Here is a 129,358-nt window from a genome sequence, read left to right as displayed (position 1 = left end):
GACTCAAGGTTATTAGGTACTTAGAAAATGGCTAATAATTACAATTTACAACACTTCTTTTTAACTTCACTTCTTGTTAGGTATCTGTCTGCTACAAATCTCATAATCAATATTTAAGACACTTCTACCATTCCAATCAATCTGAAATTTTGGACACTTGCATTAGTTGCATAAAGTTGGAGACAATGCATGAATCAATTGACAGAATAAATCATTTTAAAAATTAAAAAACATTAAATTTAAAAAATTGAACAAATAATTTTGTCTGCTACATATCTTTTAATCAATGTTTAACACACTTAACCTTTTCCAATCAATCTGAAATTTTTCACACTTGCATTAAGTTGGAGACAATGCATGATAATGCCATGATTAAATTGACAGAATAAATAATTTTGCAAAATTTATATTAAAAAATAAAATTTAAATATTAATTTTTTTAATATTTGATAATAAAATTAGAAATTTATTGTACAAGTGTAACATTGGAGTCTTGGAGACAGTGGATTCTTTAAAAGTGCTGTCTTTAAAAAGTATTTTTTAAATGCATATTATTTTATCTAGGAGGTTTGATTTTTCTGCTGAAAATATTTTTAAAGCAATTACTTCTGGCTAGTCACATCTTATTAACACGTTCCCCGCGTATTGGGCCATATGTGTACCAACAGTGATATTCCACTGCTGCGTATTGGGACACCAGTGTACCAAACGCAGTATTTTACGCCGTTTTGATAAAACACATATAACTCGAAATTTTGCACGTAAACTTTCTCTTTTATAATATTATTGTTCACTCAAAAAGTGGATTATTAAATAAAACAAATCAATGGACCAAAATTTTATTCGTAAATCTCCTTGAACAAACGATAAGTAACTGTAAAAATTCTAACTAATAATTCCCTTCTATTCCCTTCTGTTCCCTTCTATTCCCTTTTATTCCCTTCTGTTCCCTTCTATTCCCTTCTATTCCCTTCTATTCCCTTCTATTCCCTTCTGTTCCCTTCTGTTCCTTTCTGTTCCCTTCTGTTCCCTTCTGTTTCCTTCTATTCCCTTCTGTTTCCTTCTATTTCCTTCTGTTCCCTTATATTCCCTTCTGTTCCCTTCTGTTCCTTTCTGTTCCCTTTTATTCCCTTCTATTCCCTTCTGTTCCCTTATCTTCCCTTCTGTTCTCTTTTGTTCCCTTCTGTTCTCTTCTGTTCCCTTCTGTTTCCTTCTATTTCCTTCTGTTCCCTTATAATCCCTTCTGTTCCCTTCTGTTCCCTTCTGTTTCCTTCTGTTCCTTTCTGTTCCTTTCTATTCCCTTCTATTTCCTTCTGTTCCCTTCTATTCCCTTCTGTTCCTTTCTGTTCCCTTATAATCCCTTCTGTTCCCTTCTGTTCCCTTCTGTTTCCTTCTGTTCCTTTCTGTTCCTTTCTATTCCCTTCTATTTCCTTCTGTTCCCTTCTATTCCCTTCTGTTCCTTTCTATTCCCTTCTATTTCCTTCTGTTCCCTTCTGTTCCTTTCTGTTCCTTTTTTCTGTTCCCTTCTATTCCCTTCTCTTCTATTTCCTTCTGTTCCTTTCTGTTCCCTTCTATTCCCTTCTATTCCCTTCTATTTCCTTCTATTCCCTTCTATTTTCTTCTATTCCCTTCTATTTCCTTCTGTTCCCTTCTGTTTCCTTCTGTTCCTTTCTGTTCCCTTCTGTTCCCTTCTATTCCCTTTTATTTCCTTATATTCCCTTCTATTCCCTTATATTTCCTTCCATTCCCTTCTGTTCCCTTCTATTCCCTTCTGTTCCTTTCTGTTCCCTTCTATTCTATTATGGTACATATATGGCTCAATAAATACTTGGTACACCGGTGGTACAATATGCAAGAACAACATGTGGTTATTATTTGCTTGCGTAATGTACCACATGCATCCCAATATTTTTATTGCAGCTATGCAAAGCTATGATGCCACAGAGCACCACACACCTCCTCACGTCACGGCCAATGGCGCCTAACTGAAGCAGCAACCACTGAAAGCCTTGCGCAATAAGGGAATACTGGGGAAATCTGGATACGCGGGGAATGTGTTAATCAATCTGGAGGACTGGAATACCAAAGTTGAAAATTAGGTGGAAGAAATATTGTAATTGGACAAATACACTGGTGAATTGGGCCAATTTCACAATTTTCACCCATTGCTATGCCCTCCTCCTAATTTTTTCAGTTGATAATAAGAATAATAGCTTATTTTCTTTTGCAATTTTCAAAAATTGCCAATAGAATGATCATTTTTACCTGCTATTTCAGGAAACATCTGTCTGATATTCCAAATAGTTTGATGTTAGGCTCAATTTTCTAGAAACTTCAGGTAAAAACTATCGTATTAACTACCATTTTGAGAAATTGCAATTAAAAATGGGCCATTTTTCTTATATTTATGAAAGATTAGAGTAATGTAATAGTAACCCAAGCACCAGGTTGCAGAGTTTGGTGCATTACGAATTTTTGCATTTGTAGATAAAAAACATTGCCAGCAGTGAGTACCCAGAATGTGTGGCCATGTCGCCGGCAGTCTTCAAGATGTGTTGCCAACATAATTTCACCAAAATTCTTATAGAACCAACTTTCATTAGTATATCTTTGAATTGTTGAAAAACTGCATGAAGAACATTCTAATGAAGTTGAGCATCTCATTTGGCCACCACAATCACCAGACCTGGATATTATTGAGCATTTATGGTCAATTGGCACAATTTTACAATGGGTCGATGAATTTAGATATCTTTGTTTAATCCTCGACAACAAGATTTCCTTTAATAAGCACATCAACTACGTCTGTCAGGGGCTGAATAAAGCCCACGGAGTTTTGCATGCATTATCAAGTGTCCTACTTTTTACTTTGTTAAAAATGCTTTTCTACGCTTTGTCAGTTTCTAAACTATCAAACACTTTAATAATCTGGGGGGTGTACCTTTTAATACAAAGAAGCGGGTCATTACGCTAGTTACGCTTACACCTCAACATTCCCATAATACCCGGGGCGTAAGATTTAACTTGCCAACGGTTTGTCTAGAAATAGAAAAAAGCAGTACTGTTTTTAACCGCGTCAAATATTTTAATGAATTACATGAAGATTTTAAAAAAGATTGTTCCAAATTACTTTTAAAAACAAAATTCCATAAAGTTATTCTTACCCAGTATTAATTTGACTTTGTCATGCAGATTCTGAATATTTTTGACTCAATATTTCAAGCTTTTTCCCGTCTTTAATCCCTGTTATATTGATGTTGCTTTGTTACGCTTTATTTTAGTGACATCCCGTTATCAGTTTTTTAAGGCTTTTTTCCTTGTATGTGTTTAATTTAGAAGCTTTCTGTTGCTCTTAACTTCTTTGCCTTATCATTGGAAGAGAGTTTTAAATCACCTCTGTTGCCTGCGAAGCTTATCTGCTTATGGGCTTTCACTTGATGTCTCTTATTATTTTATAAACATGTTTCTTTTTTTTTTCTTTTAAATTGTAACTCGAGCTCCTTCGTGAATAGAAATCAATCAATCAATCAATTTTAGAGATGCAAGTCAGAAGTCAATTCCCACTGCCATCATCTTTAAAAGAACTGTAAGGAATTTCAATTTGAGAAAATAAATTAATTATTTTAAAATTCATTTTAAAACGATTCACAATTGGTATAAATCAAAAACTTGTAGAATTGAGGCTGTAATTGCTGCAAAAAGTGGACCTATACCATATTAAAATATATTATTTTGTTGATTTCTCAGGTGTTTCCCTTATTTTGTCTAACCCCTGTACAACAATCATTTAGCCTCTATTAACTAATCACTACATAATTGTAAAGAAAGTATACTTGAGATGTGGTAGATATCAATATTTTGCCATTTGCTCTCTAGCTCATGAATATCACAATTGAAGTCCCAAGGTTTCTCAACATTTTAACCATTTCAATTCACTGTATGTTATTCCAAGTCATGAGTCTTATTGCTAAATTTTGATCAACATTTTCATCTTTATGGAACATAGTTTAGATGTTTAATTTTCTTTTTTTGCTATTTGTTAGATAAGTTAGAAAGAATTTTGAGATGTATAGGGACTTGATACTGAAACAGTTGAGATTCTTCTCAAAACTTTAACTTATATTTAACATGTCCTCAAAGTTTGTTTGAATCAGATGCTAAAATAACTGCTTTGTGGAATAACAATAACAATAATAAAATATTTTGCATATTCTTCAGAGTGACAGTATTTGGTGTTCATAATTGGGACATCTTGGTTCATGGCACGACTAGAATTTGATCTTGGAAATTAAACTGTTAGCAGTGAACTTTTCAATTTCCTCTTTAGAAATCCCCCTTTGATGTATACATAGAGAGGTAGTGTGATTGATTCTGTGCCGCACTGCCAAGACATCACTGAGGCAAGCAAATTTAGTACGCTGCAATTTTAAAAGATAAAGGTTAAACACAAATGTGTATTTCACAAATAGAATCCCATTTAGTGAACTAATATGTTTTTCAGCTGTTTTAACTGTTTCAGCACTAGAAACCTAGGACGTCTCGGGCAAATTTACAGCCGGACTCGAGCCCGGCCGGTCTCAAGACCAATCTCCAAATTCAATTATCAAGTAATATCTCCCAAACTTAATGAACGCAGCTCAATGAATCTTGGCACATGTATTCATCAGAACCTAACGGTGATGTTTAACTCTTGAATTTTTTTGAATTTCACCTTCATTCATGAGTTATATTGCGATACAGGCCAAAATTCGCAGTGATCGAAGAATTTCTTCCAAACTACTGAACAGATTTGAATGAAATTTTGGATATACATTCCATTTTCAGTACGTATGCATTCCCAAATAGTGATTTTTTAGCTTCTAAACATTTTTTCGATTTTACCTTCGTTTGCGAGTTTTTCTTCATTTCACCGTCATTCTTGATTTCACACTTCCTTATATTCGGCCCGTGTCGCCGGTTAATTTGTCGCTTAAATTCACGGCGATCAAGAAATTTCTTCTAATCGAACTACTGAACAGATTTCAACGAAACTTTGTATATAAATACCTAACCTCCCAACGGTGATGTTTAGCTCGTGACAATTTTTCTATTTTGCTTTCATTCGCGAGTTATACAGATATAGGAGAAACGACCGGCTATTCTACCGGCCGGTTTAATAAAGAGCCGTATACGTATTGCCGTATAACTCGTAAACGAAGGCAAAATCGAAAAAATTGTAACGAGCTAAACATCACCGTTGCTGAGGTTAGGTATTTAAATAATAAGTTTCGTTCAAATCTGTTCGGTAGCTTGGAAGAAATTTCTCGATTACTGCGAATCTAAGCACATATTGCTGTTTAAATCACGAATAAAGTTGAAATGAAAAAACTTGCGAACGAAGACGCAATCGAAAAAAATTTCATGAGCTAAACATTACCGTTCGGTAGTTCGAAATTTTGAAGAAAATTTACGTTCGAATCTGTCCAGTAGTTTGGGAGGAATTCCTTGATCACTGTGAATTTCGGCCCGTATTGCCATATAACTATGACAAATGAAGGCAAAATTTAAAAAAAAAATTCACGAGCTAAACATTACCGTTAGATCCTAATGAATACGTGTACCAAGTTTCGTCCAGTCAAGTTCATTAGTTTGAGAGATATTCCTTCGTCATTGAATTTGGATATTGGCCGTGAGACCGCTGCCGCGAGTCCCGTCGTTAATTTGTCCGAGACGTAAACCCAGGAGAGGGAAAAAACAGATCTGGGTGTGAAAACCATCGCTGGGAGTCATGTGCTGCACGTGTTGTGTGCAAATCGTCAAACAGACGTTGGAACTTCTGACTTAGACTTCGGATTGCCCCCTACCGCCCTCTTCTTCCTTACCGCCCCTCAAAATCTTTCCACCGCCCCTAGGGGGGCGATATCGTCCACTTTGGGAACCACTTACCTAGAGATAGCATTCTGTTAACCTAGAGATCCTCAGAATAATTCAAGAACCTACACCAAATAAAACCTATTTTCGTCTACTGCTATCACGTTCAGCTGCGAGCGCATTGTGGACTATAATCTATAATCATACCCTTGGTGATTATTTGCATCTATAATAAATTTATATTTTTTGGATTGCTTACAAGTTACAAATTTCATATGTTGAGTAAAAACTCTACCTTGATCAAGCTGGAAGCATAAACTGATCATTGCTACCACATATGAATGGTCAGGGTCTGTGGATATGACATGTCTTTGTTTAAAGTAGAGATGTTTATTGTGTATTGTTTTGTTGCAGGAGTCATGTCTATTGCCAAGCCTCAGCTGCGTGGTCTCCTGGCTTCGCACATTAAGCGTAACATAGCCATCTCAACTTTTGCCTCTATAGCGGCTGCTGCTGGCTACTATTATGGTGTTGCTAAGCCCAGGAAACAAAAATATGCTGAATTTTACAAGTAAGTTCCATCTCCTCTCGCATGAGATAAAAAGATACACAAATATGTACAATAATAGACCTGGTGTTGTCACAACTTTTAGGATGGTACTTCATTACTGGTTGTCCTTTAAATTTCTCTTTATTTTGTAGCATTAATATGCTTTGTTTTGCATAATCAATATAAATAGCCATTTATTGTTTTGATCTTTGGAACCTCCTTATTGGACATGGATTATACCTTCTAGTAAATTAGTTACACAAGGATCTAGGCCGTTCATGTCTTATCAGTACGCTCAACCCAAACCTTCTGTCTTTCTTATCGTGCCAATCATTTGTTAAAATATATCAAAAATAATCAATCAATATTTTTATCGAATTTTGATAGACTTATTATTCAAATCCGCAACCATCAGAAATACGTTACGTTTATTAATGGACCCTCATGCACATTTGTGTTCATTTCAAGGATGAAGTTAATTCGATTATTTTACAGGAACTACGATGAGGCGAAGTCATTCGAGCGTCAGAGGAAGACAGGGCTGTTCCAGGCTTGCCCTCTAGAAGATGAAGATTAGGGACCCGCAAGAAGGTCACGTCTACACCAGACAACAGCGTGGCCCACGATCCTAATTTGTTCCCATAATAAAACATCAATGTCAAATCATAGTCAGAAATTTCATAATTTCCAACGTCCGTCTGGTGTAGATGTCCCCGATAGTTGCCATTACTATCGTTTCCACGTGTAAATATTGACATCAAATAAATGTTACAGTAAACTACTCAATAAAAAATTCATTCTATTTATGATGTTTGTTTGATTTTGAAGTGGAATAATGATTTAATAATTTAAATTAGGTTCAAAACGAATTCTGCGTGAGCGTTTTTTCTGCCTCAAACGAGAGGGACATCATGCTTTCTCGTGGTATGGTTGTGGCTTCTTACTTTCTTCCTACGTTCTTTGTATTTGTTGGCCATTAGCGCAAAAAATTGCTTCATGTTTCAAGCTTTAACTATATGAATAAAACTTGCTTCTGGCGCCCTGCTGATATGAACTCGCGAAACTGACATAAGCAAAGATGTCTTGAGCACTCGATTCAACGAGAAAAGTTTGTCGACATGCATGCTTCTCGACATGCAACGGAATATGCTTGTGAGCGTCAATTGGAAACTGATTTTGGTTGAGCATAGTTTGGACCAATACGAGGCTTCAGGAACTCTTTAAAAATGTTGTCAACTTATTGTGTATTTGGCAGACAGCACCCACAAACTATGCATTTCAATTGTTGTGGCCTTGTTAATAAATAATGATGCAAAGTTATTCATTTTTTTATGGAGATTGGTTTAAAAAATATGCTTGTGTTTCATATGATGTATGTCAAAGTGCATCGTCAGTGCCTTTTAACCTTAAAATTGAGCGCCAGCTATCGACAAGCCGTCTTTCTCTATCATATTGTAGGTTTTGAGATGAGCCCGGGGGTTGATTGCTGAATTTATCGTAGACAAGCGCCTATCCTTGTCATACTGCAGTCCGATAATCGATTTCCCGAAAGCTATTACGAATGACATAGAGAGGTGCTATGGTGATCCGGTAACTAATCAAGTGACAGTGAGAAGCTTTAAACTCAGGCCTGAGGTTATTATTAATTAATATCCTAGTAATTTTAACTTGATATTTTTCGGTGAATTAAAAAATTCAAGATCATTGTTTAACATTCAGGATAAAAGAAATGTGCTGGACCGTACAATTCCTAACCATTATGAATAAAATAACACAATTATGAAAAAGCTTAGGAGATTGTGTTCAAATGGAGATTAACAATTTTTTGTAAAGGCTAAGGATAATGAGGGGCCATGAGGCTCATTCTGACCGAAACTATTCTTTGAAAGACGCAGTTTATTTAGATTGACTACGCACACTAATATTTATCGAGATCATGGAATCAATTTGATGAAATATCTGCAATCGGCGCTCTTAATTAATCATCTATTAAGACAATCATCCATGATGCCATGATGTGTGCAACGTATAATTGAAAATAAATCGCTTGCATTTTCAGATGCGCAATCATGAGCAGCATATATTTTCATTCTAAAATAAAACGATAATATAACGCTTGTATCTACAGAGATTTCCGTATCGTAGGAGAAATGAATGTGTTCTCAAACAGTGGAATGCACGATCATTAAGGATCATTACGAGTACTTTAAAATCGTTTGCATATGGAGCAATGTACCGAATAAATGACAAGTGTTGTGCACCTGTTCTCATAAAGAGATTGCCTCAATTCAATGCAATATGATATATGGGATATTAAGTTACTAAAATCTAACGAAAAATATTATTTATTCGTGTAAAAAAATAATATCTGCTCGTGCGCATGATTGAAGTTAGATGCTCCAAAATTCCGGTAAAAACATAACTTTATTCTCATTAGAAGTTCTTACAAGTAGCCAATCAAAATTGGCCTAACGAAGGCTACGTCTCTTTACGTGGCAAAAGGTGGAGCTGTAAATTGTTGTTCATTGAATTATCTTAGAGAAAACAATGTAGAATCTATTATTTTTTTCTAAATAATATTTTGGACGCTTAATTCCTTTAGTAAAATGTAAAACGCACCGTTGAACATAAATTTGGAATTGGATGAGGTAAAGAGACGCAGGTAGTAGGGGCGCAGATTGATCAGCGCGTAAACACATTGCAAATGGCGGCCAATGTTATTGTTTGCTGGGTGATGTTACATAGCAAACTTATGCCAGCTGCTAAAACTTTAAATTGAATTAATTTCCTTGCTCCCGTGGATATAATCCTGTATTATATCAGTGAGGTCTCCATCATTTATCTTTCGAGTGGAAATGAGAATAAGTTAAATGTTTCCTTGTACACTCGAGCTCGGTAACCTGTGGTTTGTGCCTCGTTATGCGACAAAATAACGTGCTCATGTGATCGTGATGGGACCGACTTTATAGTGAAAATGTAAAATATTGTAATAAAATATCAGTGACCATTTATATTGATGTAGAAAGTTTCGTAACTGGTGAATGTTAGAGTTGTTTCTCCCGCGATGTTGCTCCCATTTGTATTGTTTTGATGGATACCTGTGGATTATCACCGACAGTTGGAAGTGTACTTGGTAAGTTTCTGGAAAACCTTAATTCTTTACTAACTCGATAAACCCTGTATTCAATTCGAAAAGTACGATCCACTTTCTTGAAAATCTTTTCTCAATTTGTTTGTCGTTGTTCTGGGATTAAAAATGTTCACATCATGACATCATCACATCATTCACATGTGATGCAGTTTGGCCTAAAATCCCGAAGCAAAATGTTCCAATTCTTCTACCTAATCATCATGATATCATCAGATAGTGCTTTTGACCCAAAGTTTTTCATCGTGTTTTGTTGTTACTAACTAGGTACCTAGGGTAATTTTTAATATAAACAATTAGAGAATTTATTCTTTTGGCTTTATTTTTTGAAGATATGGCAATGTTGACTTGAACTTTCCTAGGCTACTGTTACACAATAATTTGCCATTGTTGACTTAATTATAATTAATCTTTCTGAATCAGTAAAATAAACTCCTGTGAATTGCTACTTAGAATATTGGGCAGAAGATTCGTAAAATTGCAGGTGAAGAGCTCAGAGCTAATGAATATGTATTGTATTGGAATACAACACGGCTTTGAATTAGAACACTAATGAATATTGAACACTACTTAATTACGCTTTTAATTAACAACTATTAGGCTTTTAATTAAGCAAATTTTAATTTTTGTACACAGCGTGGAACAATCTGTGTGTGTGTGTGTCCAATTCAAGTTGTGACGGAATTAGTTTTCATGTGTCTAAATCCATTTCTCAACCTAATCATCTATTAATTTATTTACCACTTGAAGTCAGCAAATACAAGTATACTTAAAGGATTCTTAATATATTCACAGACGTATTTAAAAGTCTCAAACCATAATATTCTTCCTATACAAACAGTTATTCACTATTTGGTAGAGCAAGGTCAAGTTGTCAACTGTCAAATTTGACACATTTTTTGATGATCTCACTGGGTAGCGTGCATCGTCTTTCTTTGGATCTCAATATTTTCCCGCTAGATGGCCAAGACCTAGTGTTTTGGCAGTAGTTTGACATGCAAATATATGATGTCACCATTTCAACCATCAACAAACGCATGGAACTAAAACAAAGCTTAATATAAAGGAAAAACTAAAGAGGTGACGGAATTACCCACGATGTCGGAATTTGGAATATACCACGTTTACCCTAGATGAAAAAGGCCAGATTTGTGGTAGCTAATTGTAGCTTCTGCCTAATTTTTCCACATACGTTAAATTTGACCAATTTCACCTGTTGCTTTGGCCTTTACCTAATTCCTTCACTAATAATAAGAAAAACAGCCTATTTTTGCCTGCACCTCTTGAAAATCACTCCTGAAACAATCCATTTTGCCCACAATTGAAAGAAACCTTTGCCCAACTTTACAAATTGGGTCTTGGATGTACTTGTCACTAATCTTAACTGGGAGAAATTGGATATGAGATGTTTTATTATGCCTATACAAACTGTCACATGCTTTTTGAGTGAAAAATTGCCACTAATTCCGAGAGTACCTAAGATAATAATTTAATTATAACTAAACTCTGTCACCCTATCTAGAAAACAAAATGCCAGTTGCATCTCTGAATGATTACTGACAAAAAGCCGCAATTAAACATATTGGCACTAGCTAAATATCAACCTTAGGTGATTAAGAATATTATACAAAGTTTTGTTTAAATATGTTCTGTTGTTAAGTAAATATTTTATGTTTACTGCAAATTTTTCTTGGTATGACAGTAGTGTAAACGCAGTATATTCCGACATCTTGGGTAATTCCAACACTTCTCAACTTATTCCTTTATATAAGCTTTGTCTTAGTTCCACGCATTCATTGATGGTTGAAATAGTGAGTTCATACTATTGCGCGCCATACTTTTGCCAAAACACTAGGTCTGGGCTGTCTGGTGGGAAAATGTTAAGATCCAAAGAGAGACAGTGCATGTCACCCAGTGAGAACATTGAAAAATGTGTCAAAGTTGTTAGTAGACCTTGCTCTACCAAATACTGATAAACTGTTTGTGTAGAAAGAATATTATGGTTTGAGACTTTTCAATAAGTCTGTGAATATATTAGGAATCCTTTAAGTATACTTGTATTTGCTGATTTCAAGTGGTAAATAAATTAATAGATGATTAAGTTGAGAGACGGATTTAGACACATAAAAACTAATTCTGACACAGCTTGAAATTAGACACAAACAGCTCGTTCTGAGCTGTGTGCAAAAATTAAAATTTTCCTAATTAAAAGCTTAATAGCTCTTAATTAAAAGCCTAATTAAGTAGTGTTCAATATTCAATAGTGTTCTAATTCAGAGCTGTGTTGTATTCCAATACAGCTAACACAGCAATCAGAATTTGAACACAAGAGGGTTGGAATTACAAATTAGTAGAGTTTGAAGCATGGCCGGAATTAGTCTCACAAAATGCCTAATTTATTCACAAACAGCGTCAGAATATATGGATTTGGTAGGTTTGCATTCTAGAGGCTTTTAAATAAATATGGCAATAGCTTGTGACATTTCATTGTTGCTGGCATGTAGTGCGGTGTTTTGAAAGTGACATAAAGCAAACAGAACTCTAGTTGCGCATATGGTGATTTTTTATAGCCATTCATTTTTTGCTACGTCCTTAATGTGTCAGAAAATACCACGTTTACCCTATATATTGGAAACACAGACAAAATAATCACAACCAAAACATTGCTGTTAGTTCTACTGAATGCACATGTAAAGTTTCATTGAGCTACATTCATTAGTTAGTGAGATAATTTATGTTCACTATATCTTAGAGACTGGCCTCCTGATCAGCTGCAAGACCCACCAGAGAGTGTCCAAGAGACTAAAATTTACCTCAAGCTATGGCATTCATGTCTCATTCTTGAGTGATTTCTGCCTAATTTTCCAGACTGGTATTCTATTGCTGCTCTATCTGGAACATTGGGCAGGTTTTTTTAGTGCAGTTTCTCATTTATGGAAAAAAATGCCCTATTATGCTTGTTATGCCTGTCCATCTTTCTGTCTGTCTGTCTGTCTGCGTGTCTGTCTGTCCACTTGACCCAAATAAAATGGTGGGAAATTACAAGCCATCCTGTAAGCTAACAGATACAGAAGAAATGTTATATAGCTGCTGAAATGAAGCTTGCAGTGCACAAGGTCATTGTAAATGCTCAATGGCATTTTCATGGATACGGTAATATCACGTCAATAATACTGAAATTAATGTATATTGTAATATCATATTGTTAAAGGAAAAATTAGTAAAAATCAAGGAAAATGCCATTTATTTTACATTTATATCATCTAAAACAGTGGTTCCCAAAGTGGGTGATATCGCCCCCCTGGGGGCGATGGAAAGATTTTGGGGGGCGGTAAAGAAGAAAAGGGTGATAGGGGGGCAATAGGGGGGCGATATAGGGAGCGATATACGGGGGTTCAATCAGAAGTCAAAGTAAGAAGTTCGAACATTTGTTTGACGATTTGTACACAACACGTGCAGCACATGACTCCCAGCGATGGTATTTTTCACCCAGATCTGTTTTTAGCGCATTTTCTCATTTATGGAAAAAATTCACTATTGTGCTCGCGATGTCCGTCTGTCTGTTTGTCCGTCCGTGACTTCACGTTTTCGTCGACGAGAAAATGCGCTCTCTGTCACTCACTGCAGTGAGTACTGAGTTATATTTTTTTAACCTCTCCTGGGTTTACGTCTCCTACCAATTATCGGCCGGTCTCACGGCCAATTTCCAAATTCAATGATCAAGGAATATCTCTCAAACTAATGAACTTAATTCGATGAAACTTGGTACACGTATTCATTAGGACCTTACGGTAATTTAAAGCTCGTGAAATTTTTTTTAATTTTGCCTTCAATTGTTTTTGCCATAGTTATATGGCAATACGGGCTGAAATTCACATTGATCAAGGAATTTCTTCCAAACTACTGAACAGATTCGAACGAAATTTTGAATTTACAGTCCTAACTACCAAACGGCGATGTTTAGCTCGTGAAAATTTTCTCAATTGTGCCTTCGTTTGCGAGTTTCATTCATGATTTAAACAGCAATACGTGCTTAAATTTGCACCAATCAAGAAATTTCTTCCAAACTACTGAACAGATTTGAACGAAATTTAGTATTTTAATACCTAACCTCAGCAACGGTGATGTTTAGCCTCCGTTTGTGAGTTATGCGGCTATACGTAAATACGTAAACGGCTCTTGGTTAAACCAACCGGTAGAAAAGCCGGTCGTTCCTCCTACCTATATCTGTATAACTGGCAAACGAAAGCGAATAAGGAAGAGTGAAATCAAGAATAACGGTGAAATGAAATAAATCTCGCAAACGACGGTAAAATAAAAAAATTTTTTGAATCTAAAAAACACCATTTGGTAGTTAGGAATGTATATTCAAAATTCCGTTCAAATCTGTTAGGTAATTTGGAAGAAATTCATTGATCACTGCGAATTTCGGCCTGTATCGCAATATAACTCACAAATGAAGGTGATATTTAAACAATTTTCGCAAGCTAAACATCACTGTTAAGTTCTGATGAATACATGTTCCAAGTTTTATTGAGCTGTGTTCATTAGTTTTGGTGATATTTCTTGATAATTGAATTTTGAGATTGGTCGTGAGACTGGCCACGAGTCCGGGCCGTAAATTTGCCCGAGACGACCTAGGTTTCTAGTGCTGAAACAGTTAAAACAGCTGAAAAACATATTGGTTCACTAAAATGGGTTCTATTTGTGAAATACACATTCGTGTTTAACCTATATCTTTTAAAATTGCAGCGTACTAAATTTTATAGAAAGTGGCTCATGATTTTATATGTGTCTGTGGGGGGCGCTAGAAATCACTAGGGAGCCAAAGGGGGCGCCAGCCTGAAAAAGTTTGGGAACCACTGATCTAAAAAAAAGGACTTCTGAGTACTGTTTGTAATGGATGAGTACACTCTACCTCAAACGTTTTAAAATTAAGTTTTATTTCAAGTGTCCTGGATTACCCCATTCTCTGGGGTAATTTGGGACGCTTTTATTTTGCGTCTGCCACCTTGCAAATAGCATATGGAAATTCTTTGAGATGCCATATGATAGCTCTCACAAAGAGCTTAAAAGTGAGCCTAAACTTGTTTATGAAATGTTTCATGGTAAGAAGTTGTCAATGAAAAATGCTCAAAACCACCCCTTATTACTCCATTTGACGGTATATCATAACAAAAGTATTGAATTTATAAAAATGAATTTTTAATAGCATAATTGAGAACAAGTTACATTTAAAATTTGCCAGTTTTAACGATGAAATCTCACAAATGACATCTGTTATTGTCAATACGTTGCATCAGTCATGTCCAAAAATTGGAGTTGACTCTCCAGCATCTTGATAGGTATGTTGGCGAAACCTTCAGGAATATTATTGAGATAATTCAGGTTGTTGAGTCTGTCATGGTACACAACGGACTTTAAATTTCCCCACAAGAAATTATTTCAAGGCGCAAGATCAGGGACCTGGGTGGCCACAGAAGATTGCCCCTCAAAGAGATTGGATGCCTAGGAAAGGCTTTGCTCAAGAAAGCCATGGATGCTCTTGATGGTTGCACAGTTGCACCATCTTGCTGGAACCAAACATTGTCACACAATATTCAGATGTAACCATAACTAGGTATCCTCTCATTTTCTTCAAAGAACCAAAGACCAATTATTTGAACTAGGGATTTTATGCTCCAAACAGTTGCACATTGCAAGTGTTGTTGTAGGTGGAGATCTTGTGGATTTTCGGCACTTTAGTACCTCATGTTCTGCATGTTCACAGCCTAAGAAAGATTGAAGCGTGGCTCATTGATGAAGAACACAAGCGTGCCATCATGAAAGTCAAGAAGAGCCCTTCAAAGCCTCACAGGCTTTGAAGTTGCAAGGAATCAGTTACTGGGCAACAACAATCTTGTTGGAATGGAACTTCAATTCCTCATGAAGGATCTGCCTAACAAAACAAGCTGATGCATGCTTGCAAGCAGATAATCGGGGAGATCTCAAGATGGATTGCCACCCCGCTTCAATGTTCCACAGAGATCTTGCAGTTCTTTAGAGACCAGGCTTTTTTTCTTCTCAACTCCAGATTTCCATAAGTTCTTCACCTACAAAACGATTTACTTTTGTCCTGAAATATGGACATGAGGTGCAACATTCAAGTGCCAACAAAATGTGCGCCATGTGGTGATGAATGATTTAACATGGGAAAAGTATGCCTCAACCTCAAAAGTATGTTCTACATTTGTCCATTCCATGGCTACTGCAAAGAAAAAAGAAAATTATAAATTAATGGGGCTCATCATATAAACAAAACTTAACAGTTTACGCTCATGATTAAGCCCCTCCTTAAAGTTATCGTAGCAAATCACACTTCAGGAAGGATAATACAAATGAGCAAGCAATTATGTGAAGGAATGAGTTGGTTACTGTTGTCAGGCCGTGATGTCATCAGCAACTATTACGTCACCTTCTGTGACGTCACTACTTGCGGGTCACCGCGTATATAAGCTCGGTGAGCCGACTGCCAGTCAGTCTTAGGTCAGTCATAGGCGAGTCTTAGGCAGACAGCCTTCAGCTGCAGTCATGCAGTTAACTCTAGACTCTGGCACTCAGCCAACACGCAGTGTCGTATACTCCAAAATTACTGCACATACTATGCTTTGATCCTGTAACTTCTATCAAGTGTATCCGTAAAACCTCTCTTTAATACTTACGCTTAGATACACGTCTTGTCATTATCCTTCCCTGGACAATGAATATTTAATCTGTTATTCGGACAATTTATTAACGAACCTGAACCCCTCAGGTTTATCTACAATAGATCAGACAGATCCTTCAAGATTATGACTGTCAACCCAGAACAGAGTTATTCATAACTTTGACAGTGGCGCCCGAACAGGGACACAAACCCTGGACCCTCAGGTTTATCTACAATAGATCAGACAGATCCTTCAAGATTATGACTGTCAACCCAGAATAGAGTTGCCATCATTCAAAAAAAGAGCAATTATTAGATGTAGGGTGTAATTTAGAAGCAGCCAAAATTTTTACAACAGAATTTCCTAAAAATTTGGGGTGAAAACTACCATTTTGTAAATGATTTTCAAATATTGAAGACAAAAATGTGCCATTTGTCTCATTTTTCAGGGAATGGATTAGGATTATAACCAACCTGAAATATTAGAATTTTCTATAAATTGTGCATAAAAATGATGGTTGCACAGGCAATTTTTGAAAATTTTAGGCAAAAATTTAGTCTATTTCTTATCTTTTATGAGAGAAATTAGGCAAGAGCCATAGAAAAAGATGAGATTGACTAAGTATGGGCATTTATATACATCTTGTTTACTAGTGTTTTTTGCCTAATTTTACAGTTGAATGAAGAAGTAATGTATTAAGCCAATCTAGAAAATTGGACTAAAGCCACCTGTGAATGAGACAAAAGCATCCATGCTTGTGGTCAATTTCACTTGTTTTTATGGCACCTTCCAAATTTTTTCAACAAATGTGAAGAACAACACACATCTGCTCAAAATTTAAAAAAAATTGCCCACAAAATTATTGTTAACTGCAACATTTGGAAAAGTTTTCCCAATTTTCCAGATTGCTTATTATGTAAGATTAGTGATGTGTTATATGATTATAGACTAAATATATATTATATATATATGTGTTCATCAATTGCTCATAGGTATAAATGTCCGTACTCCGTGTGTACCTAATTTGTAAGCCACAACTGGATTTTTAACCCATAACCTTACAGGCTGCCAACCAAATCATGTAATGTTGCAACTATTTTGTTATTAATGATGTCAAGGAGTACCTACCTCCTGCCTTTTTGCATTGTGTCTTCCAAGTGATGACATTTTTAATAACAAAAAGAGAAGCATACTCATCTCCACACCTGGCAATATTATTTTATTGAGCAAGTGACTCAACCAAAAATCCAAATTATATCAGAGCCAATACCGTCAATCGGGGCTACTCGGGACTGGCGGGGTAACTCGGGACAGTCCTCCAACACGACGTAAAACTGTTATAGTAGCAAAACTAATTGGAATATTTCAAAACTAAATATAGTGGCATAAATGTCAACATTTTTCCTATCTATGTAGTATAAAGGAAGTCAAAAAATGCTACATTTACTAGCTTAAAAAAATTCCTGAAAAAAAGGTGAAAAACGCTATTTTGAGAAGTTACTTCTGCTAAGGTCTGTAGTAAAAGAAATATTTGCCATATTAAAAAATTTTACTTACATAAAAGTTGCACCCAGGTGTCGGCTTGAAAACTTTATTTGCAGAATTTACATACCTCAATCCAAAAAAAAAAATGGCAGCCATTTCCGCACAGCGGGGCTACTCGGGACACCCCCCCAGGGCTATTCGGGACACCCCCAAAAACGCATTTACAGTAGAACCTCAGCAAAAGCTCCAGTTATGAAAAAAATGATTAAAAACAAAGAATATTGATTACATTTACCTCGCTTGCCAAAAAAATTTCACTTCAATAACCAATCAGTCATCACAAAATTGTGCATAGAATGTCATGTATAGAATTGTGCACCAGGCATCATAGAATGAAAAGTGATTGACCTAAACTACGATTTATTTCTGCAATACATATGATGGTTGTCACTAAAACATTCCATTCTGTTTCAGGTATGTTTTTCACGATCTTTTTTTTATAGTAAATTCACTTAACCCAATTAAAATGGTGTGAATATACAAGCCGTCCTGTAAGCTTACAAATACAGAAAAAATGCTATAAGGCTGCTGATATGAAGCTTGCAGTGGACAAGGTTGTTGTAAATGCTCAATGGCATGTTCATGGATATGGTAATATTGCATCAATCATATGGTAATATTGCATCAATAATACGGTAATCAATGTATATGGTAATATCATATCAATAAAGGAAAAACTAGTAAAAATCACAGAAAATATCATTTATTCTACCTCTACATCATCTACAATGAAAGAGGAGGACTTCAGAGTACTATTAGTAATGGATGAGTACACTCTGCATGCTTCAAATGTTTTAAAATGAAGTTTTATTCCAAGTGTCCCAAGTAGCCGCGTTCGACGGGGCTACTCGGGACACTTTTTTTTTTGCTTCTGGCACCTTACGAATAGCATATGGAATTTTTTGAAGATACCATTCGATAGCCCTCGCAAAGAGCTATAAAATGAGCCTAAACTTGTTTATGAAATATTTTATGGTAAGAAGTTATTAACAAAAAACGCTCAAAACCGTCCCAAGTAGCCCTGGTTGATGGTACAGTCCAGCTGAAAATTAATGCTTTTTAGTTCATGGTATTGGTGTATTATTGAGCTTTCCATCAAGTCACCTCAACCATGAATCAGCATCAATGTGCAATTGCAGGTCTAATCACAATCAATTGATATGATAGATGAATCAATACCTTATAAATTGTTGTCTGACATCCATATTGATTAATTGTAGAGCATTATATTTTGTGTCAAACATTTGTCATCTGGAATTTCATTTCTATCTTACCTTGGCATCTTTCAGGTGCCCAGTGAGTTGGGGGTGTTTTCAAGGCTTGAAATTTTCTAGCAGTATTGAGCTTTACAGGAAGGATTGCCATGCCCATGGATGTTACTCTAATATATATTTATATATTGCTGATAGTGTTGAACTTAATTGATATCAGAGAAGTTATTTTTTTTATATACAATATTTTATATTTGCCTTAAATATTTATAAGAATTTCTGATACTAAATGAAGTATATAAAAAGTGCTAATGATAATTAAATACTTGCAGCAATGACGGGACGGCTGGTGAACAGCTCCCCAACTGTCAATGGTAAAGATGGTGAAGAAACCCCCACCAGCTCCCCTGGCTGCTGTCACCACAAGAGGAACAGCAATGGAGGTGGTGGGGGTGATGTTGATGAAGAGGAGGAGGAGGAGGATGCAGGGGAAACAACCATGGTGTTGACATGTGAAGGCAACATCACTGATCCTAACCTCTCAACTAAACTTGAGTGCCTCATGCATCGTCTCCAACATCTCACTCAGTGTGGTAAGTTATATCTCATTATATGTTGAATTTTTTTTTGGCGTGGAAAATTGCTCACTTTGGCTCCTATTCATTTCTGAATATGATGCAAGAGGTATTTCTTTTCATTTTTCTTCTAATTTTAGAATATATGCATACTTTTTATTCTTCATGAATGTATATCTGAAGCCCAATTGCTTATTCTTGTTGTACTGTCAAATGGGGTACCTAATAAGTGACTGACGGTGTAAATCTAAACAGTCCTCTGGCATGTTTTAAAAATGTTGAAGCAGCAAAACGAATTGAAATGGTACAAAACTAAAAATAGGGGTGTAAACTTCAACATTTTTCCTAACTATGAAGCATAAAGGAAGTTGAAAAATTATACATCTGCTAGCTATAAAAATTCCCTAAAAAATGTTGAAAAATGCTATGGAAGAATTTTGCTTGACAACATTTGCAGACTGGTGTTGGCTTTAAAAATTTGTTGATGGAATTTGTGTACCTCAATCCAAAACGAAATGGCAGCCATTTCCACAAGACAGGGTATTATGGGACACCCCTCCAGAGTTATGTGGGACACCCCTAAAATTTCATTTACAGTAGAACCTCAGTCAGTGAAGGATTCGGTTAACAAGAAAAAAAATCAGTTAACGACAAAGAATTTTGATTGAATTTACCTATCACTCCAAAAAAATGGCACTTGAAAAATTAATGCATTATTGGTAATCACAAAATTGTGCGCTAAATGTCATAGATAAAATTGTTGTCACTATATTATATAAATATGCAAATCGTTTTAGTAACATAAACTTTCTTAGTAACAGTAACATCATGCATAGCAAGTTGGCCGATAGCCTTGGTTATCTAGAAAAACATGTAGGTACCAGCACAGTTTAGTTTTAAGTTAAATTATAGGCAAACATCACTATTTGAAAAGAAAGTTCTTTGGCGTTTTTAAAAGTGATAGGTATAGAATAGGAAAAAAGTTTTTGTTAATGAGAAATTGATATGGTAATACAGTGGGGGGAAATAAATATTCATACACTTGAAAAATCGTATTTTAATGTATGTAAGTACACAAACTGAACAGGAGAAGTGATTTATATTATGTATAGAGATGCATAGTATTCAAAAATACTAGCAAAAGAAATTAAATCTCAATGCAACAAAAATTAATGCAACAAAAATTAATGCAACATGTTAACTTCTTCGGATCAAAAAAGTATTCGTACAAAACAACTTTTGACTAATATTTCACACCAGAACATTCCAGAATGTACTAGAAACATGTATTGAGATTTAATTTCTTATGATAGTATTTTTGAATACTATGCGTCTCTATACATAATTTAAATCACTTTTCCTGTTAAGTTTGTGTACTTACATACATTAAAATACGATTTTTCAAGTGTACGAATATTTATTTCCCCCCACTGTATGTAAATAAAGGAAAAATGAGTACAAATCACAGACAACATTGTTCATTTTACATCTACCGTACATCATCTACAAATTAAGAGGAGGACTTTGGAGTACTGTTAGTAATGGGCTAGTACACTCTGCCTGCTTTAAAGGTTTTAAAATTAGGTTTCATTTCAAGTGTCCCAAATTACACAGTTACCAGGGGTAATTCGGGCTGTTTTTAGCGCATTTTCTCACTTATGAAAAAATGCACCATTGTGCTTGCCATGTCCGTCCGTCTGTCTGTCCGTCGGTGACTTCATGTTTTCATCGACAAGAAAATGCGTGCTGTCACTCACTGCAGTACTGAGTTATATATATTTTTTTGCTTCTGGCACTTTGCAAATAGCATATGAAATTTCTTCAGATAAACCATACAATAGCCCTCACAAAACGTTTAAAATGAGCCCAAACTGGATGAAATGTTACATGGTAAGAAGTTATCAATGAAAAAAGAAAAAAATTGTCCGTTTTTACCCCGTTTGACGGTATGGTTAAACTTTCCTCTAAATTTCAAGTATCATATACTTTTTATTATAAAAAAAAAGCTTCTTAAATTGTTTCTCATTGCTTGCTCTGAAATTTGCAAATTATTTGCAATGCCCATTATCAAGAATAATACTGAAATCTATTTTTGTATTATGGGAATTCTCATTTCATAACCTACTATATTGCAGAGCGTGCACCAAGAGTTCATGTTGTGGAGCCCTGGAATAGCGTACGTGTCACTTTTTCTATACCCCGTGAGGCAGCAAGAAGATTGAATTTACTTGCCCAAGCTGGAGAGCCAGCTCTACGCAGCTTAGGAATCTTGTCAGTGCAAGTCCAAGGAGACCAGGTCAGTTTTTGTCCAAGTTTTCCTCTAATTTGGTGAATCATGACTTGTATCAGATTTCTTTATTGAACGGTGTGTGAAACAAGGCTCTTACCATCTTAATTTGACATTCAACTTCAGAATAACCTTCAACTAAGACTAAATGCATCAATTATATACATGTAGAAATTTCTTACACATTGACCTAATTTTCCAAATATGTAAATTTGTCACTGAATTTACTGAGTTTACTTACGCCAGGTGATCTCGCTGCGCTTGGCTGGCAATGGGAGCAGTGAAGGCAATGAGCTGGTATTGCGGGCCACAGATGGGCCTGTCTCGGGTAACGTAATGGACCGGATCTCAGGCCTCCTTGGTTCGGCTGCCAGCCATGTACCAGCTCACCATCATGGCCATCACCAACATCACCATCCTCACCAAACTCTGCAGTATAGAGCTGCTCATCCTCAATCAGTGCCAGGCTTTCAGTATGGCCAACAGGTCTCTGCGAGTCCGGCAGCTTTGCAGCCACATAGCGCTGTTGTGGTGCGCAGTGCCCCCAGTTCCATGCTTCACCATCGACCTGCATATGTAGCTAACCATCAACCAACTCCCCCTCCTCCATATCCGAATTCTACAGAACCCATGCATAATGTAAGCCATGTTTCTCAAGCTCCTCCTTCTTCCTACGTAGTTCACAACACTGGAGAGCCCGCGATGCCTGCATCATCTCAAGCTATTTCAAATTACCGTCTCACTAGCATGTCGGGTGTGCCCACCATGCTTGCCACCACTGTTTCTGCACCTGGCGCACGCCATGTCATTGTACGGCCTCCACCTCCTCAACAGCAACTTGTGCATCTACAGCAACAGCAATCCCCACAGCCCGCTTCTGTGCCTCCTGCCATCAGTGTCCCGCAATCTTCTGTCGTTGCTGTCACTACCATGGGTAATGTGGTGAAGAACAGCCCTCTTTTGGTTGGGCTCCTGCAACAACCTGAACAGACCACTCAATCAAAAACGGTTGCAGAGCTGGGGCTGGCTTCAAGTCACTTGACAAGTATGGCAGCAAATCACTATGACAATACAAACGCATCTTCACATATTCATAACCGCCAGATTGTGAACTCTTCTCTAAATCAATACAGTAGTACAACAAGAAGCAGAGATGGCCTTACTACTCATCAGCAATTATTTTCTGGGGGCTCTGTCATTACAAATGCCAGGGTTCCACTGCCTGGGGGACTTCAACAGCACCCTCTAGCTACTGGTAAACCTCCTCCCATGGTGTGTGCGACTGGTGGCAACATCACAACACCTGAGGCAGTAACTGTTACCTCATCTCAAGTTTCTGTTTCAACGAGTGTATCTGGTACAGTGGTTTTGTCAGCTAGAAGTAAATTGGCTTATGCATTACCACACGTACCTGCAGCTTCAAACTCTGGTGGTGTAATGCAGCAAGCTTCTATTCTACCTCAGCGCTCAAGTATTTCAAGTGTTGGATCCAACAATAGCGCATTGACTGGCTCTGCCTCTGCAGCAGCATCCCCCTCCCCTGCTATCAGCCCGACACCTTCGTCACCGTCGCCTCACCCTTCCTCTACCCCAGGCGTCGCTCAATCTACCATGTCAGGCGTGCCCTTGTTTGCTAGTAATCACGTCACCGCTCTTACTCCTCCTCTTACTCCATCCAACCAACCTGGATTATCAAGTGGATCTTCAGTAAGCGCAAGCAATGGCACTTCCACGTCTCTCAGTGACACTTCTCAAATTTCTTCTGTTACTGATATGCACATGGTTTTTACATCAACTGCGTCTAATGCCTCGACTTCCAATACCTTCGTAGAAACGAAAATAAGCAAAGCTCCTTCGCCGAAAATGTTGGGCAGCAAAGAAAGTCAGTATCTTATTAACCCTAATACCGGTTTACTTGAGCCTCGACACAATACAGATAGTTCCGATTCCGAGTCAGAAATCCGCTCTTCTCCTATTCTGAAAAACTCTCCTCAGCTTCATACTTCGCTACAAACGTGCTCGAAAACAACATCTTTTTTATCCATTCAACCCTCAGCTGCCCTAGATCAAGTATCTTCAGGGAGCTCGGAGCTTGTGTCCTTATCAGGATCTGCAGAAGACAAAAACCTGGACTGTAACAAAGATAGCTTTGATTCAAGTTCAAGTACATACAAAGCTCCTTCAATAATGTCAGCATCTTCAGTTGAACCTTCAAAATTCTCATTACACGTTTCTTTAGCTCAGACAGAAAATCTTAAAGAGGATTCTCCTGGGAATTCTCATTGGGATGACAATAAAAGTATAGTGACTACACCAGGTTCTGGTGAATTGCGCCTTACACTCAAACTAGGCCGTGAAGGTCTAGCTCAGAAAGTTTTGAAGCCCAATCCCGTGAAAAAGTTAGAAAGAAAAGATTCCTCTACCTGTCTCAATTCTGCTAATCAGTCGAGCAGTGAGCAAAGAATACCCAAAATTCATATAAAGTTTGGTTCCCATACATCAGTCATTGTGAAATCTGAAGAGAAAGAAAAAAATAGGAAATTGATGGATCAACAAAGTAGAGAAGAAAGAAAACGGAAAGGGAACCGAAGGAAAACGCGAATTGGTGATAGTGACAGTGAAAGAACAGAATCGACAAAGCTGAAACAAAGTTGCACTTTGGATTCGGCTCTCAAAGTTAATGATTCTAAAAGAATGAAATTAGAAGTTGAATCTGATCTATCACCGAACTCTAGATTGAAAGATTTGACCGATACTCGAATCAAGGGTCCTCGAACTTATGAAGATAGATATCCAACTAAAGTTGACAATGTAAAAGTAACAAAATTCGATTCTAAACTTCGTACAAGACCTAAAATAAAGACACCTTTGCGAAAGTTGGGCGGAATAAATAATATTGGTGAGCTCACTAGTCACAAAATCCTAGAAACACTACCACCAAGTATAACAAAAGTTGCGGCTATGCACACGCAACAGCCTCATCGCAATCCTTCCTCTTCCTGTCCATCCACAAATTTTTTCAGTTCTAGTGACCAATCTACTAGCAACACTTTGAATGATATTTCATTAAGTGTGAAGGATGGAACGGCCTCAAGCAGCCTGGCAAAACCTCAAATGAATGGTGAAATGAGCCACGGGGAAAGAAGTGCGATCTCTCGAGCTTTGCAGTCCAATGCATTTTCCGAGCTAACATCTGCCGGTAAGCTGACAATCAAGCGCAAGGCTGGAGGTGTTGATATCATTGGAACCTCGACGTCTCTTAGTCTCCTCAAGAAGGAAACTCCACAGTCAGATCCCAAGAGAAAAATTGGTTAGTTCTTGAATTTTTATCATTTTTTTAGCTGTTCATTCTCTTCGAAATCTTCTAAATTAATATCGTGAATTATTTGTTGAATAGAAAGTCTTGCACGAATCTTTTAATGCAAAACCCTGTTGAAGTCTAAAGCTGAATTATCTGTCCAACTTTTCGTTAGAAAAATGATACTGAATTTCTGAAATTGAAATTGCTTGTCTCTCCGTTTTGTTCAACTTTATCACATTTCTACTTTTCTAGAACCAAATCTACCTATGTCCAATTTTATTACTATCTTGCTTGTTTTGTACTTTAAATACAATACTATTCAACATTCAATGATATTTATCTCGTTCATGCTAACTTTGTGTTGCCGTTCTGCTAATGTATTTCATTTCTTTGCAGGACCCACTTGCATCCCAACATACCTGAACTCGTCCGTCTTAATCAACAAGGTACCGAGCGGTGTTAGCAGCGGTAACAGTTACTCACGGCTCCATGACCCTGATCGTAGCCGTAGTGCGAACGCTTCTCGTCCTTCCAAAGGTGGAGACTTGCTCAAGACGGCGCTGTGTGCCAATTTCCCTGCCCTCAATGCCAATTCAGACATCACTATCCAGAGCGTTAGGAAGAAAGATATTTTATCATTGCGCCCTGGTGCTGATGATGGTCTAGTTGCAAGAGGCTTGACGACGCACAAAGGTCCTTCATATTCGTCTCTGCCCGACATTCTCAACAAATCTGGCCGCGTGACGTGCATCGATGTTACCGATCGCAGAGCCGTTGAAGAAGCTGTTAAAAGTTCAAGAAATTCTGTTACAACGAATGACATCCAGCCTAAAATGTCGGACAAATTAGAAAGATGGAACTGCAGTAGTGGAGGCTCTGCATCTTCCACTGCAGCTCAGTCTCTGCCTTCCTCTTCCTTAGCCTCGTCTAATTTAGCTGTGAGACGTCAGCCTGAAAGTACAAACTTTTTCTCTTCGTCCGTTAGTGTTGAGTCGAAAGACCCTGAAGATGGTTTGAAATGTTCCTCTAATCAACCCTCCACAGACACCAACTCGGGAGTCCATAAGTCACCTGTAGAAAATTCTAGTTTAGTTGTAAATACGAGTAACTGTGATAATAGTGTTAGAAAAAGTATGGAAGACGGTGACGCTAGTGGTGCCGTTGGTGTTATTGGAGCAGAAGCTCACTCAATTAGTAGCGGAGACGGTGCAAGTGTTGTTGCTGACTGCAGTGATGGTTCTAAAGGCGTAGAATCGAACAAAGACAGTGTTACTTCAGTGACTACCAGTGTTGCTGCATCAACGGTGCCATGTATCAAGCCTTCAGAAATAGAAAGTCCTGAAGGCACGCCCAAAGGTGAACACGGCTCCGGTGGGCAGGGTGGTGAGGATTCTGGTATAGAATCAATGGATGCCCTCTCTGAAAAGAGTCCAAACCAGAGCGATCAGTCACCTCACAGAAGAGATGAAAAAGATTGTGATGCGTTTTCCAGTGATGCATCCAAATCTGCCAATACTTTAACGAATTATGTCAGGCGTGCTGCCACTACCAGTTCGGCTAATGTGGTTACTGCTTGTGGAATGCAAAGTTCTGGCGGCGTTTGCTCAAATTCCCCCACTTCCTCTGCTTCCATAACTTCTGGAAATGCATCCGTTTTTACCGAAGCTTCCAAACAACCACTCGAGCCTCTTGAGTGCCCTAGTAGCTCCGACCACAGCAATGGAAACAGCCATCCTGAGTTGTGTCCAAGGTTAATTACCGTTGACACAACAGCCAACACGGCATCAGAGTCTGGTGTTGATAAAGAGTCCGATTTAGCTTCTGTGAACAAAACCAATTTTCACGATGGTGAAAATTTTCGGTTACTTCCCTCCACGAGTAAGACTACTGAATCTGAGTTGACTTTGGAGGAGGGAAAAGAAGTAAACAGCTCTGTCAATGGACCTAATGATCTTTCTCCTTGTATTGCTGAGATCAAACCTGTATCTGCAATACATGCGGAATCATCTGAAGCTAATAATGCTGCTGCAAATCCGAAAGATGTTCCTGAAGATTCATGTTCCATCTCGCCTGAATTGGAAGCGTCGGAAATGAGCGGTAGTGAGCAAACAAGTATAACAAATATTCCGCCCGAGGCCTCGACCTCGAAGATTTCAATTCCAGATGAGATCCCCTCGACTGTATCTGTCACTGAATCTGGCACTTCCAAGACAGAGATTGGTCAGCCATCAGTTGAAGCCAGTGACATCCCAATAAGCACCGGCGTTCTTGCTAGTTGCAGCAGCGAAGTGGTCGAAGTTACTTCGGCCAACACCACTGTTGCTTCAACTGCTATGATTTTTCTTACAAGTTCCAGCTTATCAAGTCAAACTATTTCCAGCATCACGTCATGTAGCCCGAAAGTAGTAACAATTAAATCTTCCCCTTTCTCTACTTCCCAAGCATCCAGTCTCACTCCGCCAGTTGGCAAAGCTTTTAGACTTGTGTCTTTGCCTGAAAATATGTCAATGAGTCCTTCTGCTAGTCCTGTAAAGGGTCAGTTGGTTACGTTCAAACAGCTTATACCGACTTCAGGAAGCACTTCTCAAAGTAAGTGTAGCATCATGTCGACCGTGAGCAACAAGTTAGATGACGGACCGCCATCTCTGTTGAAGGCTCAGCTTCTTGCTCCGCCTTCCAATGCTCACCACGCCTCGTATCCTTTCGTGGCGGGCATGCATGTAACCGATGCTGCAGCAGTTGCCACCACCAACGGCGAGCAGGATAATCTCGACTTCGTTGGATTTTCAAGCAGTTCGATTGTTAAAGTCAAGCATTCCAGCACTAAAATATCTCAAATCATCACGCCAGAGAAAGATGATCTCAAGAGTGGCATACTTTCACCGACCGAGGATGAGCCAAAGCCTTTGAGAGTTCAGCCCCCTTTATATACATATGGAAGTAACAAAGACAGAAAGAAAGACTTCGATAACGAAAATGATGACAGAGAAAAGCTTTCACCGCCGCGCGTCGCAGAAAAAGACTCAATCGAAACTACCATTAAAAATGAATCAAATTTGAAAGATTTCAAATTGTTAAAAATTGAAGATTCACTGGGGATGATTAAATGCAAGACTGGTCGCGAATTTGACGTACTCACCATAGAAATACCAGCGAACAACTCAGAACTGATCGACGACAAGCGACTCACGCGCGCCACACGACAGAGCGCTAGAATTGCGAGCCCAAAGATTAACAGTTGTGAAGTCAGCCCCAGAACATTAGACCGGAGAAGTCCAAGCTACTCTGTGACCGGAAATAGCAGTACTGTGGCTCAGCAGCTGTTGCATCTGCAACAGCAGCAGCAACAACAACAGGTGCATTTAGTCGTATCCAGTTCTGGAGGCGCCCCAAGCAACAGTTTCTGTGGAAGCACATCGCTCACTCCTAGTATGAGCTCCTTGGCAAATTCCTGTGTCAGCATCAGCGGACGCGTACTGGCTAACAGTGGCAGTATCACGGTCACGAGCTTGTCTGGTAATGTATCCAAAATTGGCAGCTGCTCTGGTACTCTACCAGCAACTCGCGGGGCGTACAAACGACGTCGCTACGAATCTTCCGACGGCAACTTATCTGTTGCAGTGCCTCCATCCAAACAGCCTCGCAGAGGTCGACTTGCTTCTGCCGAACCGCATCATAAGATCCACAACACGCGGCCTACTGATCCCAATCTGAGATATGCTGGTGAGTTGAATTTGCATAAACGTCTGGCCTGAAAATTAGAATAAACACGCTTTCCAAATTTTTGGATAGCTTCTGAACACAATGATGTCTCTTTTTTCGACTCATTGCCAGCAATAAATTTACTCGGTTGTGCTAGTCTGTATATTATGTTCTATTATATTAACATATATAATATAATTGAAGTATAATTGTTAGATATGAGTATTCATATCACTAGTCTGAGTGTTTCGAAAGTTCACTAAGAATTTATCAGCAAAGGAAATGCCAAGTAATTTTGGTTTTAGAGACCTCCATCATTAGTTCAACAACCTTTGAACTAATGATTGAGCTGGTCACCGAAACGTTCTCCTTGAAGATATGATAAATTTTCTTGGCATTTTTAATATGTTAGATATGTTATATTGGTAATAATAATGAACCAGTACTGGTTCATTATTAAATAAACGCAGCTTTGCTTTTGTGCAATTCTGAGCATTCATCCAGCAGGTGACGATTCGAGTTCATCTGACGACGACGAAGAAGGCAGCTGTGGCAGTGGCGTCGTTGTAGTGGGCGTTGCGACGTGTGTAGCTGAAGCTGCTGCTGCCGCGGCCGCGTCTTCGGAAGCCTCAATTGCCGCGTCTGCCTCACAAACCAAGAGGCGTTCCGTACCTCCACTCGCAGCACTTGATGATGAGGAAGACGATGAACATAGGTACTTATATTTCAAGAAAAATTATTTCAACTTATTCAATTTCTTAACTTTTTATTTCAAGGGTGAATTATTAACTTGTTTTTATTGATTTTCAATCATTCTATATCAGCAATTTTCATGAAAATCCTGAATGATCTTGACTACTATTCAATACACGATTGAGTCTAGAAATTCATGTTATTATGAAGAGATATTTGAAACTATATTTGTGTTTATACCAAACGAGATAATTGATCGTGTTTCCAATGGACGTTTTAATTGCAGGTCAAGTTCACGGAGCCGCAACAACGGCACCCGAAACCGCTGTAATGCGGTAGCGACCGTCACGGGGGTGCAGCAGCAGAACGGTAACTCGGTAGTAACATCATGTGCAGCTGCCGCCATCACTCTCCTGACTCCTGCTTCAAGAACTACTGTTGCTACTGCTGATCTTTCTGGATGTTCTACAAATCGTAACGCATCGCCCAGTAGTGCCTCTACATCTACCAGTATTGCAGTCTCAAATAACATCACTAATAACAACTGTAACACGGGTGTCACTGCTAGTGGCAGCAGCTACACTGAGGGCGAAACTCGACCTACCACGCCATCGAGACGTTCGTCTGTCGCAACGCGTGCGTCTTCTCATAACCTTCCACCTGGTGAAAGTACGTCTATTGCTAGCGTGAGCAGCACAGATGCGGCGGGTATTGATACTGTTGAAGAAAAATCTACACATTTTCCACCCACGGGAATGTCAGATACTGGTGATGACGAAGGTATTCCTGTAATAAACGACGCACCACAGGTTGCACTCGCTGAACATAACAGGGCCGCTCCAGATAAAGTCCCAGCTGAAAGCCCAGAGCCTGCTGATGACAGTCGAACTAAGGAAACCATCAGCACTAGAGAGACGCGCGGCACCGCTCTTCATGGCTCTAAGTTTCAAGGGCTCGCTTCTGCAGCGCCACCTGCAAATGCGTCTAATAAAACCAACAGTAATAACAACAATAATACCACAAACACAAATAATAATAACAACAGCAAAAACGAAGACGGTGAAAGTATTACTGTTTCGGATAACCGACGGAAGACCCGCAGTGCTGCGGCTGGTAAGTGAGATGCAATTTACATTGAATAATGGCTGCATTTGCCAGCTTCTCAAAAATTAGTTATTGTGACAGGCCAGTGATTCGCGAGTGGTTTTGTCTTTCTCTAGTTATCGCTGCCAGACTTCTCTAGTTATCTCTGCCAGACTTCTTCTCTAGTTGTCTGTGCCAGACTTCTTCTCTGGTTATCTCTGCCAGACTCCTCTAGTTATCTCTTATCTATGCTTTCATGGTAATTTTAAGTAACTTTTATCTGTTGTATGTGCAGCACCCGATGAAAGCATCAGCAAGCGACGTCGCGTTTCGAAGGACAAGTAGCAGAAAGCATCCCCTCAACTGGGCTGCACCATCCTCTGTCAACAGAGACAATTCGTCTAGATGCTTACAACTCTAATGCTTCTCAGCCTCTGGCGTAGTAAATGTTAATAGGTCTTTAGAAATGCTGTTATTCAATTCGACAAACTCTGAATGGTTCAATAATCATTCAATGTACTAGATTGTGTTTGTTGGTGTTATCAAGGAGACCTCTCATGAGCCAGTAAGATGGGTCGTTTCAAACCTGAATTTGAATTGCAAACACATCTTTTGACTAAATATTTTCATGTTCTAAATTACGGTTCAATGCAGTTAAGTTTGACAAATTTGCACTTGGGTTATAGCTTGCTAAGTTCAGTAGAGGATTTTAAGGTGGATTAAAAGTTTTCTTGCTTAAATGTAAGTTTTAGATTGAAGGGTATAAGCGTTTTTTTACCGTTAAATGGAGAATTTGTGTAACGCATGAAATGAGTTTAAGTGGGTGTCTTAACCCCTATAATGCCATAACATAAATTTTGTCTCAACTCGTGGAGCAACTGTGTCGTGTTACGTTGAAGGGATGCTTTTGTGATGGTTGGAAGGTGCAGCTTGAGTTGGAAGCTTATTTTACTGTCTTATAACAATATTGGATTGTTCTGTGCAATATATGGCCTGTTAGAGAGAGGTTTTTCGGTCGCCTGCCATGCCGTTGTCGTCAGTCTCTGTAGTTTATGGCCCTAGACTCGGGACACTAAGTTAAAGATGTTCTTGTGTTCCTGAGTTCCTCATGCATATCGTCTCTAGAGATGCATTTCTTGTATCTGTTGAATATCAAACCTCGATAACCTTTAATGTTGTTTTCATTCATCATAAATTGACTAGAACAAATTCAATGACTATATTCGACATTTGCTAAATTGTTATCAATTAACCAGAAGGAATCGGTGTCAGCCTATAGTGTTGAGATTGTAGTCAGAGACTCATAATTATTACATGCTCGGAAATTTGCGGAAATCGAGGTCTACATTCATAGAGTCGAGTTGCTCCAAGTAGGCCATGTTAGTCTTAACTCCACTGGGCATACGAGCTGACTCGCTGCCAGCTCTTTTTTTGGTTAATCTCAAATTTTTGGACACATTTTTGCTCTTACTGTTGTTTTTAAACACGTCACGTGACAATGCAACGAGTTGATCTGGATGATAATCTTACAATTGTTCTTGTTGCCCTGTGTAGTCAGCTGTGTGTCTTCCGGTTGCCCTCCAACTAATTTTTTTCTGAAGTTGCGTGACAATACGTGCTCTCGGTGGTTATTGATGGTGAATTCATAATTTAGTCCTCAATGAATTTTGTTTCTTATATAATGACCTACCACATTTTACGACGTTTTTCATTTATTGAAATGAAGATTTGTTGGTGCCAATGATGCAGTGAAAATTGTCCGAAAGGCTTTTGCTAAAAACAACTGTAGGGACTTACGGTTGCAATTTATTTACACGTTGCTTTTACGTGAAGGGACTGGGACATATCCACTTCCTAGAACTTTAAATCAAGAAACTTGCACGAGATGGATGACAGTTCTTTTTCAGTTTTAGATGGTCAAGTATAATAGTTTTATGATGATGATTCCTCGTCTCTCACCTCAAATTTAAATGCACAGAATGCAATGCTGTATTATATATTTGAACGAATTTTTGTAATGATACAAGATGAGATGCATTTTCAACTAGCATCTAAATTATCCTCTTCACCAATTTTTTAATTTTAACGCGCCAGCTTCGTGTGGTTCTCATGGTTAACATCTCCAACCATCGTACGGCGAACTCTCTAAGCAATTCTTAACTTGCTCGTGATGTTGCACACTTTAATATTTAAATAAGAAAATCTTGTAAGGATAACTCATCCGATTCAACGATTGGTTCGCATTTTTTAATATTTTCAAAGAACAAACTTTCGATTGCTTCTATTAATATTTGGTTCCTATGATTCAATATTCGAGGTATTTTCAATTCCTTTCTGCTCAAACATCAAATCTTCAATGGAATAAACTTATTCATTTTACTGTTATTAAAAACAAAATGTTTTATTCTGTTTGATTTCTCAACGTGATATCACGTTGAATTCAATCGCGTGTGACGCTATCTCGCGACTTTATGTACATTTTATCCGTGAAAGTAATTCTCGACAGCGTCTAGACCTTCCCATCTCAGACTTAGGTGCCGAGTTCTCGTTCTCATACTTCAGGTTATTGCAACAGTTCTGTAGCTCATTGCTTACATTTTATAACCCTTTGATCATTTATGAATTGATTAACCATTAACTGTGTTGCTTTTTAAGCCACTTCCCGTGAATTGGATCTTTAAAACACCCATCCCTTCAGATAATGAAACCTAACTCCTTCGTCGAGCTTATTGTGGATTCGCTGCTTCGAACGAGTCTCCCTTTTTGCCTTCCCAAGGTTACTGTTAGAGATGCGTATAACTACGTATTGTTTGCAACATCGTACTGTTAAATTTTTTGCAATCATTGTTCCCTTTCAGTACTCGTAACAACCCTATTTTGCAGACACAAGCTTCTTAGAGATCGTGTGTGTGTTTTGTGTCCCTTATATGTTGGATCTCATTGGTAATGTTAGAACAAAAGGAGTGACTGTTAGGCCTTAGTTGTTTGCTGCTGCTTGTGTTTAGAGCGCTGCCAGACAACTGCTATTAGGTACTGTTGCTACTACTCTGCCATGGCTAGTACTAGTTGAACAGCTGTCGTCCCTGGCTGCAGCTTCGTAGTTGTGCTGCCGTGGGTTGCTGTTATTGGCAACGCACAGTCGCCGAGGCAGCAGCATCTCTGTCCACATTGCTCTCCCTATCTTATTGTACATTTACTGTAGATATTTACCCACTGCTAAGTTCATAAAGTTAATAGTCTTATTCATCGCTGAAGGCGATGTTTATGTTTGTACTGTACAGCAAAAACGTTGAAATATTTTATGTGTATGTTTGTTCATAATGCGTGTATTGATACGGACAGCTTGTAGATATATTTTGCTGTGGGCAGTGGGTGTGTAGATAAGAAGGCCCCAGCCATAGTGTAGATACGATGAGAAGTGTGGCTTGCTGCCTGTGAGTGTAGATAGCAAGACTGGAGGATCTGTGGCCACTTCTTTTGAGGCTCTGCAATGAGGCATCTACGTCTACGTGCCTCCTCAGCTCACTGCTTAGCAATGATTCGGTTGAACTTTTTTTTGCCATGTAGACCTGTTTAGATTTTATTACTACTCATATGATTCTATTATTGTATCTATTTAATTCTATTGTTATTGATAGCTCGTTTATCTAATAAATGTAAAAATAACCTTTTCAGTATAATGTTTCCCTTATCCTGATTATTTTCTTTGTTATTTTTGACTCGCCACATACCCATTTATACGAAAAATTGTGCAATAGGGTAGCCACGAAAGTTTGGTTCTCTTTTCTTTTATTTTAAGCGCGTTTTATTACACATGCATACTACTGCTGCATCATGGTTATATTTGAGAAATCAGAAGTATTCAGTTCTAGAAATCGAGAGGCGAGAGCTAAAGGCTACACTAAAAAATCCATATTTCTGAAGGAAAAATGGATCTGAAGGCGGTTTCTCACTCGAATCCAGGAAACTCCATTAGAAATAAAATGAATGAAATGGATTGAATGTAATGGAGAGGCAAGATATACCGATACGACCAGTTCTAACGCTTAAAATGAGCATGGAGCTCTTCTTTAATCAATTGTCTGTCACTGGTTCTGGATAATCAAAACAACGGACATGTGGATGAATATGTTTTTGTATTTCTGACCATAGATCGTAAAATTAGCAATGTATATCACATTGAATTAATTGGTACGATTGGTTTTGTTATTTAGCTTCAAAGCAACCAAGTTGACTACCGTAAAATGGGGTAACTTAGACCGGCGGGGTAACTTAGACCACTTTTCGTTTTTTTTACAAAAACCCCCACAACTCAAAAACTATTTGACATAGAAAAATTTTGTCAATGGGCATTAAAGGCCTAATACTGAGGCTACATAACACAATAGAAAGATTTAAAAAGTTTGCATATCTAATAGGTCATAGACCGGCTTGGAAGTTAATATAAAATTACCATATATAACATATTTTATGTTTGACAGCCTATTTATGTTTTTTCTTTATGTTTCAGACTCTAAAGAGTCTTATATATGGTAATTTTAACTTAATTTCCAAGCCAGTCAATATTATCCCATCAGGGCTGCCATTAAGTAGTCACATTTCCCTCATTATGGGGTGGCACCCCCCATTTGCAAACTATGACACTTTCCTCAAGTTTGTCATTTGCATATGTAACTAGAAGAGTTCTACTACAATGCACCAAAACCTGGAGTTATTTTGAGTTATTTTACAAAAAAAAAATAATTGATTTTACCACCCGGTCTAAGTTACCCCAAGAGCTGGGGTAACAAAGACCATCACTTTTTTTGAAATTACACAAAGACTATGAGAGGCAGGAGCCAGCAATTTATGGTGAGTGAAGCTAGAGTATAGTCTGTATAGACCTGTATTTTGCATGTTTCAATTCAAGTTTAATTTAGCTAGTAAGAAAATGGCATCATTTATAAGAAAAAAAGTGGTCTAAGTTACCCCATTTTACGGTATATCTAAATAAAGGGTTGGACGCCTGTTAGCAGTCGAAGTGGCTATTTCGATAACGCACCAGCAGCAAGAATTCCGTGGAAAATTACCGATAAATTTCATTTCTTGAAACTCATTTCTCAATGCATGTTTTTGTTCTATGTTTACCTTTGAATTAATATGAGTGCTAATATAAACAATAAATGAACGTTATTATTCATAAAAGTCTACACCGATTTACGATTTTTTTTTCGACGGACGAGCTAACATTATTACTACCGTACTAGCACACTACCGTACAAGAAGTAATTGAGCGATATTTTCACTAAAAATGAAAAAAATAACAGGTATCAAAATTGAGTTCACTGAGCTAAATAGAGAAACTTAATTCATAATATGGATTAATTTATTTCATTAAGGATAATAAGTAACATTTATACCATTTATTTGCCTGTTCATATGCAACGCAATCAGCGTCATTTTCAAACTCTCTCAGCAGCACACGAATAAATGGCCTCCATTTATCAGAACGTGGGGATGGATGTCAACCAGCCTCAAGGCATAAATTTGCGCTTTCATCAAATCCCTGCTACCAGCAATGGTACTGAATTTCACCACACACCACTAGTCTGTGTGTTTGTTCTCCATACAGCCGCTGCACACATCAGCCCGTGTGTACAACTGTACATCAGATAATCAAGTGTTCAGCCGTACGCTGTCATCAGCGCCTACTTTTTCCGAGCTATAAAGGCTGGATATGTCGTCAGCAATTTATTTCCCAATAATTCATGCATTATACGAGGAACCTACCGTTTCAGCTTAAAATATTAATGAAACGTTATCTTCCTGTCAAGAATACGATACAAAGACTTAGTAACCGTGTTAGATTGAATTTCATATACAACAAACTAGCATTCAGATATCGATTGTGTGACGCTCTGCTATTGGTCTAGGTGCGTAAGCCAGTAACAAGACGGCAGTCCGCGCACCGACTGAAGTGAACCCCGTAGCACCACTGGCCTTTGTGAGCGTATCTATAGCCCGTATTGGTGCAGCACCACACAAGCAGCACCATGTATGTGAACTGGCTTTGTTCCTTTGTCTTGAAATTCCACTGTCGCCTGAAAAAGTATCTTAACGCATCGAAGAATACAGGGCTGATAACTTTTATGAGCTAAATTGAATGCGTTTTCCGTTCGTTATTCACAGTATTCAACTTGGTTGACTATAAACTTCTACCACCGTTTAATCAGTTTAATCGTCTCCTTACGTTTAATTAGTTAAAGTTACATTTAATTACTTCGCGGCATATATGTTTTAGAATCAGTAAATTAGATGTTTTATTCATGATAACTACACAACAATATCATCACGACTAGTAAGTAAAATAAAAAAATAGTCATTACGATGTATCGGTGAAAGATGCATCAACCGTCCAACAAATTTCAAGGATCAGGAAAAAGCGGTGCGATTTGTGTGTTCATACATTGGAATTTGTGATGTGATAACACATCCTCTCAACCCCAGTTACGGTCCCTAATAGGAGCCTCTAGGAGCGGTTCTAATATCTTCTCCCATTGGTCTGAAGTTATCTTGCCGCTATCGCCATTGGACGCAAGATTTGTTACGAGCTTCCCCATTGGACAACCAAACTGGTTGTCAAGTGTGGCTAGTGACGCCAGTGGCTGGGGAAATAGTGATGTAGCCGTATTGGCGTTACGGCCAGTCGACCACTCGTTCACTATCACTAAATCTCTACCAGACTTGTCGGCCGAGGAGCCCCAGTTTGGCTTGAACGTTTACAGAGTGTAGTTGTGTTGAACCTTTGTAAACAATTACCAATGACAAACAAACGTTAAAAAACTATTATTAAACTAAAAATTGCATAAAAGTGTACTATACTGGTACGTTTACGTTCCTCTATTAGATCTATATAGAACAACGAGTGTTATGATTGCAATAGGATTATTTTAATCTTATGGCGACATAGCTACGAGCCCGTCTCCAAGTTGGATTTTAGAACACGAGGTGTAGGCGTGTAGCTTACGCCTTACAGTGTTGAGTGTACCACTGTACCTCATGCATTGGATCTGGCATTGCCTTATGTCATGTGGAATGAAGCTTAGCCTAGCTGGTCATTGGATGAACACGGCTCGCGTAAAAACAGTGTAGATTTGGCTGATGCATTCAAGGACGGCATTATCGTAATGGTGCGGGTTGTGTGGCGCGGTGAGGCACATTGCTCCTCCGTGTAGCAGCCAATGGAGAGCGTGTGGCTGTGGGAGACGCTGCTCACCAGTCGCACCACAACTTTCAGTTGCTCCTCCCCTAGCATTGCCACATGCTCACCGCTCCTCTTCATCCCCCTGTACACCCTCACCTTGCGCTTCTACCCACCCCTCCCTCCCTCTTTTCCACTCAGTGTGCCGCTGCTCCTGCACCGTGCAGCTTTGGATGGACGTTTGGCGCGTTTCCGTTTTTATTTTGTTTGTGTTTACCTCGCCAACTTATTCTATTACATTCTAAACGAATTTATGTTTGATAATTTCAATTTCGAACTCATGTTATTTTCGTTAATGAATGATTTTTCTTTTAATTTTTAATGGAAGGAGGAAGTTTAGACTGTTTAGTCCCGAGAAGCCGAACTAACGTATACCTAACCACAGCTTGCCAAAATGTTTAGTTTTGCCTGAATCGTTTGAAACTTGTTACTTTAATATACAATTTTGTTTGCTTGAATCCGAGACGTAATAATTCAACTTATTTAATTAATGTATTCACATACCGGTTTGTTATTTTTTTATTCTATTCTGTGATACTGAAAGTTTTCTAACTTTTCTTGTAGATAGTTTAGGTACTTTCTCAGCAGTCAGCTCTAAGCAGTGTAATGCCATAATAGAAATGGTTGCCTACCGTTACGGCGTGACCGTGAAGCGTGATGATGTTTGCTTTAAACAGTATAAAAACGTGCTTGTTTTTTGCCATTTATAAAGTAGGCCTATGCCTATCCATGTAATTTAACTCAAGTAATCAAGTTCAGTGTGCAATTTGAGAGGAGTTAGAAATGAACAGGGCAACTGGCAACATGGCCTATTGATTGCCTGGTATTGCTGTTACTGGTTCCTGGTGATAAGGCTGATTTGGTTAATGACTTGACTTTCTTGACCAAGTTGACTTATATGGATGATGGATCTTGACCTGGTGACCATATTATTCTTGAATCTTAACTATTGAGAATTAATATTCCTTGTGGCTTGTGCTTTAAGTCCATAATGGTAAAGCAGACTTTTTGGAATATTCCTTTCAAGTCCTAGAAGTTAAGAGTACTAACAAATAACTGCTACTATGGCACTACAGTCATTGGCTATTTGGCTTTCAGTAGTTGTAGTAATAGTTATTATGTAAACAAAACTGAACCACAAATTGACCACAACCTTCTAAAGTTCTACCATCAATAAATGACAGTTATGATATGACACATTAGGCTAGTTACCACACAGTAGCTGAGTAGCTATGGCACCTAACTTAATGCTTGTTAATAAAAAAAAACCATAATGCTGGTCACAAATATGATTTGTAGGTAGGATTCAATTGCCACATACCGGTACCTAATAACTAATAAGCTTTTTTATTGCACTAAAAAGTTATGGGTTGAAATTTTTTTAACAAAATGACTTGTTTCTTTTGAAGTTTGGCAAAATGAGTTGTGTGGCAAAGTTGGTGCTTAGTGGCATTGCTGATTGGCCTACTTGGAGTCTTGGTAGCAAGATCAAAATGTCTTCATACATGTATGATAGGCCTAATCCAATCCTACAAATTGTAGTTCTAATCATTATTATACAGTTTTTAGAGACAAGTGTCAATTTAAGTGCAGTACTATCTGCTGAGCAGTGAGCAATGAGCAGCAACTAAGGCATAATTGATGGTGGACGGTCCATAAACATAAAGTATCAAAGATACCAGCATTAGTGGTAGATTAGTGTGAATTTTAATGGAATTTTACTATGTGTATGAAATCTTGTGGTTCCAAAGCATCAAATTTTAAAACATTTGGTGTCTTGCAACCAGATTGTGCACTTATAGTAACAATTAGATCATAGGAGGTACATACGGGATTCAAACAGACGGGATTCAAACAGAGTTGCTGGTAGAGGCAGGACATGAACAGTTGCTGGTAGAGGTGGGACATAAACAGAGTTGCTGGTAGAGGTGGGTCATAAACAGAGTTGCTGGTAGATGCGGGACGTGAACAGAGTTGCTGGTAGATGCGGGATGTAAACAGAGTTGCTGGTAGATGCAGGATGTAAACAGAGTTGCTGGTAGATGTGGGACGTAAACAGAGTTGCTGGTAGAGGCGGGACGTAAACAGAGTTGCTGGTAGAGGCGGGACGTAAACAGAGTTGCTGGTAGAGGAAGGACGTAAACAGAGTTGCTGGTAGAGGAAGGACGTAAACAGCTTCCTTGACGTAACCCCATAAGAAATAGTCACATGGGGTAAGATCAGGTGATCTCGGTGGCCAGAAGTGTATAGCCAGATCTTCATTTCCTATGCATCCTACCCAACGCTCAGGAAGTGACTGATTCAAATAAATTTAGACAGCATGATACCAATGCACCCCAAAATCCAAGTTTGAATAGGTTACAAAAATTGAATCTTCCTCTTTCCATTGCTGTACAAATTATTAATTTTGAATCTATAATCAAATACCTACGATTTTATTAACTTTGCACCATCATTTAGAAAAACCTTGCATATAATTTCATATTTCGTATCAATAAAATATATTTTTTCCTGCTTGATGAACAGTAAAAATGAAAAATTTCCCTGGAGCAGCACCACTCTGCCCTGCACTTATTTTGTCTACGTCCGAGAGATATAACGCCTATTCGTCCGTCTTATTTATGTAGAATCTCATCTAAAAGGTAGCAATTAATCCCGCGGCAAGAACTGGCGTCGTGTGTTTTAGTCGATGGTGGCGCGTCTGATGGCAGCAAGCGCTGTTCCTTCACATGAGTTTGCAACAAACTGTATGCTTCCTTGGTGTCATTATATCGACCACCTGTATGTAATTTAAAAAGCTTGGATGACTTCTGTTAAGGTATATAACATAATCTTAATGCCTTGAATGTTGCATGTTTTGAATTCACTGAAAAATATCATTTTTTAATAAAGTTGTATCACTTTGTTCCGGGATTTAAGCTGCAAAATTTCGCCGTCGTATTGTTCATTTTTTCATTAAATAAATACATACATTTAAAGGTAATAAAACTAATTCTCTGGTCTTTACCAAAACTTGCTTAAGAGAAGAAATTCTGCCAGCCTATACTTAATTAAAAGTAATACTATATGATCTCACAAAGATCTCTCTTTACGCGGGTATGGCGCGCGCGGGAATTTAAAATCTTCGCGGGAATTCAAAGAATTTTTTAGCACTAATTGAGTCATTATTTACGAACAGGTAAATTCAAGTTTTGTTATTTATTTTTCATCTATTTTAATAACATATCTAATTTTGTGAATTCATCAGCATCTGACGGTAATAGCTTTAATTCTGCTGATTAAGTTAAACAATTGTTGATACTTTTAGCTTCTCGAGTCAATCAGTCATAACAATTTCTCAATTGAAAACGTGAATTTGGCTCATAAATCTCAGACACAAAATAAATGATGATGCGCGTGACTTCACCATGGAAGAATTTATTTGTGAACATTTACATGTTCAACTTTCAGGAGCAGACTTTCATAATGACAAAATAGGCGATTTACGAATGGCAGATGAGCGAACTGTGGAAGGCACCTATACAGGTTGGCTTCAATTTTCAACCGGTCACTATTCACTATATAAAAATTGGTTTCATGAAGGGACCTCAAATCACCACATCTTCTGTCATGATGTAGAGTGTAATGATGAGGTTTCTTGCTAAGTGATGTGAGCACTTCATCATAACTTCAGATGCACAGTTACTTGCTAGTTCATTCTAAGGTCACTTAATATTCTACAAATTAAATTGATGTTAACTCCTTAACACTGGAATTTCGATCAAATATTTGCGTTAAGACGTGTCGATTTTTCGCAAATATCTGCAGTTTGAATCAATTATATATTATTTTCGCTTGAGTCTCATAGTATAATTAAATAATGATAATTTCGACTAATAATAATAATAATAATTTCACCACAAATACTACTGCTCTACCGGATTAACTTCTACGTTCACAAAAAAAAAACGTTGGAAAATAGCATTAGTTCTAAAATTTTTGCTGGATTTTCCTTTTCCCAAAACATCTCGGATGTGTCGGTGACCTCAGTAGAGTTTGCAAATATTCGCTGTCAGTCAGTGTAAAAAGACCAGCATTTGTGGCAATGGTCGGGAGGTTTGAAAAAAAAATAAGATGGGATATTAATGGTTTACTTGTATGGAAATGGTCAGATGGGATGTATGTATGTAATTATTAATTAATAATTAATAATTATTGATTAATAATTAAAAATTAATAATTTTATTGATTATTTATAGGTTAGGTTAGGTTAGGTTAGGTTAGGTTAGGTTAGGTCTTTTTACACTGACTGACAGCCCACAGGTCTAGCCGATATGAAAATGAAGAGCAGGTATATAAATGACCAGCAGGTATAGAAATAGTCAGCAGGTATTAAATGGCCAGCATGCAGGTATGGGAACGGCGAGCCGCAATGGTAAAGAACTTTGCATTATCGGACATTAGATCGAGCAGGCCTAGATCGCGCAGGCCTCGGCCTAATAAATGCACATATCAGTTATAGCCACACGACCTGGAGCAGTAATGCTCTCTCGAACATCAGAGCACCATTAACGCTCACGGAATACCAGAGCAAACTCTTTTATTATTTACTAATCTTCTTACTAATTCTTATAATCTTACTAATATTTATACTACAATAAACTCATGCATTATGGAGTTCGTTCATTACTCATTTCATGCTTTTGGGTGATTGTGAGAACGTGGGCAAATGTTATGATGCATAGCAATCGTTAAAGCATGTTAAATGACTGTCTTAAATCAACGCTCTGATGAACTGGAACATTGTAATTTAACTGAATTTCATAACAAATCATAGCTTTTAGAGATGTCGTGCGAAGCCAATAAATGACAATACTAACTCATTCCTCGCTTAGAATTTGACCTTTTTCCTTTTTATTATAAAAGGTTATTCTGTTTACGACGGCGTTAGTTTTTAAATAAAATAATCAGTTAAGATCATAACTGAAATTTCCTTATTACAAGATAACTCCAATATTTTTCTGTTTTTCTGATTCATAGACCACTGTGCTATGACCCTAAGCGAGCCGCATTAAGCCACTGTATTCGTTTCAAGGGAAATACTATAGATTTGAATCAGTTCCACTATTTTCGCAAAAACTGCCCCATTTTAATAACGCTCATTCATCTGATTTTGCACTATTCCGAAGCATCTTTTTATTTAAAGCAAGATTATGCTTCGATTAAATCATTTAAGTCTAATTAAACTTTATTCCTGAAAGAAGTTGGTGTGCAAAAGAATCCGAGCACTGGAACGTTCGAAGTGCTTTTGTTTTCTCTTAATTACATTACGCTATTACGCTATTTATAATAACAAACTCTTCGTTGTAAATAACGCAGAACACTTTTTGACAATTTCGACAGGCTTTGACCGGTCCTTGGAGTGCCGGCAACTTAAGGCACTTACGCCTTATAACTCTCAATCCCTCCTTGATCGCGGCTAAGGCTAAGAATAGCCGTTTAATACGGGCTATCAAATCCTCGTGGCTTACAACAAAATTGAACATTCCTAATTTTCTCAGACCCTGGCACGTTCTCATGCACGTCACCACGTGGAACAGAGTATACGCATTGCGTGACCTGCCAAAGTGCCCATGATTTTTAGTCGTGCTGAATACTCACAAAATTCATGGTCACATGTTAATCACTATGACCTTACACCAAATATTATCGATTGTGATAGTATTTATACGCATGTTAGTTTGTATGAATTATGATCAATTTGTTAAATAAATATTAGATGAAAATAAATTGATTAATTTAATCACAGTTAATTAAAACAATCATAATATTTTGAAAAATAGTAAGAAAGATTTAAAAGATTGCATTCCTGCGACCCTTGACTTGAATTACTGGCTTGAGTGAACTCAGAACTCTTATGTCGATAAGTAATTATCAGTCAAAAATTGTCTACAGCAAATAATACATGAATTGCAATTTCGTTGGTCTTCGTTAAGTGATCCAGACGCATCAGTCCTAGGCAAAACTGGATACAAAATTTCGCTTTATTTTCACTACAATTTTTATTCTGTTTAGGATGATTTGTAGAATTATAGGCATTAATAGCTTTCCTTGCGAATTTTCCATCGAAAAATTAAATAGAAAAGCAGCATGTATTAGAGAAAAACATCATTTAAATATCGAGAATTTTTCCCATTATGATCAAATAATTGATGAATATCGAGAGATTCTTCACTAAAATAAAAATTATTGTTTCACTTATGGAAACTATTTCTTATTACTCAAAATTATTTTTTGTCTAGTACCTCTTTTTCCCAATAATCGAAATTAATTCGTTTGATTAATAAATAATAATTCCTCTCAACAATCTAGATTATATAGCAGTATATATATCTTCATCTAGAAATTTATCTTGTATATCTATTTCACTCAACATAAAAAAAAAACTCAGCCAGGCAACGAGGTCTGGCAACCTGACACTTCTACCGCAGCACCAAAGTTAAAAATTAATTTAAATTTGAAAAGTTGTTAAAATGAACTGTTTAAGTGATAGTTTAGTAGTAATTTAAAGTTAAGGCAAGTTAACCTTGAAAACGTGATTGATACGAGTACAGCTGCATGCTTGTTTAAATGCCTTGCATGTTCTTCAAGTATATAATTTTCTTGCATGTTCTTCAGGTACACTAACGCAAACTTCTGAAAAAAATATGTTTAATTCAAACTAAAATACGTTGCTGCAGAGGGATAATAACATTGATAGTATTAATGATTGGAAAAATGTTTTAGAAAATGCTTGAATGAATTCGAATTCAATGTGCATATTGGGCTCTAATGTTCCATCATAGATCAGGTGACAATTTATTAGTTTTTACTAATTAATTTTTTTTAATTTATACAATATATTAATAATATTATTTAATTCATTTTGGATTACATTTAAAGTTCATCGCATTCACCATGAATGCAATTGTGATTCTATAACGATGGCAGTTAATTTATCTTCTTCTTATTTAGTGAATAGTTAGCATTCAACATCAACATACTGATGAATCCGCTATAACTAAACAAATCTGATATTTATTAAGCAAATATCAAGCTTAATAAATCTGGTATAACTTAATAAATCAGCTGTAACTTGATAAATCTACTATTTATTAAGCTTATTTTAAGCACCTATTAAGCCTAATAAATCGGTTATACCTTAATAAATACTCTATAACTTGATAACTCTGATATTTATTAAGCTCATTTCAAGTGCCTATTAAGCTCAATAAATCTGCTAAAACTTAATAAAAAGTAAACAATACAAATGTTAAAAAATATTGTTTTTTTTTATATTCCTATTATTAAAGAATAACCCTGGCTTAGCGGGCAGTAATTGATTACGGGTATCGGTTTTAAAATTTTGCCCGACGTAAAATGATAATTAAAATTTCAATCATTATTCAATAATATTATTATATTTATTAACATTAACCTGTTTTGTTTTCTGTCCAAGGAATCGCCAGCAGCGCGAGGTCCAGACAAGGTATTTCAAGACGTTGTTTTTCCACACGCATATACGTGTTGCACTCAGCGTGTTGCTGACACGCACACACGCACAGCTTGTGTAGCACGTGTTGCACTCAGCGTGTTGCTGACACGCACACACGCACAGCTTGTGCTGCTCGTGTTGCACTCAGCGTGTTGCTGACACGCGCACGCACGGCTTGTGTTGCACGTGTTGCACTCAGCGTGTTGCTGACACGCGCACACGCACGGCTTGTGTTGCTCGTGTTACACTCAGCGTGTTGCTGACACGCGCACACGCACGGCTTGTGTTGCTCGTGTTACACTCAGCGTGTTGCTGACACGCGCACACGCACGGCTTTTTTCATGCACGCGTATATTCCGTGCAGAATAACGATCAATTAGTAGTGCAGTTTAGTTATCACTCAGACCATGCATCAATTAAGCTCCCACCAGATTAGCTGGCACTTATAGGTGCAGCTTTGTTATCACTTCCTAAATGTAAAAATTATCCGAATTCAGAGCATAAAGTATCAAATTCAATGCAAAGTGAGCGCAATAGACCTCGTTTGCAGGAAGTTGCAATGCACTTTTGATGGCAACCATCAACGCTTTTAATGCCTCTACCATCAGTAGATTGCAGAGTCCATCAGAACCATCGAAGCCTCTACCATGCATCAGTAGACGGTAGAGACCACTAGAGCCTTTGATGTCTCTACCATCCGTGCCTCAAATGCCTCTATATTCGATGAGTATCACCACAGATCTGAGTTAATTCATGATGTTTTATTCAGCTCTTTGGAGTTCGAGAATATTTAATAATATTATACTAGTGTAAAAATTATGCAGAAATGTGTCCAGTTGTGTGAAGGATCTCCATGTACCAGCATACTCCAAAAAATGTAAGCGACTACAAACATATAAAAAAATCGGTTAGCTATTGAAAAGTTCCTATAACAACATCAGACAAATTAATTGAACTAAAAGCCGAGGAAAAACGATAGGATTGAGCATGAGAGATATTATATTTTATTGCAAACCAGTCAAATTCTATTGTTTTGCATAGTACGACAACAGGTGACCATACAATATGAATGTTTTCAGACAATAAACAATTCATATTGAATCTGAAGAAGACTTTTTGATGAAAAATAATAGCAAAACTCTCTAGAGGTAGCAAAAAAAATTCAGCTAGCAGACGAGGCGCCATGCATGCGAGTGGGGAATCCAAGAGCGGCGGGTAACATTTTGCACGAAATTATTCCCAGTTTATGAGGAGATTTGGTGCAGCAGGCCATGGCCCTTGCATTGTTAGGCCTCATGATTCTATGTTGATTACTTCGGGCTTAGCTGACCTTGGCCACACTCACATAGAAGAGCAGGAAAATTGAAACATTCGCTGGTCTTAAGTTCATCATTGGTATTTGGGAGTGCACCTGTTCATTAATATTAAGGATCTATAACGGTAAATTCTGTAGGGTATTTAACTTTTAAACAATATGGGAAAAGTGCGGCTGAGTTCATTCGAATTGTCTCTATAACAAAATCGAATTGCAAACATTTTATTGGTGAAGATTTAAGTTTTTTAACATTATATTGTAAACATAGTCATGGCATAAAAATTTAAGATCGATATTCTTTTTCATTGTTGCAATCATCATCAGATGTCAAACTTCAATAACCAATCAAATTTTACGCAGATCCATTTTAAATTTGAGCTGACAAAATCTCATGCATTTATCGCTTGGTTATTAAAAGTGTAGATGAACATTTTTGCTATTAGTTTCAACACAAATTTTTCAATCGTAACGCACTAAGATTGTGTCGAGCTCACAGAAACATAAGCGCAAGAAGAATAACAAAAAAAGATAAAGAATAATATTATAAAAGAATGACCCGCCGCCATCTACAGCATGCAATATTGCAGCTCTCGGATCTCTATTGATTGTCACTGCATATTGCCAAGGGACAACTGAACCAATCAAGTATCACGAAACAATATCGGACTCCGCAGCTCGTGACGATGACAACTTTTTATAATAACCGATTAAGAACGATTTAAAGTTAAATACAGTTATGTTTTTGTCTGGATGACTAAAAAAAGGCTCAGAATCAGCTACAAAACCCATTTACAGGCTGTCTTTTAGTCGTCGCCAAAGGTGAACTGAGAACCGAGAAAAATAACTGGATTCCAAATGGAACAAATTGTCCTGTCTTGCGATCACAGTTAATTAAGGGCGATCGATTTGCTTTAAGTCACATATTTTGCTTATCGGCAGCATATTTTTAGCACTTCTCGAACTTTATTTTTTTCGTTTTTAAACTAATTACAATGCAAGCAACTCTAAAATAAGGATGTCAATGCGAAACAATGAGAAGTTGCATTGACTTGGAAACTTTGGAGGCTATTTTTGAATGCATGAGTCACCTTTTAGAATTTATTTGGTATTGAAGTTTGTGCACAGATTTGTAACAAGACCTTGGTATAGGCTTCTATACTTTACTCTATTTATATTATTTGAAGCGCAGTGATGAGTTTTACATAACCTTTACTCAAAATTATTGCCCACTCAACGCTGTCCAACGGCCTGCCTCATAACGTCCATCTATAACACCACTAAAATTCTTACATGGCAAATGTAAATCAAAATTAAATCAGCACTGTAAATCAAAACTACTTTATCAGAAGCATGATAATGGTATATACACCGTACAATTACTCGGATAAGGCAGCGAGGTTCTTAACGATGAGTGCATTTGTCGTTCATAGATCTATCATGCGTACATACAATGATTGAGCCGGACCATGAATAAAGTCTATGATGGGGCACTTAAGAAGTCATACACGGAACTGCAGTTTTCAACTTTCTAAAGCAAAGTTCGAGGCTCCAATTAACTTGAAGTGGCGCGACCATTCGTCTAAACTCGTCAAGTAAGAAATGTATTCACTCTAGTATAATAATTTTGCTCCGTTTTGGTTCGTATGCTGTTTTTATTGAAATCTATTGTTCTTTTTTCAGGCCTGGAATGGAGTTGTCTCTTCTATCACTTCCGCGCAGACAAGAACAAGCTGTTCACAGAGGCCCTGTGTTCCAGAGGGACTGGTATGAAGTACACACCTGAATGCCTGTGTTCCAGAGGGACTGGTATGAAGTACACACCTGAAGGCCCGTGTTTCAGAGTGACTGGTACCAGGTACACACTTGAAGGCAATTGGTTAACACTAGACTGACCAAAGCCAGTGAACTGGAGGAACCCTCTTGAACCACTTCTAAATACCTATACTTTAAAGATACTGATGAAAAAATTACTAACACTTGAATGTTTTATAGTTATAATGTTAGAATTTTTTATACTACATCTAGATGCGCATAACTCAGAAGGACGACCATTGAATACATTCATATACGATTATTCAACCAAAATACAAATCTATGGAGAGCAGCAAAGGTTGAAGAGCGACAGTTCATGTACGAAAAATGTTGTTCAAGTTTCTACACAGATGCCACACTTAGACAACTCTTGATAAATATTAAGATCCTAGTCATCAATATACATATGATTTGTTTGAGCGCCGGTAACGCTTTTAAATTTCTCAAATAAGAATTAATGTAAGTAAGTTTTGCCGCCTGTATTGCTTCCTTATTGATTTCGAAATTTTGCATGAAGTTGGCGGTGAAATCTGATAAGTTACAACAAAATTTCGCCTTCCTGTTCCTGTGTAGTCTCTATATTGAATGCAAGGTAATATAGTTTCTTTAGTCATGCCAATCTTTGTGCTTCGTGCAGTCTAATGAAGGTGCCTGAGTGTCAATAATTCAGCGTACACGGATGCAGTACCATGCGTCCTAGAAACTCCACGGAGTTGTAACGTAACATTCAAGTTACTCCTGTGAATATGGCGATCAGCGTATAGGGATCCAGTACCCTGCGTCCTAGAAACTCCACGGAATTCTAACGAAACATTCAAGTTACTCCTGTGGATAATGGCGAATGATCAAGTGATTTTAAGGATAACAAAGAATGTTCAAGTTACATTTATGATGACAGCAAGTTATCGAGCTACTTGTATGAATATAGTGCATTTTCTAGTTACTTTTGGAGTTACAATGAATGTTCAAGTCACTTTTGTAGTTACAGCAACTAATTACTTTTACCAATAAAACAGAAATTCACGTCAATTTTATGGATGCATCTAATATTCATGTTAATTGTGTGGTCACACAAAAATTCTAGTCACTTCTGTATTTACCACAAATATTCAACCATTTTCATCGGCATAACGGATATTTTAAATTTTTCCATTGCTGTTGCTAACATTCGAGTCAGGTTCAAAGGCTTGAGTTAATTTTAAGATGAATGAATATATTCGAGTTTTATACCATGTGAATAAAGCAACAATAAAGTTAGATTATGTTGTTACAAGAGACTTTTCAGTAACTGTGGTTACAATAGACGAACGTGTTTCTTTTTGAAGCTAAATGCATCGCTTGAACAATTCTATTCATATATGAACACTTTAATTATATAGAACATATGACTTGTTTTTTGTATTTATCTGACTACGTAAAACAGTCAGGCTACTTCTGGTGAAGTCGTGAAATTGTTTCGACAAAGCAACGCATGTCACTGGAAGATTCACAACAATTTTATACAAATAAAGTGTATCAAAATAAATTATTTTCAGAACGAATTAAGATCATACGAGCCTGATTTGGTACTATGTATACAATGGCAATTATTTAGCGAACTTTTAACACGATTCTTTCTTAACATTCTAAACAACTTATCGCAATTGACTATTTCGAGTAAATTTTCAAGTTTATAGCAGAATAGAGTAATTTAATTTTCTCACCTTGGAGTCATCATCGACCTCGAATATCAGGGTCAGGCTGTTGTCGTAGCCTGTGCTATGCATTCTAAAGCATACGATGACTCGATCAATCACAATCAAATATCGGAATGACTGCTGAATCTAATTAAGCTGCTCCCACGCACCATTAATTAAACTGCACGACATGTTTGCGAATGCCGTTCTCCAATTGTGGAAGTTAATCTTAATTGATGTACAATTGAGTGGTGTCAGTATTTATATTATTAATGGAAATTTACAGAAAACATATATACAGAAATTAATAGTGAATACTTAGTATTCTGTGTATATCAAGCCTCCTCTAGAAAAGAATTTAAAAAGTATTTGTTAATAGAGTTATTAAAGTTGGTTCGCGAAACCACGAATGTTTCTATCAGTATTCTATAATGTTCGACGTAGTTCAAGTATGAGCTCATTGCCAATTTTAATCTATTCTATATTGCATCAAACAGCGAAGAAACAAACTCCCTTGTTCCGTAACGTTATCCTAAATTCAAGCAGAATTAGGAGGGCCATTAGCACGTGCGCCCCACAGACGTCAGCGGTAATCGACCGCTATACAATTTATTGCTATATAATAGCAATACACAGCAATAATATTGTATAGCAATTCCTATACACAATGTTTTGTTCGATAATTGATCCTGATTCCTCCACTCTTCTCGTTTCCGGCTCGGTGTGCTTGGTTACACTCATCATCGCTAGCTACCTTTGTTTGCATGGCAGATAAATACTTTATACCATCTTTTGTGCTTTTGATTAGGGGTTTTTTGTTGACTCCCTACTTAAGTTATCGATTTATAAGCTACGTATTTTAAGTTACAAGAGCTGCTGCTCTTGTTGAGTTAAAATCAATTGTAATAAACTATTTTTATCGGAACTTTATTTTAAACTTTATGACTAGCTTTTCAATAATTTGTTCAGCTTAACTTGATTGGAAGGTTCATATATTTGAAAGTTAAATGTACTTTTTACTCCAATTTGACACCTTTTTACATATCAGACTTATTGGATCTTACAAGATCGATTGCATGGCAAGAATCTGCAGCGCACACCATTGTAAAATATGGTGATACTTACGTACCGTGGATGGTAATTAGCCTCATCTTTATATCATATCAAATCATTCATGATAAATAACTATTGATTGACTAATCGTGGATCATTTATTATTATAGAAATATTGTTTAATGTGACTGTAACCCTTGACTTTAGACATTAGCAATGTCGATATTATATGCAGCGACTGTAAAAAGTGGACAATGAATCGTTAATAAAGTATTTTCTGAATAGTGGAAGTTTCTTATTAATCCATTCTGAAAAAAAATAATTAATTTACTATAAAAAATTTGCTCTTACGGGTTAAAAACGTAAATAGAAATCATTGAAAGACGTTAGCAGTGCATAATAATAATAAGCATAAAGAACCGTTTTTATGCTAAAATAGAATACATGTATGATTTTTTAAATAGTAAGCTAAGAATGTGACAATAATAAAATCAGGAATATATTTTACCATTCATTACATAAAAGTTATGCTGTATATAACGCTTCCTGTAGACTAAAATTCATACACATTTTTTAATTGTTAAAATTAGTGATTTTAAGATTTAAATGAACAAATCCGATGAAAACATTGGTTCAGAGAAGAAGATAGAATTGTTCGGTGTACGGCAATGGTGCTACGGGAGCTGGGCAAGAGTTGGTCGTAAGAAGGTGCTATACGGTAGCTGCTACAGGGAAGCCCTTCTCACAGATTTTTCATTCGAATTCGAACTATTTGTGGACGTCCATTGTCATGTTAATGTTCAATGCTCGAAATTGATTGCAATTTCTCATCTGATTTTTTTAGGTAAACATATTAAAATAATGGGAGTGGTCGCTTCGGTTTTACAAATCAGTCTCGGTAAATAATTTTTGGTGGCACATGGATGGTCAATGAACAGTCGACAGCTAACGTGTGAATTAACTAACATAAACCGACACTAGGCTCGTTCTCTAGGCACTCTATTTACTCCGATCGAGTTTAATTTACTCCGATCGAGTTTAATTCAATAAAACTAGATCTTGCATTTTGCGCACGAGTTCTAGTTTTGCTGGAAGAAGTGAGGAAAACACGTGACCTAGCTTCTTATCTTGGACTGATAAGGCGATGGTGGGTCTTAAAAAGAGGCCAGATAAGGCGTGTTCTGGAAGCCAGTGCAAGAACTGGCTTGAAGGTTAACATGTAAAGGCGGCTAGAGATAAGAGCAGGTACCGTTGCTTTGTACTTTAAGTAAAAAGATCATTTAACAAAAAACACGGCACGCTGTTCTTGAAGGTGCTTGTAATTTATGTTTAGAGAACACTGTAAAAGTTTGTGGCTCCTGATTATTTAGGAGTTTATGTTCACAAATAACAATCTTTCAGAAACTTATACATGAAAAAATTATACCTTGATATATTTGACGTGGATTTGTAACCGTACATTTCCTCAGGTTTTATTGAAGGCCAGAAAAACATCATAAAGTGTACGCGTAGCACAAAATTTTACACCAAATTAGGAGAATTTTCCGCCTCAGAGATCCATTTTTTCAAATATTTGCCTCAATAATTTAAACATAGATATGAATGAAATACAAACACATTAACTGCTCGGGTTATTGGAAAGCATTTCTCAGTCTTCTTCGTCAAGTGGAAAATCAGAAAGTTTAAGAATTTTCTGTCCAAATTTGCCCCTCATCAGAATAATACTAAAGATTTCAGCATGCAAATCAAAATTACGTCTTAATTAATAGGAGATAATGAATGATCAAGTAATCCATCAGGCATTTGTTCAGAGAAAGCTAATAATATGTACAGTTGTACATATTATTGTTGAATGACTAGATAAACTTGATTTAAGGTGATAGTTAGTCTATTTGAAGTAAGCACACGTTAAAAAATACACCTGATTATATATATTTGTACGATAAAGCTATTAAAATTAGAGCTACTGCAGTACTTGTACTGATTTTTATCTTCCTCAAAACTGTACAGAGGATGGATAAGTAATTTGTAACTATAGAATTCAATCATAGCCGATCCATTACCAGCTTTTCTACTTGCCATGAAGGAAGCACAGCCACTGGTAAAAAAAATATTTCCGAATATAAATGAAATCGACTGTTTTTTTTATAATTTTTAAATGTTCTTCCCAAGACTAGTTTTTAAATTTCATTTGGGGAAAATTATCCCAGAATTCTGAATAGAAAATTTCTCTCTGTGCTTTAACTAGTAGAGCTGTCTCTGTATTTAACTGGAAAATTATTTACAAGCCTTACCTAGCAAGATTTTCCTACACTTTAACTACTAGAATGATCTAGCTTGAACTTGCGCGCTATATTTTTGTCTTTATTTTCTAGACTGCCGCACTCCTTCAGAGGCAGTCTGTTTTGAGGGCACTCGACTTCCCTCTTAGTAAATGACGTAAAGAAATCTGATTGCAACGGACGTCTATCGGTACGAACGCAACAAATCGTAACGAAAGCGACCCGGAATCGGCGTGACGTAACATTATAAAGGACGGGGTTCAGAGCCGAGTTGAGGTAGAACATGACTCTGCAGAAATACAGGAGCGTGTAATATCCTTCCATGCCCAGGGCCAGGATGTCTTCTTGAGGAGAAGCCAAGATCCAAAGGAGAAAGATTCGTAGGGGAAGAAGGCAGAGGAAAAAGAAGAACACCACCAGTGCCAGCATCAGAACCAGCTGTCGTCTGGTCCGGAGGTGCGGGTTGGGGCCTGATGGTGAGAGTGGCGAAATGGCTTTCTAAAAAACAACTATTTTTATGTATAGATATGTTACATTGCAGTATCGACTTTGGAACGTGATTTGTCATTGAACTTTAATATTCATTTATGTTTTTTCTACTATGATATGCAGACTAAGCATTCAAAAAATATGAACTAATTTTGCATGTTTTTATTAATTGATATGGATCCATTTTTAACGCTAGAACTGCGCCCATTGCATGAATTTAGCTTAATGTTTTAGTTTGTTGTCAGCCGTGACTTAACGATATTTCGACACCAACAGACACAATGTTTGCTATCTATTGCCTTGCATTCCCCCTGGCCGAAATGACCAAAATACGTTCACATTTACATGCTTCAACAACTCTAAAATGAATCTTTTCACTAATTAAAATCAGACTCCACAAATAAATAATTTGTAGAGTAATAGTAATAGTGAGTATAAAAAATCTATGCTCACCTGTAATTCCGAGATGCGAGGTGTCCTGCAGCAGCTTGGCGGCCATGTTGCCGTAGAGAGCCACGAGCAGCAGCAGCGGCACGAAGAAGAACACGACGGCGACGACCACGAAGTAGAGACGCGCCCACAGAGGCTGTAGGTCCGTCAGGCACACGGGGCGCCGTACCCCGTCCAGGAACAGGGCGTCGCTCGAGTACTGGATCCATAGGATGGGGCTGCGGGGCGGTGGGGGGTGGGTAATTTTAGGGGAAGGGGTTTATTTGAAATGCGGTTTGATTGAAAATTGTATTAAAAGATGGTTTGAGTTGAAAATAGGGACTGAATGGTGGTCTGAGCGATGCATCGAGACTGAAAGGTGACCTGAGATAAGTTTCGGTAGTTACAGGTTGTCTGATATGGTTATCAGGACTGAAATTTGGCCTGAAATGAATTTCAAAACTGAGAAAAGGCGGGAGATGATTATCAGGACTGAATAATGGCCTGACTAAATAATCGGGACTGAAAGGCGACCTGATATAATTATTAGGACTGAAAGATGGCCTGAGTGATTATCGGGACTGAACTGAGGCCTGAGATGGTTATTGTGACGGATAAGAGGTTTGAGTGAACTATAGAAACGTAGAGAAGAAAAGCGTGACTAGGCGTCTGGTGAGACTTGGCAAGTGATGTGGCAACGAGGGCGGTGAGACTTAGCACGAGTTGTGTGGTGAGACTAGATGTGTAGTGCGACTGGCGTGTGGTGAGACTAGATTAGATGTACCGTGAGACTGGCGTGTGGTGAGAGTAGATGTGTCGTGTAACTGGCGTGTGGTGAGACTAGATGTGTCGTGTGACTGGCGTGTGGTGAGACTAGATGTGTCGTGTGACTGGCGTGTGGTGAGACTAGATGTGTCGTGTGACTGGCGTGTGGTGAGACTAGATGCTGTCTCTTATACACATCTAGATGTGTATAAGAGACAGCGCTAACAGAGCTGCAAAACAAATCAAAAGTGTTCACCTCGCTAATAGAGCTGCAAAACAAAAAAAAAGTGTTCACCTTGCTAACAGAGCTGCAAAACAAATCAAAAGTGTTCACCTCGCTAACAGAGCTGCAAAACAAATTAAAAGTGTTCACCTCGCTAACAGAGCTGCAAAACAAATCAAAATCAAATGCGCCCATATAGCGAACAAAACGCGTCATAGTTAGGTAGAGATTCACCTAGTGAGTACAAAATTATCGTAAGAGGGTGAGTACTCACTGGCAAAGAGAACAGCAGCACAACTAGTCAGCTAATAGCTTGATTCATGGTTACCATGTTTCAAAATTAACCAATTGCCGTTAACAGATATTTTCTAGCTGACGGAACGTGGCCGTGGTAAGCGTTCAAACTCCCAGCTACCAATAACATGACATTGCGGCAAACTGAAAATCTTGTATTTAAGCAGATACTTCTTGGAAAACATAGCACATGATACTTTATCAGATACTCCTTAGCAAACAGAACATCTAATATTTGAAGAGATGCTCCTTAGCAAACATAACACATTATATTTAAGCGGGTACTCCTTAGCAAACAGAACATCTAATATTTAAGCTGACACTCCCAGGTACTGAAATAACTTATATCTAAGCAGGCAGTACCTGGAGGAGAGCAGTGCAGCGCCCCAGCAGATCAGCAGGGCCGTGACGCACGTGTGTCGGGTCATGCTGCTGGAGGCGTGCAGGGGGCGGCACACGACCACGTAGCGCTCCAGGGACACCACCAGCAGCGACGCCGCCGAGCCGTGCACCGCAGTGTACTCTACGAAGGGCCGCGCCTTGCCTGCACCGGGGGTATACGGGGTGTGTGGTGTGTGGTGTGTGATGGTGGTACGTACTGGTGTGTGGTGTGTGATGTGTGGTGGTAGTGATACGTAGGGGTGTGTGGTGGTAGAGATAAATGGTGTGTGGTGTTTAGTGGTAGTGATAAGTGTGGGTAGTGGTAGAAATAAGTGATGAGTGGCGGTGAGAGTGGGGACAAAAGTTGTGCGTAGTGGTGTTGGTAGTGATACATGTGGTGATAGGGGTATGATTGTGGTGCAAGTGATACATGCCGTGTTACGAGTGAATCATGCGTTTCGAATGATGTCTGTTTCTCAAAACTAATGCATAATATTGGGAAAACGTTCACAACAAAAGTCAAAAGCAATCAACCCCCTTGGGACGATACTGATCAGTCAGCTACTGCAACGCAAGTAAACGAAAAACTAAAGTGTGGAGTGCATTTGCCGTAGAATTAAACTACAAGATTACATAGATGCAAGCTCATGACGTGACTAGCCTAGATGCATATGGATCGAAATATATATACATTTTTTTAGCGAGTTGCGCATACCACGTACTATGCTGTCTAGAAAGCATGTTGGGTAACCAACATGCTCGCGATGTTAATACGATGGCAGTTCTGATGGTCAAGATTATAGAATTATAATTTTGGTTATTCTAAAAGCAGTTATGATGTTGGTAGAGGCAATAGACAATAGTGCTCGTGTCAGAGGCAATAGTGCGAGTGTCAGAGGCAATAGTGCGAGTGTCAGAAGCAATAGTGCTCGTGGCAGAGGCAATAGTGCTCGCATCAGAGGCAATAGTGCTCGTGGCAGAGGCAATAGTGCTCGTATCAGAGGTTATAATTACAGGTTGCTGTAGGCATGAATAGTGGAGCTGATAGGTCTTATTAGCTGGCTACTTTATTCGCATTATAATTACAGGTTGCTGTAGGCATGAATAGTGGAGCTGATAGGTCTTATTAGCTGGCTACTTTATTCGCATTATAATTACTGGTTGTCGGCGGGGCTGTTGGGTGCTGGAACTGTGTAGGAGGAAATTCCGGGAATTAAATTCTAGAAAAATGTAAATCCTCATCGAATTTTTCAATAGCAAATATGAAAATATAATTAAATTCCAAATGAATCAAAATAAAACACATATATATCTTTCAGTGCTTACTTTTACACCCATCATATCAAGTAACTTACCACGGATCCACTCGGCAGCTAGGTCGGGGTGATGTTTGAACAAGTTTGTTATCATCCTCTGTTTTCTAAAAATTTCGTAAAGAGGGAGTGATAATTTTGCGAGTTTTTCGAATTTAGCTCCTAATTTACCTATCCATCTTAATTTATTAGCATAAGACATAGAAATACCTAAGTTTTCGGTTATTACTGTTTGGATGGTCGAGCTTCGTATTCCCAATACGTATTCGTTATAGTGTTTTAAACAAAACTGATGCAAGAAATATCCATAGAGCATCTGTTCCTTGAGCAGAGATTTATGTTTTGATTTTATTACACTCTTTGATCCGATTAAGAAACGAAAAATTTCATCATAATTATTACACGTAGCAGCAGGTGGGTCTAAGTTATCAATGTCATTATCGATTTCAACTAAATTTTTTTTTAACCAGTTGTTAAGTTCCAGTGGGCTGTCTATTCGTACACCTTTTTTTAAATAAAAAATTTTTCTCAAATATGTGCGAAAATTTTTAGGGATTGCTATTCTATCTTCTGAGATCATTCTTTTCATAATATGATATGATAGATCATCACTTAACGCATTATCTATCGTCGATTTAACTTGCATCATATCATGGCGGGCATTTTTCAATGTTTCTTTTTCTTCTAGTGAAACTATTATCTCCATCACCCCTGTTGAAACCTGAAGAGCAAAATTTTGAATATATATTTTTGTGCTTGTTGATAATATTCTAACGGTCTCAAATCGATAGCATGGTAGATATTGCCATGAGCCAAGGGAAATTTGGATTAGTCTCCATGTTTTAATAATGAAGATAAAACTCGGATACATCAAATGGATACATCGGATACATCAAATGGATACATCGGATACATCAACATCAAATGGACGTTAATCGATGGCATGGTAATATGTATCATGAACCGTATATCATTTATTGTTAATAGATAATATTCTAATAATCAAACTTGCAGGATTAAACTCAGACAATACTACAATACATGAGACGTTACAACTAATATTATTAACCACATGAAATTTGTTTGGTTATGAAAATTATGTATGATATTAAAAATCAATGACTAGTTGGACAGTTCTTTTATTTAGGTAATACTTTGCAGCTATATATTGCACTGGAGTAAAATATGACTCACCTAGAGCAATGCAGTAGACTGGAAGATTCAGACGAGAATGGTTGATGAGAGCTTGAATACGTAAATGAGAGCTTGAATACATTCCTAGCTTTATATAGTGAATTGATCAGGGTCATTCACCCACTCTCACATAGTGAAATCGTGTAATCAACTAGTTACATGTGCCGGTCTGTGCTTGAAAATCATGCTAAACATGACTCTTCTTACATGAGCGGATGAGATAATATGACTAACTTCTATGGCCTCAATGAAAGTGGTGCGTTAGCCTTGGTGATGGTGCTGTAATGAACGCAGCTCACCGCTATGCATGTAAGCATTTATGTTGTTCACCCGTGCATATTACGCCAGCGCTGTCCCAAGCCGGCTTTCCCTTTCTGCCTCGCTCGAGTAAGTGTATCATGCGACAATGGTTGTAGCTCTGTATGTATGCAATATGTGTATTTCATGAGCACCCCAGTTCGGGAAAGTATTTCAAAAATTTAAATCAATTATATATTCCACAGAAGTATTTTTCAGGCAGCCACTCTAGGTTATTTTCGGTTAAAGAGTGTAGTAAAATCGGGGTAAATGATCGTTAACTCATGGTTCGGGGTAAATGATCGGTAGCCTGTTAAGCTGTTTATACAGATTCGGGGGTAATTGTTCGTAATAATATTGAAGGATTTTTTATTCAGGGGTGATTGTTCGTATTAATATTGAAGGAGGTTTTATTCAGGGGTAATTGGGTAATTTTGATGGAGGATATTCGAGGGTAACCTATGATTTAAGCTGTTTATGCGAAATGTTATGGTATGCTCACTCTCTATACTACTAGTGCTCGTATCAGAGGCAATAGTGCTCGTATCAGAGGCAATAGTGCTCGTATCAGAGGCAATAGTGCTCGTGGCAGAGGCAATAGTGCTCGTGGCAGAGGCAATAGTGCTCGTGGTAAAGGCAACATGCTAATGGCACAGTTGATTTAAGTGGTTGTAGAGGCAATATGTTAGTGGCAGAGTATGATTTATTGAATGACGATAAAGATAATAGAACTTGTGGTAGAAATAATTGTACATGTGCTAGAGTTAGTAGTGAAAAGGTTAGAAAAAATAAAACTAGTCGAGCTAAAAGTAGATTTTTCAGCCAGTCTCCGATTTGAAGAAAAAATTTTTGTGACAAAGATTTTATTTGCGAATCATCAAACCAAATTTTTACCTCATTTCTTTCGGACAATACTCAATGAAAATTCGGAGGCGGCAGCTTATAGTTATCGCAATGGATTAATCTGGATTTTGCGGTGATGTTCGTGTAACACCTAATCTTTTTCAGATCACTTCAGAGATGAACAAATTAAAATTAAAAAACAAATAGAATGATCATAGTCCACATGCGTGGCCACAGAGGATTAGACGGATGAAACCTTAGGAGTTGCCTAGATATTAATTGCAGGTTATTTGAAGGAAAGTTTGTTAACTTATAAACGACAAAAGGAAATTAAGATTTAATTGATATAACGAATGTAAATCTTGAGAGGCGTGACCTGGAAAAATGTGGTTGTATGAATCGTCCCAATTTTTGGGATATTGTACGACGACCCCTGTATTTATGCTGCCGCGTTCGTATATGGACCGACGGAATTAATAAGGAAAAACACGGTATAACGCATTTTTTTCATTAATAGAGTTTAATTTGTTAGACCGGCTAATTTGGAATGTAAACAAATACTGGAACTGTTTTTTTAAATATTCATGTGTGGTTAAATGGATAAACATGCACTTGAAGTTATATGAATCTAATTTTTCTTCGCAAAGTTAATTTACTGATATACTTTTTACTTTGCATTGCACTTCAAACTTCAATGATCTCAATGTACTATGTACTAATGTGACCGGAGTAAATCAGGCGTCTCATTCTATTCATTATAATTATATTCTAAGATTAGAATGAGACGCCTGATTGATACCGGACAAATGTACTACACAGCACATAATGCAGCAATAAGTGAACCACACTCCTGAGCTTGAGTGATATTGATGGCATCACAATTCTCACCGCAATCAGGCAGGCAACATTAAGTGCAACACAACTTCTTACAATTATTGAACATTATTAAAGAAAGTAAGAGTTTAATTTTCTGGAATCTTTGAATGAGTATGACCAAGAAGTTTGAAAGAAGTTTTCGGTTAATTACAATATTGTAGAAGTTATCGTTTATTCACATCTGTTTTATCCAGTAGCAGACTTTAATAATATTTTCTTAAATTTCAAGTTATAGCGGTAAATTTCATTTATCATTATGTCATGAAAGCCCCCTATTCGAAAATTTAAATTATGCGAGTACATTGACTTCCGTCTCTTGACTTAATCAAGATGATTGTCAATTATATATCATTGATAAAAGACTTGCTGTTGCATGTTAAATTTAATGTAAATTGTAACCTCTCTGTCGACCTCGAATGCCCGCTTTATGAACAAAAAATCATTTCAATTTTTTGAATATTCAGAGTTGTTTGCTGAATAAAATGTTCAAAACTGTTGCCGTTTTAAAACTAATTTGGTCACGAAGTTGAAAATGTTGCAAAACGTGCAAAGGCTCCATCTAAAAAGCATCGATTTCCAATAATCAGAGTTAGAAACCACTGAAGTGTCATTACTACTTCTTCGGGTAAAGTGCACCATATCTAGAATAAAATTCATGCAATAAATAATGATTTGAATAGAGTTGAACGATGAAACGAAAGATTTAAATTCAGGTCATTTGACCTCTCGCTTATGAATACATGTGAATTTCATGTTATTTCGCCTCATGCCTGCCAGTACATTCCAATTTCATATCTTCAAATTCCTGTCTACTAATACGTTTAAATTTAATACAATATAACCTTCAGTTTAGCAAGATAATCATGCATTTCTAATGCAGAGACAAGGTACACCGTAGTTATCGTCATTAAAAAATGTGTTGAATAAAGAGGTATCGTTAACGAAAAATTGTAATTCGGTTGTCCGATGAAAGCGACCACAATTGTAGAAAATCTATGCAATAAAAAGGAACCTGATAAAAAATTTCAATATTTATAGGAAAATAATTTAAATCGCCAAAAAAGAAGAAATTAAAATCGGAAAAGAATTCAAATCGCTTAAAATGGGCGATAATCGGCACTCGGTAGCATGCTTTACAAAGCGTGGTATAATGGGTTATTTCGACGTTACTCATACCCAGCCTGTGAATATCCAGTAATTATGACGTCATTCATACCGCCTGGTGACCTCACTCATGCCTCACACCTGATTGCTACGCTCACACTCATATTGTTCACGCATACTTAACAGTTTTTAATCTCTTCTTCTGTAATTATTTACAATTTATTTGCCTTACTCTGCCCCATTCTTAACTTTGATGTACGCGTTAAAAATAATTTTTCGCGTTCCCTTTTTTCTAGACAATTGGGCATTACACTTCAAATTTTGAATATTTTTCTTAGATTTTCTGTTCTCAAATACTTTTCTAGTCTCTCGATCGTTTTTAATTTATTGCAAATTGTCGCAACCCTATTAAAATTCCACAGTGAATTCCATTTTTTGGCTAAATCGCCAATTATATTGCAAAAAAAATCAAATTTCAATGGCGAATACTTTCTTTAGCTTTTGTTAGTCACTGAACAGTCCTTGTAATCATTCGATTTGAAAACTTGTGGCACATAAATACTCGTAAAAATCACCTTAAATTTTCCAGTCATATATAGGTAGTGTCACGAAAACGCATTTGACGAAATATAATACTTGCTGCGAATAAATTTGAAGGTGCAAATAACTGTTTAAAAACAGCATTGAAGGAATTGTAAAGACAAATTTCGAACAATTATTACATTTTTAGAAGCAGACCGAAACCTTCCTTAAGCTTCCACAGAGTAGATCAATAGAATATACAATGCGGATAGAATCCAGGTCACCGCATAACATTTCTTCTAAGGAAAAATATTATCACAAATTCTAGATTCGGAAGTGAAAATCTATTCGACCCTCCAATTAAAAATCTTAATCACCAGTTATCACGCACTCGGGCGAGACTGGGCCAGATTAGCTCAACTCCCGATATTTCTGGCGGTAAATAGTCGGCTAGTCGTACAAGCTATACGAGTAACCCTGCATCATTTTTTGAAAAATATAATTTCTACAATAATACTGACGACCAAATAACAAATCCATTATATACATTGGTTAAGCTATGGAAAGATCGGGTTCCAAAGGCCGGATCCCTTGTGAATCAAGTCACGAAAAGTTCAAGAATCGGCAACAAGGCCATGGGCCTATTTCTTCAACGCCGACACTTCTATTCTATTCATTTCAGTATATATGTGATCGTGTGGCCCAAACAAATCATCAAGGTTTCCTGCTGTGAATGATATGCGTTCCATCAATTTTTTCCCTCATAATAATATTAGCTTACACCTCGCTTTTGGGTAGTGAAAAAATTTCCAATTGGAAACTTCAATGGGTTAAATTTATCCAAGGCAGTGGAAATTGACCAAAGTTCATATAATAATAAATTTCAATCAGCTATCCCATCTTGATGAATAAGGCAATCGTAACAAGTCTGAAAATTTTTATCTTGCAAGCGTGTTGGGTAACGACACACGATTGATATACGAGAAGAAGCTAATGTGACCACACAGAATCGCTCCTTGAAGACTCTAGAGGCAGCTTACATACCAATCTGACCACACAGGACCAAGGTGAATGCAGTGCACGGATTAATCTGGTCACATATGACCAAGAGAACGCTGTGTGAAGGCAGTACACGGAACAATCTGATCACACATAGAATAGAATAGAAGTGTCGGCGTTGAAGAAATAGGCCCATGGCCTGTTGCCGATTCTTGAACTTTTCGTGACTTGATTCACAAGGGATCCGGCCTTTGGAACCCGATCTTTCCATAGCTGACGATTGATTGAGATAGCTGCTGGACTTATTGCCTGGTCCGTAATTTGCTAGGCATTTTAAGACTGAACATATGCTCCTGCATAGCTTCGTCTAGTCTGTATTTGAAGATGTTCATACTCGGAGCGTCAACGATGCTATACATAACCAAGAGATCGCTGCATGAAGACAGTCCACAGAACAAACAATTGTCCTAAGAATAGCACTTCACCAGGAAGTCGTAAAAATGCAATTTGCCGGATAATCATCGATCATTTGAGCAGGTATCGTGAGTAACTGAACTGAAGCCGAGGACGAACAGGGCACTTAGCAAGCGAGGCGTTTCGGTTGTGAACACCCGCTCTGCCACGCAGAAGGTGAGTGTGTGTGGGTGCATGGTTGTCTAGTGGGTGAATGGGTGTCCTGGTGGGTGAATGGGTTGCTTGGTAGGTCAATGGGTTGCCTGGTGGGTGCATGGATTACCTGGTTGGTGAATGGGTTGCCTGGTGGGTGAATAGGTTGCCTGGAGGGTGAATGGATTGCCTGGTAGGTGAATGGGTTGTCTGATGGGTGAATGGGTTGCCTGGTGGGTGAATGTGTTGCCTGGTGGGTGAATGGGTTGCCTGATGGGTGAATGGGTTGTCTGGTGGGTGAATGGGTTGCCTGGTGGGTGAATGGATTGCCTGGTGGGTGAATGGGTTGCTTGGTGGGTGAATGTGTTGCCTGGTGGGTGAATGGGTTGTCTGGTGGGTGAATGGGTTGCCTGGTGGGTGAATGGGTTGCCTGGTGGGTGAATGGATTGCCTGGTGGGTGAATGGATTGCCTGGTGGGTGAATGGGTTGCCTGATGAGTGAATCGATACTCTTGTGGATGGCTTATCGCCTTTTCCTTATTATGCCGAGAGATCAAATAAGTGAACAGAATTTTTTTTTGTAGACGGTTAAATATAAAGTTCTAAGCTAACCAACACTATAGTTGGCTAGTTGGTCTGAAGGATAATATCCGCAATCTTACCTAAATTTTTCGATTACTTTGATATTGAATAAAGGTATATATTATTCAAAATATTGAATTAAGGTTATAATTTAATCTTCATTTTTGGATGGAAGATTAAAAATGAAAGACGTATTCAGCTGTTTCTAAGCACCAGACAGCCAGATATTCAGCCATATCTTGTGATGGTGAAGTTTATTGTTTAAAAACGATAAGTTAATGATGTTCAAATAGACCTAAATCTTAATCATCTGTGCTTCTTACAATCAAAACCAACTTTCTTTCCTTCACAATAAGAATTTCGCAGGGACCCCCGCAGTCTACCGGATATGAACATTCGCTGTTGACACTCTTATCGTCCGTTGGGTGACGCCGATCACGGAACACAAGTTAGGTTTAGGCATCGGTTGAGATCCACAGTCCCGCTGGCGACGGTCTATCAATAGCTTGTTGGTTTAGCTTCGTTTAAGAGATAGAGTTGCAGGTGCAGAGCAAGGTCGCTGTTACCAACATAGATGTACATTCACACGCACTAACATATATCCAAATATTCATATACAGAGCGCACAAGTGATCAGATTCTCGCCAAGACATCTTTCTTCCGATTTCATCATGCCTACATTTTTGCGCTGTTGTCTGAAATGAATTTAAACACACAGCAAATCTGGATTTGTGTTCAATTAGTCATAAGTCACGTTACTCATGTGCATGTTTTTCTTCGTAATCAGACGCAGTAAAGCGACACTCAAGCCGCCATGCGGGCGCGTGCCTCTAGCCTACGCACCTGACAGGCTCGTGCATGGCCTCATAACCTTGCATGGCCTCCTCACAGAAAATCAACGTAAACATCCTATCCTATCATCCCTCCTATCATTCTATCCATATTACCTTATTATATGTTTTTAAATATTTTATATCATCATTATAATTCTATTTATAAGAAACTTTTGAGGGATTCATTCGCAAACCGTATTATAGATCATAAGGGTGATATTAAGGTTATTTAATATTCGATTTTGATGAGTTGGATTTCCTAGACAAGCGTTTGAAGAACAGAGTGATATGGAAAAAACTGAAGTTTCGATCACAGAGCTAGCTTCTTTTCCTCATAAGATAGATACGGATTTTATTGCGCCTTTCTGATAAACATCAGCTCCGAATTTTTTCTTCGGCTGAATCCAAACGAAACCTGTAACCATCACGCTGATTATATAAAACTCGAAACGATCAAGTTTGATGAAAGCTAAAAGTATAACTTGATAAAAATTAAATTTAACGAATAAAAGCTTGAACGGTCCGGCATGTGAGCCAAAGGCGGAGCGGAGTGGAGCGATGTCGTAGGCGGCCATGTTTGTTGACCTCGAGGGCGCGTGAGTACAATGCAGGTGCCATCACACCGGCCTGGTCGATGCCAGGATACAGCGTCACTCTTACGTCTACGTAAACTGTAGTCAATGTTGTAGTCATATTAGGGATTCTGTAAGCATAATGGACTTCATAATGCTGGTGATTCTGTCCGTTGGAAAGATTTGATCAAAAGGACAGTCTTTTAGATCTGTGAACTAGTCAAGAAAAGTACATGAATAGGCGACAGGCCTATTCTTCAACGCCAAATATATTATACAATAACTTATAAGAACCGTCATCATGCAGGTAGATCTGTCACCTTAATCAGCGCCGATCTAGTAGTAGATCCGTCATCATAATCACCGTCGTAATATTGACAGATCTGTCATCGTAAATATCGTCATAATACTGGTAATTCTGGCATCCCAGTCTCTTCCATTCTACTGGTATGTCTGCCATCACACATTCTTTTTTCACTTTACAATTCACCGTGCAATTTTAATGCAGCAAAACGATTTAAATTACTTAACAATATTATTATCATATTCAACATTTTACTTCACTTGTTTGAAGTTTAAGCCAAGGATGAACTTGAAGCGCATTAGAGGTTGTATCGATATCGTCTGTAAAAATTGAGGTGAAAATTTTCACTCGATCCGGTATTGAACCGAAATGTCTATTTTTCATCCGTGTTTCGAAATTTGTTGGGCATGGATACTGTCGAATCAATTAGGTAATTAATGTAAAGTTGTTCAGCATGTTGGCATGAAATTAGTTGTGTGATGCAGGACTTGAGTAGAACACGGTGGTGCTACGTATATTTGTTCACCCGTATAGCAAGAATGCAAGCCCATCGTTACCGGGGCTGTAAATCGATAGCTCGCAGAACTCCTTCCTGACACTGCGCAGTGTACTTTCAATGCGGACGTCTATTATATTTAAGCAGCAAATGAAATATGCATTTATGTACAAAAAATTAACAAATCTATTTACTAGGAAATTATTTTAAAATTTCCAAAGTAAGGAAATGTAAGCCATTTTATTATGCATTAAAATACATAAAACTCTTAATAGCTAGCTATTTACTAGAAAATTATTTTGAAGTTTCAAGAGTGACGCCATGTGAGCCTTATTATGATTTAAACTATCATTGTTCATAATATGGATTATAATAATTGACAATTGAGCTACACTTTACATTACACATGACCTGTGAATTTTCAAATAATCCGCCTTTGAACCAAAAAGTCACCTTCCTGAAAAATAAATGCATCGTACTAATATTCAATGAACCAGGTACACTCAAGTTAATTAATTTGACTTACATAAGAAGGGTCCAAGCACCCAGGCCTCAGGAGTAGACTGCAGTTCCACAAGCACAGTCGGCACACAAATAACAAGAACAAGTAGATGTGCGATCGCCAGATTTGTCATGAAGTAGACTGGAGTAGATCTCTTGCCTCTGAGCACGACAACAGGTACCAAGAGGTTACCCACCACACCAGCTACCAACACCACCGCTATGATGGCCGTTGAAACCCATCTAATGTGGCCAGGCAGGGATAAAGATGGCGTCGAACTCGAATCTTGTAGCGAAGAAGTGACGTTGTCAACAAGTTCCTCGTTAGTCTGCGTTTGGTTGAGATGCATTGAAGGATGGATAGAGTTTTTTTTCATGCAGAATGTACAGGGAGAAATTCAATGATTCTATTCAGTCGTAATCTACGCATGAGAGTTATTGAAATTAATTTCGTTGCGAATGGACTTGTTCAATCTAGAGTTTGATTCGTGGAACACTCCTGAATAAAGCACCTCGTCACTGTGGTGTTGATGAAATAATATGAGTGAGTCTTGCTTTAATGTCCTCTCAAGAATCTCTGATACCAGGTACAGACTTTTCATATCATCTGAAGCAAAATTCGATCGTTAATTTAGGAAAGAAATCCATTTCAAATCCGCAATACGTTGGTTATTTTAATTAATTTCAAACTTGCAAATATAGTTAAGATTCGAAGTTTCACCCTTCGTATCACGTCATATATTTCTCTCATATTACTTATAAAACGCGCATAATGGGTGCGAACATGTGTAAAATACAGCGTACTTCGATGAATATGACCGCGCTGTGGCGTATTGATCGGCATATTATGACGTAACCATGATAGCTGATTAGATATATTTTAGCGACCATGTCACGGATAATCAATCGTAACCGAAATCTGATCTCCGGTCCAGAAATTTAATTGGGTGTATATTTGACACTGATTTGCATTAACGATAGACGAAATGCATGGGAAAAATGTGGTTCTTAATTAACCAACACCAGAGTTCATTTTTCTATGTGCAAAAATTAATACAATTGTTATAAGCATTTCTTAGCTTGTAATCAAATGATTGAAATAAAAATAACCAATGAAGTGAACAGCTACCCTCATGACACATTTTCAAACACACTTGTAAAGGGTTTTCATGGGAATAAATCACGAACGCTCATCATACGGTTATTTTTAGAAAAATCTTTAATGCACTCATGTCTTCTGTGATTTACTAGGTTTGCAACAAGTTGATCGTAAGTAGGTCGATCCACTCAATCGTATCGCTTTGATCGCCATCGTTCATCATGACCACAGAAAGGAAAGTTTTAAGGCACGTTCTTTACGCTTCAACTCCAACACAGTACGTATGTTCACAAGGATTGTTGTCGATCGCTAACGCTAGTTCATCAAATGCAAAAACGCATGCGTCAAAAAAAAAAATACTTAAAATATAATGGACATAATGGCGCAGCCACACTCGACCTCAATGATCAATCCAGACAAATTTTCCCACTTTATTAGTCCTTTCAACTGGTCCCCAGTTTTAACAAAATATTTTAATCATTAAAGATTTTACGAGACAGGAATAACCAAGGAGTTTGAAGGTCTAATATGACCAAACATTTAATACAAAACACAGAGCTAAAGATAATAGCAGACCAAATAAGTAATGATGAAGAAATAAAGTGATAAAATTTAAAGGCCCCATTTAATAATAAAAGACAAATATACCAATTAAAGTTACAGGTTGACAAAAGATTTATAATTGCAAATGAAGTAAAATTTCGACTATAAAAAACTGTTCCGAGCATGGTCTAATCTAGCATGATAACGATAGATCACGACAATTAATTTCTTAATCAAGACAAAGAATAAAAGCCGTTCAGCGATCTTTGAGCAAACAGAATCTGAAATCCGCGGCGGCGCGCAACAGTTCCACACCTCATCGCGCATCCTAATGTACACACCGCGTCCGCGCTCGCGACTGAGTCACCAGCGCTCGTCTCGCGCGTTATGCCGGTCGCCCTCATGTGTTAGCATCAGTTCCTGATCCCTGCAGACCTCAACAGCGTCCAATATCGGCCTGCCGAGAGTGACCTTAATGTTTTGATAGCGCGTCCCCGTTTCAAGATTAGGTCAATAAATCTCAATAGCAAAAACGTTCATTTTAGCGACTAAGTTATGACTTTGAACAACGTGCGATGCGATGTAAAAATTTGGTAACCGTATGGCCACCTTCAAGAAATATTTTACGGAAAACCGTAAAAGAGATTACGACGAAGACGTGACTAGAAAAACGATAGGTAATTTGAGCAAACAGGGGTTAACATAAGTTTATTTATGTGCACATGTTCATTGAAACTACAATAGATTCAAAAAGAAAACTGGGAGTGCAATTATTAATAAACTTGGAAGTCCATCATCAAGATGCACACAAATAACAACGCGTTACGGAACGCGTTAAGTTTCATTTAAGTTTCCACAGGAAATTTTTATCGGTGTCTGTACCTGCGGGAACCTAACTTTTCATTGTGGCGGTGAAAAAATGGGTCAACTTTGAAGATATTAAACGAATCAGTTTTCGCTTTTATTAAACTACGATGCTTACTAGTTACTATGACTATAAATCAGGCAACTAAAGAACTGTTCGTTGTTCAAGCAGAAATTGAACTTTTCCAGATGATTCTTTTATTCAATGTAGTAGCTTTCAAATCATCTTTTAACTGTAACAATTAACAGTAAATGGAACATGATTAATCACTGACGAGAATTTAATACAGATTTCCTCTACATACTTGACCTAATTCATATCTTTCAAGCGTACTGACCATTTATGCCGGTCGCATAATTTATAATTTATTGGGGATTTTAATTAAAGAACGTTGTGAAGCCGTCGGAGTGATTCTTGCCGCCCTAGAATCTCTAGCACTTCAGCCACAGGTTCTCCTTGCTGCAATACAAAAACCTTTAGGATAGGTAGTTTTAATAATATACGTTTAAAAATTACTTTTTAAAGAGAAGACTTCTAAGAATCCAGTGTCTCTAATGTTAAAGATGCACAATGAATTTCTCATTTTATTTTCGAAAATTAAAAAAAATATATTTTTCAAATTTTTTTATATATAATTTTTTTTCAAAATTATTTATTCTGTCAATTGATTCATGCATTGCCTCCGACTTTACACAAGTATGCAAAATTTTAGATCAATTGGACAGGTGGAAGTGTGTCAAATATCATTTATAATATTTGTAGCTGACAAAATTATTTTTTCAATTTTTTTAATATTGAAAAAACTTTTTTTTTCTTTTTAAAATCATTTATTTCGACATTTGATTCATGCATTGTCTCCAACTTTACACAAGTGTGCAAAATTTCAGATCGATAGGATAAGTAGAAGTGTGTTAAATTTCGATTAACAAGATTTGTAGCAGACAAACAAACAAACAAACAAACAACAAGAAGTGAAGTTAAAGAGAAGTGTTGTAAAAACACAATTCCTTTTTAAGCAAAATTCCGCTTAAAAAGAAATATTGAAAAATATTTCACTTTTTTATCTCAATATATAGGTAAATATATACTCCAAAAATCTAGAAGGATAATGCGAAATCAGTCACAACCAAGTATGTAAAAATTTATATCAAGGTAATATATGAAGTCGTCAGAAGGCACGATAAAAATTTTCCAGTGATGATGAAAGGAATTGAAATAGTGTACCTTGGTGCCACAGAGCACTTCTCGCAGAAGCTGCATAAAAGCGGCGGTTTTAACAGGAGGTTGCAGCAGCTTCTGCGCAGCTTGAAGTTGCTCGCGAATTTGAGTTTTGTTGAAGTTACTTGCATCGACGCTTACCAAAGCGTCATGGGTTGCCTGCACGACTGTAAAAGTATAATAGTTCTTCAGAAATACAATAGTTGTAACGGGTGTTAGAAAAAAAATAAAAATGTAATTATTTGTATTTTTTTAACTTATCTAAGAAATGAAGAAATGGGATCAGTAAACGAAATAGTAACGAAGATAGTGAGATAAATTCATTAAGCAGGAATAAAACGTATGAAAAACACAAAAAATACGTATCACCTTAAAATTAGTGGTCAACAAAATTAAGGAAAAAAAGTATATTTCAATTATTAACAAAACACGAAAGCGAGAAAGTTGGAGAATAAGTTAACTCTTATATAAACTACATCACAAAAAAATCCAAACTCAGACCACTGGGGTACAAACATCGAGTAATATTGCCTAAAAATATTAATTTTTACGCCAATCTCAGTACCCAGACGTTGGTGGTCGGAGAGATGCAAGGGTTGGGGAGAGGCCCAGAGATATGCTCGGTCCTGGTCCAGTAGCTGACTCAGTCGGTCTACTGGACGTGATAGAAACGCGTCCAGCACTCGGCTAACGTAGCTACTATCTGCAGCAGGGCTGCTAGAGGAAAATACGATACAATACCGAAGAAATTGTAATATTTATTTATGGAATAACACAAAATAAGACCTTACTGGAATCTGTTGATCGATGTGACTGCACAAGGAAATTTGAAATTTGCTTCATATAAAAAAATGCATGTCATTCGTTGGCTTGAATCGCAAATAAAGACGAAATTTATAAGCCAAAAAAAAAAAATCACAAAAGTTCAAGTATCTTTGTAGAAAACATTTCAGAGTCCAGCTCCATCATCAGTTGGAAAATTCTAAAATGTAGATAAAATCACAAGTTAGTACAATTGAAATTCAAGGAACCGAAATTAAAATCTAAATTTACAAATGAAAGACGAAAAAAAAATAAAATACTTTAAAAAAAAAACTTTTTTAAAAAACCACGTTTTTCTTGTGGACTAAAAAGTAGAAAATAAATTATGGCTCGCCCCAAAAAACGTGTGTCGGGCAGATTTATGATTAAAGCGAAAAGCACACAACACACGAATTTTGGAAATTTGATGGTGAACGTACAGCCCGACCCACGTTTTTTGGGGCGAGCCATAATTTATTTTCTACTTTTTAGTCCAAAAGAAAAACGTGGTTTTTACAATACTTCTCTTTAACTTCACTTCTTGTTGTTTGTTTGTTTGTCTGCCACAAATCTTATAATCGATAGTATTTAACACACTTCTACCTGTCCAATTGATCTGAAATTTTGCACACTTGCGTAAAGTTGGAGACAATGCATGAATCAATTGACAGAATAAATAATTTTGAAAATTAAAAATTCTTTTTTTTAATATTAAAAAAAATTGACAAAATAATTTTGTCAGCTACAAATCTTATAAATGATATTTGACACACTTCCACCTGTCCAATTTATCTGAAATTTTGCATACTTGTGTGAAGTTGGAGGCAATGCATGAATCAATTGACAGAATAAATAATTTTGAAAAAAAATTTTATACGGTATATTAAAAAATTTTGAAAAATTAATTTTTTTAATTTTCGAAAATAAAATGAGAAATCCATTGTACATCTTTAACATTGGAGACACAGGATTCTTTAGAAGTGTTGTCTTTAAAAAGTAATTTTTAAACGTATATTATTTAAAGTTTTTTTAAGTATTTTATTTTCTCCTTTTTAGTCCGTTGCTACACATGAAAAACGTTGTTTTTAAAAAGTTTTTTTATATTATATAGTTTATTTTTTACTATATCTAATGATTTGATTAAGTATGACTCGACGTACGTATCAATGATACGCAGCGTCAGCGCCCGCACGTCATACTATATACCCTATATACTATATATATATATATATACTTTACTCAATTAAGCTAATTTAGGTCTCTAATTGCTAGTTTTTATGATTGTATCTGAAATTGTTAGGCGAAAACAGCCTGCATGCCCCGAATTTCAGATCTCTAGAGCAATCAGAAGTGGGCTAATTTTCGTTGTCAATGTTAACAACAAACAAATCCACAAACAGACAAACGCGAAGTTGAGTTAAGAAAAACGTGTTAAAAAACTGCAAAACCCATCTATTCACAATCTCAGAGGCCCAGTTTGAATTCAGCTCTTAGCTCATATCCCCTTGAGATGGCAAATAGATGGGTTTTGCTGATATTTTTCTCGTGTTTTGCTTTTCATTTGTAAATTTAGGTTATAATTTCGGTTCCTTGAATTTCAATTGTACTAATTAGTGATTGTATTTATATTTTAGAATCTTCAAACTGACGATTTAGCTGGACTCTGAAACATTTTCCAAACAGATACTAAGAACTTTGGTGGATTTTCTTTGCTTTAAAAAAATTAGCATCACGTAAACCACCACATCATATATTGCCCAAACGGGAAATTCGTTGATCATGGTAATCTTCATACCCGTTGTAACCACCATAGCTGAACACATTACCAGAAAACCAACACATACTCCAATATTAAAATCAAATGAAGCTGACAAAGCCCTGACACTTACCCGTCTCCAAATTGTTCCCGGACCATAGACTGCAAGCGTTGCACCGTGTCTGATTTCTCGGCAGCATCAGAAACACTGCGGATGAAATCTGCTTGACTCAAGCTACTCAGGCGGTCCATGTCAACCTTTGCGTTCTGCTTCGTCACGCAATTCAGGGAGAACTGTACAAGTCAATTTAGTGGCGTTAGTGTCGTAAAAGCGGGGCATTAAGAGGTGAAAAAATTAGAATCAAGAGCAACACAACTGACGAAATTCCGTAAAATTATGGAAAATTAATTATAGGAGCATTATGGTAGAATTAAATTGAAATAAATATGAGAAAAAGATGTGCTAACAAAGGACGAGTGCTCAAGACATTATTATTATTATTTGTGTTAAATTCACCATATCAACGAGCTGATCAAGGCTATATATGGTGTCCTGATCTCTGCCCCTGAAGCCGCTGCCCAGTACCAGGTTGATGAGGGTACGAGCTGAGTGTCCTGCACTGCGGCAATATCACAAACATGGATCATCTGTAATGGTGCTTTCATAACAAATTATGTCAGTAATTACGAATCCATTTCATCTGCAAGATCACTTACCAAGAAAAAAATCATATAAAAATTTTTTTATTCCTGGAATAAACTATTGAAAATCACCTAAACTGAAATTTTTATTGTTTAAAAGTAATTAATGCAGCAGAACTGATATTAAACACACCGCCGCAGTTCTTCCACCCTGAGGTTGTCCTGGCGCTTGGAGAGCTTGGAGCCATCAGTGTTGAGTAGCAGGGGCAAGTGAGCATATACAGGGGCTCTCCAGTCAAACATTCTGAACGACAAATTTATGAAATGAGTAAGCTTTTCTCAAAAAATTAACTGAATATACTCAATATAGCAAGAGCTCAAGAAGCGATTAAAAAGATTTCACTTATCTAGAAAAACAACGAATACACTTTAATGCATTCATTTGCTATGCTATAAACAGCTTACCATCAAAAGGAAAAAACATGTCTAGTAAGTGTGGTGGTGCATAAAAATAGTACAAAAATAGGCTCAGTAAAAATTTCACAACTTAGAAGTGCTATGACAATACCTCATCAAATATAATTAATACACAAATTTTAAAAAACTGTGTAATGAAAACTGTTTACATAACCCCATGAAAGCCATGCCACCAAGCCCCCCTCCACTAATTAGTCACCAAACAATTGTCAGATCTGATATTCTGCTTTTGGGCAGACGAGTTGCAACTCTGACCTGTACATTAAAAGGTGCTTAGGAGTGGACAATAACCACTCGTCACCCCTGACCACGTGAGTGATGCCCATAAGGTGGTCGTCCACCACATTTGCTAGGTGGTAGGTCGCTTGTCCATCAGTTTTCAGGATGACAGGGTCGGCTTCTTGTTGGACCGCATGGTAGACTGAACCATACACAGTGTCTTGCCACGGGGGTACTTCGGCTAACTGGGACAATAATTTACAAGAATTTAAAAGCAAAAAAAGTATTTAAATTTGGAAGAAATTATTGTATGGTAAGAAAGTATTGTATCTAAAACAAAAAAAGCAAAGAAAGTTTACAATACCAAATGATACGATAGACTAAGTGTAAAGAACAACTTTCCATACCAGCATCAATAAAGAAAACAGATTAGTACAATATTATTAGCATTCCTAAGCAATCAGGCATTAAATAAAATATTTTATCGTGTAAAGAAATATAAATCGCATCTCAATGGACTATGAAACATTTCATTTTAAAAAAGGTAACCGACTAATTACCAATTTCACATTATGTACCTGGAACTGAACAAGGAATCAAATGATGAATATTGCTGTTATAATTCATTTTGAATAAGAAATTACCTTCAATCGTATGCAATATGGCGTGCCTTGTGATAGAAGTTCATCTGACTTTGCTTTGGTGAGCCATCGACACCTGTTGTCATAAGCAGCTGTGTAGCCAGTCTTGTGACTCTCCTTCCGCACAATTTCAAGCCTCATTGGGGAACAGAAACATCTGCAAAAACGTGCAAAATATTTTAGTGTAATAAATATACAACCAGTAAAATGCATAACAGTAATAGCTCTGCATCAATGCATTAACAGGTAGGTAGATATTGAAAACTTTTATCATTGGACAATGTACACATGAGTATATAAGCAGTAATATACATTATTTAACAGATAATAATAATATTATAGAATTATACTTTGTGGTATAGTTAGAGAGAGAACAGTATGACTCTAATGATTTCATTCAACAGAGAATGGCAATTTTCTCAAATTTATCAAATAATAGTTAATACCTACATTTGATTACCGGGATAACCATCATATCATTAACCTAATTTGTAGGACATTGTATGAACTAATTGTAGAGTACCATATAATGTTGTATAAAAAGACAATATTGCCTATATCACAAATTATGTTATCAAGAACATTGAATTCACATCCAAATAATATTCTCAAACTTACACTTGTCAACCGCCCAAAGTTGATTCCATGCTATTTACTTTTTACATTTTCTTCCCACCCAAATATTCAATTGAGGCCATCATCATAAAATTTTGTAGAAACTATTTTTACTGACATTAATGGCAATTCATTAAGCACACGCACTACTCTTAGAGGCTGACTCAGCTAGACGTGACTCTTGCACTGTTATAGGTACTGATTTTATAGAAATTTTGTTCAACTCTATTAACATGAACACTACCTGTAAGCAGAACCAAGTTCCACTAGCTCCAACGCATATTTCTGATAAAGATGCCTTCTTTCACTTTGCACATAAGGTCCTCTTGATCCACCTATACCATACCCTGAAAAATAAAAATAACACATTAAACAATTTTATAAGGTTGGCAAATAATAACTAATAAGAACAGATAATATATCACAGCCTTGTCACAAACTGCAAACAGAGTATTCCATAGAAAACCTACTCACTTTTAATTTAATATTTTAATCAATATAGAAAATTTGATTTTAAGTTAAACAGCAAATATTGAAATCCAAAAGCTTCAAATATCAGTTGTTGGAATACATATTATCACATAAGCAAATGATTATTCAAATAAAACCATGATCACTGTTTTGGAGAGTTAAAAGTAGATTAATAAAAATTGAATTACTTTATACATAATTAAACTTCTACTGCTCATTACCTCTATGACACGATTTCAAGCCAAAATTCAGAAAGTAGTTTGTAGAAATAGAACTTTAGACTGCAATGATAAATCAACATTAAACCATATCAAGCTGTACTTTCCAACTTGAGTAAATCTGACACACTGGATGGATGCATATATAATCAACAAACAACATTGAAGGCAACAAACCTTCATTAGGCAAAATTTGTGCCCATTTGAGCATATTGTACAGAGATTCAGCAGCACCAGGCACAAACCGGTTACTGTCTGTGTCTTCAATGCGCAGGATGAAAGACCCATTGCTTGACTTGGCCAGAAGATAGTTGTATAGAGCAGTACGGAGTCCTCCTAAGTGGAGGTAACCTGAAATTCAAAGCAAGAATTAAGCTAAGTAAATGGCAGATTGATAGTTTAGGTTCACTTTATCTAACCTTGAGAAAAAATTTTTACACGATATTGTGATTTTTCTAAAAAAAATTCAGTCTTTTGACAGAAGACTCTGGAATCTCTGTGCTGGAATGTGATATAGCAGCTTATATATATACAAGTGATATAGGCACTCTAAATTTGTAGCTAATCACTTTTGATAATCTCCCTATGAACCCTATCTCCTCCAACTAGCAGTGTGGAATTCTAGAGGGATAATAAATTAACTAGTACACATAGGATATTGGAAAGCAGGACCTGAAAGCTTGGAAAGGCCAGGAACTTTACACTTTGTCCATTATTTACATATCCTATCCCTTTCCACAATTCCAGCTGTGATTAGTTGATAGGATTGTGATTTTAGCCCCCTTTCAGCTTTCCAGCTGTGGTTGGATAATGGAATGGTAATGTTATCTGCTTTCTAGCTGTGATTGGTTGATAGGGATGCTTTCAAGCTGTGATTGGTTGATGGGGATGCTTTCATGCTGTGATTGGTTGTGCCCATAAGCCCCGCCCCAAGTATGGTATATGTACTACAGTACTAGTTAACTAAATACTTGACTGAAACTTGATCATTACAAACAAAAGGCCTGGAAAATTAAAAAAAATCCATTAAATAAAAGATAAATAAAAAATATCTATCAAACGAGGGACATCTAAATAATTCTTTTACAAATCTAATGTACTAGTATAAAATTGAAACATTTTGTCCACAGTCCACTTTTGATCCACCTTTTCATTTATAGTCACTTTAGTCATTCACCTGGAAAAGCACTGTGGGAATGGGAAAGCTTTTCAGCTTTGGTGGAAAGCTTTTTAATAAGTGAACTTTCATTCTTAGAATTCCAGCCTGATGGGGGAACTTTGACCACCTAATGGCAGCCGTGACTGGGTAACATTGACCTGCTTAGAAATTGAGTTAAAATTACCATAGGTACCTATATAACATATTTTATGTTTGATACACCTATTAATGTTTTTTTTTCTTTATGTTTCAGACTCTACAGAGTCTTATATATGGTAATTTTAACTTAATTTCCAAACCGTGTTTCAGACTCTACAGAGTCTTATATATGGTAATTTTAACTTAATTTCCAAACCGGTCAATGTTACCCCATCACGGCTGCCATTAAGGCGGTCACATTTCGCCCATTGGGGGGCAGCGCCCCCCATTTGCAAACTATGACACTTTCCTAAAATTTGTCTTTTGCATATGTAACTAGAAGAGTTCTACTACAATGCACCACAACCTGGAGTTATTTGGAGTTATTTTACCAAAAAATAAAATTGATATACTGGGTGGGGCAGAACCGATTGAGCAGTTTTGAGGTAAAATAAAAGGGTAATGGAGGTACATAAAGAAGCAAGTTTATTTTCCTAGAGGATAGTATAGCATATCATTTAGAATACTTATGTTTTGAAAACAATATCTGGAAGATGGGGGCCATTAGCTGCAACACACTGTTGCAGTTCTCAGAGGAGGGAGTAACCATAACAGTGAATTCTGATCGCTATGCTGCAATGTTGCAAAATTTCTTGCAGCCCATGATGGAAAACATTGTTGAAAATGAAGCATTGGGAGACATGTGGTTCCAGCAGGATGGGGCTACAGCTCACACAGCCCGAATGTCAATGTTTTGAAATGCATGTTCCCAGACTCTGAGGGGTGATTTACAGTAGCCTGCAAGGTCACCTGATTTGAGCATTTGCGATTTCTTTCTTTGGGGACATCTAAAAGAAAGGGGTTCAGGAGTTGCCCTCACACCCTACCACAGCTAAGGGAACGGATTATTGTAGCAGAGGCAATGGCCATACCTTGCCATATGTGTGAACGTGCTGTAGAAAACTTCCGAGAATGACTCCAACAGTTTGATACAGCTAACAAACCCCATCTTCCTGATATTGTTTAAAAAAAATAAGTATTTAAAATGGTACCGTAAAATGGGGTAACTTAGACCAGCGGGGTAACTTAGACCACTTTTCGTTTTTTTTAACAAAAACCCCACAACTCAAAAACTATTTGACATAGAAAAATTTTGTCAATGGGCATTAAAGGCCTAATATTGAGGCTACATAACACAATAGAAAGATTTGAAAAGTTTGCATATCTAATAGGTTAAAAAATTAAAAATGTGACCCACAAAAAAAAGCTATTATTTAAAGCCTTTCAGAGTACCCCCTCCAATTTTTTTATTTTTTGGTTAAATAACTCCAGGTTTTGATGCATTGTAGTAGAACTCTTCAAGTTACATATGCAAACAACAAATTTTAGGAAAGTGTCATAGTTTGCAAATGGGGGGTGCCGCCCCCAAATGGGGTAACTTAGACCACCTAATGTCAGCCCTGACGGGGTACCATAGACCGGCTTGGAAGTTAATATAAAATTACCATATATAACATATTTTATGTTTGACAGCCTATTTATGTTTTTTCTTTATGTTTCAGACTCTTGGTCTGTTTTTGATGATCTATTGCTAGAGGATAAGACTCCTTCTGGATTTGAGTCTATAGATGTAAGACTTTCCGTGCTGCAGGCTATTTGGTCTAAATCCATTTGGTTTTTTGATAATCTTGTTTTTCCCATTGTTGATTGGGCTATTTGTGATCTTGTTCCAGTTCCAGGATAGTCAGATGTCTTTGCCTGATGACGCTTGCGTTTTGGTAATGAATCTCCTTTTCTGTCTTCAGGTATTTTTGTCTTTGTTGCGGTAGTTCTCTCTGGTGCTGATGAAGGGCAGGGTTCAAGTTCATTTCCTTTTATCTTGGACATTCCTGCCGCTGCCGGTTGGCTATCTGGGGGTTTAGTTCCCAGATTTGGGTTTCTTTTGTTTTTCCACATGAAACCTTTCAATTTAGAACTTCAAGATTTTATAATGAATATCAGTAATACGTGGTAAAGGGAAAGCGTAAATTTTTCACACTCCACTTTTTGATCAGCAAGAATTCTGTCGACTGCACTGCTCAACCTTCATACGCACTCTCCAACTTTAACTGAGTCAACTCCTTATGAAAAGGACCACAGGCACAAAACTCAAAGGATAAACAAAATAAAGGCAATAATTTGAAAACAAATGCAAATATTGAAACAGGAAACAAAACTGAAAAAAATAATAATAGTAATAAAGTAAATAAAGAAACAAAAATAATAATGAAATAAAGCAACGCAGACTGGCAAACCTCTTAGGGAGAAAGCCAGTCGTGTTTTATAGAGAAATAGCTTGAAAAAAATTATTTTAAGCAAGTGCAACAGCTAATACTTCAAAATTAAATTCACCGGTTTTAGAGAGCTCAAATGACAGACGGGCTATCGCCGTGAACGCAACTGACTTTCTCCGTCATTACGGATGTAAGTTTATTGCGGACCGGAACTTACTAGGGACGAGTTATTTTAGATATTAAGGTTGTTGACTTTACGATCTCATCCTCGGCAGCAGTTTCCTTCTGATCCGTATATCATTTGTACATACTGATTGCTGCTGCTGTAATAATGATTATGTGGGAACTCGTGATCAATCTCCCGTGATGTGCCAAAGCTGAAGTAGAGAACCCAAGCGAATTACTACAAATGGTGGCCAGTATTCGTGTCGGCTGTGGTTGGTGAAATTAAATCTGGATCACGTGACATATTAGGTGTTGCACTTTGCGCCTAACAATGAGTGAATCCCAGTTTATTGAAGATGGTCGCAGCCTTGGTTACAGTGGAGCCGCATTACAGAAGTATGTTTCAGAAAGGATCAGAAGGGAAGAGGAACGCTCTGCGAAAGAGGATTAGAGGAAGAACGTTGTGCTAAAGAAGAGAGGAGGAGACAAGAAGACTTGGATAGAGAGCCTAGGTTACCGAATCAGAAAGAGAAGAAACAAGAGCATGAACTCAAGATGGCAGAATTGGAACTGGAAAAATAAAGATTGGAAGCCAGTGCGCCCCAAAGTTCATCGGTGTCTTTATCTACAAAATCTTTGATTAAGCCGAATCCATTCAAAGAAGGTGAGGGTGTGGCGGTATATTTGCGAACCTTCGACAAGGTCAAGGAAGCTAATGATTGGCCAGAGGCCCAGAGCACACTGCAATACCACTTATACCAGCATTGATGAATGGATTTGCTAATACCAAGATTGGTTTATTTCTAGACACATTGCCTGCAGATCTCTCGTATGTGGAAGTGAAGGACAAGGACCTAATTATTAGAAGTTTTGGATTTACCATTTATGACTATAAACGTAGATTTCATCAAGCAAGACAATCGGAGGAGTCGTTTTCGCAATTTGTGTTGTTTCTAAGGGAAAATTTGTCTCAGATGGAGTCATTGGCTAATGTGGGAGCATTGTTCAATAACTTAAAAGAAATGATCATAAAAGACCAAATATTGCATTGCGTAGAGAAGCCCTTGACGGAATATTTAAAAGAAAGAAACATCTTCATTTCGTCTCTGGACGAAGTCATCGCGTTGGCGGATAATTACCAAGCAATACATGGAAAATCAACGGGAAGAGTCGCTAACATTTCATTGCCTCAGTCTCCAAGCACCACCAGTGCACCAGATCTTCAGTTACAAAATGCTATGTATGTGGAAAGTCCGGCCATATAGCAAAAATGTGCCGTATTGGAATGAGCAGCCAGAGCAGCCTGGCGATGGAATCTGTTGGACAAAGGAAGGATGACGCACTTCATGATGATGCAACAAGTTGTTATAAATGTGGAGGTAAAGGACACTACGCGAAATATTGTTGGTCTAAAATTCAGCGCATAGGCAATAATGCAGGTAATTACTAATTACAACCAAATGCCAATTGTTAAAGTTAACTTTACCTTAGGTAATGGTAGAAAGTTTAGCGGGAATTTGCCGCTGGTTCTGGGCTCGTGCAACGGGAAAGATGTTTGGGTTCTAAGAGATACTGGGTCAACGTCAGTTTGGTACGTTCAGAGCTTGTTAATGAAGATCAAATCGACAACTCGCGTAAAATATGTTTAAATTTTGCAGATGGTAGGAAAGTTTATGCTAATAAGGCCACAATATATTTGAAGTCAGTTTTTCTGTCTGGACGAATAGATGCAATTTGCCTGCCTAACTTGCCATTTGATGTGTTGGTGGGAAATGTGGAAGGAGCAAAGTGTACCTGTAGTGATAGAGGGTTAGCAGGGAAACCGAGCTCAAGTCGGATGAATAATTGTGAATACGCTTGTATTGTTCAGACTAGATACCAAAAGCAGAGAGGAGCTGAGCCTACTAGAGCTACTCGCCAGAACAGCTGGCCCGTTCAAATTGATGTTCACCAGATTAGTACAGCCGAGATGATACGCATGCAGAGGAGCGATCCAAAGTTGAAACGTTGTTTCCAAAAGGCTTTAGAACCCAGCGTTAGTTTTCCAAGATTTGAATTTCAGAACGAGGTTTTGATAAGATTGAGTAGGAAAGGGAAGAAGTTGAATGATGTGAAGCAAATTGTTTTACCAACTTGTCTTGTGCGCAAAGTGCTAATTTTGGCTCACAATCCGGTCATGGCGGGACACTTGGGCACGCGTAAGACGCAAGATAGAGTCCTTAATCATTTTTTTGGCCGGGAATGTATTCTGATATATATCGCGCTTCTGTAGGTCATGTGAAGTGTGTCAAATCCATTCAATAGGAAAACCTAGGAAAGTTCCCCTCATTAATTTGCCTTTGATTAGTACCCCATTTCAGCGAGTTGCAGTAGATTTGATTGGTCCCTTGCCAAAGTCTAGTAGAGGTAATCATTTCGCTCTAGTTTCTGTAGATTTAGCTACCAAGTTTCCTGACGCAGTTGCATTGAAGCACATAGACAGCATCTCTGTTGCTGAAGCTTTGTTAGAAATTTATTCAAGAGTTGGCTTGCCAAAAGAAATCCTTCATGAACAGGGCACGCAGTTCATGTCTGCTGTGATGAGAAAGTTCAATGAACTCTTACAAATTAAAAGTATTAGAACAACCCCTTATAATCCCAGGTGCAATGGAAGCTGTGAAAATTTCAACAAGTGCCTCAAACAAATGTTGAAATAAGTCTCTGAAGACCAACCGGAGACGTGGGACAGGTTTTTACAACCTCTACTGTTCGCGTATCGCGAGGTGCCGCAAACTTCGACAGGATTTTCACCCTTTGAATTGCTGTTTGGACGTGAAGTCAGAGGCCCTTTATTTCTCATTAAGGAGAAGATATGGGAAGGATTGGAGGAAGAGGAGGAATTGGTAATCACTGATTACGTCATGGAGATGTGGAAGAGAATTATCGAAGTTATGGAGGAAGGAAATAAAAATGAACGATGAAGTAAAGTGAAAGAAAAGGTTTATTATGACAAGACAACTCGCAAACGCCTGTTGAAAATTGGTGACAAAGTCTTTTACTTCTACCTACCAGCCACAACAAATTACTCGCCGAATGGAAAGGCCCTTTCACAGTAGTCCAAAAATTAAACAATGTGGATTATGTCGTTCGGATCAACAACGCAGAAAAAACTTTTCACATTAACATGTTGAAGAACTTCTACAGGAGAGAAAACCATGGACCCCATCCTCAAGAATATGAAGTTTGTCAGTCCGTAAGTGAAGTAGAAGAGTTGACGCTGTCTGTAGGTGGTGAATTATCAAAGGATCAACAAACGGCGCTGATGAATGTCCTCGAACAGCAGAAAGAATGCTTCAGCAGTGTGCCTGGGGCAATACAAGGATTGGAATATCAGATTGGAGTTGACAATGTTGAACCGATTACAAGCCTGCTATACAAGATTCCTTTTCATCTTGAGGATAACGTCAGAAACGAATTGGAGAAATGGTTCAAACTAGGAATCATCCGTAAGTTGACTAGCGCATGGGCTTCACCGATGGTGGTTATAAGAAATGCAGACGGAACAATGCGCTTGACGATCGATTTTAGGAAATTGAATCCGCATGTGAAAGTAGACAATTATCCCATGCCAGATAGAGATGCCGTGTTGGAAAAACTATGGAATGCAAAATTCATGTCAAAATTAGACTTGACTAAAGCTTATTTCCAGATAAGTCCGGACGAAAATTCGAAGAAATTCACATCTTTCGTAACCGAGTTCGGTCAGTATGAATTCAATTGTGTTCCATTCGGCATACATTTTGCTAGCGGATTATGTAGTAGAATATTGAAAGAAATTTTAGGAGATCATCTTTTTTTTTGTAACAAGCTTTGTTGACGATTTGGTAATTTTTAGTGAGGACTTTGACACACATTTGAACCATGTGCAGACAATTTTGAGCCGTTTACGTTCGGCAGGAATAATGCTAGACAGTAGGAAATGTGTGTTCGGAGAAACCAGAGTGAAGTTTTTGGGTTTCATAGTAGGTCAAGGAGAGCTGAGGCCTGATCCAGAAAAGGTTACGGCTATAAAGAATTTTCCGAAACCTGTAACCAAGAAAGATCTACGCTCCTTTCTAGGTTTGCTGAACTTTTACCGCAGATTTGTTCATCATTTGTCTCATCATGTATCGTGTTTAACCGATATGCTTAAAAATGTACATAAAGATGTATTGACTTGGACTCCTATTCAGAGTCGGTGTTTCAGGGAAGCGGTTGAACTAATTGTCGCAGATGTCGCTCTAATCATTCCTTGTCCGGAGAAGCAATTCATTCTTCAAACTGATGCCAGCAATCAAGGTATCGCTGCTGTTCTTGGCCAGGAAATCGAAGGAGATTTTCGGCCAGTGGCATTTATCAGCCGGAAATTAAATAAAGCCAAACTTAACTACTCTGTTATCGAACTGGAATGCTTGGCTATAAAGTGGAGTGTCAACTACTTCTACCAATATTTGTATGGCAAGAAATTCATCATCAGAACTGTCCACGCACCTCTACAATGGTTGAGGCAGAATAAAGACAAGAACTCGCGTCTATCACGGTTGTCACTAAGCCTACAAGGTTATGATTTGTTACAGAATATATTAAAGGTAGTGACAATTTTCTAGCTGATTTGTTCACAAGAAATTTTAGAAATTCTGTTTAATAAGAAATTGTCAATTAGATTTGCTGTACCGTATTTTGTCTTAGTGTGGGGTTATGTAAGGATTTAGTCATTTATACTACAAAATAGCGGTTATCCCGTCATTACGGATGTAAGTTTATTGCGGACCGGAACTTACTAGGGACGCCCGGAGCCGGACGACTTATTTTAGATTTTAAGGTTGTTGACTTTACGATCAATCTTGTACCTCTTGTATTTAAAATACAAGAAAAACTAATTTCTTTAATGCTCTCACACAACATAAAGCTACAATTTGTGCCTGGACATTGCGGGATTGATAGCAACGAGGCCGCTGACCGTGCAGCCTCTGAAGCCCACCTGCTCCGCCAGCTCCGGTATCGTACCCTTACTCCAATTTACATGAAAGAAATGGTGATGTGTCTTCATCATACTATTTTGGGCTACTGGCAGGAGGTTCGGCTTAGAAATGTGCATAATCAGGAAAGGGCCTCATCCTCACTAAAGTGAGAGACAGAGTTGGTCCTTGGCCATGGGCGGCCAACAGGAATAGAAATTTTGAGACTGCCCTTGCCAGGTTGCGCCTGGGGCATGCAGGAGTCAATTTGCACCTTGCACGTTTCAACTTGTCAGACAGTCCTTCTTGCTTGTGTGGGGGCTGGGGCTGAAGCTGAAACAATAGAGCATATTCTCATATGCTGCCCACTTCATAGGGTTGCCCGGAACAACCTGGCTTCTAGTCTGGAAAAGTCCTATTTTTGTCTGAAATATCGCGGCTCTAATATATAATTTCAGTAGGTATGAAATCTCGCGGCTCGAATGTCATAAATTTTTGTTTGATTAAAAAATCTCGGTTTGCACTTCGCAAACATGTCATTTCATAAAATTTTCAACTTCCGCAATCCGCATTGCTTTACCGTTTCCGCCAAAAATATCTTGCAGAAAAAACATAAACATCGTAATGTAAACAAATAAACAAAACGTTTGTTGAAGATCGCGCATAGTTGCGGTCATGTCAAAGCGGTCAGACTGTATATTAACACGTGCTGAACTTACAGTAGAGACAAATTTTATTGTTGTCGTTTGACTGTTTGAGGGTAAAATTAGAGATTTGGGGTAACACGTGCATAAACTTTGTAAATAAATTCGCATTCGCACCTCATAAATGGCTTTTCATGGCCGAGATATGGAATTCAGTTCACGGCTTGGTAAAATAGAATCACGGCTCGTAGAAATGGAATCACGGCTGGCAAATCCATAAAACCACGGCTCGAAAAATTCAGTCGCGGCTCGCCAAGTAGATATATTCCATACAAGCCTGGCTTGCTCACTTGCAGCACTAAATGTTAACCTTTTGTTTAAAAATTTGCTGGGAGGAGGCCCCTTCTCCTCGGAGACTCAGAATGCTATTGTGGAGGCTGTCTCCATCTAGGTACCTTATCTCTACTAACAAACTTAAATCTATATAGCTTTCTTGAACCCTGTATTTGATGCATTTGTTTGAGTACTCTTGAGTGGATAGGTACCTACTTGGGTAAATTTTCACACTTGCTATTTAGACAACATTATTGTTTACTGTTCTCAAGTAAAGTATGCTCCCACTAACATTCTGTGGAACTAATAATAACCTGGTATAATATTTATTACTCCCCTCACTCCTTTGCGAGTGTAATCTGGAATGCAACCAGGGGTGCTCTACGCAGCTCAACTTTTGTAATGACTGCCCCCTGTAAGGAGTACCTTTGTCTGCCTTCTATTTGACTAGTGCTACTCTCTTTCTCCATCAGAGTCTTGCCCATACGAGACTCTTTTCTATGAAACTAACCTTGCTTGGAATCATTCCAGCAATAACCGTACTCTGCCGTGGTCAGGGCTCTGCTGTGTTCTGCGGCTCTGCCGCACCTTGTTCTCTTTGAAAGGTGTGCTGTGCATGCTGGAGCTTTCTGTCTTGGGGCTTCATGGACGTGTCTTCAAAGCCCCCATTAAACAAGAACTAGAAGAAGACTTTACGATCTCATCCTCGGCAGAAGTCTCCTTCTGATCCGTATATCATTTGTACATACTGATTGCTGCTGCTCACTGCCGTAATAAAGATTATGTGGGAACTTGTGATCTATCTCCTGTTATGTGCCAAAGCTGATGTAGAGAAACCAAGCAAATTACTACATGCATCATCGGACATCGGTCATCACAAAATTGTGCATATAATGTCATATATAGAAATAGAATTGTGCACCAGGCATCATAGAATTAAAAGTAATTGACATAAACTATGATTTATTTTTCCAAAACATATGATGGTTGTCACAAAAACATTCCTTTCTGTTTCCAGTATGTTTTTCACAATATTTTTTTTATAGTAAATTCACTTAAGCCAATTAAAATTATGTGAAATTACAAGCCATCCTGTAAGCTTACAGATACAGAAAAAATGCTATATGGCTGCTGATATGAAGCTTGCAGTCCACTGTGCAGAGAGTGGATGAATATTGCAAGATCTTTGGTGACGCTTCAGTAGCAAAATTTACGCCTTCTGAAGATCTTGGTGACACATTTAGATTGAAATTCTTGCATTTAAAATATTTGTCAGTCTTCAGCCAACTATTTAGAAAAAAGTAAGGTTTCCGGTACGTTGGATGGATCAGGATGCAGTGAAGCTTGTCTGTAAATCAGGTGCAATGAGTTCCCACCAAAATATCCTACGCACATGTAAACAACAAGTTTACGATTGCGTAGTTGCAGTCACATTAGAGCGGTCAGACTGCATTATTGCATGTTCAGTTGACACTTGCTGTACAATCAGACTTTTTAGGGCAAAATTAGTTATTTGGGGTAACACGTGCATGCAAGCTTGTAAATAAGTTTGTGGCTTGTAAATAGTTTTTCATTACACAGCGTAAATGGTTTTCATTAAAAATTACCTGGCGACGCATCTTGAAAATGGTTGGCGATGTTTTGGGCTTAAAAACCCATATATTGGCGACGCTGCTTCCACCCTCTGCACCCTGGCTTGCAGTGGACAAGGTTGTTGTAAATGCTCAATGGCATGTTCATGGATACAGTAATATCGGATCAATAATACGGTACCATCAACCGCCAACCGGGGCTACTCGGGACGGGTGGCTGGGTGGGGTAACTTGGGACAGTCCTCCCTCCAACATGGCGTAAAACTGTTTTAGTAGCAAAACTAATTGGAATATTGCCAAACTAAATATAGTGGCATAAAGGTCAACATTTTTCCTATCTATGTATTATAAAGGAAGTTCAAAAATACTACATTTACTAGCTTTGAAAAATTCCTGAAAAAAATGGTGAAAAACAATATTTTGAAAAGTTACTTCTGCTAAGGTCTGTAGTTAAAAAAATATTTGCCGTATTAAAAAATTCAGCTTAGAAAAAAGTGGCAGACAAGCATCAGCATGAAAACTTTATTTGTGGAATTTACATACCTCAATCCAAAAAAATGGCGGCCATTTCCTCACGGCGGGGCTACTTGGGACACCCCCGGGGCTATTTGGGACACCCCCAAAAACGAATTTACAGTAGAACCTCAGTTAGTATAGGCTCCAGTTAAGAAAAAAATTTACTAAAAACAAAGAATATTGATTACCATAAAATGGGGTTACTTTGACCGGCAGGGTAACTTTGACCACTTTTCGTTTTTTTAACAAAAACCCCCAAAACTCAAAAACGATTTGACATAGACAAATTTTATCAATGGCCATCAAAGGCCTAATACTGAGGCTACGTAACACAATAGAAAGATTTAAAAAGTTTGCATATATAATAGGTTAAAAAATTAATAATGTGACCCACGAAAAAGAGCTATTATTTAAAGCCTGTCGGAGTACCCCCTCCAATTTTTTTATTTTTTGGTAAAATAACTCCAGGTTTTGATGCATTGTAGTAGAACTCTTCTAGTTACATATGCAAATGACAAATTTTAGGAAAGTGTCATAGTTTGCAAATGGGGGGCGCCGCCCCCAAATGGGGTAACTTAGACCACCTAATGTCAGCCCTGACGGGGTAACATAGACCGGCTTGGAAGTTAATATAAAATTACCATATATAACATATTTTATGTTTGACAGCCTATTTATGTTTTTTCTTTATGTTTCAGACTCTACAGAGTCTTATATATGGTAATTTTAACTTAATTTCCAAGCCAGTCAATATTACCCCATCAGGGCTGCCATTAGGTAGTCACATTTCCCTCATTATGGGGTGGCGCCCCCCATTTGCAAACTATGACACTTTCCTCAAGTTTGTCATTTGCATATGTAACTAGAAGAGTTCTATTACAATGCACCACAACCTGGAGTTATTTGGAGTTATTTTACCAAAAAATACAATTGATTTTACCACCTGGTCTAAGTTACCCCAAGAGCTGGGGTAACAAAGACCATCACTTTTTTTTTAAATTACATCAAAACTATGAGAGGCAGGAGCCAGCAATTTATGGTAAGTGAAGCTAGAGTATAGACCTGTATTTTGCATGTTTCAATTCAAGTTTAATTTAGCTAGTAAAAAAATGGCATCATTTATAAAAAAAGTGGTCTAAGTTATCCCATTTTACGGTATGTTATGCTAATCTTGAGGAAAATAAACTTTCTTCTTTATGTACCTCCATTACTCTTATATTTTGCCTCAAAACTGTTCAATCAGTTCTGCCCCACCCTGTTAATGAGCTAGCTAACACATTTAAATTGTATAGTGTAACAAATAGTCAAATAGTTAAAGACTACTTATAGCCTTATGAGAATTAGCTAAGCTGCTACCTATGTACAATGTATTGCAACACTTGATGCCTCTGTACCAAAAACATTCAATTTATTTGAACCTAATGCACACTAAAGGCAACAAGTTTATATACCAATTTGTCATTCATACTACATTTATACTAAACCATGAATAACAATACCTCAATATAAATTAAAGACTGCCACTCAATATATTTCAATGTATGAAAAAATCAAAAAAATAAAAAATATCTAAAAAATAAAAAAAATCATGATTTTTTATAAAAAATCAAGTGATTTAATCACATGATTTAAACATTTTTATTTAATCACTGCCAACCCTGACCTAAACTATCATTTATTTCTCCAAAACACATGATGGTTGTCACTGAAACATTCCTTTCTGTTTCAGGTATGTTTTTCATGATTTTTTTATAGTAAATTCACTGAACCCAATTAAAATGGTGTGAAATTATGAGCTGTCCTGCAAGCTTACAGATACAGAAGAAATGCTACATGGCTGCTGATATGAAGCTTGCAGTGGACAAGGAAGTTGAAATGCTCAATGGCCTGTTCATGGATACGGTAATATCACATCAATAATATGGTAATTAATGAATACTATGGTAGTATATCAATAAAGGAAAAACAAGTAAAAATTGCAGAAAATGTCATTTATTCTACATCTACATCATCAACAATGAAAAAGGACTTCAGAGTACTGTTAGTAATGGATGAATACAATGCATGCTTCAAACATTTTAAAAATTAAGCTTTATTGCAAGTATCCTGGGGTAATTTGGTATGCTTTTATTTTGCGTCTGGCACCTCACATATAGCATATGGATTTTTTTGGAGATGCCATTTGATAGCCCTTGCAAAGGGCTATCAAAAGAAATCACTCTTTTGTGCAATGTTTCATGGTAAGAAGTTATTAACAAAAAACTATCAAAACTGTCCCAAATTACCCCGTTTGACAGTATGTTTGTGTGTGATGGTGTTGCTGCAGATTTAACTCTAAACAACTTTTGGAGCACAGTGCATTTTTTTACCGGCATATTACGGTGCACTGCACAGATTGATAAAATGACAATATAAATTCTCGCTCCCCTGGCACATCTTCCTGACCCATACCATCCAACATCTCCTTCCCTATTACCATCTCTCACCCCTCTTGCAGGAGCCACTTTTTCAGAACATAATTTGCCCTTCCCCATGCCATTGAGATATCCTTTCCTCTCTCCCCTCCCTCCTTGGTACAACATCCTAACAGTCTTAGCATCGACTCCTGTGTCAGGCCTCTCACCTAACTCTGCTTCACAGATATTCAAAAATTGTCTACAGACATGTTTTCAAAATTTCACTGCAGCCTTCACTGATGGATCTTGAATAACTGAATGAGTGCGTTCCTGGCATGCTTCAGGAGCCGATTGTGCAGCTCTGATATCAGCTGGCAAGGTTGGAGTGTTGGCAGGTTCCGTGTACTGAAGTCTGCAGGTGTGTACTCTCACGTAAGATCCACCATGCTTCACCAATGCTTGTTTACCATCTTTTCCGATGACAACGCCAGGCCCGTGCCATCTATCACTGTCTCGACGCTTGAAATACACACTATCTCCGTTAACCAGATCATCCACATCCAATGTTCGTACTTGATGCAGCAATGCCCTCCTTAACTTTTCGCTGGACTCGTTCTTCAAGAAGTCCACCCGAGCGGCATGCATGGCATATAGATTATCGGCAACTATTTTGTTTGGTGTCCGGTTTTCAAGAGAGGGGAGCCTTCCGTCATACACGCTGGAAAAAGAAGGGTTCGTTCCAAAAACCAGCTGGTGAAACTATTGGAGCTAGTTCTGTCCATCTTCGCTCTCCATGACAGTTCTGCAGTGTATTCCGGGCAGAGATAGCCCAGGACAAAGCTACACTTAGTTCACATTGAGTGTCATCGAGAATCTTCTGCACGCTAAGGCCCAATATATAATTTAGCCGCTCGCAAACTCCATTACTCCATGGAGCCTCGGCAGCAGTGCATACCAACTTTATGGCGAAACTATCGGCAACTCCACGCATCTCATCATTGTTGAATTCTCCTCCATTGTTGGATAGAAATTGCTTTGGGGCACCAAATAAGGAAATCCAGTCAGTAAAAAGGCATTTGATGATTTTTTCAGCCTTCTTGTCATGGATCAAAATAGCTCCATACAGGTCTTGGACGCTGTTTCTTGTATTTAATACAAGTTTCACAGTTCTGAGTCACATTGTCGACGCACTTCAAGAGTGCAGGGTCTCCCTGTTCTGCGTCAATCAGCAACCTTTTCAATTTTTCAGCTGATGGGTGTGCAAATTGCCTATGTAGCTTCAAAGCAGCCTTACTTTTATCATGCGAGTCAACGTCGTTCAATAAAATGCACTCAATGCGTGTCTGTAAAGGAGGAGAGCAGATGGGTAGAGTGTAGTGACCCATAGTGGTAGAACCAAGTTTCACATGTTTATCAAAAACATTCGCGGTGTCGTCATTCAAATTAATCACCATTCCAGCTCTCTTCATGGATGACCTACTCAGCAGCAGAGGAATGTTTGAATCGACAACATCAGTCTTCACTTTCACAGCCTTGCCGGCCAACACACATGGGAGTGTGACGTATCATGTGGCCTTCTTGTGTTGACCGTCCCCAAAGCGATAAACTGAAGTACTAGTCTTGGTTCTGATTGATTTTTGTTCAGGATCTGTAAGAGTTTCCATATAGCACCGTAACCACTGTTCACCACACACAGTCTTTGAGCAACCCGAGTCCAAAAGAACTTTTCCAATAGTTTCACCTAAGAGACTGTCCATTTTTACATCCGATGCATCACCAGCGGCCATTAGAGTAATCTCTACTTCTTCATCTTGTTCGTCATAGTAGGGCTGGTCGCAATCATCACCGTAGAGCACTGAAGAAGTTTGATGCTCAAAAGCATGAGGACAGTCTTTGGCCCAATGCATTCGAGAGGAACAAATGGCACAAACTGAAACTGATCCGTCAGGATTAAGCAGATTATTTCTACTGCTGGTAGAACTGTTACTTCGTGTAGGAACTAACGAGTCTTGACAGTAACTAGCAGCACCTCGGTATGTAGGCCGCATACCATACCTCCTTGACCGACCACGTGTGCGACTACTGCCGCCATACAGAGCTTCATTTTCAAGAACAGGCTCGACTTTCATGATTTCAGAAGAACCTGCAGCTTCACCTGTCAATGAATGACCACTTTCGGCGAAGAGTTTCTTCAATATTGCTCGCATGTCTTCAAAGGTCATCCTTGGTGTAGTAGACAGTGCAAGCTGGAAATGTACATCACTCAGACCACAACTCTTAAGCAGCCTACATGCAATTACTGCATCAGGTAGTACAACCTTACATTCTTTAAGTTTGTGATGTCATAGATCAAACTCACTTAGGTATTTGTCTATGGAACACTCTTTAGAACAGCAGTAGTTTTCAAAGGCCAAGTAAGTGTTGAAGCATTTCCAATTTTCGTCTTGCTCAAATACACGGTCTAATTTATCCAACAACTTTTTCATACCATCTTCTCCTTTAATTTCATTCACTGAAAGCTCCGATGAAGCATTCCGGGTTCTGCCGGTCAATGACAAATGAACAGCAATGGCGTGTTTACTCTTGTCTAAATCCGTCAAAATAGTCCACAGCTTTTCCACAGCTTTTTTTTTTTTTTTCTCCAGCATCCTTTTTCCACTGATCATAATCACCATCTTCTTTAAACACAGGAGGAACTTTAGTAGTAACAAATCTCACTGAAGCCATTTTGCACGCTCTGCTACCAATTGTTAATAGCACACGCTCGCAAGATGCTCACCCTATCATGGTTCACGCTAGACTGCTGTCCCCAACTGCATTGCCGCCAACTTGCGTCACGTTACAGCCAGCCCACGCCAGGTAGGCTACCGGCGTTCCCCAAACCAATCAGAGCGCAGCACAAAGCCATCTCACGACCAAACTAGCGTGACGTCACAAACATTCGGCAACACCAGCGCAGACCAATCAGATATCAACAACTGAACCCTTGCCTTCCTCATCAGCAGCCATGGTGGTTGCTTCTAGAGGTGTACTCCTCAATTGGAAACTCCGCCCTGAAGTCTCAGTTCTTGAGGCAGAGCTCTTTGCCAGCCATGAGGTATTGTTGTGGGCACAATGCAACCTCGGACATCAAGAAAAAATTGTCATTTTATGGACTCCCTCGGTTCACTCTTTCTAATTAAAGACAGGAAACCCCAAACATGCATATAATTTGCCTTTTTTTCCAGATCCAGAGTAGGCTGATGGTGCTGGTAACTTCACATGATGTCAAGCTCCAGTTTTTGCCAGGTCACTGGGGCATTTCTGGGAACAAAAGAGCTGACCATGCAGCATTGCAGGCTCATACCCTTTGGTATTGTACAATTACTTCAGGTCAAAGGAAGAAATGGTTAGAAATATCCATTTTGTTTTTCTAGAGTACGGTGTTCCCGTGTATGCCGCGGGGGGATTAACTTGTAACCCACTTAAGTGAAGCTGAATTGGTCTAATAATGGTGTAAGTAAAGAGTTGTCAGAAGAGTTATGTTTTATTCTGGGATTTTAAAATACAACTGACATGCCGATGAATGTAGAGACAATATTGCTTATAGTGCTTTAAGTCTATGGGACTTGGTGCTTAGTAACTAGTGATATGGAATAGGGAGCACAGGACGGGCAATGGCGCATAAGGTCCTCAGACAACTGAAAGATATAGAAAATACAAATGAAAGATACTGTGCATAAAGTGACTATATGATGCTAAGCAGGCTATAATCTATCATGCCTGAATTTAGATATTAATTTGAAGTAACCATGCTATAACTGAATAATGAACAACATTTAGTAAATTAAGGATTGATAATTAAATTTAGTAACTTAGATTGCAAGAGTTATTGGTGCAAAAATCATAATTAATAAACAAAAAGCAAACAACATTGGAAATAGATTTGACGCAAGAATGCAAGTGAAGTTATATAGGTAAAACAAGGACCGCATCACCATTATGTCTATGAACACTTGAAACAGAGTTAACTAGACTATGGTAAGGTTGTGCTCAATTAATGCAGATAAATAATGCAACGGTTAAAAAAATGTGAAAAATGCAGTATTACAGAAGACGTACATATATATACATTATCAGGAAGTGCTTCACTCACCCAACAGTATTGCAGAATTAACTTGATGCATTTAACTGTCTTGGCTGCATTTTAATTACTGAATTACACTTGGCTTGAATGGAATTTAATCATTACCTCTGTTCTGAAATGATATGAAACAAAAGGATGCATTGAGTAAGAAAATTGGTTAATGACACAGATGGGTTGAGTGGAGAAAAAGCAATAATGCCTTCCGGCAACAATGGTACTGGCAAAGAGAGTGGGTTAATGGTACCAAAGTTTCAGGAAAGGGCATTTTCCTTTGTTGAATTAAAGATAGAGTAGGCAATTGGCCTTGGGCACTGAACCAAAACAGGCTTGCAGAGACAGCACTGGTTAGGCTTAGGATGGGTCATGCCGGAGTGAAAACACACTTGTCTAGGTTTAGAATGATCAATAACCCCATATGTAACTGTTCCCAGCATGAAGAAACAATAGATCACTTGCTACTTCACCGCCATCTGCATGCTCAGACCCAAACTAACCTTTCTAACACACTAACCTTGCTTAGCATAGATCAATCTAAAAAATATTTACTTGGAGTAGGCCCTTTCCCACCTGAGACACAGGTGAAAATAATTAAAGCTACCATTGAGTACCTGAAAGAAATTAATGCTCTGAAGCAAGTATAGTTTTAATTAATAGAATCTATATGTACAACCTATCTTAATATTGCTCATTTGTTTTTTGAACTTCTGCCTGTCACATCTAACAATACCATCAAACGGGGTAATAAGCGACGGTCGGGGTAAAAAGGGACAGTCATCCCACATTTCATAGGAATGTTGTAGCAGCTAAATTAATCAAAATATTGCAAAACTAAAAAAATAGTGGCACAATGTTCAACACTTTTACTATCTATATAGCATTAAGTAAGTTAAGAAATCATACATTTACTACCTCTAAAAAATCCATGGAAAAAAGTGTGATGAGTGGAATTTTGGAAAAGTACCTCTGCTAAGGTCTGTAGAAAAAAAATATTCACCATTGTAACAAATTATACCTACATAAAAGTTGCACACATGTGTTGGCTGAAAAACCTGATTGACGGAATTTGCAAATCTCATCCCCCCAAAAAAGATGGCCATTTCCACCAGATTAGGAAATAAGGGACACCCCCTCCAGGCTAAAATGGACACCCCTAAAAATGCTTTTGCAGTAGAACCTTGGTTTAGCAAAGGCTTCAGTTGATGAAAAAATTGATTAAAAACGAAAATTATGATTATATTTATCTTGCTCAGCTAAAAAACTTCACTTAACAAAAAATTAATGCATCATCTTCCATCACAAAATTGTGCAGAGAATGACAGATAGAATTGTGCACCAGGCAACACAAAATGAAAAGTAATTAACCTAAACTATGATTTATTTCTCCAAAAAATATGATGATTGTCACTAGAACATTCCTTTCTGTTTCATAAAATAACATAGTGATGTTGGCACTAAAGAGTAGGCCTGGTGTGTCCTGTCAGTGATTCCTGACCTTTTTTGAAATAGCTTACACCGGGTTTGATATGATGCTGGGCATTTCAAGTGTGAACATATATTTTTCCATGGCTTCATCTTAGGATGTTTCTACTATCTTTTTTGTTATAGTGAATTCACTTGACCCACTTAAAATGAAGTGAAATTACAAGCCATCCTGTAAGCTTACAGATACAATAAAGTGCTATATGGCTGCTGATATGAAGCTTGCAGTAGACAAGGTTGTTTTAAATGCTCAATGCCATGTTCATGGATATGGTAATATCACACCAATAATATGGTAATGTATGGATATGGTAATATCATATCAATAAAGGAAAAAAAAGCAAAAATCACAGAAATTGTCATTTATTCTACATCTAAATCACCTACAAAAGAAGAGGAGGACTTCAGATTACTGTTAGACTTGCAATACATTGAACATAGCTAGCAGCTTAGCTAATTCTGATGAGGCTATAAGTAGTCTCTAACTCCAACTAACTATTTGACTATTTGTTACCGTCAAACAGGGTAAAAAGGGATGGTTTTGAGCGTTTTTTGTTGATAAATTCTTACCATGAAACATTTCACAAACTAATTTAGGCACATTTTATAGCTCTTTGCAAGGGCTATCGAATGGGATCTTCAAAAAAATTCCATATGCTATTTGTATGGTGCTAGATGTAATATAAAATGCTCCTGAATTTATCTGGAATAGGGGGTAAAAAGGGACACTTGAAATAAAACACCATTTTAAATGTTTGAAGCGTGCAGAGTGTTCTCACCTATTACCAGCAGTATTTCAAAGTCCTCTTTTTCCTTTTAGATGTACGGTAACATAACAATGAGGAGCTCAACAAGCTTCTTTAGGGAGTGACGATTGCATTGAGTGACCTGGATGTTAGGAGTTCTGCCTAACATCCAGGCTATTCTGTTCCCCAAGAAGATTTTATTTAAATTTTGATTTAGATTTTCACTTAAATTTAAAATTTAAGCAAAAATCTTTGTGATTAATCCATATTTATCTTAACTATGGCCTTTGCTAACAGAGGATCTGCTGTAAATGTGTTTCAGGGATTATCCTTTATTACCCCGGGGGTTATCCCTAATTACCCTGGGGGGGTGTCCCTTTTTATCCCATCGCGCAGAAATGGCTGCCATTTTTTTTTTAATGAGATAGGCAAATTTCATCAATTATGTTTTCAAGCCGGTACCTGTGTGCAACTTTTATGAAAGTAAAAGTTTTTAATACAGTGAATATTTTTTTGCTCCTGACCTTAGTAGAAGTACTTTTCCAAAATATCAACTTTCACACTTTTTCATCAATTTTTTAGAGATAGTAAATGTTTGATTTCTTGACGAGCTTTATACATAATAGATAGTAAAAATGTTGAAGTTTGCGTCAATATTTTTAGTTTTGAAATATTTTCATTAGTTTAGCTGCTACAACATTTCTACAAAATGTGGGATGCGCAACACGATTTACCTCACCTGTCCCTTTTTACTCCGTTTGATGGTATATATTAATTACATTATACAATTTACATGTGTTAGCTACCTTATATAAGAAGGGTTGGTTGAGATTGTATTGATCTTTTAGGCGTTTGGAAAGATTTTCCACCTTAATATGAGTATTCTAATTATAATATTTAATTCCAATCTTTAAATATGTGAATTTATAACTAGAGACAAAGTACTCATATTTATAAAACTATATATAAAATAATTGAATGCAGTTAATAGAAATAAAATGTTTGAAGTGTGTACATCTTTATTTCAAACAGTGTTAGCTTTTCTCATAACATAGGTAGGTAAGTCTCATTTCAAGTCGTTTTAGGTTTGTTTGGTTGTTCAATTTATTTTTAGTATTGATTTATTGGTCTGAATCAAATGGGAACAGTGCAGTCAATCACTCAGTCACTACTAGTCGGTGTGTATAGTGGGTAGAGTCTAGTAGATTTATAGGACATAAAACTAGTAGATCTAGGTACTTGATAGTGTTGTGCACTGTGCTATCAGCTATCTTCAATGTTTTGAAGGTACGCATTCCTGAAGTGTTGTTGTATATCTAAGCCAGTTAAATGGTCAATATTTAGCTCATTCATTACCAATGTCCATACAAACTTTACAAAGTTAATGAATAGACTTATCAATAATTGTTTACCCAAAAGTCCCAAAGTGGTAAACACCACCTTGGTCATTCTTGAAGGCAATAACTGCCTGTTTTAGCCATCCACATGCTGTTAATGTTAGTAGGCTAATTGCAACATAAAAAAAAAGACATTTCAAAAAGAAAAAAAGCTGGAAAAATATAAAAAATAATGAAAATATAAAAAAATTCAATTCTTTTTTATTTTTTTTATTTAAAAAATAATAAAAAAAATCACCAACCCTGCTGTTGGTAATAGACGAGTACACTCTGCATGCTTCAAAAGTTTTAAAATTGAATTTTATTTCAAGTGCCTTGGATTATTCTGTTCCCAGTGGTAATTTGGGATGCTTTTATTTTGCGTCTGGCATCTGGCTTAAAATAGCATATGGAATTTTTTGAAGATGCCATGCAAGAGTCCTCACAATGAGCCCAAACTTATTTATGAAATGCTTCATGGTAAGAAGATATTATTGAAAAACACTCAAGACTGTCCCTTATTACCCCCCTTTGATGGTACTTATATAATTTGCTGGCCTGAGTGGCCTAGAAACAATAAATTTTATAAAAGAAAGCAAATAAAAACTGTCTAGAAATATAAAACTACTTCTCAGTTTTTACAAGATTATTAATCTCTCTCTCAAATTTGTATTTCTTGCTCCTGACCTGTATTTTAAGTTACTTATTGATAAGTGTAAATAATTGTAATATAGGTATATGTATCTTTCTAAGTGGCAATTCTTTTTCATTGATGTAGCACTATTTATAACAGCAATTATTTAATAAGTTCTTATAACTAAGTTATCAAAGGTTTTCCGGAGGACAATGCCATAAAATGGGGTGACTTTGACCATTGAACTTGGACCGCTTTGAGATTTAAGAAAAAAACCAAACTGAAAAAGTTCTTGCCTATGAAAAATTATAATGATGCCTCTTGAAGTACCATGAGATAACGTACAAATGCAATAAAGAAATATATTTTACATACTTTCCATGTGAATATTTGTATCACAAGAAGTACCAGCGCTAAAATTGGTCCAAGTCAATCCATTTTATGGTAAATAATTAGTAATTCAGCTACGTATGCAACAATTTATGTTTACAGGTCTTGTAAGCTACAACTAGAGCTTTCTGTCTTTTTTGAGCAATGAGATTCCTGCTAGATTGGGAGTCGAATAGGTATATCTATTTTCTGAGCCATTAATAGGTTTCTTGCTATATTTGAAGCTGTGACATTAAGCATTGATTCTAATTAATAATGTTGAAAAAAACATTGTTTTGAAGCTGTGAGAATTTATTAATGAGTAGAATTCTCATTAAATGCAGGTCCAACAGAGATTTACAGAGTTGCATCAATTTTATGCCCACAGCCTTGCAGAAATTACCACTAGGCAGTGATAATCAGCTTAAACCATGCAAAAAATGAACATGTTCATGATTCAAAGAGCATTTTCTTCTTTTTCCATATCTCGTGTTTCCAGACTTCATCAACCAGTTTCTCATGGAGTTTCATGGAGTTTTTCTCATATAAACCCAACGGAGGATTCCATCTCTCAGGCATGTTCACTTCAAATGGCTACAGTTCCACAATATTCATGCCAACCATATTTTATATGCTTAGTTTACCACAGTTTACCTCAACTATGCTTTCATGGAAAGCTCTACTAGAATATGTCCTGGAAGTCAGCAGAGATAATGGTCAAAATTGTAAATTAATATCAACATTTCCATTTTTTTTTTTTTGTTTAATTGTACTTTTGAATAACATAGATTTTTGATAGACTTGAGCCAATTTAACCCTGAGTGAATGATACCCTGGTTGTGAATATTAACAATTTTGCAGCTCCTGGTGCATGAAGGTTTCATTCAGCAATGCAGCAGCGGTTTATATGCCATGCTTCCACTCGCACAGAGGGCTTTGGATAAGCTCTGCAGGATAGTTGAACAAGAGATGGAAGCTATCAATGCTAATAAACTCCTTCTTCCTACTCTTACATCTCTCGAACTATGGCAGAAATCAGGTGGGCTATTTAAAGATTATTTTTTGAAATATATACCGTACTATCTATACATATTTATATATATTTGTATAAAAAATACTTAAACTTCTTCTACTGTAAAATTTAATAAATCTCTGATTTATAATTACTATTTCAATCTTTTTGTTTACATCTCTGGTTATCCAATAAATTGTTTTCATTAGTTTCTAAAATATATAATTATAAAATATTTTTCATTCATTTCAAATATTTTTAATTATTATAATAAATATACCATATTCCACTTGTATATTTATGTATACCTACTGCAGACATATACCTACTATAATACCATATTTATCATACTACTTTAAATATGGTAATTTTTTATACTTTGAATGTAATACCTAGTATGTATTTACTTGCAAATTATGTACAGTACCTAGATTATTTTTTATTTTCATTATCAATTCTTCAAAGAAAGTTATTTGCAGTTTTAAATGATTGAAGTTCATGCGGTAAAATAGCTGCCAAATTCACATTTTTTATATAAATGTGCTCTTAAAATATTTGTGGTGTACTTTTGTTGATGTTAAATTTGATGTGATTTCAAAACTGGATGCAACCAGGTCGATGGCGCCCCACTAACCCAGAGCTCATGACTATGTCTGACCACCATCAGAAGCAGTATCTGCTTAGTCCTGTGAGTGAGTAGTTAATGTCCCGCAAATTAATCTAAATTATACTACCATCCTGCTATAGGTTCTCATCCGAATAACAGCTGCTATGACAGCTGCTATGACAGCAAATTCTTTCTTAAGGGTTTATGGGTTTAGTATGGAAGAGTTGTGAATTATTTTTACTAGGAATTGTTTTTAATTTATAGATTAATGTCATATTATAAATTATGTAATCAATTTTTTGTTTTATTAAAACTGGTAAATCTTTAGCTTTTAATTTTTGTAACTTTTTGGAGATTGATGTGGCTACCTCCTAGGTTAAATACAGACATGTCTGCTATCTGAAATTATAGTACAATGTTTCATTCATGGCCATTGGTGATCTTCAATGTTTTTTTATCTTTGATAGTTTTTATTTTACATCTCTGTAGCTGTTAAAATCTTTTATAGCATCAGATAGAATAGCTTTTATAAACAGTTAAAATCATCTATTAGTCAAACTTCTATAAATTGTAATGAATTTTAATTTTGGCAGACTCACGAGGAGGCCATTTGTGAGCTGCTGAGCCATAAGGAAGATACGAGTCTCTCAAAGCTGCCACTGCTGCTCTACCAAATATCCTCCAAGTTCAGGGATGAGGGTAGACCGTGTCATGGGCTTCTAAGGTAGCTTTTGTATTATGAAGCCTACCTTGCGTGCCTGCTCTTGTTTGAGAAATTTAAATATGTGTCTCACTGAGCCAAATGTGTAAACGATATTTTTTATGATTAAATGATGCCTGAAAATGAACTACAACAAATTGATTGAACCTTGAACATCAACTGCATCACAATGAATGCTTCAGATATTGTACATATAATTGAAATCTTGAGAATTTTTAATGGTAGAATTTGCCCTTGTCATTATATTTTGTGATAATAAGTTTTAAAATTTGATAAACCTTTAGTATATGCTATTTATTTCTTTTAAAATTGAAAAAATGGTCGGTTTTCAGAGATAATTCAGCAAAAAAATTAAATATAAATGAGAGACATGAGGCAGGTGATGATTTTTAGAAATAAATTCATTGTTAAACTGTAGTCCAAGAGGAATTGCTTCATTCAGTTGGATTTTGATGGCCAAATTATAGAAAATATTCTACTGTTGTGTGTAGTAAAATTTTCTTTTCAGAGCACGTGAGTTCATGATGAAGGACTTGTATAGCTTTGACTGTGATGAGCCAAGTGCAGCAAAGACGTATGATGTCGTCACAACGTCATACCTGCGCGTTCTTTCCAGACTTGGAGTGCCTTACATCAGAGGTTAGCCAACACACTATGATTTCTCATGTAATAGTAATACATTACATACGATATTCTTTTTATAATGTTATGATATCTTAGGAGATATAAGTATGAACTAACCAGGACTACCACTATACATATTGTGTGATCTGTTTCGAACTCCATCATTGTTCACCATTTGTTACCTAAGTTTTTTAATAATTCGATACTCCTAACATAAGTAATGAGTGAAACACTGCTCGTGTGCCCTAGTGTTCTTCCTTTTGCTTCAGTACGTCTTTTGTGTGCAAGCAAAACACACTCTAATAATTATCCATCGAAGGCAATTGAATGTCTGATTTCTTCAATCAGTTTCCTGACACACTTCTATTGTCATGTGACAATTCCTGGTACAGAAGTCAATATATTTTCAGAGGTACCTAAGTTGATAGTGAAGAATTAGATGTAGAAGAGTAAAAACCCGAATAATGGATGATTTTGTATGTAATTGTTTGTATCAGTTTGCTGACATGTATTTCCATGATGTTGTGGCACAGTTGAGGGAAGCTGTGGCGACATTGGGGGATCGTTTTCCCATGAGTATCACTTCGAGTCTGACGCTGGGCAGGACATTCTGCTGCGCTGCAGCAATTGCGGCCACTGCGCTTCTCAAGACTTCCTTCTCGAGACGCGTGGCGGAATTGTTGGTCAACAAGAGGCTCATATTGAATGTCCAAAGTGCTCATCCTCTCATATGGACTCCATCAAAGGGATTGAGGTGAGTTGTCTGTCGTTGAAGACTTTAGGTACAGAATTTTAGCAACTAAACGATGGGAAAGCTACCTAATTAATTAATCACGGCAAACCATTGGAACGTTTCTTCGTGGATTCGAAAAATGTATAAGATCTTTTTACATTTTAGATTTCCTAAAAAAATTTGAGAGTAATAGAATAACCATGATGACCCACAAAACGAATTGAACACTCGTTTGGTATGGTGGCAGGTTGGCCACACCTTTCTGCTCGGTGACAAATACTCAGCCCCACTGAAAGCCACGTTCCAATACAAGCAAGGAGTTCGACGTCCCTTAATTATGGGTTGTTATGGCCTGGGGCTTTCCCGTCTCGTACAAGCAACTGTGACACGCTGCAGCAGCCAAAACTCCATTGTGTGGCCTTGGGTGTTGGCCCCTTACAAACTATGCATTATCGGGCCAAAGGTTAGTCTGTACGGGCTTCACAAAGATAATTGATTTTAAACTCTTATAGTCAGATTTATATCAATTCAAATTTCATGACAATGTTAACCTACGACTCGTACATTTATAGACAGTCTGAGTCATCAAGTGCAGCTGCTGGTAGCATCTTTCTTTAATCGTACGCTTGGTATAAACTACTTATATTTTCGCAGCGCGGCAGCAAGGAAAGTGCCGCTTCGGTGTGGGTGGAAAGTCTGGCGGTTTGTTTACAGCAGCAGGTGCCAGCTCTGCGCGGGGACGTCATCATTGATGACCGCGACGCCTTCACCATCGGCAACAGAGTGTACGCGGCGAAGCGAGCTGGCTACCCTCTCGTAGTGGTAGTTGGCAAGCACGCTCTCAGAGATATGCCGCTTTTTGAATTGATTGATAACACGGCAGCATTTCGAAGCCTGCAGGAGACCTCTAAAACGCCTTTATTTGGCGAAGGACTGTCGTCAAAAAGCGGGAATTTATTGACCCAGTTAGAGCTTCTCAATTATCTCGGCGTGTTATGTAATGAACTTGATCAAATTAGAAGCTAATTGTTTAGCGTATTAATTCTGTACTCTATCTTTTTTTTTTGAATAAAAATCTGGTGCACAAAAGTAAGTTGGAACAGTGTTTAACATTATAAGCGATTTAGATGCGACTCAATGTGACTGTTCCATGATGTGACTAGTCATTGGCCCAATACGGAGCCCAATTCGACGAGCCCAATACGGAGCCTCGCCTGCTACCCAACGTATGCTGTGGGACGATGGTGGTCACGGCGACACACTGTGTAATTTCGCGAAGTTTATTATTTCCAGGACATGCCCACTCTTCTTGCTGCTCATCAAGCAGTTTCCTGCAAAAAATAAGGTGACCTCGGTCTCGATGGGGAACAATCGTAACAGAGATATATACTGCTTCAGCTCCTGCGCCGCTCTAACTTTCATCGGCATCTTCGTTGCAAACAATTAGAGATTTCATGTCAGTTAAGTGATTTTTAGTGCCGTGCATAGTGCCAGGGTAATCTAGAGAGAGGGGAAGAAGCCACAAGACTGTCTTGCTTGAGGTAACTTTTGTACTGGAAGATCCAAGTGGCGCAGGTTTTGTGTACCAGGAAATAAGCGCGAAGCACCTTGCTGCCCTCAGACAGGAGTAATATGGTCCCAGATCTTGGAGGTCTCGTCTTGCACCAAATGAGAGTTCACAAGTTTTAGAATCCACGCAAATTTGTAAAAAAATGCAGATCGGGCGTGGTTTCCGTTATGTGAAGAAAGCGTAGGAAGGATCTAATGAACAGCCTTTAGTGGACCATTTTCATGTAACATTTTATTTAATAATAAGCAGGAATATGCTAGGTTAGCGGAACCGTTAAGTGATAGAGTTAACGAGTACAAAACAATAAATATAAAAAAATTAAACACTAACACTGATTAAATCATCTGAACGTAGCGGTAACAGGACATAAATTGGGAAGGGTTCGTACCACCGTAAATCGCACAGCTAGAAAACAAGTCAACATCGCGCACAATAAATAATATCGCTGATTATTTCTCATGTAGGTGAAGGATAAATTTCATTGTTTTATCGGTTCATTATAATAATAATTGCAAATTATAATCGCTCCTTTAATACTATATCTGAGGATGATTTTCATGCTGGAAGCGTCTCAGGGCAAGGTTACATCGTGGGCGCCTCCTCCTGTCACGGCAGTGAGCACGTGTACCTGCGTTCCTTTACTGAAGTTGTACACCTGCAAACAGAATAATCGGCGATCTCTTTACTGCTCATATTTCAATATTCCATTCACGCAATATGATCGAAATAAAAATAGCCGTTTTGTTAAAATTTAACACATTATTTCGATGCCTCATTAAAACTTTAATGCGATAAGTTCCTTAAATAATAACTACTTTTTTAAATTGACTTGCCTGTCCGGGAGCAAAAGGCTCTAGTTTAGGAATAGAAGAGGCCGTGCCGACGACGGAGTCAGGGCGCTTGACGTCAGCAGGGATGTATTTGGATAGCCGCACTGAAGGCAGAGGAAGGAAGCCTCCCAACAGCGGCATCACGTCCAGCGTTACGTTCTGGCGTCGACTAGCGCACTCCACAGACAACACGCCTAGACAAACCAACAACCACGTTACATGCAGTTAATACAATATTTCAGTGTTCATAATTATTTGAAAACTTCAATATAATTACAGAGCACATGAGGAAAATTATGAAGACCACACATTAGAGGCATTGCGTCAAATAAAATATCATACTTCAACATTCCCATGAAGATCGTAATTTTGTAGCTAAATTGATCTTGTGCAAACGAAGGTTGGCAATGGAGGAATTTCTAATACAAACTTTTTTCTGAAGATCGTATTGGAAGAGTGTTAAAAATCATATCAACCGTGAATATATGTAAATTCAGCAATATACAGATTTCAAGAGGCACCAGAACATGTTGCTTTCATTATTGAAGGTTTAAATTAATATCCTGAATTTAGAAACAGTATGCGGGATGTGTGGTTGACCAATTTATAATCTTCATTATCGGCTGTATAGCTTACCATTCTCATGTCAAGATAGCAAACTTGCAACAAAACTTGACCCACTCACCAGACGTACGCCCGCAGACCGCCCACATGGTCTGGTCAGCGAGCACCTCGTACATTATGGAGTCGTAGGACACGCTGTCCCCGGCACCGCTAATCTTACGGTCTTGTCTGCCTGTCACTCCGTCCTCACCCGTGACAACTTCTGAAAAATGACGCATCATAACGTGGAGTTAAAGTCAATCAAATATCGCTTACAAATGTATAGGTACACACTTTTGAGCAAACTGTAACTAGGTAGCACATGACGCAAAAGCGGCATAATATTTCTTTAGGATTATTCTCCTGATATACATCAGAAAAGCTAAAAATTAACACGAAGAAAAGTAAATATCGTTAACAATACAAGAATTGACATGAAATATATGTATTCTTAGATCTAGGAAATGGCTTCATCGTGAAAACTGGCTTTAAAAAAATTCGGAATCTTGTTATTCCTTTGTATCTTGTTATCCTCATGTTATCTCTTTTTTGGACGCGCGTGGAATCCACCCCCATGGCTCGGAGGGTGTGTTTCGACAGTCAAATATCTCACCCAACGTGAGTAGAGTCACCATTTGAACCATGAGTAAATAGGAGCGTTTGATTGATGTTCGAATAACGAGCGGGGTGAGGTAACTGTTGGATATTGAGTTATTCAAGGAGACGTTTGCGATGAGCAGGGACAGGCTTACCCGTTGGAAGTGCGTCGTTTGAAGGGAAAGGAGTGGCTTCGATAGTGATGAGCAAGTGGCACATGGACCCAGCACGACAAAACTCCGACCCCTTGCTTGGCTCCACTCGTGATTTGATCGTAAATACAGTCTGAAAACATAGGAAACAAATCTGATTATACCAGGCTAAATTGACAATCAACTGTACTTAGTTGGTACTCAATAGTGAATTTTAGATGAACGTATTGATCTACTAGATACTGTTATATAAATATTTTGTAACGAACTCGAATGAGGATCAGCTATTAATTTCTCAAAATTCTTACATTTACGGTCATCATGGTCTGAATTTAAAGAAAAATGATTATATCAGTGACGAGAAACAGGGCTCCAATAAATGCACAATGGACCAAGGAGAACAGCTATTCAAAATCATTATCGATAATCTATACCGGAGCTCAAATCAGCAAAAAATATAAAAAATGTACCAATTGTCAATCATGAGCGATAAAGGGTTAAATACTATTAGGTATGATACCTTATAGTCGCAGAGGTCAAAGGTGCAGCGGTAAGTCCGTGCAGCGTCAGGCTGGGCGCTAGGGGCGCTGTACTGAACTCCAAACTCAAGCTTGAGAGGCGGCGTAACCATTGTGCTGTAGTCTACCCCCAGCTCCCACATGTAACTGCACGACTGCTCGCTGCTCACCGTCTGCTCATCGTTGCATGTGGTATTGTTATACCGGCACTGAACAGTGACCAATAATGTAGTAAGTAAGAATCTTGTCTGGGTAATCAGAAACATTCTTACCAAAGGTAAGAAAACATCCGATAATTGATAATTCTATAATCCCGTCCTATCCGATAAATTGCAAAGTCGCCTGCTTGAATTTCGATGATGCGATAATTGCAGCTACCTCGAGCAGCGGCAGATTTCGCATCTGTGATTGGTAGGTTTATCTTGAAAAATCTTGAGTGATTGACTGACGGAGTTACGAACTTGCGACTATTCTTTCTATTGATCTCAGTGCCTGAGCTACGAAATGAATATAGTTGAGTGTCATGTAATAAAGCTAGCTGTCGAGAATAGTTAGATTACAGGTGGCTCTAAGAAGCTCTATAAAAAATTTAGATAAGTAGTTCCGCAACCCTGATCCTATTGTAACGACGGGCGCAGCAGCGCTTCTCACTATACACCGCGTTTGATTTTGAACCATCAGTGTTAATGTGATGAATCAGCGTGCTTTGTTGATAAATGATTGAGAAATAAGTTTTTTACCTTTGTAGGATTTTCCTAAATTTTCTCGAGTGTGGTTAAATAATGGAAATAGCACTGAGGTAGTTTATTTCGTTGCATCGGGGTCTATTTAAAGCTGGATGCATTATCCGCTATTATTATCCGTGTACGTGGTAGCTCATGTTCTTGCTTGTAGCGACGAACATTTAGGCACGCCTGGGGTAGTTGAGGCGGACGAGAGATAAGCAAACTAAGGGAGGTCAAAAAGTCAGCAGCCCGAGCAGGACTGTCCCACAGTGAGGTCCGTGAGGCAGGAGAGTGGGAGGACAATCCAGATTTTTTTCCCAGATTGTGTTACAGCTTCAGACAGTGGAATGTTATATTCAAGCAAATTTTTAGGGTTACACGAACCGTGTTACGTGAATAGCTGTTTCTTTGAATTACTGACATGTCACTTATTACTAACCATTCAAAAAACAGTAATTCGAATAATATTACTCTCACCAAAATCTGATTCGGAGTGTTGAAAGCTGTCAGTGGCAGAGGTGAGCTTGGAGAGGATGGTTGCTGGAGACGCAGGCTGGGATCCCTCAGTTCGAGACACTCGCTCACGAGGCCAGTCACCTTAACCTGGAGAACGCAAACTAGCTGAGTCACCTCCTACGTTTAACATAAATATACACAAGGATAATTACTTACTCCTCATGTTCACTAGCATTGACTACTAGTGAAGGTAAAGGCACTAAAAAATCAAGTCAATACCAGGCAATGAATACGTATTATAGGTGAAATTCCAAAAACTCGATTTAGCTTGTCAACGCAAACGTTGCAGTTTGCCTCTACAAAATTAGGTACCTGGAAGAACTTTTTTATGTTGGCGGTGTGTAACTTGGAGACGGAACAGAAAGGTGGGCTGAAGTGAACGTCAATATCTTGTCTGGGCTGCTGCAGCATTGGACTGCTAATGGACACCTGTACGCACAAACATGGACGACTGTAATGAGAATTAGGTACAACTAAGTAAATAACCGAGTAAATTTAATCTTTCTTTTTTTCGGTATAGTAAAATTTTACGACATATGATCTAAGTTATGTTAAACATGCACCAGAACTGTCAGAGAAACAAACCTACTAGCGAGGAGTTTAAAAAAGGTTTCAATAAGTTCATTTGATAGTTCGAAAGCATTATATTATCTACCTATGTTAGAACTCGAATTCCAAAGGAGGATTGGTTATACAAAAGCTGATGACTTGGAAAATACACTTGTAGAAAAATTTAAAGGTAATGCTCATCAAGAATATAAACAATAATGACAATTCTTATAATAATCACAAATTAATTCATAATCGGATCAAGGATTGAGGATTATAACATCGGTCTAGACGAGTTAAAAATGTGATTGTTGATTTAAGAACTGAAATATATCAAACAATGGGCAAGAATCAGATACGAAATGAATCGAGGTACAAAGGTTGAGCGCGCCATACGATGTGGTCGACGGCATTGGTGTCGCGCTGAGGGCCGAGCAGCGCCAGCACCGTAAGCTCGAGCGTGACGGACGACAGCATCGGCGCTGCGGGCAGCAGCACCTGCAGCTCGCGGACCATTTCGTGCTCGTCCGCACCACCGCAACCAGCGCTCTCACTAGCTACGTGACTGGACTTCGGGGTGGTGGCGGCAGAAGTAGCTGCAGGGGCAGAGATGACGTCTGTGGCTAGTGTTGAATTTGTGGTAGTAGTGGCGTCAATAGCAGAGGTGACTTCAGTGGCAGGGGCGGAAACAGCGGCAGGAGGAATGTTAGATGTAGTGACACCATCAGTAGTAGGAGCAAAGGCAGAGGGAACAGTAATGGGAGGATCAGGGGCAGAAGCAGTATTCTTGCCGCAGCGAAGGTCTGAATGGGACAGATCAGAAGTGGTGACGAGACGACGCCCGTCTTCAGTGACGTTCCACACACTTGGGCTCAAGAGCAGTCCGCGTGATGATCTCAACTCCACAGGCGTGTCCTACGGAACAAAACTTGCACATAAAAACCAGCACGTAAATCCACCAGCTGCTACCATGCAGGTTTCCATCATATGCATCAATCCAATCAAAATATGCATCAAAAAATAATTCTAAGACAAGGAAAAGTTTAAATAATAAATTTTATTGTTAATCATGCGACTTCTTGTCCACGCATACATTAATTATTCAAATCACGTGATGAATTATTCAAATCAACATTATACTTTAGACTAAAATTAAAATAGAAAGTATATAAGCAATGTCAGATGTATAAAAATCTTATAAAATCACGATAAACGAACCAATAATACTAAAATACGACCATGTTAGTGGCTCTAAACAAAGTTGTTGTTGTTAGAAATCGCTCACGATCTATGAGGCAACTCTTCGTTCGTGCCAGTCACATATTAAAGCCGGCAATCAAATTTAATCTTGGTATACAGGGAATTAAAGGCTTACATTACAAGGAGCAGATCAACATGTTATCATCAGCTACCAGAATTATTCATCTTCAAAAATCTGTAAAGTCCACGTAGCGGCCTAGGTACACGTAACAGCCGATTTTTCGTCTGTGATCAGTGGGTTTAGTTCGAAAGGCTGTCACTTCGAAAGGCTGTCTGGGTTTAGTTCGAAAGGCAGTTAAACACTCGTGAAAATGTTTTAAAATGTAAAGTACGGTCCCTGGTGCAGCATTATGGAGTTAATTTGGTACCTGGAGGATCGGAGCAGTGCCGGCGTGGACGGTGAGCAACATCTGCTGCGGCAGACCGGCCAGCAGCTCACGACTTTTACGCCCGAGTGCGAGGCGAGGTGCCATTTGCAGCACCTCCACTGCTCCTCCTGAAGCCATTTATTTCTTAAGTAAGAGTCACTCTAAACCCTCTTTTTGATTTTCACACGTTGTTGTTATTACCGTATATAGGTTGTACGTTTGATATAGCTCAACTTCTGGTAGGATAGTAGTTCCTTTTTTTATTGTTGAGGTACCAAAGAATTGTCATCGGCATGAAATCCGCGGAGCATTCATTTTGTACGAAATCCTACAAGCACGAAATCCTACTTTCTAAGTGAATGCCTACATTTTGTTATCGCGATATTTTTTTATTTTCAAGAGCATGTTTGCTTCTTACCCGTTAGATTCGCACAAAAATTATATTCTTCCCACCTGGATGACTCAAAGATTACAAGCCAGTAAAGCCATCAACAATGAAATATATAAACGAGATATGAACAATTTTTATGGCAGAACACAAAACTTTGAGAATGACCTACTACTGCGTTATATTTGTGGTATGGCACTTTCCTACCGATTTACAATAACAACACGCAATGCTGCATGGCCAATACTTGCGCTTGTGAAAGCCATGTAGCATGAGATCTAGAGATGCTGCAAGCGTACTACCTGCGCCGGTTAGGTTAGGCGGGCTATGCTGCACAAGCTCTAGGCAGCGGCTGCGCAGAACGGCACCTTTGCAGGACAGTAATCCTCTATGGGGCACCTGTAAAATACACAGAATCAAGACCAAAGCATATTTAAACGAGGCGATAATGTTCCAGAGTCAACGCTAATGTAGTGAATGGAATTTTTTTCTCAGCAATGCAACTTGAACCGGCTTACAGCACAAAAAAAATTCGGAGTCCATCACTCGCATAACAAAATTAGTGCTAAGAAAAGTTTAACTTTTCATATGACAAAATTTCGAAGTAAGTATTGATACAAATCTGACGTCAATATTGTGAGGAATCATAATTGATTTTACCTGCGCTGAGAGCGTGACAAACGAAGTCCCGGGAGTGACGGTAACGTCACGAGCACACAAGACGACGTCGCTCTTCTCCCTGGTGAGTGACGCGGTCTCTGCTGCGCACGACAGCCTGCTGTGGCTGTCGCGGCGGCTGCAAACACAAACAAAAGAACTTCAATACCAAAGAAATAGGCACCTGAGGATGAAAAACATTTCATAGTTTTTTATTTATTTATAATCAAATCCATTTCGTTTATTTTGCGTCCTGTTTGGAGCCAAATGAGTGAAAGTCACAACTAAATGCTTTCAAACTTTAAGCAATGGCAAACATTTTCAAAGCCCATTGGCGCATATTTTAAATCAGGTTTACTATCACACTCATTTAGCAGAAATTGTAATGAATTGAGAAAATGTTGCGAGGGCAAAAATTGCAGAAACGTCACAATAGATAAGTAAATACGTGAGGAACGTAATGAGGACCTGAGAGCGGCATGAGTGTTGGCGCAGTGGACGGCAGCCGAGGCGAGCGTGTTGTCCTGCTTGTAGTCTAAATGCAGGCTCATGTGCAGCCTGTCGGTAGGGGCGTCCTCAGTCTCCCCTACCACGCGGCGCTCGCTCGACTCGCTCCCTGCCGAGTTGCTTCTGCAGCACAACAAACTTGTTAGCGTGGCTGCTGCAGGGCTAATTCCGGGATAATGTCTTAATCTGTGACATTTTTGCATATTGTTTCTGGAAAGCACATGAAATCGGACATGGGTTGGGAGGCTCTACAAAATGAACTCTCTTTATCTCTATAATGCTAACTCACTCTGAGAGATACAGTGACTCTGAGAGATATAGTGCTTAAAGCTCATTGTCAATATTGTAAGACATCTGATACACGTCACCTTATCACAGTCATCACACATCACCTCATGACAGCAACGGTTGAGTGCTTATGCACAGCACCACCAACGACGGCCGACACTCGTCGCTCAACGCGGGACGGGTCGCCGCTGCGCTTGCGTCCTCCGCCGCTGCCGCTGCTGCCAACGCTTGCGGTGTCGTCCGGCATCTGGAGCTTCAATAGCACCTCAACGCTGCCAAACCTGCGGCCAGAAAATTACATATATATTTTGGGATTAAAAACTAAGCACAAAAACAAGTTTTTCCACAAAATACTATTCATATAAAGCACTGGAATAACTTATAATGAGAGAAACATGGACGAGACACTCACGCCAAAGATAAAGGTAGCGAGGAGCGCAATTTAACGTTTGCAGTCAGTGTGGCGCCGACCGTCAGAGGGGAATGTGACGTGATGCTCACCTCCTCCACCTTCACCACGTCTTGAGCTGATAGGTACACCGAGTCTCCTCCTGTAAACACGAAAAAGACGTTTTTACTCGAGAAATTCAGTCATAATACAAGATTACACATTAACTATGCAAGAAACGCAGGGTCGGCATTCAACTTCCAAAATATCATTTTAAAAACAGAACCGAGAATTCTGTTACACTCGTGTCATCACAAGGAGCAGATCAAGAAGCACTGTCCCCCCTTTCCATAGATTTAATTTGGAGAATTCTATAAATTTCCAAAGAATTATTTATTTCTGTTTGAAATATCAATTTTGAATATTATATTCAGGAGATTTCCTTTAGTCCGGTACTCTACTTTGAAGCAGGCAGTACGGGATAGCGGCTAGGCAAAGGTGTGCACTTATCAATTTAAAAAGTTGTTGATTGAGTGCCGGAGTGTGCTTAAGCTATTGTAACATTGTTAACTACAGGTGTCGGGTCGGCGAGAGCCTGCACCTGTGACGGTAAGTTTACAGCAAAGAAGTTGAAAGTAATACAATTAAATTAGGAATCCGCGTTTAAAAATTACTGCAATTATTATATCTAGAAATTAGTTAGGAAATTAAATTATATTGTATCATTTGCGATTCTAAGGAAAATAGATAGTAAAAACCTACTTTCTTTGGAATTTGGATGGAGTTTAAATGTCAGCAAACCAGTCATTAAAACCTCTGTCGCTCATGTTTTCTGTTAATTGATTATAATGATGCAACTGTTATGTCTCAACTACAATATTTACTTTTTTTGTAACCTGTTCATTATTGCTTAGATCAATGTTCGTTGGGAAAATTATAATAGAAATAAATAATGACAATTGGTATTATACAGGAAATATTTTTATATTTGATACATACTTCATTAAGAGATTGATGCATCGTGATCTCGATGTTTTTTCTGACGACTGATCTAGTTTGACAAAATTATACATATGATGAGACTGATGTTTTAAGTTAAGGTTAAAGGATCTTGACGAGATCGATGTTGAAACCTAAAATTAGTGCATCACGATGCAAGAGCAATATAAGCTGGATGAATCTTGATGCATCTCTAAGAGAGATATGATCATTGTTATGCAACTTAATGAGAGATCCACTCAAATACATTGAGTTCATTATCAGCACTTCAAAATCCTGCCTTCACTGAGCTCCGTGATGGCTCGCTGCACAGCACCGAACGCAGCAGCGCGTCGCTCGTGCGCCACTTGAGAGCAGCACGCCAGCTCGATGCCCACACGCAGCAGCCTGCAGCCATCCAATAGCTTCATATACCATGGCCAAAAATATGGTCCATTTACCTTGCCATGCACAGCAATTTAATCGTAAATTTCTGTGTTTAACACATATAGTTCGGTTTATTTGGATACAAATGTGAAAAATCACGGAAACAAGCTTCTGTATACGCAAAATGGAGAATAGAACAGATTTAGATAATTTTTATCATGTCAATGCCACTAAGGAGGGTACCGTGACTAACTTGGGCCAGTCTGCCATAGCTGTGTAGCAGATGACGAGTTTGTCTCTGGTGTCGGCAGCTAGCAGAGGCCAGCAACCATCAGTGAAGCTATGTAGCAAGTCACCCAAGAAGTTGGCTGCCTGTTGGGGCTGTCCCAGACTCAGGTAAAAGGAAGCGAGGTCGCGCCCAATCAGCCGGGCGCAACGCACGTGTCCGATATGTTTGCAGGTGCTGATTGCAACTTCTGAGAGCTCCTGAAAACATACAAATTCACAGTTGTATCAGATTGAAAATTACGATTTGTGTGACCAATTCACATCTTTCAAATAATTAGAAATAACCCGATGCTCTATTCAAAAGTCATAGACACTAGTATTGAAATGTTGGTAGTGTTGAACACTAGTATTGAAATGTTGTTGAACTACGTTACGTTTCAGATAACGGTGTATTTAAAAAATACAACTAATTAAATGAAAAAAAAAAACAAATATTTAAGCAAAAGAGTTCACAAATTGTACAAAATCGGTACGTAAATAAATTTTAAGCAATGGCAACAATAGAAGAGAACGGCCCCAAGAGGATGAACTATCTGGCCTAAAACGTTGACTCGAGATACAGAGATTTCGAATTGCCAGGACTCACCAAATTACTGAATTAGAATCAATATTCTAGTGATAAATTACTAATGACAACAGGATAAGACGGAATGCGGAAGATTTCTCATTAAAATTGCAACTGAATATTCACCGAAACGACAGTGTTTACTTGGTCAATGACATGTATTCTAACAATAATACAACAAAGTGCCTAGTGTTGGATGGCCTTTCCTGAATACATCATACAAGAACACAGATAATATAGACTAACTAGATAGTGCTTCCTAAACGCTTCCTTGGAAGACAACGCTTCTTTAAGTCTTGTCATGGGCGACATGCCATCCTGCTCGAGCATGGCCACGCTGAAGGTCGAGGCTCCATCATCCGCCCCTTCAGGTTCCTTGACGGCGCTGGGGGCGGCACCGTCCACCTGGTGAGGGCGTCGCCCTACGTTGTCCGCGTGAGGGTCGTCGCCCATGCCACATACAAGGGCGACGACAGCATGAAGCTTCTCACTGCCTTCTACGTCAGGATGCAGTCCACACAGTTTGCCCAGTTCCTGTAGCTGCTCATCAATTGACTTTCATAATTCTCGTTCACTACCATAGGTAAATTTTGTAATAATAAAGTTCGTTCTTTTAATTATTTTTATCAAGTTTTTCCATTTTTTGCTAATTTATTCCCGCATCGTGTGCACCACGTCTGGCACAGAAATATAATTTACTAATACTTGTATATAGCTTAGCAAAGTTACCGATGTTCATACCAGTGATCTGGCCTTAGTGCCTCCCTCAACCGGTGCATACTCCGTACATCTCAGACATGATCCGCATGTCACCCAGTGACGGTGACGACTCTCTCATTTATGACATTACGATCGATGGCCACATGAACCCTAACCTGAGGCAAATGTTTCCCTATTCCGGCAAGTACCTCATCTCTGGCAAATTAAATGTGCTCCCGGTTACGAAACCTACAATACCTATCTCTGATAAGAGACGAATATTCCCTTGTTTCTCCCACCTTTTCTCTAGCATAGGCCCACAGGGGAGCAATGTGGCGAGTGTGGGGGCTGGTGGTTCCACTGCTGCTGCTGCAGCGAGCCAGCGAATGTATGACTTCGAGGCAAGAGAGGAACCCCCAGCACGCGACGCCGCCCGGGGCAATGCCAACCTGAAGAATCTGCAGCTCATTGGCCGTGTTCTGCAGGAAACTCAGAGCCCGACTTGCAACCTGGAAGGAAGTCTCTTAATTAGCAAGATCTGTTCATTGCTGTCTACCACTTTCTTTGTATTGATTCCACGCCTACAGGCGTCACAGCCTCATAGTTTATTGCCCTCGATATTCATAAAGTGGTTGCTGTATGGAATGCAGCCACTCATCTGTTTCTTTTACCGTTCCAGGGACTTTTTGCCTTATCAAAGTCTTATCTTAGTCACAGAGAATACAAAAATCGGTATCCTCGTTGCAAAATAAAATTAGACCATAATATACCAAAAATTTTCAGATGTATAAGGATTCAGGCAGATTCGTGGAGTGCAAATCAGTGCATTGGGACTTTAGGCATCCTAATGACTTAATCAATTAGTCCCCATTCAGCTCGTATACGCAGCTTATCACAGATGAGCAACTAAATAAATGATTATCCAAGGAAAATAAAACTAAAAGTTTTTCGAAAAGCTTAACACATTGTAAAGTTTTTTTTTTCAAACACACTTCCCATAGTTGAATTCAAAAATAAAATTTTCAACTCTTCCTTTTAATTATGAAGAAATATCCTCGTTGATACTCCATTAATCGCTCTGATATTAAATTATTACATGGATTTTATTAAAAAAAATATGCTAAAAACCTTCTCAGGAACACTTGCAACGTAATATTTCTGGAACCAGCACAGATGAAAATTTGGTTCAGCAGCAATAAAAATATTTACGATATACACAAGTGATGCACCCAAGGCAATCAGATCACGTAAAGTGCAATGAAATACCAGTTTAACTGCAATAATACCAAACGAGCTCATGTTTGCCAGTATGAGTGAGCATTCTCACCTCCCATGGTTTATTGAGTCTGAGGAGCACAGCGGCTTGCTGCTGGAAGAGGTAGTTTCTAAGCTGCAGCAGAGAAGTTTCTCCGCTATGGATTTTCTCCTGGAGTCTTTTGTTGAGCTCAGTGCTTATAAAGAGGCCTTCCCATCGCTCGCACGACTCCGTGAATTTTGTTAGCCACAGTGGCGTATCTAGGTAAAATTCGCATGTTTAGCAATAGAAAAATTTGTGCCAAATGTGGTTGATGAGACTAATGGACTGCTAAATAACATACAGATACAACGTGATGGAGCAAAAAAGTTTTTTTTTACAATTGATAACTACAAATATAAAGTAATTTTCATGCTTTCAGCAAACATTTTTTTTAGAAAAAAAATAAGCAACATAGGAAGCAAAATTTCAAGGTTGGAGAAACATTTGAAATTTTTTTTATCTGATATAACGCACCTCCTGCCGCAGAGTTGAGAACAAACTGCGTAAGAAGAGCATCCAGTTCGTCATACTGCACGAGGGCTTCATCCATTACCCCCAGTAGCAGCATCACCTCGGCGAGCTCTTCTTGGATGCTAAAATACTCACAAAAACTCCATGTTTTTTCTGTGCGTCGCTCTCGCTCAGCCCGCATACTCTCTTCAAACCTTATATGAGGATGATATGAACAAAATTAATCATTAATCAGACAAAATTGATAAATTATTGGGTAATATATTGAAATTTTAATTAGTTAATTTCAATAGGAATGTCCTTACAGCTGGTGAGAGAAACTAGGACAAATATAATAAAACGCAGTAGAACGGATTCATTAGCAACTGTAAAAAGATTTGATACTGAAATAAATAATTAGACATGATTTCTCCATACAAACTTACTATTATTAAGATTGAAAATATGCCTATCAAAATTTGAGGTACCGGTAGTATTAATGTAGATTCAAAATGATTCATAAATTGACTTTCCCACAGAATTATTATTATTTTTATTACTCAACTTGAATGCTAAACTTGTCAACTTGTCATGCAACTTGAATACAATGCATTGCTGTGCTTCATGAGGACCAAAAATGAAATGAAGTTAATTTCTATATTTATTTATAACGTTATAGAAAAAACTGCACGTGTACTTACTTGTTGAGAGCGCGGTTATAGGCCACCATGACCAGGCTGCGCATTTTGGCCAGCAGGGATTGCCAGGACTCCATGGACCGCGAGTCAGTCTTGACAGGTTCATACAGCGACACGCACCTGCCAGAGGCGAAATTTTTCATCTTTAAAAAAAGTTTTTCCAACAACAAATTGTAAAACTTTTTTTAGTCTTTTCTCATTCATGTCCCACTCTTTTAGAGTACACTATGGATACAAAATAGAATACAACTCATACCATGTAACTTTTCTTTATGATGCCATTTACAAAGTAGAATAATATTGTTTGGGTTTAATTGCGAATAAATTTATTACCTCAATGAAATAGCTATTGCAAATCTTAGCGATTATCTGGTGCAGAAACAAAAAATAATAATCAAATCTTGCATGATATGAAACTACTACAGCAATTTAGTAACCAAAGATGCTTAGCCTAAAGTAACCTGCACAACAAATTACACAATGAATGCAATAATTTTTCATGACAGCTTGTGTTAGTTATGAAGTAGTACTGTTAAGAGAGGTCACTTGGTCAGCTCCAACCTTAGCAACAATATTGGTAAAGTACAGCCCAAATAATTGAATAGAATGTTAATATTAGGCAAAAACATTAATTCTAAATAAGAAAAAAGGACATTAGCCTGAGCCATCAAGAATATTTTTTTCCTAACCTCTCCGCCTGTTTGCCACCAAAGTCAGTTTTCATTTTATCGAGCACGGTAGTTCGCGGCAAGAGTTTGTTGGGTTTTCGCGCATCTGGCGCTCCAACCACAACAACCATCCAGTCATTAATGCCACGCTCGCGTAGCTCGCCAACCCATTTCTGGACCTTCTCTCGTAAGCTAGTCTTGTATGTCTCGATGTCCTGCCAAATCAAAAAGATACAAAATTTTTTAAGAAGTAGCAAAAAGTTTAGGGAATAACTTGTGAACCATTTAAAATTTGCACGTACAATGTATTCAATTGTTTTGATGATTCCTTAACGAGATTTTATTGTGAAGTTCTTTTTACATATCACATAATATTTTTGAAATTGTGATTCATACCACAACATTGGAAATAAATGGCAATATATAAGATATAAATAGAATTTAAAGTTTCAAATCGAAAACTTCTCCATCATAAATACAGAAGTTGTTTACTAGGGCCTATGGACACAGAAATGAAATTAGTTTGGATGTTTCTTGAATTCAGTTGCATTCAACACAGTTGAATGCAACTGAATTAACTTGAAATTAACATATGCAACTGAATTCAGTTGCATTCAGTTGCATCATTATTTCAGAATAACTTTGAAGTGTTTAGGATTTAAATTTGGATATGCTTTTCAAGTAGTTGATGAAATTCCTTCAAGAAGCACGCAGACTTCAAACAATCATAGCACTAAAATGACAAACTCTAAACGTAGTCAAAGTGAAACCAAGACTATTCATGATTAATAGGTACTAATTAATGCAAAGTAAAGAAACCATATAAATAGGTAATTAGGTATAGAATTAAATGTATAACACTCACATGAAATTCCTAATTAAACACTTCATTATGTAAGCAACAAACCATTTTGATGGTTTTTATTGAAATAACTGAACTACATTTCAACGACACTGTAGTTAAAATGGTGAATAAACGGTGAAGTTTCATTCTCTGTTTTAAAAAAATTAAGATTCAATATTCAGGATTTATGCATTTTAACAAGGAAATTAAGGAATTACAGTGCAATCAGTCCAGTAGGTGTATAGGACGGGTAGCTGCAGCACACTGCAGCCAGGCTCCTTCACCAGGCACTCTTCAGAGTAGGGCACAAAGTCCACTTCAATGTGAACAAACCTGGAAATTAGGACATAGATATAAAATGGGATACGTATTAACATATCTAAGAAAAATACACTCTTATAAATATTGATACTTTGTTACATTAAAGCATATTGAGTTCAGCTGAAGAATTTTTTTCATACAGTTTGCATTGTGTTTTTGAATAAAATAACATGTGTTTAAAAATTACTTTTTAAAGACAACACTTCTGAAGAATACAGTGTCTCCTATGTTACACATCCACAATGAATTTCTTATTTTATTTCCATATATTACCGGTAATAAAAATTAATTTTCAATTTTTTTAATATCAATATATGAAAAAAATGTAAATTATTTATTCTGTCAATTGATTCATGCCTCGTCTTCAACTTTGCAATAGTGTGCAAAATTTCAGATTGATTGGACAGGTAAAAGTGTGTTGGATACCGATTACCGGTATAAGATTTGTAGAAAAAAAAAACTATTTTTTCAATTTTTCAAATCACAAAAAAAATTAATTTTAAAATTATATATTCTGTCAATTGATTCATGCATTGTCTCCAACTTTATGCAAGTTTGCAAAATTTCAGATTGATAGGATAAGTAGAAGTGTGATAAATTTTGATTATAAATAAGATTTGTAGCAGACAGACAGACAGACAAACAAACAAGAGTGAAGTTAAAGAGAAGTGTTGTAATAATATTAAACTAGCCTACAACCTCATGCCCAACTAAATCAGATTTAGATCAATATTAGGTGGTAGGTGCAGATGTTAAAATGGTCAACCCATGCTCTCAATTGATCAAACTCTGATATTCTGATAATAGGTAGGTCAATCAAAGAAGCTAGTAATATAAAAATTTGTTTAATCAGGTCTTTAATGACTGAAGTCATTCGCAAATGTATCAAAGTAGCTAACAATCAGTATGAAAAATTCATCAACTGCAGTAAATAACAAAGTATTTTTGTAGGGTTATCAGACATTTTTTCTAACATTTATATGCATTCATGACAGTTTAATATTGCAATTTGAAAATAGAGAAATTAGTGCATTGGTATTTTGCTTTCTCTGAAACAAGAAATGATTTAAACAGAAATCTACATTTAATATTATTTTACAGATAAAATTTACAGCAATCACTAGATTATGCATTTCTAGTCCATCCCCAAGAAAATAATTTTATTAGTCAATAGAATTTTTATTGCTATTTAACAATTTCTCAAAGTCTTCCCTATGTGATCAACTAACTCTTGCTTCCTGCTTTAAAATAATATCTTTTCATCATCTGTGAAATTGTGACTGTGATGTACATGTTCAAACAATCCTATAGAAATTTAGCAAATGCTAAACTCATACTATTTAGATAAGATATCCCACTTTGCTGACTGGCCCACTGCTGACTCAGCCTGACTACCTAGAGTCTGAATGACTAATGATAATGACATGATCCAGGATTGGAATTTTCTTACTTGTTTCTGAAATTTTGCAGCTTAAATGTGACAAATTTTTAATACAGTTAGAATCTAGCAGCCCAATTGTGAACTTTTGTTAACAATTAGATAGGCAGTAATTCAGCTGGCAGAAATCTTGCGGTTCCGGAGATGGCAGGACAGCTCTAGTCAGAGTCTTCTAGTAGCTCTAAAAGGAGATGTTTTACATGCTTGATGACATCTAATTGTACTAGATTTTTGAGATAATACTGCAAGAAAATTTCTATACCACACACAATAATACAATTTTAACACAATAACAGTACTTTGAACTCCTGCCAAATGAACGTCGCCATTCCACAGATTCTTCTGGAAGAGCAGCAACCAAACTGCCTTGGAGGCCACAAAAAAGGCTGCAATCTCCAGCATCTGAAATAAAATATCAAGCATAACCATAATGAAGGAAATATAATTATAATGATTTGTGCAATTATACCATTAACCATGATAATATGGCCTAGACTGCTAGACCTACATTGATATATAGACATCTTCAGTTAAAAATGATTATTGAATGATTCCAGTATAGGCTATACACAAAAATGATTCATTTGGTCAGAAAAAAAATCTTACAAGAAACAATTGGGCGTCGACTCATTTTGAACATATGCTCTGCATTAAATTTCAAACAGGCTGGCCGACTGGCTCTGGCCCTGGCCGTGACTTCAAAGACCGTGAGTGAATACCCTCTTCCCTGATTCCTTGACTCGGACTGGTAATCAGCGGTGTGAGACTATGAGGAGAGTCTGAAGAGAGCTGTCAATTGAGTGCCGAGTCGGATCTTCTCACTATCTCAACTCAAGGGCTCACGCATCGGGGCACCTTTCAAGTCTCAACTCTTCTTCTTTATTTAAAGTTGAAGAGCTCTGGAGATCCTCTTCAAATTTCAATCATTGAATTGTTCAGGGAGACTCGACAAAGGTGAATGCTCTTTTTTTTTTTTTTTTTTAATTTGATTTGAAGACTTCGGGTATGCAGGTAGCACACCTCCCAGCCTGAGCACAACTCAGATTTTGATCACTCCACTTCACTTGTTGATTTCACCCTGTATTTCTCTTTCAGCACTTCCACCAACCAGTGTGGCAGTAAATAGTGAGGAGAAAAAGAAAAATAGTAATTAGACTTTGAGGAACTTCATAGCCTGGTCACCATATTGCAGCTGTGCAAATATTGACCCAGAAGACGGATGGCAGCAGTGCGTCTCCTCATTGGGGCATCTCCACCGCCAAGAGCTGAGGAAAGATCCCACTGAAGTGAAAGGCCTTCTATTCTTGAGCGGAAATCCCTTCGTTGGTTGGAGAATTGTGTGCAGTGTAGAATGAAATGCTCAATTGTGTCCTCCACGTTGCATACTGAACAGTTACTTGAATTGGCCAAGTTGAATCTCGCCAAATGAGCACAGAAACCAGCATGTCCCAGGCGCAGGCGAGACACAGCGCACTCAACTGAGCGTGGCAGCACTCCATAGTCAACAAAAGCTATTTCATGTCCCAAACTTCTTCGAAAGGTCCCCTTGCCTGTTTCTTGCACATCAGCAGCCCATTGGCGTGTCCATTCTTCATTCTTGTACTGTGAGAGACTTCAAGGAACAGATCCACTCCTCGAAACACAGCTGAGATCTTGCTGAGCGGTTGTTTGAGTGTGCCAAATTTGCTACTCTGTCTGCAACCTCATTTCCATGAATACCACTGTGGCCTCTGACCCAGCAAAGCACCACCCTGTCAAGTCCCTTCACCAGCATCAACTCCTGTATCTCAAAGATAATTGTGCGATACGAGTGCCCAGATGAGTTGGATAAAAGCTGCAGAGCTGACCTTGAATCTGTCAGAATCAGGACGGACTCCTCCTTCAGAGATCCATTCTCAGTGACAAGTTGCATGGCCTTGTGTATAGCAAACAGCTCTGCACCGAGAACTGTGTGCTCTCGCCGGAGCAACCAGCCAGTCGCCAGCTGGGTTGAAGGAATGAAAAGTCCAGCAGAAACAGACCCATCTTCAGACTTTGAGCCATCGGTATAAATTTGGATATGTCTAGGATAGTGTCCCAGGAGAAAATCATTGAAGCAATTCTGAATAATTTGATGTGGCATATTATTTAAGGGATGGTCTTGCAAGTTGAGTAGAATGTTCGCAGTGAGATCCACTTGAGGAGGGATCAGACCCATCAGGGGAGTTGCAGTTCGCCGAGGGAGTGAGAGGCCCAGCATGCGAAAGCAATCTTGAGCTCTGTTGACAAATGGTGTGTCACGGTGAAGTCCCTGATCCGTGAGTCCCAGCATGGTTGGCACTTGGTCACCTTCAGGCATGTACAAATACCTTATAACCCATTTAATGAACAGATATAAGAACCGCAGATTCAAAGGTGCAATGAAGCTCTCAACTTGCAGAGACACTATTGGTGTTGTACGGCGGGCTCCTTGGATGTATCTGAGGGCAGAGTTTTGAATAGTTTCAAGTTGTTTCAGCAAAGCCTTAGAAATATCCCATAAAATTGTTGAGCCGTACTCCATCTTGCTCCTTATAAAGGCCACATATATTCTGCGCAATAATCTCCTAGAGGCACCCCACTTCACTGAGCCAAGTGCACGGAGCACCTGCATTCGTTTCAAACAAGCAGTGCGTGTTATCCTGACGTGTTCCCGAAATGTAAGGCGCGGAGAGTCAAAATGAAATCCAAACACTTTTTGGCAGGCCACATACTGAATATTCCTGTTACATACTTTAAGTGTGGTAGCAGGGGCTGTCCTGAGTGATGTGTATACCTGATACGATGCCCAGTCTGACACGGTTCCGTTAATACTGACACGTTGTCGTCTACCTACTAGAAAATCTCGGATCCATTGGAGAAAAAAATGCATCCACTGGCTCCCTTTCGTCCAGCAGGCGAGTCCAATCGTTCAACGTAGATAATAAGTTAGTGGTGCAGGATCTACCGGCGATAAAACCATGTTCACAATCTGATATGAGATGGTGAGCAGTCAAGTGATCGATAATCCTATCCCTCACAACAGATTCCATTAGCTTACAAACAACACTTGTCAGACTGACAGGGCGATAGTTGCCGGGGCTGCTTTAGTCACCTTTTTTGAACAATGGTGTTACTTGAGCTTCTTTCCAGTCGGACGGCAAAGTTCCTTCGTTCAAGGTTTTTTGAAAGAATACTGTCAATGGGCAGGTCAGAACGGTTGCTAATTCTTTGAGCAATCTGGGATGGAAGCCGTCTGGTTCACATGACTTGTTGGGATTTAGAGCTACCCGGCGCTTGAGAACCTCTTCTTCGTGTATTTCAAAACGTGTTAACTTCGAGCCGACAGGGCGCTCCTCAATATCTGGAATACTGTTCAAGTCCTCATCTGTGAACACACTGCTGAAGAACTGATTATTAAGAACGTTAGCCTTGCCCTCATCAGAGGAAATCTTACGTTGGTCTACTTTCAAATCAGATATACCGTCCTTTGTCTTACACTCCGAACTAGCGTACAAAAAAAAAGGCTTTCGGATTCTTTTTGGAATTTTTAGCAATATTTTTTTTCGAAGTTTTTCACTGCAGTGCGACAAACTTTTTTTAGCTTGATTTCGAGCTCTGGCATACAGTATAATCAGACTCGCTGCGAACTCGAACTCGCTGCAGACTCGAACTAAATTTTGAATATACAGGTATAAACCTGACCTCCCAACTGTGATATTTAGCTCGTGACAATTTTTAAATTTTGCCTTAGTTTGCGGTTATAAATGCTATACGTATATGTCTCTTTGTCAATGCAAATTCAGAAATTGGCTTTAGAAATGCAGGTCGTTTTTCCGCACATCCGGATAACTCGCAAACGAAGGTAGGTACCTGTAAAATCGAAAAAATTGTCACGTGCTAAACATCACCGTTGGAAGGTTGGGAATGTATATTCAAAGTTTCGTTCAAATCTGTTCAGAGCTTAAAAGAAACTTCTTGGTCACTGCAAATTTCGACACGAATTGCAGTATAATTCACGAATGAAGGTGGAATGGAAAAATTTTCATGGCTAAACATCACTTATAGGTCCTGATGAATACGTGTACCAAGTTTCATCGAGCTGCGAATTAGTTTGAGAGATATTTGTTGATCACTGAATTTGGAGATTCGCTACGAGTCTCGCCGTAAATTTATCCTAGATCTCTTCAGCGACCACTCCAAACGCTGAGCACTAAAAGAACAGGAGTAAATGCAGCGCATTCTACTCGTCCCCAGCGTGAACCTAGACAACAAAAGACGGAAATATAGCACAGCTACAACATGACGATATTACGGATACCTCACCGTAATAAACGGATGTCTCAGTTCTTTTAACATTATCGTCCATATAAATGAGGCCGATGCTGTAGTAACAACTGACGGTGATGCCGTGGAAGAACTGCGACAGGAACAATATGATGGCGGGGCCCATGTACGCCTGGCCGTTGTCGTCGTCATCAGTAGCTAGCAAAAGGGGTGTATCGTCACACTTTCCATAAACAGCTTAAATCATAGGTTACCCCAAATCTTACCCAAAAGAACCCAGTGAGTGATGCACGAATAATATCATCCACTCGTTTCTCGCTAGAAGCAAGCTCTTCCCTCATGATTCCTCTCAAGTCTGCAAAGGTGCTCACACCTCCCTGCCCCCCCGCTGCAACAACCGTGGAACCAGAATGTGCCCGCCGACTCACAAGAGGCTGAGACTGCTTGGTAAGAACACCTGAGCAGCTGCCCTGAGATTGATGAACATCAACTGGCACCGTCACAGTGGCACGAGCCACTGGTGCAGGACAAGGAGGGCTTGAGTCTGCCACAATAGAAGCATAGGAAGTATGTGAGCTTGGCACAACCAGACCAGGGGCCTGTCTCCGTGCTGTCGGTGCTGACACCTCAACTTCCTTTACAGCCTGAGCATAAGAGTAACCAGTGGCACGCAGCTTTTCAACTGCGATGGCTTTCACAATGAAAGGACACTCTATAGAATTTGCAGCATGGGCTCCTCTGCAGTTGGCACAGTGTTTCTCAGCTGATGTACAAACTGTGTGGCAAGCACCACAGGTGGGCCAAAACCAGACCCCGTAAGGCAACTAAGATCATCCATGTGGAACAGACAAAACAGAAGTTAGAAAACAAACAAACAAACAAAAAAATAATAATAATAATGAAAAAAAAAATAGCAAGACAAAAACTAAATAAAGTAGAAGAGCAAGAAAAGAAAAAATAAATAAACAAAATAAAAATAAAATAAATAAAAAATAAAAATAACAAGGCGGACCGGCAAACCTCTGAGGGAGAAAGCCAGTCGGGTTAAAGTTAATGAGTAAACAAATCAAATAATTAAGGTTTTGAATACTTAAACTTATAAGAAACTTTGAGTCACAAATTTACCGGTTACTTTAGACGTTTAGAGATCGCAATTCACACACGTGCTACCACGGCAAACGCAACTGACTTTCTCCTATCGAGTATCGTAGTGTGCAACATATGGCGAATAATTGATCCATCAAATTGGGCGGACAATAAGATTATTCCATGATTTTAGTAGCTTGAGAACCATTTTTTTAGCTGTTTCAGCAAGTGGTAAGGACGTAGTGGTACGTAATGCAGGTTGCTGGTTGCCTAAAATTGGCCAAATGCGAGAACAAAAAAAGGCCGATAACTCAATATATACTAGTTAATTTGTAGGTTCCGCTATAAAAATTCCATTTATTTTCTTCTTGCAGTATTCAAAATTTAATTAGGAAGTACCCCTATCATAAATTTTAGCCGGCCAACGCAATTGAGAAAAACTAAATCACAGAATTTGTCCGAAAGAAATTACAGTCTGGCAACCCTGTTTAAAAACGGTACAAAAAATGAAATAATAGTACAAGATGAAGCAATCGTAGTCAACGTGTTAAAATCGTACCAAATTCACAGCTTGATGCGATTTCGGTCGCGTAACGTAATGCTTAAATTTTATTTTGCTTAACCGCCCGGCCACCATACCGATTCTGACCAGAAACTGGCGCACAAGCTGGGATAGAACTGGATCTGTGCTCCAATCCCGGTACTTTGAATTGTAAACACTGGGCCACCCTGCCCTGTAAATTATATTATTAAAATAAATCATTGCTGCAATGATTCAAAACTTTCCATATAATGCTATCTCTAGGCACTCACTTTATAGAGTTTAGAGAAGTTTTACCCCTTTTTTTACAACACTTCTCTTTAACTTCACTTCTTGTTCGTCTGTCTGTCTGCTACATAGTGATCTCGACGCTGAATTGTAGGCCGTGGCCTGCCGCCGATTCTTTTCCTTTTCGTGCCTTGTTCACAGAAGATCTAAAATCGTGTCATTTGACCGCATTTTTTCATGACTGCCGAAAGTTTGAAATAGCTACTCGACTTCCACCGGGTTCGATATGGTGCTAGGCATTTCAAATCTGAACATATATTTTTCCATAGCTTTATCTAGTCTGTTCTTGAACGCGTTCATACGTGGAGCGCCAACGCTGTCATCAGGGAGGCTGTTCCACATGTCGGTGATTCGAAACGAGAAGTAAATAATGATCGTTATACGTGTATATTTGTATGTGGAGAATAGTTGATTGATTGGCGAATAGTTAACGAATAATTGATCGATTGCAGTGAATAATTGATCGTTTGCAGGAGGCGAATAGTCGATCGTATAAATGGCGAATAACTAATCATGTGCACGTGGCGAATAAGTGATCACTCGCACGTGGCGAATGATTGATCGTGCATGTATGGCGAACAATTAATCGTGTGCATGTGGCGAATATGTGATCGCTCACACGTGGCGAATAAGTGACCGCTTGCCCGTGCGAATAATCAATCGTTTGTGTGTAGCGAATAATTAATCGTGTGCATGTGGCGAATAAAGGATCGGTTGCATGTGGCGAACAAGTGATCGATCGCATGTGGCGAATAAGTGATCGTTTTCTTTTGACGAAAAAAATGACCGGTATGATTGATATAGCCTTCATGTGAATCATGCCTGCATCTGGTGAATGTCGTATGCATGTTTTGTATGCGAGGCTCCGCTAATTTTCTTTATAGAGACCCAATCTAAATGCGGTGGACGACGTCTGAGTTGCCCATCCTTTGGTGCGGAATTAAGATTCGGAGTCACCATCAAAATGAGCGCACCATCACATGAGGGCAAAAAGGGCTCTTTTCTTTAGAACACATTTTAATAATCAGTATAGCACATCCTATCATTTTAATCATGTAGCCCTCTTTTCGTTCAATATTTAGGTAATGCATTTAGATGCACATTTATTCTATGTTTTATCTATCCGAAAATCAGTCAACGGCCTTCTACAAAAAAAAAAAAAAAATCCGAGCTGAGAATTAGACTTTCCTCAGTCGGATAGGTCTCGGACAAATTCACGGCCGGACCCGCGGCCGGAAGGTTTTCTTGGTGTTTTTATGGGTTTTTCTATGTTTTTGAGTTT

At 38.0% G+C, this 129,358-nt stretch overlaps 5 protein-coding genes and 1 long non-coding RNA gene across 7 annotated transcripts; 2 read left to right on the top strand and 4 right to left on the bottom strand.

Moving 5' to 3' along the window:
* The first annotated feature begins 9,094 nt into the window (after nucleotides 1-9,094).
* LOC108667717 (mucin-4) lies at nucleotides 9,095-34,305 on the top strand. 2 transcript variants are annotated; one of them, XM_018154772.2, is made up of 8 exons: nucleotides 9,095-9,533; nucleotides 19,323-19,583; nucleotides 21,701-21,861; nucleotides 22,099-25,162; nucleotides 25,550-28,876; nucleotides 29,363-29,570; nucleotides 29,835-30,661; nucleotides 30,927-34,305. In XM_018154772.2, exons 1-8 carry the CDS (start codon nucleotides 9,491-9,493, stop codon nucleotides 30,974-30,976), a joined length of 7,941 nt encoding a protein of 2,646 aa, XP_018010261.1. In that variant the 5' UTR covers nucleotides 9,095-9,490; the 3' UTR covers nucleotides 30,977-34,305. The 2 variants fall into 2 exon arrangements, with proteins under 2 accessions (XP_018010261.1, XP_018010260.1); XM_018154771.2 differs by having other exon boundaries at nucleotides 29,360-29,570.
* Nucleotides 34,306-52,696: 18,391 nt separating this feature from the next.
* LOC108667721 (growth hormone secretagogue receptor type 1) lies at nucleotides 52,697-67,494 on the bottom strand. The gene is made up of 4 exons (XM_018154776.2): nucleotides 67,170-67,494; nucleotides 56,086-56,266; nucleotides 54,465-54,679; nucleotides 52,697-53,992 (listed from the first exon to the last, which is right to left on the bottom strand). The coding sequence occupies exons 1-4, from the start codon at nucleotides 67,492-67,494 to the stop codon at nucleotides 53,556-53,558; spliced, it is 1,158 nt and encodes a 385-aa protein (XP_018010265.2). The 3' UTR covers nucleotides 52,697-53,555.
* LOC125179247 lies at nucleotides 56,378-58,664 on the bottom strand. Its single transcript, XR_007157197.1, has 3 exons — nucleotides 58,611-58,664; nucleotides 57,459-58,137; nucleotides 56,378-57,292 (listed from the first exon to the last, which is right to left on the bottom strand). It is a non-coding gene; the product is annotated as an uncharacterized LOC125179247 (long non-coding RNA).
* A 1,985-nt stretch (nucleotides 67,495-69,479) lies between the features above and the next one.
* Nucleotides 69,480-92,286, bottom strand: LOC108667739 (probable glutamate--tRNA ligase, mitochondrial). The gene is made up of 11 exons (XM_018154803.2): nucleotides 92,196-92,286; nucleotides 76,887-77,060; nucleotides 76,265-76,367; nucleotides 75,409-75,562; nucleotides 74,801-75,009; nucleotides 74,262-74,372; nucleotides 73,944-74,046; nucleotides 73,560-73,720; nucleotides 71,435-71,586; nucleotides 70,876-71,036; nucleotides 69,480-70,110 (listed from the first exon to the last, which is right to left on the bottom strand). Exons 1-11 carry the CDS (start codon nucleotides 92,284-92,286, stop codon nucleotides 70,033-70,035), a joined length of 1,497 nt encoding a protein of 498 aa, XP_018010292.2. The 3' UTR covers nucleotides 69,480-70,032.
* A 7,657-nt stretch (nucleotides 92,287-99,943) lies between these two features.
* LOC108667710 (probable proline--tRNA ligase, mitochondrial) lies at nucleotides 99,944-104,421 on the top strand. Its single transcript, XM_018154764.2, has 8 exons — nucleotides 99,944-100,206; nucleotides 100,493-100,670; nucleotides 101,258-101,331; nucleotides 101,844-101,974; nucleotides 102,480-102,610; nucleotides 103,129-103,349; nucleotides 103,576-103,791; nucleotides 103,983-104,421. The coding sequence occupies exons 1-8, from the start codon at nucleotides 100,063-100,065 to the stop codon at nucleotides 104,352-104,354; spliced, it is 1,467 nt and encodes a 488-aa protein (XP_018010253.1). The 5' UTR covers nucleotides 99,944-100,062; the 3' UTR covers nucleotides 104,355-104,421.
* Nucleotides 104,422-105,107: 686 nt separating this feature from the next.
* Nucleotides 105,108-123,303, bottom strand: LOC108667730 (trafficking protein particle complex subunit 10). The gene is made up of 25 exons (XM_018154789.2): nucleotides 122,484-123,303; nucleotides 122,177-122,279; nucleotides 120,337-120,451; nucleotides 119,296-119,489; nucleotides 118,610-118,726; nucleotides 117,933-118,123; nucleotides 117,489-117,676; nucleotides 116,461-116,670; nucleotides 115,709-116,002; nucleotides 114,863-115,095; nucleotides 114,524-114,630; nucleotides 113,269-113,407; nucleotides 112,961-113,137; nucleotides 112,530-112,691; nucleotides 112,065-112,200; nucleotides 111,707-111,803; nucleotides 111,017-111,144; nucleotides 109,785-110,303; nucleotides 109,152-109,268; nucleotides 108,801-108,926; nucleotides 107,601-107,771; nucleotides 107,084-107,213; nucleotides 106,414-106,554; nucleotides 105,732-105,922; nucleotides 105,108-105,553 (listed from the first exon to the last, which is right to left on the bottom strand). The coding sequence occupies exons 1-25, from the start codon at nucleotides 122,515-122,517 to the stop codon at nucleotides 105,470-105,472; spliced, it is 4,104 nt and encodes a 1,367-aa protein (XP_018010278.1). The 5' UTR covers nucleotides 122,518-123,303; the 3' UTR covers nucleotides 105,108-105,469.
* Between the last annotated feature and the right edge of the window lie 6,055 nt (nucleotides 123,304-129,358).

Source organism: Hyalella azteca, unplaced genomic scaffold (assembly GCF_000764305.2).
Source record: "Hyalella azteca isolate HAZT.00-mixed unplaced genomic scaffold, Hazt_2.0.2 contig16078, whole genome shotgun sequence".
Taxonomy (NCBI): Eukaryota; Metazoa; Arthropoda; class Malacostraca; order Amphipoda; family Hyalellidae; genus Hyalella; species Hyalella azteca.
Note: the sequence above shows the minus strand (reverse complement) of the source record. Positions and strands in the feature narration are given on the sequence as shown.

Bases quoted from the DNA above. Each gene is read 5' to 3' on its own strand.
- LOC108667717 (XM_018154771.2), top strand. From the start codon at position 9,491: ATGGATACCTGTGGATTATCACCGACAGTTGGAAGTGTACTTG. The intron at 28,877-29,359 runs GTGAGTTGAATT...GCATTCATCCAG, and splicing joins TCCCAATCTGAGATATGCTG to CAGGTGACGATTCGAGTTCA. The intron at 29,571-29,834 runs GTACTTATATTT...TTTTAATTGCAG, and splicing joins GAGGAAGACGATGAACATAG to GTCAAGTTCACGGAGCCGCA.
- LOC108667721 (XM_018154776.2), bottom strand. From the start codon at position 67,494: ATGCATCTCAACCAAACGCAGACTAACGAGGAACTTGTTGACAACGTC. The intron at 54,680-56,085 runs GTACTGCCTGCT...ACCGCCCCGCAG, and splicing joins GCTGCACTGCTCTCCTCCAG to CCCCATCCTATGGATCCAGT. The intron at 53,993-54,464 runs GTGAGCATAGAT...TCTCACCATCAG, and splicing joins CTCGCATCTCGGAATTACAG to GCCCCAACCCGCACCTCCGG.
- LOC108667739 (XM_018154803.2), bottom strand. From the start codon at position 92,286: ATGGGTCACTACACTCTACCCATCTGCTCTCCTCCTTTACAGACACGC. The intron at 75,010-75,408 runs GTAATTTCTTAT...TTATTGTCCCAG, and splicing joins CATATTGCATACGATTGAAG to TTAGCCGAAGTACCCCCGTG. The intron at 70,111-70,875 runs GTACACTATTTC...TTTGTATTGCAG, and splicing joins AAGTGCTCTGTGGCACCAAG to CAAGGAGAACCTGTGGCTGA.
- LOC108667710 (XM_018154764.2), top strand. From the start codon at position 100,063: ATGCAAAAAATGAACATGTTCATGATTCAAAGAGCATTTTCTTCTTTT. The intron at 101,975-102,479 runs GTAGCTTTTGTA...TTTTCTTTTCAG, and splicing joins CCGTGTCATGGGCTTCTAAG to AGCACGTGAGTTCATGATGA. The intron at 103,350-103,575 runs GTGAGTTGTCTG...GTATGGTGGCAG, and splicing joins ACTCCATCAAAGGGATTGAG to GTTGGCCACACCTTTCTGCT.
- LOC108667730 (XM_018154789.2), bottom strand. From the start codon at position 122,517: ATGTTCAAAATGAGTCGACGCCCAATTGTTTCTT. The intron at 111,804-112,064 runs GTAAAATCAATT...TGTATTTTACAG, and splicing joins TTGTCACGCTCTCAGCGCAG to GTGCCCCATAGAGGATTACT. The intron at 111,145-111,706 runs GTAGTACGCTTG...AAATGGCTTCAG, and splicing joins GCCTAACCTAACCGGCGCAG to GAGGAGCAGTGGAGGTGCTG.